Genomic DNA, 144179 nt, shown 5'->3' with positions numbered 1-144179 from the left:
TTTGAGACAATATCCCAAAGTTGTTTAGGGTCTCACTATGTTGCTTAGGCTGGGCTGGAACTTGTGATCCTCCGGCCAATTCTTCTGAGCCACTGGGATTACAGGCATGAGCCTCCACACCTATTTCTTCTACTTTTATACAAGGGACAACTTAATGAGCTTCTTTGTGTTAAGAGCCTTGGGCTTGGAAAATATCCAGGTATTGATACTCCCACTCAATGTGTATCATCTGCTGTTCCAAATTTCAGCATCACTGAGAGAAGATACTAAACCCTATTAACTATAATCACTTCAGAGCAAACTCACGTACTAATAAACCTTAAGGCAGGGGTACTTGATGAAAAAATTATCTCCTGTTCCTATATTCTGGGTATATTTGTAGTAACATTCTGGAATAGGTTGGGTTATTAAGGATAGTAAAATTACTATTATGGAGGAGATGAAGAGTAGAGATACAATGGAAAGAAAAAAGGAAATGAGTAATACCAACTTAAATGAATGAGTAACCAACTTAAAAAGAAGAAAAAGATGGAGGGATTTGTGTTAGTAGCATGTAATGTGAAGAGGGCAAAGAGGGACCAAAAGGATCAAGTATAAATCTGGCCTAGGAAAACAAAAATAGAATGGTTTCCAGTTACTGCTTTAACACATTCCAAGAATATAGTCAAATGGGTTGAGGGTGTAGTATTGATAAAAGGTGAACATTTATTAATTCAAAATAAAAAGCATCATGTAAGATAAAAATTGACATTAGAGCTATATATAATAATCCAGGCCAAAGTGGAGAAGTCTCTTATTGAGTCTTGCTTGTGTGGATTTCCTCAGGATTTGGGACCTTTAGAAAGATGCCCTCCAACCTTCAGCTTCAAGTCTGTTTCTCTGGGTGTGGCAATAGTGATCACACTAGCTCACCTCTAAAAAATTTCTAGAAGGTTCCCGCCAATCTTTGGTATATCTAGGTACCTATTAACTTCCTGTTAGTTTGGAGGAGAGGGTGTTTAATTTTCTGTGATTAAGAAGCCTGGTTATTCAGTGTTGGGAGATGTAGTCTTCTGTGCCCTCCTGAAGAGAACTCCTCATGTATCCAGTGCTGTCAAATCCAGGGTGTGGTACCCAGTGGATATTTTGGAGAGTGTGAGGTGTGGCAGTGTAAGGTGGAGGTATTTTAATTTGTTTGATGTGATGCTGGGTGACCCACTGGGCAGGGTGTATACGGCTGCTGCCCTCTCTGGAGCGTACAGGTCACTGGTCAGTATACTTGAACCTGGGCATGCTGGGAGGTGGATAGTGTTTGTGGGGTGCTCCTATGCAAGCCCATTGTGGGGCGTAGTGTCCAGTATGCATGACATTTTTGGCTGGATGCTTGTGCTTATCCTCAGAAATGACCTTTCCTGAGTCCTTGATGCTGCTGAATCTGGGTGGCACCTGGTATGGGCAATTCAGAGAAAGTGAAGCTCACGGGGAAGGTGGTATGGATGATAGAGACAAGAAAAACAGGTAATGGGGTTGGGGGAAGGGGCCCTAGTGACATGGTGCTTACCCAGGAAGGTGAGGCCAATATGATAGGGGAAGGAGGGAAAGGCCAGCTCTCATTTCACCATGATGCTTGACTTCCCTTCCCTCACAGGCGCCTCAACACCTGGGATCTAGAGACCTTGGTGATGTCTAGCATCCAGGTGGTCTTATTAAGCAGCAAAACAAACCATTAGTCTTCGTCCCAGTCACTTAAAATTCTCCTAGAGAGCACTTGATTGACTATTTAAAAGTGATTTAAATCACAAAATTATGTACACATAATTTTATGTACACAGCATTTTATTTATTTTTTTTTAATTTTTATTGTAAACAAATGGGATACATGTTGTTTCTCTGTTTGTACATGGCGTAAACGCATACCATTTGTGTAATCACAAATTTACATAGAGTAATGTTGTTTGATTCATTCTGTTATTTTTTCCCTTCCCCCCACCCCTCCCACCCCTCTTTTCCCTCTATACAGTGCTTCCTTCCTCCATACTTGCCCCCCTCCCTAACCCTAACTCTAACCCTAGCACTAACACTTCCCTCCCCCCATTATTTGTCATCATCCACTTATTAGCAATATCATTCGTCCTTTGGCTTTTTGAGATTGGCTTATCTCACTTAGCATGATATTCTCCAATTTCATCCATTTGCCTGCAAATGCCATAATTTTATCTTTCTTTATGGCTGAGTAATATTCCATTGTATATATATACCACAGCTTCTTTATCCACTCATTAATTGAAGGGCATCTAGGTTGGTTCCACAGTCTGGCTATTGTGAATTGAGCAGCTATGAACATTGATGTGGCTGTATCTCTGTAGTATGCTGATTTTAAGTCCTTTGGGTATAGGCCAAGGAGTGGGATAGCTGGGTCAAATGGTGGTTCCATTCCAAGTTTTCTAAGGAATCTCCACACTCCTTTCCAGAGTGACTGCACTAATTTGCAGCCCCACCAGCAATGTATGAGTGTACCTTTCTCCCCAAATCCTCGCCAACACCTGTTGTTGCTCGTATTCTTGATAATCGCCATTCTAATTGGGGTGAGATGGAATCTTAGGGTGGTTTTGATTTGCATTTCTCTTATTACTAGAGATGTTGAACATTTTTCCATATGTTTGTTGATTGCTTGTAGATCTTCTTCTGTGAAGTGTCTATTCATTTCCTTAGCCCATTTGTCGACTGGATTATTTGTATTCTTAGAGTAGAGTTTTTTGAGTTCTTTATAGATTCTGGAGATTAGTGCTCTATCTGAAGTATGATTGGCAAAGATATTCTCCCACTGTGTAGGCTCTTTCTTTGCATTGCTGATAGTTTCCTTTGCTGAGAGAAAGCTTTTTAGTTTGAATCTATCCCAGTTATTGATTCTTGCTTTTATTTCTTGTGCTATGGGAGTCCTGTTAAGGAAGTCTGGTCCTAAGCCGACATGTTGAAGATCTGGACCTACTTTTTCTTCTATAATCTGCAGGGTCTCTGGTCTGATTCCAAGGTCCTTAATCCATTTTGAGTTTAGTTTTGTGCATGGTGAGAGATATGGGTTTAGTTTCATTCTGTTGCATATGGATTTCCAATTCTCCCAGCACCATTTGTTGAAGAGGCTATCTTTTCTCCATTGCATATTTTTGGCACCTTTGTCTAGTATGAGAAAATTGTATTTATTTGGGTTTGTGTCCGTGTCCTCTATTCTGTACCATTGATCTACCTGTCTATTTTGGTACCAATACCATGCCGTTTCTGTTACTATTTCTTTGTAGTAGAGTTGAAGATCTGGTATTGCAATACTCCCTGTTTCACTCTTCCTGCTAAGGATTGCTTTAGCTATTCTGGGTTTCTTATTCTTCCAGATGAATTTCATAATTGCTTGCTCTATTTCTGTAAGGTACGTCATTGGGATTTTAATTGGAATTGCATTGAATTTGTATAGCACTTTAGGTAGTATGGCCATTTTGACAATATTAATTCTTCCTATCCAAGAACATGGAAGATCTTTCCATCTTCTAAGGTGTTCTTTAATTTCTTTCTTTAGTGTTCTATAGTTCTCATTGTAGAGGTCTTTCACCTCTTTTGTGAGATTGATTCCCAAGTATTTTATTTTTTTCGAGGCTACTGTGAATGGGGTAGTTTTCCTAATTTCTCTTTCTGAAGATTCATCACTTATGTATAAGAATGCATTGGATTTATGAGCATTGATCTTGTAACCTGCTACTTTACTGAATTCACTTATGAGTTCTAAGAGTTTTCTGGTGGAATTTCCAGGTTCCTCTAAATATATAATCATGTCATCAGCGAACAGGGATAGTTTGAGTTCTTCTTTTCCAATTCATATCCCTTTAATTTCTTTGGTTTGTCTAATTGCTCTGGCTAGAGTCTCAAGAACGATGTTGAATACAAGTGGTGAAAGAGGGCATCCCTGCCTTGTTCCAGTTTTTAGGGGGAATGCTTTCAGTTTTTCACCATTTAGAATGGTATTAGCCATGGGCTTAGCATAAATGGCTTTTACAATGTTAAGGAATGTTCCCACTATCCCTATTTTTCCTAGTGTTTTGAACATGAAGGGATGCTGTATTTTATCAAATGCTTTTTCTGCATCTATTGAAATAATCATGTGATTCTTGACATTAAGTCTATTGATATGGTGAATGACATTTATTGATTTCCTGATGTTGAACCATCCTTGCATCTCTGGGATGAAACCCACTTGATCATGGTGCACTATCTTTTTAATATGTTTTTGTATGCGATTTGCTAATATTTTGTTGAGAATTTTTGTGTCGATGTTCATTAAGGATATTGGTCTGAAATTTTCTTTCCTTGATGAGTCTCTGTCTGGTTTAGGTATCAGTGTGATATTGGCTTCATAGAATGAGTTTGGGAGGGTTCCCTCCCCTTCTATTTTATGGAATAGTTTGAGAAGTATTGGAATGAGCTCTTCTTTAAAGGTTTTGTAGAACTCGGCTGAGAACCCATCTGGTCCCAGACTTTTCTTTGTTGGTAGGCTTTTGATGACTTCTTCTATTTCAGTACATGAAATTGGTCTATTTAAATTGTGTATGTCCTCCTCATTCAGTTTAGGCAATTTATATGTCTCTAGAAACCTGTTGATATCTTTGAAATTTTCTATTTTGTTGGAGTATAGATTTTCAAAATAGCTTCTAATTATGTTTTGTATTTCAATCCTGTCTGTTGTGATAGTTCCTTGTTCATTCCGAATTTTAGTGATTTGGGTTTTCTCTCGTCTTCTCTTTGTTAGTGTGGCTAAAGGTTTATCAATTTTGTTTATTTTTTCGAAGAACCAACTATTTATTTTGTCAATTTTTTGTATTGTTTCTTTTGTTTCAATTTCATTGATTTCAGCTCTGAGTTTAACTATTTCCTGTCTTCTACTACTTTTGGTGCTGGTCTGTTCTTCTTTTTCTAGGGCTTTGAGCTGTAGTGTTAGGTCGTTTATTTGTTGAGTTTTACTTCTTTTATTAAATGCGCTCCATGAAATAAATTTCCCTCTAAGTACTGCTTTCATAGTGTCCCAGAGATTTTGATATGATGTTTCTTTGTTCTCATTTACCTCTAAGAATTTTTTAATTTCCTTCCTAATATCTTCTGTTATCCATTCATCATATAATAGCATATTATTTAATCTCCAGATGTTGGGATAGTTTCTGTGTTTTACTCTTTTATTTATTTCTAACTTCAATCCTTTATGATCTAATAGAATACATGGTAGTGTCTCTATCTTCTTGTATTTGCTACCATTAGCTTTGTGGCATAATATATGGTCTATTTTAGAGAAGGATCCATGTGCTGCTGAGAAGAAAGTGTATTCGCTCTTGGTTGGATGGTATATTCTATAAATGTCTGTTAAGTCTAAATTGTTGATTGTGTTATTGAGATCTATGGTTTCTTTGTTCAATTTTTGTCTGGAAGATCTGTCCAGTGGTGAGAGAGGTGTGTTAAAATCACCTAGTATTATTGTGTTATGGTCTATTTGGTTTCTGAAATTGAGAAGGATTTGTTTGACATACATGGATGAGCACTGTTTGGGGCATAGATGTTTATGATTGTTATATCTTGCTGATTTATGCTTCCCTTAAGCAGTATGAAATGACCTTCTTTATCCCTTCTGACTAACTTTGGCTTGAAGTCCACATTATCGGAAATGAGGATGGATACTCCAGCTTTTTTGCTGAGTCCATGTGCATGGTATGTTTTTCCCCATCCTTTCACCTTTAGTCTATGGGTATCTTTTTCTATGAGGTGAGTCTCTTGTAGGCAACATATTGTTGGATCTTTCTTTTTAATCCAATCTGCCAGTCTATGTCTTTTGATTGATGAATTCAGGCCATTAACATTCAGTGTTATTATTGAGATATGATATGGTTTCCCGGTCATTTGGTTCATTTTTAAAATTTTATTTATTTATTTGTTTGACCCAACTTGGTTCCTCCTTTATGTGACAGTTCCTTTAGGATAATTCCTCCCTTTGCTGATTTGCTTCTTTGTTTTTCATCTCTTCCTCATGGAATATTTTGCTGAGAATGTTGTGTAATGCTGGCTTTCTTTTTGTAAATTCTTTTAGCTTTTGTTTATCATGGAAGGATTTTATTTCATCGTCAAATTTGAAGGTAAGTTTTGCTGGGTATAAGATTCTTGGTTGGCATCCATTTTCTTTCAGGGCTTGAAAAATGTTGTTCCAGGCCCTTCTAGCTTTTAGGGTCTGGATTGAAAAATCTGCTGATATCCGTATTGGTTTCCCCCTGAATGTAATTTGGTTCTTTTCTCTCACAGCCTTTAAAATTCTGTCTTTATTTTGTATGTTTTTTCATTATAATGTGCCTTGGTGTGGGTCTGTTGTAATTTTGTGTATTTGGAGTCCTATAAGCCTCTTGAACTTGATTTTCCATTTCATTCTTCAGATTTGGGAAATTTTCTGATATTATTTCTTGAATAGATTGTTCATTCCTTTGGTTTGTTTCTCTAGGCCCTCCTCAATCCCAATAATTCTTAAATTTGGCCTTTTCATGATATCCCATAGTTCTTGTAGATTCTGTTCATGATTTCTTACCATCTTCTCTGTTTGTTCAACTTTGTTTTCAAGGTTAAATATTTTGTGTTCAATGTCTGAGGTTCTGTCTTCCAGGTGTTCTATCCTACTGGATATGCTTTCTATGGAGTTCTTAAATTGGTTTATTGTTTCCTTCATTTCAAGGATTTCTGTTTGTTTTTTTTTTCAATATCTCTAACTCTTTATTGAAATGATCTTTTGCTTCCTGTATTTGCTCTTTTAATTGTCTATTGGTGCGATCATTCAATGCCTGCATTTTCTCTTTCATCTCATCATTCAGTGTGTGCATTTGCTCTTTCATCTCGTTTGCTTCTCTGATCATTTTAATTATGTACATTCTGAACTCCTTTTCTGTCATTTCTTCTGCCATGCTGTCATTGGGTTTTATTGATGTAACATCTAGATTTGTTTGCAGCATTTTCTTCCCTCGTTTTCTCATATTGTTCAGGTATCAGTGGACCACTGAGATATTGCAGATTTCCTCTATTGACTTACAATGTCCCTGAAGATTTCTATATATATCCCCTCTTAGCCTTCAGTAGGCTGAAGTCTTGGAGGAAGTTGATAATGCTGTGCTCCACAGGGAAGCTGCCTCTCTAGGAGTGGTGGCCTTCAGGTGGGGTATATTCCCTGCTAGCGGGCAGAGGTGCCTCCACTTGTTGACCAATGGTCATCCAAAGGGGAACTAGGATGCGGGCTGAGGCAAGCCTGTTTGGGCCTGAGTCTCTGGTTTTACCGTCGTTGTCGGGAAACCTCACCCGGCAGGGAAGACTCACCCGGTAGGGAGGCCTCGCTGGTTAGTTCCCTCCTAGAGGGTTGCCTCAATTTACAGCTACTGCCTGGGCTGGGCTGCCTTTCTCTGCAACGTTCCCAGGGGCCTGGCCCTACCTCCTGTGCCTGGGAGCCTCACCCTTCGCAGATGAATCTCCTTAGGCTGCCCCTCCTCAGAGAATCTGCCCGCAGTCCTGGAACCTTCGCTCTGCCCCTAAACGTGTCTCTGTGGGCTCTTCCACCCAGAAGCCTCCTAGATTCTGGGACCCTGCTCTGCACCTCATCTCCTGGCTATGCGGCCCCTCCTCTGAGCAGCCACCTGAGGCCCCGTACAATCACTCTGCGTCCCAGAGACCCGCCGCACACCTCTTCCTCCAGACAGCCGCGCAGTATTCCGGTGTGGTCACTAGGAGTCCAAGCAACTCACTGCGTGCCTCCTCCTCCCGCCAACCGCCCGTAGCCTGGGGCAATCAATCACTCTGAGTCGAAGTGACCCTCCCTGTTCCTCCTCCTCCTCCAAGTAACCCCCCCGGGTGTTCCGGAGCGGTCGCTCTGAGTGGCTCTGAATCCACGTGACCCGCTGCACGCCTCCTCTGGGCAGCCACCTGGAGCTCTGGTGCGGCCACTCAAGACCAAGCGACCCACCGCGCTCCTCCTCCAGGCAGCCCCCCTGTGTTCAGGAGCGGTCGCTTTAAGACCATACAACTCACCACTCGCCTTCTCCTCTGAGCAGCCGCCTGGAGCTCTAATGCAGTCACTGTGAGTCCAAACGACCTGCCGCGCTCCTCCTCCTCCCCCTCCTACTCCTCCAGGCAGGCCCCGGTGTTCAGAAGTGGTCTGAGTCCAAACAGCTCGCAGCGCAGCTCCCTCTCCGGCAACCACCTGCAGCTCTGGTACAGTCACTCCGAATCCAAGCGGCCACGCTCCTCCTCCTCCTCCTCAAGGCATGCCCCGGTGCTCTGAGTCCACACAGCTCTCCTCGCCGCTCCTCCCCTGGGCAGCTGCGGGAACCCCAGTGGTTGCTCCAAGTCCCAGCGCTGTGCTGAGCGGCCTCCTCTACGATGCTCCCAGTTGTCCGAGTTCACTGCTCCAGCGGGGGGAGGGGCGTCTCACCGGCAGCTCCACTCCACAAAGTTCCATGCGCTCCAGGACCACCGTCCCATCCGGGACGCCTCCCCAATGGGAGAGACCCACCCGGCTGCTTTGAGTTGGTCCCAAGTCTCTCAATATCTCCTCTTTTGAATCCTGAGTCCTGGAGCAACATGAAATGCAGCCACCCTCTAGGCCACCATCTTGAAAACCTCAGCATTTTATTTTTAATGTAAACATTTTTTAAAAGCATGTTGTGTACAGTGTAGAACAGTGCAGCAGGAGACAAAAACATTTCCCATAATATAGCAAATTAAGGGCAAAAATAATTCTTTGAATACAATCCACAGTCCATTCACATCAGTGTAAACCTATGGATATGTGTTCTCTACTGAGGCCCTTACCAGGACATTTTGAAATGGCAAGATGGCTCCTTGTTCTTTCTGGTTTTTGTTTCTAATGTTATTTCACCCTAGCATATTTAGGGGTGCCAATTCCACTCGTCAATAGATTTTCCTTATTTCTTTTATGCTCCACTTGTACTCATTCATCAACTTCTGAAGGGTTACTCAGTGTTGTCTTGAGCAACCAAACATCTTCATAACCAGATTTGTCGACAAGCCTGGATTTCCTGCAAGCCCTGCACTAATTGCTGTTAGTTCCCCTGAGAGAGACTAGAATTCACTGGAATCTGTCACACTTAATGAAGCAGTGAACACATTGAGATTTTTCAATGCAGTCATGGGTTCTGTTGTGCAAAGGGCAGCCTGTGGCTGCCCTATCCAAAGCCAGGCACTGAACCCTCTCCTGGGGCCTCCTCTCAGTGTCCTTTGACCTCAGGGAGGTCAGGACTACACCCTGGAGAGGAAACCCCTACCTGAGTGGGGCCCATTACTAGGGGGAAATGGATTATGGTGCTGACACAGCCTGTCTCCTGGATCTTGAGGCCAACGCAGGTGCAGAAATTGTATCCCTGGCATTCCACATCTAGTTCCACCTGGATGGAGCATCCTTAACTGGGACTCTGGACTGCCTAGGATGCTAGAATCCAGGGACTCTGAACCTTAACCCAACCCAGTAGGACCATAAACCCCCGACTACTGCACTGTAAAAGACAGGCCCTGATGAAGGCCATACATGATTGTGGGGTGCAGCAAGGCAGTCTTGTTGCTGCTGAATTTGGGAGGTGCCCAGCACTGATCATCCACAACCTCAGGAAGAGCTTCTTGCACTTCACTGAGGAATTCTTGGATTGGCACCAGAAGGCTTTTGGATTCATCCAGCTCTACCTTGGTGGTAGATGCAAGCAGTACTGGCTTTGAGAAGTGAGGGGAACTTGCCTACAAAGGAGTGGTCTAATGGGCCTGCAGTCTTTCACCTCCTCTTCTACTTCCAGTACAACCTTACCTCCCAAACCTCTGCCTACTCTTGGGTGGAGGAGCCCAGTGCTGACAGAAGTGCAGGTGGCAGGCCTTCCAGGAAATGTCGGCCATACTGGCTGCACCAATACTGGTCATTCTGCATAGCGGGTATGGGGGTTTCTTCATCATGTGCTGTACCATGCTGCTGGACTGGCAGCCTGGAAGATCATGAGTGGAGGAGAATCACTGAAGAGTTGTAAAGGGACCTCTTTTAGGCTCACTGTAAATCCTGAGGTTCTCTTGAAAAACAGCTTGAGTTTTTCAAGACTTCCCTGAATGTCATCAATTTCTAGTGGATGATTGATGTTACATCTCAGGGATATTCATAGTATTTATAGGAGAAATCTTTCAGAGGGCTCGAGTCACTTTAAGAGCTAAGGTTGAGCACATACAGTGTCACTGTCCTCTGAGCTCTACAAGCTCACTTGTGTTCAGCAGTATTATTTGTGAATGACCATTCTGCCCTTGAAAGATAGCAGACCTCAGCGCTGCCTTGTTGGGATGCTGTGGCAGACTAGGTTGGCTCACCTATTGGATTCTTTAGGTGGGGAAAAATGCTCTCTGATGTCCTAATGAATCTTCTTACTTTCCTAGGACCCACTCCATTTTGCCAGTGCCTATGGACATTCAGAAGTGGTGGCCCTGTTAATAAAGAAGCAATGCAACATTGAAATTTCTGATAAGAACTACAAAACACCACTGATTAAGGTACACACATTAGTAGCCTAGGGTTTCTGCAGGAGGTGGATTTGATTGAAATGCTTGAATAAAAATTGTTTAATATAATTTAAATATAACCTAATTTGTGAACCTTGTGAAATGTTTGGCTTGCATATCTTGAATTTATGGTACATTTCTTGTTATAATGCCAACAGGCAGTAGAACACCAGCATGATGAATGTGTAGAGATTCTTCTAAATAATGGTGCCAATCCAAATGCTCAGGACATTGATGGATACTCACCTCTCCACTGTGCCATCTTTTGTCAGAGCACAGCAACGGCAGAAAACCTGCTTTCACACAACGCCAATATGGAATTACAAAACAAGGTACACATCTTCTGATTTTATTTCTAGATTGTTTGAAATACATTTGTTTTAATAGTGAGATATGTAGTGTCCATTTCCATATTTAGAAACTTAAGCACTCACTGCAGGAAAATGTGTTAAAAACAATGGGCTGTTTAAGACTTCACTTTAAGTACCGATACTATAAGAGAAGTATTAGAAGGCACAGCTTTCTTGTATGCACCAATTGCAAATATTTGTGAAAACACTGAATTTTTAAAGGTAAAACATTTCCTGTTTCCAAATTGTTTTGCACGCAAGCTTTTTTCTAAGTAGTGTAAAACAAAACAGGGAAACAGATTTTGCCCTGGAAATAGGCTGTATCTTAAAACTCAAACAAAAGTATTTCACAATAAATGGTGATCTCATTGCTGTGGGTAAAGGTACATAAGAGTTAATTATCCCACTGTGGTAAGGCTTGAGCAGGAGCAATGGAAAAGTGGAGAATGTAAACCATATTCAGGTTAATGTGGAAATTAGATAATTAAGGAAAAATAGTAGGATGAGTTTATTTTTTTGTAAATCTTTTCCCAGTTTCTGTATATGGATGAGGTGCTAGTCAATTTGGGGAATAACAGTGCTTAATTTAGGAAAGGAAGATGCAGAGTTAAAAAAAATGTTTAAAGAGTAGTTTTAGGAGGGTTACATATGAAACCAAGCTGCATTTTGAATTTACTGGTCCATATTCTCTCACTGCCTAGGAAACTTACATAGTATCTTTGGTAAATGGCTGTCTCTTGTTTTTATTTTTGTTGTGTGGCAACTGCCCAAATTATTAAAGGAGTCATCCCTGTAAATGAGAGATGAGATGAAGAGATGATTGTCTGCTCCTCTTGTTCTCTATTAGAATAGTATCTCAAAGTGACCTGGGGAAGATTTTAACAATTTAGAAACCTACACTCTTCTTTGGAGGTTTATATTCAGTAAATCCAGTAGGGCTTGGATGTGGATATTTACAAATATATCCTGAGATTCCTACCCAACACCTAGAGACTAATCACTAAATTGAGAAATGTAATATGGAAATTTCCAGATCTCCAAAACTGAAGAAATATTGGGAGAATTGGAGTTTGACTTTCTTCTGATCTCTTTTTTCTGACAATATTAGTTTAACTTACAGTTGTTTTTCTCTATTTCCATGACTGGGAAATTAAAAGAAGTAGGATTAGTGATAAATTTTTGGCTTACATAATACAACTTTTTTCCTTCCAACAACATTAACCATTCACTATCATTTAAAAGGTGTAGAGAAGTTTTTTTTTATGGCTAGTCTTTCAGTAAGCAACGACTGACCTTTTAAGGGTTTTATGTTTCTGTTATCATTTAGGTCATTGGGTCAACAAATGCTGACTTTAAGAACGATTTTCTTGGTTAGAATAATAGCAAGTATTGAACATTTTTAGCAGCAGCTGGATGCCAAACTGTCTCAGTAGATCTGTTGTGTTTCTGGGGCTCCAGCTTCATCAGCTTAGCAGTTTTAAAAACAAAACCATGTAGAAAACATAGAGGGGGATCCTCATAATAACTTAGTGTCAGCATTCCTATGCAACTAAATCTTATTAAAATAATAGTCTAGGAAAACAGTAAATAAATGGAATATTAGGTCATAGATGGCATTGGAAAAAAATTAGAATGAAGATATGATGATTTTTTTGTATTACATTTTAAGACCTCATTTTTGGGGTGAAAAAATAATATTAAAGAAAGGAAAGATTTTGCATGCAAATACTTGCATTGTACATGACAATTTGGAAATATCCACAGCAATGATAAAATCAAGGGCTTCAGATTAAATGTAACCCATGGATATATTTAATTTGCCTTCATTCATTGAGTCAACATTTAGAATTCAGGTGAGTTAGTTTTTTCATGATGCTAAAATCAATCCATGTAGATCAATATAACTTTTTGTAGATTCATTAAGTTTTTGAAATAATAACTTTAAATTGCAATTAAAATGGAACCAGAGTAAAATAGAATCTAAAACATACATGTGCACTATGATACTATGATAGTGATAATAATGATAAACTAGGGTTTTCATTATAAGTGAGAATATATTTTGTGTTGAGCTTTCTAACAGGTAATAAAAACAGCTTTCATTTTATAATGGAAGCAAATGCAGGGACCAATTAGAAATGAAATCAAAGTTATTTGAAGCCTCTTTAAATTCAAAACCCATTTCCTTAGTAACTCATTTGGAGCAGGAGTGCCTGACATGGGTATCTGAGATTCTGATACCATATATAGAATCAAGTGGGTTAGTACTACATGGAGGAAGCTTTCTCCTTATAGGAAAGCTTTTAGAACTGTCTCCTTGCAACTCTTTTTTTTTTTTATTAATAATGTATTTTTTTATTGTAAACAAATGGGATACATGTTGTTTCTCTGTTTGTACATAGCGCACAAGCATACCACATTATTTGAAAATCGGATAATCTGCACTCTAGAAAAGAATATTTAGCTCATTAATTCCAACAATACTTAAATCCTTTCCCCTTTATGTTTTGGTGTTTGGGGTTATGGAGATAAAAGACCTAGTCCCTGTCCTCAAGAAGTTATTGGTTTGGATGGAAGCTGCAAACATACAACTTTAAAATACCATGATACTATGATAGAGTCCAAGCTTTCTGGAACCCAGTAGATTTTTTTTATAAGGTTTCTGCTTCAGTTGAGAAATTTTGTGAATAATTTGTTTGTTGTGTTCTAGGATGGGCACACGCCACTTTTACTTGAAGCACAATAAACAACGTGTGGCAGCACTTTTAATTGAGAATAAAGCAAACATATATTTAATTGACAATGAGAAAAGGTATAATAGTGATATTTTTTGGAGTTTAATGGAATGATAATTTATGTAAAGAATAATAAATTAATGGGAAGAAGAATATTAACTTACAATTATTGGGATAAAGTGAAACATATGAACACAAATCACCTTTTAGAAAAGCAATTATTCAGACTAGGAAATACAAATAACATTATATAGTATGATTCAAATTTTATTATAATATTGGTTGATGTTTGTCATTTGTAATCTGATTTTATTGGTCGTAGCATCAACCCCTTAGCCAAAGGAGTTTCACATTAGTTTCATCAGTTTTATAAAGTATGGGCTTCTTGTTTACTTTTCATTCAGTACTGAAATTCTTAACCTTTTATCGTATTTAAACTTCTGATTCTTTGAATTTTTTCTGTAACAATGCTCTATTGAACATAAGTAGGCATTGAAAACCATTTACTTTTGAATGACCCTTTGCTTTAAACTGCTTTCTTTGAAGAACATGGATTTTTTGTTATCTCTAAGTGAGTATTAATTACTATTGCTAGATTACGTTTAGTTCTCCATTTTCATTTCTAACATATTTTGATGGATGTATTTTTTAATTGACCTGAGCTAAGAAAAATAAAGTAGCTTTAGTGGGATAAATATTTGCTAATAAGCATAAGTCATAAGTGGGTGAGAAAGAGACAAGTGATAGGTTTAGATCCAAACATGACTGGTTTGAATGCCTACCTTTGCTAATTGCCAGGTGTGTCACCTTAGAATCATTACTCATCACTAAATATGTTCCTTGACATGAAAATGTGGATAATATATGCTTGAAGGATGGTTGGAAGATTATGTAGATTGTACAGATTTCAGTGCCTATTTCAGTGCTTATGATCAGTATTCTCTGAAACTGTGATGACTATTATTATCACACTTTTTATTTCTGTTCTTAAGCCAGCAAATACCTTTTACTTATTTGACCTTTAGGTATCTGAGAGTTATAACATATTACACTAGACTAGGGAAAAATGGATCATTCTTCATTTAAATCTTTATCTGTTTCAATTAAATGACCTTTTCATAGTTATTATCCATCAAAAGACTTTAAATTTGCAACTTCTGCTATGTAATACCCCATTGGGACAAGAGGTTTCCTGTTTGGGTTTTCTATTTGATTTGGAGGCAATATGTAAAGATGAACACTTTAAGATACTTATGTGTGTTAATATATGTAAAGATTTAGTTCTACACAACCAAATTAAAAAAAATATATCAAATTATCTGTTTAAATAGCTTTTAAAGACAGTTCATCATTTAAAGTATCTAAGGGTGAAATTATCTCTTTGTTATTTTAGAACAGCCCTCATGCTGGCTGCAAAATATGAAGCAAAACATGTAATTGAGATGCTTTTTCATGGAGGTATTGATGGCTTAGCAGACGATCAGTCTGGAAAGAAAGCGTTATCCTATGCTCTTGCAAGTGGTTTCAATGTGTAAGTGTCTACATTAAAATACTAATTAAATGGAGGTTCAAAATTTTTACAACTATTGCATCTTACACATCAATGAGATTTCATAGTTCTGATATGTTTGGAATGCTGTGAGTCGGTTCACTTCCTCAGTCTGGACCCCTGTAAACGTCTTTAGACTAGTTAGAAGGGGAAATGTGTGCAGGGTTTATTTCAGGACCTCTCTCTTTCTCTCTTTCTTTCTCTTTCTTTCTTTCTTTCTTTCTTTCTTTCTTTCTTTCTTTCTTTCTTTCTTTCTTTCTTTCTTTCTTTCTTTCTTTCTTTCTTTCTTTCTTTCTTCCTTTCTTTCCTTTCTTTCCTTTCTTTCCTTTCTTTCCTTGTGCTAGGGGTTGAACCCAGGGTTTCAGGCATGAGAGGCATGCATTCTAGCACTAAGCTAGAGCCACCAGTTCCTGTCTCAGGACTTTTAAAACTTTTATCCTTAGGAATCCCAGCAATATCCATTACATTCCAAGTATAACCCCTGCATGTGGGGCACAAATAGCATCATATCTTTGATTTTTTAGGGGGCTATTTTGGTCTTGCAATGTCAGGTTAACAGAAAAGGAGTTTATGTCTAAGGAGGAAAATTTTCTTTCACCAGAGGGTGGAAAAACAAGAACTTTCCAATCATTCTTTTGTTTCTGTCCATTCTGTTGCTACAGTGTTGCAGTTAGAATTAGTCTGCAGTCTGGTAATGATTAACTTTACTACTAAGTTGTCCTGACTGATCCAGATCCCTGAGTCTTCCTGGTAATACCCACTTACACTTAAAAGTTACATTTTTTTCCTTTCACATATACATATGCTGATATGCTCAGCCATTGTTTCTCAATGGGCACTCTGCTTTGGTAGCAGAATTCCTAGCTTTATCCACCCCACAGTGAGCACACTGATCCTGCCCTTCAACTTACAACCTTATGTGGAGCTCACATGCTAGCCTAGATCTTCATGATCAGTGGTCCTTTGAGGCTTTTGTTTATCATTTGGCCAGCACATATCATTTGGCATCATTCAAAACTATGGGATAGCCTCAAAAAATGTTACAGGAAGAGTTGAGAGTTCCCTTTTATCTTTTCTAACAGATCTGTACCACAAAGCCTCATTATATCTTGTGAAGCACATTTTCGTTGGTTGTGGGAGGCCCCAGGTTAGAGTTTCCCAGTGAGGGTGCCAACTTTTATTGGTACCTCACATGATTTGTTTTCCCTGAGAATAAAAATTTACTCGGCTACTTGGATCTGTGCCTCATTTTTCAGAATATTAAAATTCTTCCTCAAAAAAAAAAAAAAGACTTTAAGCAGAATTCTCAGAAACTAAAGTAGATTCATTGCATCTAAAAGAGCTAAGCCTCATTATGACTCATCAGTATCCATGTATAAAAGAGGGTTGTTTCTTTCAAGTTAGCTAGAGATCAACATGGGAATTAAGCCTCACTCTGAACAAAGATCTGCTGTAATAGTAATAGTCCAAGCCCAGTGATTGATTAGTTTCATTATAGAGGATATTTATGTCATTGAATTATATTTAAAAATAAATCAAGTTATAAATTATTAAATAGGTGATTTGTCCTAAACAAGAAAGCACAGAGAATATCACAGCCTCTGGCCCAAATTAAGACTCATTAGTATTTGTTAATAATTATAATATTTGATCATTAGAACCTGTGAAAAATTGGATTTTACTCAGGTTTCAAACAGAGTTAAGCATTAATGTACAAATTATTCCATTACTTTACTATTTCTCTCAGCATGGTTTATATTCTCTCATTATATCTTCATAACAACCTGGTGAACCAAAGCAGTACAATCCTTATTTTTTAGAAGGAGAATTTGAACCTAAGAGAAAAATGATTTGTGGAAGAACAAAGAGCTATTGGTTGTAGAGAGAGAACATCTTCTGAGTTCAGGATACTTTCCTTTATATCAGGCTCATCTAGTTAATGTCTTGAATCTTGAGCAGGTGAAATTCACTTCACCTTACTTCTTCTTTGATTACAACTTACTGGTGCCTCAACCCTAGCTACTTGGGATGCTGAGGCAGTTGGATCACATGAGCCCAGGATTTCAAGATTAGCCTGGGCAATGTGGTGAAACCTTATCCCCCAAACAAAACAAACACCCCCCTCTCCAAACAACATAAAAAGAACTGTAAGGTTAATAACCTGTAGAGAGAACTTGCATATTTGAAATATATGGAGTCAAATACTGATATTAACTTTGATGCTATCTAAAACACTTTTCACAATTTATGTTTGGTTAGTATTTCTCATATCAGCATTGATAACTAATTTCATTAGTTTTTCATATATCATAATAGGAAAATAATTTTGGAACATACTAGTGCAGAATATGAACATACAAAACCAGGAAAGCAGGTAAGTCTTTTTAAAAAAATATTTTTTACTTGTAGATGGACACAATATTTTTATTTTTTTATTTGGTCCTGAGTATGGAACTTAGTGCCGTTTGATAGTGCATTACCCTTTGTGTTCCTACCCTACATAAGAAAGTAAGAGTAAGAAAGTTTGATCCCAAAGAGTGGCAACAAATCAATGTGTATATGGCATTCATATTTTTCTTAATTTCCTTCTTAATATCCTGTAATTTAGAATTATTTCATTGTAGAAAATTTATAATCTGAAATTTAATCTGTTTTCTGAAAAAATATTTCATTAATTAAGATTTAGCCTCAGAAATCTTACCTTTGTTTAAATAATATTTTAAAATTAGTATGTTGCTTCTATAGTGACATTATAGTAAATTGTTCTTGCTATAAAAATGGACACTTTTTTTATTGTAAATACTGACTCCTATTTTTTGCAGAAATGACTGCATTCCACTCTAACAGTTTCATGCAGGGATATCCTACTTTCTTTCTCTCCCTTCTCTCTCCCTCCCCCAGTCTTCTTCCTCTTTCCTAGTCATCACTTCTCTTTTAAGAACATCCTTTTATTTATTTATTTTCCAGATTGCACATGTAAGGGAAAACACATGATACTTGACTTTCTGGTTTATTCTGCATAATATGATAAATACCATTTCATTTTCCACTTTTTTCCCCCTCTTAGGCTTGAAATACATCATTGTGTACTGATTTTTTAAAAAAATTTTCAGTTTAAAAATCTGTATTCTTATAGATTTGCCTCTATAAGTGGTTTGATCATTCTCTTGTAGCTTTCAATATTCTTTCTGGTTTTATATTTTTTGTAATTGTATATAATAATATGATGTGGAGAGTTTCTTTTGTGGTAAAGTTCATTTGGGGTTCTAAATGCTTTCTGTACCTGGATGTCAATATCTTTCTGAAGACATGGTACATTTTCTGGTATTATTTTACAGAAAAAGTTTACTATGCCTACAGTCTATAATGTGCTCCTTTGTATGTAACCTTGATTCATATTGCATTAATTGCCTATCAGTAATATAATTGATATCCTGTGTGGGATAATCTTCAGGACTGGTCCCAAAGGATTGTTTTTAAAAAATAGTCATTATTTCTACTCTTTTATATTTTTCTATTGTTGATAACATTTATTTCATCCTTTTCTTTTATAGAGAGTGATGACTCTTTATTCAGGTATGATTTTTACAATTAAAAAAGAAGACTAATGAAACTAATAAAGCTAATGAGGGAATGCAGACAAAAGGAAATGAAATTTGTTGGATAGTCCTAGCCACACACCATAATATGTGCTTGAATTTTTATAGTCATCACAGCATCATTGAAAGAAGCTGTGCTCTTATACCTGTTAATCAGTGATTAAGCAACTCTCATTCAAAAAAGGTGACTAATGGGCCTATGATCTTGTAATTTACAAGTAGCTGGCCTATGATTTGGTCATGAGCATGACTAATAAATTCATGCTCTTGCCCTTTTCCATAGATGGATAGGGACCTGTGCAGCACAAAGGATTAAGATGCAGGAACATACCAGATGAATTTATGTTAGTTGTCTCTTAACTTTTAAATTAGACATTTCCTGAAAAATGTGTTTATAATTGAAGAATTTGTGATAATATTTTTGAAACTTGCAACAGCCCAGCATACATTTTTTAACTTAAAAATGGTCAGGGCAAATCTCACATAGCTGGGGTCATACGAGCAAGGGTTTTATATAAGCAAAGTCAGGCAATTATTGCTGAAGAATTATTTTTGTGAATGTGAAAAATACCTATGACGACTGTGATATATATGAATACATAGTATTAATTGCATTAAAATTCTTAAACACCTATTAAGAGAATAGTTTAATTGATTTTTCTAGTGCTTGATTTCCCAGTTTGATTTTCCCATCAGGCTAGAATCCCTGTCTAGTTCCATAAACATTTTTCTTTTTTTATTGTTTTTGCTTTTTCTGTGACTATGATCTTTTCTTGAATTTTTTTTAACTTTCTGTTCTGCTTTCCTTGGTGTTTCTTTTGGACTTTTCAAATGTTACTATTAGCTCTGTACCTCCTTTTTTCTATAGATACAATCAAAATCACAGAGAATAACAAAATTTTAAAGGATATTAATAATTAGTTAAAGAAGTCTCTTACTTCAAAATATTTTAAGCATTCTGCCCAGTTGGTTGTTTTGATGGATAACCTGAAACTTAAATATATTAAAGGATATTATCTGGTTGTAGAAAGTAACAGCAATGAGATTTGAACTCATGTTCCTTAATGGTAGGCCAAAACTCTCCTTTATTGTCTTAGATCATGTGAAAGTTTCAACAATAAAATAGGAGAGTGAGTCTAGTGAACCCAAATATCAGAAAGAGAATTATTAAGTGAACCTGGAGGTAGATAATCATAATAGAACTAACAGAGGGAGAGCATGTTTGAAGAGGAAAAACACTGAATTGGGTAGGAATCATTGTTTTTCCAAAAGATATCAACATATTGAGGTTTTTAACCTTATTTGATGAAGACAAAACAGGAATTTGGGACATGGATATTGGGAACTATGTAGAAAATCATCTTAAAAGGGAGTTTGAAGGAGGCCAAAACATGTTGTTGCTTTCATGTTTGTAGGAATGACAGACTTCAGGGTTTCTGTTGAAAGGTATTAAAAACTTTTAAGCTACTGGGAAGAATCTGTAGAGTATATAGGAATGTGAGGGTGGTTTACAGAACTTCAAGCACTAAGGACTAGAAGTCGCTGAACCACATGATCTATGGCCCAGAGCAGGCATATGCTCACTTCCACCACTTTTGCCAAGTCTCTCATGTCCTTCCTATGTACAGGTAGGGTAGGACAGGGTACAATTTGACAGAGCTATCGTGGAGTGTCAGTTGGATGGTTGGTAATGTGCTTATGCTGAGACCAGTGACTGAGACTCCATTTAGCTTGTTTTCTTGGAGTAGGGAAAGAGCCACACCCACTCATGGTCCTTGGAGCCAACCTTGTTTCAGGAAACTGCGTCTTCATAGGATGAAGATTTGGAGGTCCTGCCGAAGGTGGCCATGGGAGTGCAAACCCACAGGAAGGAAGATGTTTAGATAGTACTTGGGGAAACAGAAGTCCAAGTAGCATTCCTCTACTTCACAGGCACTCATTTCCATTGAGTGAGTGTCCATGAGTGTTTTAAAGTGCTTGATATTTTTTATGGCCCTGAATAAGGCAGGAACTGTACTGGGAAATTAATAGAATTTTAAAATTTGTAATATTTCAATCTCTCTAAGAATGGGATTCCCAGTAACAGCATATATATTTGTTGTTTTTTTCTTTGGGTCTTCATCTTTCAAACCATTAAAATGTTTCAGGGAAACCCCCATGCTCTTTTTGTGTAAAGGGAATCAAGAGGGACATTTTAGCAGGTGGTTTCCAGGCTAAAGCGCCAAGGCTGACATTTTCAAATTAGCTTCCTTAGTCTCTGATCCAGGGAGAGACAATGGAGAAGAAACAGTATATCTTTCTACCTCATGTTAGATTATTAGGTTTGTTTCAGTTCAGGCCACAAAATTTATGTTGGCCCCTTATTTGACTTTTCAGTTCACCCTTCAGGACAGTTTTTGAAGACAAATTATTCTCAGACTCGGCCAATATATTGGCCATCGCTCTTTGAAATGGAACCAAGTGTGACTTCACTGAAAAATTTATAGAATGGGAAAAGCAGAGGCAGAAAGAGGTAAACAAAAGTTTTTTTTAAAAAAATTGAGGTCATATTTTAATCCTTTCAGTTCAAACCCTCATTTAATATAGTGATATCCAAACATTCATCAGATTTTACTACTTTGAAAACTGGACTGGACTCACCCATTTTTGGTATACATTTTTGCTCAAAAGATCTGCAAAGAGACCTGATCCTGGTGATATCAGGCCTACGTCAGAAAAGGGCAACAATAAATCTGATACCAAGGTAAATGCCCTCTTGTCAAATTAATTTTCTTGCTCTGAATTTTGTTTGTGAAGTGCTTAGTCTTATAGTTTAACAATGTTTTTCCTTGTTATCTTATTTGGAAATTTTCTCAGGAGAAATTACTTTGCACAATTATGTTGAATTTTTATTTTTACCTTTGTAAATATCAGTGTTCCATCTAATATTTTAGGAAAGTAGGGGCTTTTGAAAATCCATAACAGTAGAAAAATTATATTAGGAGAAGCATTATTTTTTAAAAAATATTTTTAGATTTAGATGAACACAATACATTAATTTTATCTTATGTCATCTGCAGAGTGAACCCAGTGCCTTAAAGGTAGGCAAGTGCTCCACCACTGAGTACAACCCCAGCCCAGGAGAAGCATTCTAATAGCACAGGAAATATCAAAAATTATTTGGGTAAGTTTACTGTGACTTATAAATAAGCTTACATAATTTATTATACTTGGGACTAAATAAATCTCTAATGGTTTGGATAAGTATTTATGAGTCATGTAATTTTCCTGATGCCTTAGTTTATATATTATACAGAAGATTGCATATGTTTTATTTTTATCTTAGATGCTTTATGTTTTAGTTCATAAACTTTTTAGGAGAACTTTTCTCTATTTCTATCCTGGTTTCCATATTTACATTTAAACTGTGAGAAATTGTTAAGAAGGAAAAATTTAAAACCTGTTTCTCAACATTTCTATTGTAAAGGTATTGTACTTCCTTTTTTGAAACTTCCTGTTAAAAGTGTATATAAATCTCTTTATTTAAATGGAGACTAGATTTTTAAAAATTTATTTTTATTGTAAACAAATGGGATACATCTGATTTCTCTATTTGTACATGAAATAGAGGCATACCAATGTGTAATCATACATTTACCTAGGGTAATAGCTTTTGATTCATTCTGTTATTTTTTTTCTCCCCCCACCCCTCCCACCCCTCTTTTCCCTCTATACAGTCCCTCCTTCCTCCATTCTTGCCCACCTACCACCCCCCCCCCATGTGTCATCATCTGCTTATCAGCGAGATCATTTGTCCTTTGGTTTTTTGAGATTGGCTTATCTCACTTAGCATGATATTCTCCAGTTTTATTCATTCGACTACAAATGCCATAATTTTATTCTTTATGGCTGAGTAATATTCCATTGTATAAATATACCACAGTTTCTTTATCCATTCATCAATTGAAGGACATCTAGGTTGGTTCCACAATCTGGCTATTGTGAATTGAGCAGCTATGAACATTGATGTGGCTGTATCTCTGTAGTATGCTGATTTTAAGTCCTTTGGGTATAGGCCAAGGAGTGGGATAGCTGGGTCAAATGGTGGTTCCATTCCAAGCTTTTTGAGGAATCTCCACACTGCTTTTCAGAGTGGCTGCACTAATTTGCAACCCCACCAGCAATGTATGAGTGTATCTTTTCTCCCACATCCTCTCCAACACCTAATGTTGCTTGTATTCTTGATAATTGCCATTCTAATTGGGGTGAGATGGAATCTTAAGGTAATTTTGATTTGCATTTCTCTTATTACTAGAGAAGTTGAACATTTTTTCATATGTCTGTAATTGCTTGTAGATCTTCTTCTGTGAAGTGTCTGTTCATTTCCTTAGCCCATTTGTTGATTGGATTATTTGTATTCTTGGTGTAGAGTTTTTTGAGTTCTTTATAGATTATGGAAATTAGTGCTCTATCCGAAGTATGAGTGGCAAAGATTTTCTCCCACTCTGTAGGTTCTCTCTTCATATTGTTGATGGTTTCCTTTGCTGGGAAAAAGCTTTTTATTTTGAATCTATCCCAGTTATTGATTCTTGCTTTTATTTCTTGTGCTGTGGGAGTCATGTTAAGGAATTCTGATCCTGGGCTGACATGTTGAAGATTTGGATCTACTTTTTCTTTTATAAGATGCAGGGTCTGTGGTCTGATTCCAAGGTCCTTGATCCATTGTGAGTTGAGTTTTCTGCAGGGTGAGAGATAGGGGTTTAGTTTCATTCTGCTGCATATGGATTTCCAGTTTTCCCAGCACCATTTGTTGAAGAGGCTATCTTTTCTCCATTGCACATTTTTGGCCTCTTTGTCTAGTGTGAAAAATTTGTATTTATTTGGGTTTGTATCCATGACATCTATTCTGTACCATTGATCTACCTGTCTATTTTGGTGCCAATACCATGCCATTTTTGTTACTATTGCTTTGTAGTATAGTTGAATTTCTGGTATTGTGATACCCCCTGCTTCACTCTTCCTGGTAAGGAGTGCTTTAGCTATTCTGGGTTTCTTATTCTTCCTGATGAATTTCGTGATTGCGTGCTCTATTTCTGTAAGGTACATCATTGGGATTTTAATTGGAATTGCGTTGAATCTGTATAGCACTTTTGGTAGTATGGTCATTTTGAAAATATTAATTCTGCCTATCCAAGAACATGGGAGATCTATCTATCTTCTAAGGTTTTCTTTAATTTCTTTCTTTAGTGTTCTGTAGTTCTCATTGTAGAGGTCTTTCACCTCTTTTGTCAGATTGATTCCCAAGTTTTTTTTTTTCAGACTATTGTGAATGGGGTAGTTTTCCTAACTTCTCTTTCTGAAGATTCATCACTTATGAATAAAAATGCATTAGATTTATGAGCATTGATCCTATATCCTGCTACTTCACTGAATTCACTTATGAGTTCTAAAAGTTTTCTGGTGGAATTTCCCAGTTCCTCTAAATGTATAATTATGTCTTCAGCAAATAGGGATAGTTTGGGTTCTTCTTTTCCTATTCTGTTATCCCTTTAATTTCTTTGGTCTGTCTAATTGCTCTGGCTAGAGTTTCAAGGACAATGTTGAATAGTAGTGGTGAAAGAGGGCATCCTTGCCTTGTTCTTGTTTTTAGGGGGAATGCTTTCATTTTTCACCATTTAGAATGGAATCATTAACTATATATTGTATGGTGCATACAATTTTAATATAATATCTTGCTTTCGAACCCATCAAACCTGCCATTGAAGAGACAAATAAAGCAAGTAAGGTATTGGAAGTGAATGCTGTAAGGACATTCAAACCAGGTAAATTTTGCTATATAAATTTTCTGGGAAGTACTACATTAAGCTATTGAAGTGTAAACAGTCTTTCAGTCCTTATTTTGTTTCCAAATTGTATGGTAGGATTTCACATAAAAAAATTCAAACATTAAAGTCAGTGTCCATGATTTAAATGTGTTATTTTCGAGCATAGGAAAATGATTTTTTATAAATTTACCCTTTGTCTTAGATGTTTCTACATTTAAACCTTTGTTAAAATTATTTATTAGTGCATTTTAACTCTATATTGTATTGGGGTTTATTTTTGACACTACTATTCACTCATGGAACATAATATACTCCACTTAAGTTTTTGGTACCACTTTTTCTTTCCTCCTCCCTTCCATTGTTTTTCTTCCTGTACTCTGCTGGGCATCCATCTCTTTATTTACAGTCCTTAATATTTGTGTTTGTACATAGACACAGAGGTGAAAATTTTTGTGGTATATTCATATATGTGCCTAACATAATTTGATCAACTTCTTTCATAGTTGCTCCTTTTCCTGTGCCTCTTCTCTCCCCATATATCCCCTTCTTTTATTCCACTGGTGTAACTTCCATTTTCATAGACTTCTCCCCATTTTCTTCATTTTGCTCTAGCTTCTGCATATGAGGGAAAAACATTCCACCCTTGACTTTTGGTCCCAAAGGAGTACTTGGAAGAAAATATCAGAATCATATACTTTTACTATATCACATTTTTTTATAGTGTTGATTAAATTTAATAACAGATGAGAATTCTAAACATGAAACTTCAACCAGGTAGGATTTTATAGATTTAAAAATTGTGTTTGTTAAGTACTTATAGCATGCAGAGAAAAGAAGGATGTTTTGAGTTTCTGTTCTGAGCTAGAGGTCCTATCATGTGCCTGGCACTTTTTTTTTGGTTGTTATTGTTTTTGTATCAGGATTTGAACCTTGAGACACATAGCCTGTGAGCCGTATCACAGTTCTTTCTTATTTTTTTTTATTTTAAAACAGCGTCTTGCTAAGTTGCTTAGGATCTCACTAAATGCTGAGGCTGGTCTTGAATTTGGGATCCTTCTTCCTCAGCCTTCCAAATTACTGGGATTACAGGCATGCTCCACCACACCCAGCCACTTTTGTTTTCTTATAGTATTCACAGTAGCTTAAACTATCTGCGTTATTATAATCTATTATTTACTAATGAAGCCACTGTCATTCAGAGATTTTGACTGATTTTTCATGATTCCCTAACTAACAAGTACCTGGCCTGTGATTTGACCTGCAAGCTTAACTGACAAATCCATTCTGTCACCCCTGTGCACAGATTGATAGAGATCTGAATGGTATTAAGATCAAGATGTTGATCCATACCAGATGAATTCAGAAATTCAATCTCATGTATTCATTTTGATTCAGACTTTATCTGGGAAGTCTGGATATAGTGCAAGAGTTATAGTTGCATTGGTAACCAAGTACCTTTTTTAATATCAAATCTTTTGGGAAAAAATCTCACATAGCTATGATTATAGGACCATGGATTTTACATGAACAAAATCAAGCAAGCCTTGGAGAATAATTATTTTATTGGAAGTGTGGAATTTTGATGTGTAGGTCATGATATGTCATATTATATTAATAATATTTGGAATCTTTTTAAAAGATATTTTAATTGATTTCTCTATTTTCTGATTGTTTGGATTTTTCTTCAGGTTACAACCCCTCTCTAGTTCTATCTAGACACTTCTTTCTTTATAGTATTTTTACTTTTATATGCCTATAGTCTTTTCTTGTTTTTTTTTTTATTGTCATTTTTTACTTTCTATTCTAATTTTCTTTGTGTTTCTATTGGTATTTTAAGAAAATTCTGTCAGCTAAATATCCCTCTTTTTCTATATACTGAATGAAGCACCCAGAGAATTTAGGGTTCAAGGAATCTTAGCAACCAATCAAAGTCCCTTCTAGTATTTCATAACGTGTTTAACATCCAGGCCAAATGGTTGCTATGATCAAAAACTTACAACTTAAAAATATTAAATTGATTTTCTATATATAGTAAGATATTAGGTTTTTTGGCCAATTAATCACAACCAAACAAACATTAATGACAGAGGCCATTGAGAGCTATCTAGAAAGACATATTTAAAAATTGGTGCCCCAGGGAGTGCTGAACAGGTTGTTTCATTCTTTTTGCTTTATTAGAGGAATGTGCAAAATACAAGTTTCTTTGGAGAGATGTTAAAATAATTTGAGTCACTGGGAGGAGTCCCCAGAGCGGAGGGGAATGCGAGGATGGGTTAGAGTCCCTCAAGCACCATGGGACTTGAAGTTCCTGAACTCCATGGTTCTATTGCCCCTAAAAGGTATCTGCTCACCTTCATCCAACTCACTGATACCATTTCTACTTAGGGTGGGGTAGGGGTATGATTGGTTGGCAGAGCCATCATGAAGTTTCAGTTGAACAGTTGGGTAACATGTTCATGTTGAGGCCAGTGAGTGAGCCATTTCCAGGAGCAGGTAGATAGATCTCCCACTCTTGGTCTTTGAGCCCAACCTTGAGTCAGGAATTTTCAGCTTCATAGGATGGAGATTTAAAAGTAGGAGAGGGCCTTTGGAGTGAGAGTCCACAGGAAGGAAGTTATTTAGATTGTACTTAGGGAAACAGAGTACTCTACTTTGCCAACAGTCTTTGTCCCTGAGTATCTGAATGCCTACAGAATTTTGAATTACTTGATATTTAATGTGGTACTGAGTAAGGTAGGACCTACGTAAGAAAATGAGTTGGATTTTATAATGTACTGTTCCATCCAGTGGAACCGGCGTGGAGAAAAGAGATACCACCAATCTTTAGTTGACGAGATTTACTGCGTCCTCCCTGTTTTCCTGCCTCCTTTGTTCTGCCACTATCTCTCTTCTTCTCCCCTCTCCCTCTCCCCTCCCCCAGGCTCCTAGCTTATCAGCCAATTATAGCAAAGCTTTCTCTCACGCAGGAGAGCATGCAGAGGAATGTCAGCATAGCACTATATGGATCACGAGCTGTCCACGTGCGGCATGATGTTAGATAGCCAATCCTAGAGCCTGGCATTAACACGTCATAAGTCTCCAAGGAACTAGTAGCAAGCAACCTTTTTGGGTACTTCCTTATTTTGGTATCCAGTGCCCTTTGGCTCACTCATCTTGTCCAAGATGGCCCTCAACAATGTACAGTGCCTCCATCTCTCAGAGAAAAGTATTTTTAGTAACAATATGCACACTTCTTTTTCACTATTTTTGTTCATCTTTCAGGTAACTCCCTATGATATTTCTGGGTAAAGTGAAGCAGTAAGTTCTTTTCAGTAGATGGTTTCCATGCTGAAGAACTGAACCTGTCATTTTCCAAGTTAATCTGGCTTAGTCTTTGATCACTGGGAGAGACAAGGATGAAGGGACACTGTATCTTTCAACCTCATCTGGGATATCAGTTTTTGTTTCATTTCAGGTAAGAAAAGTGACTTCCATCATCAGTTGGATTTTCAGTGCAGCCTTCAGGATGATTTTTAAAAAATATTTTTTTCTCAGGTTCTGCCAACATATTGGCCATCATCTTTGAAATGAAACTAATAGTACTTTCATTTCATATTCATTAGATTGGGAAAAGCAGAGGCAGAAATCGGTTAAAAAAAGGCTTCTAAAAACAGAGGCATTTCCTGGTAAATGAACGGAGCTGGAGAATATCATGATAAGCAAACTAAGTCAAACTGAAAAAAATCAAAGGCTAAACGTTTTCTCTGATATGAGAATGTTAATTTACAATAAGTGGGGGTTAGGGAAGAATACAGTTACTTTATATTAGAGAGAGGGGAGTGAAGGGAGAGAAAGGGTTGTGGGCTTAGGAAGCATAGTAGAATGAAACAGGCATTTTTTACCTCATGTACATATCTGACTGCATGAACAATACGATCCAACAATATGTACAATCAGAAAAATGAGAAATTACACTCAATTAATGTATGATCTATAAAAATATATAAAAACATTCTGTCAGGCACAACTAATTACAACAAATAAAATTAAGAAAAACAGAGGTCATATGTTAATTATATCATTCTAGAAACCTCAGTTAATATAGTGATATCCAGATATTCACCAGCTTTTTTTTTCTTTGAAAACCTGGGTTCACTCGTTTTTTTTGTTATTTATTTTTGCTGTAATAATCATCCAGCAAATCTGGACCTGTTGAAGCTGAGCCTACATACAATGGGGGCAACAATAAATCTGATACCAAGGTAAAGTGTGCTTTTGTGAAATTAATGTTCTTGGCATGAATTTTGTGAAGTGTGTACCATTAAAATTAGCAGTGATCTTTCTATTATTTTCTATTGGAATTTTGCAAAAAAAGCAATATTATGCAGGCTTTAAATTTTTCTTTCTTTTTTTTTTGTTGTGAATAGCGGTGGTCTGCAAACACTTAAGGGTGGTAGCCCCTGGAAAATAATGCACTGGAAAATTGTAATAATACAGTAATTGCATTAGGTAGAGTCTTCCAACTTCAGAAAAATAAAAAAAATTTGATCAAGGATTCTTTTGTTATGTTTAGTTGACAGTTACCTAAGTTCTACTGACATGACTTATATAATATTTAGATCTAAATTAAGTTTTAATTAATTAGTTTTGATAATTATCATAATGACTTTTGTTTGCAAGTCGTACAGCATGTTGCCTATAGTTTTGTCTTTTTCTCTCTGATACACTTTATGTTTTAGTATCATCTTATTTTGGGAAGAGCTTTATCTCTATTCTCTATTGGTTCTATATTTACACTAGAATAATGTTAAGAACTGTGAAAATTTAGAGATTTTAAATTTGTTTTCCAGAATTTGTATTACAAAGGTATTGCCCCATATTTTCTGAGTACTTTCATTAAGAGAGTATTTAAATCTCTTCATCTATCTGAAGGATTTATTCTACAAAATAATAACCAGTTCTAGAAGTAAAGGCTCTCACTAATCATTTTGTATAATGTTAATTTCAGATTATTTTTGCATTGTCATGTTATAAAATAACCACTCCAAGACCTCATGTCACATTCTGAGATTCAAATTTTAGAAGTTTCTTTACTTATTTATTTAAATGTTCATTTTAAAGATCTTCTGTCACTCAGTGTTACTGAAAGTTAGGAAACAGTTTTGTGTATCTTGGAGCACCTAGAACACAGAATGGACTGTAAGAAAGTTATTGATACATTTGACATGAATAAACGGGCAAAAAATAAGATTTCTACATAATGAAGTTTTCTACATAATATGATAACAATGATAGATAATAATTAGGGCTATTGAATTTCTAAAAATATAGCTTAAATTTATGTTCTCTTCCAAGTTATAGGAGGCATAATTTCAGGTGAGTTACATTGAAATGGTGTTATAAATTAGAAGCAAACAAATTAGAGAAATGTCATACATATTAAACTAGATTCTAGAATGTAAATAGACTCTTCCAATGCTGAGTTTAGGTTGTGTTTTTAGATTATAATATCTTAAACATTTTTTGATACCCCACCCATGTGCTATTACATATGTCTTTTACCGCTCTACAAAATGTATGACATTTTAGAATTCTGATGATGAGTTCTTTCAAAAGAAATTTTATGAGATATTTCTTTTTCCATTTTTCTTTCTCTCCTGATAATGATACAGATTTCGAGTAGAAGTTTAAAACAATATTTAGCCATTGAATTACTAAATTTATAGTAATAAAATAAATACTAAATAGTAAATACTTTGTTATAGAAATACTAGCCAAAAAAAGCAACTGTGGCAAAATACATATCAGCATTATAAGTATTTATTATTATTATTATTATTATTAATTATTTGTGGTGCTGGGTATTGAACCCAGGGTCCTGTGTATGTGAGGCAAGCATTCTACCAACTGTGCTATATCCTGAACCCTATAAGTAATATTAATTTGAAAAAAAGATTGAGTTGCATTTCCTTCAATACTTTCCTCTTCATTCCTTTCTTTACTTCCTTACCTTAAACTCTTATTTAGTTGGTAGGTCCTATCTCACTCTTTTTGTTCATTCCCCTTTCTTTGTCTTTTTAAAAATTATTTATTCCTTGACTCAGTATTTCTTTACATAAAACCTTTTTGTTAGAGTCTGTGATTTGAACCATCTCTGTAGCCATTGGTGGTTCATATAGTTAGACTCCCTAGTTGCTGTGTGCAACTTTCATTCACCAAACATTGCTCCACAAGATTTATTCTTGTCTTTCTGGATGGAGCTGAATGCATGTCATCGTTTTTGTTTTGTTTGACACACAAGTTGGAAACATTTTACTCTTTGTGATACTAACACACCTTAGTTACAAAGTAGTCCTAAAAACCTGGATGTATGTGTTTCTCTTCAAGAAGTGTTTCTTGCAACTGAAGAAATCATGAGAACACATTGAAAACATAAGTGATTATATTTAAATGTCTTAAAATTCAAGATTTTTACAAGTACTCCAAATCCCAGATGGCTAAAATATTTCTTCAAGTTTATTTTGGTTAAGAAATCAGTGTATTAACTTGCATGGTACTCCTCCTTCCTCACCTGACACAAAAGTAAGGCACCCATTTTTCTTTTAATAGGTGCAGGGTCTCTGTTCTGGTGCCTAAGTCTTTCATCCACTTTGAACTGAGTTCCATGCATTGTGAGAGATAGGGGTTTAATTTCATTTTGTTTCATACGAATTTCTAATTTTCCTAGCACCATTTTTCAAAAAGTCTATCTTTTCTCCATTGTATGTTTTTGGCTCCTTTGTCTAGTATAAGATGACTGTATTGATGTGGGTTTATCTCTGTTCTCTATTCTGTACCATTGGCCTACCTGTCTATTTTGGTGCCAATACCATGCTGTTTTTGTTACTATTACTCTGTAGTATTGTTGAAGTTATGGTATTTTGATACCACCTGCTTTGCTCTTCCTGTTAAGGATTGCTTTGGTTATTCTGGGTCTCTTATTTTTCCAAATGGTGAAGTTTTTAGATGCTGTAAATACAGTAGCGTGTTATTGGCAAACAGTGATAGCTTGGGTTCTTCTTTTCCTATTGGTTTTTCTTTAATTTCTTTGGGCTGTCAAATTGCTCTGGCTGGTGTTTCAAGGATGATGTCAAATAGAAGTGGTGAAAGAGCATCCCTGTCTTGTATTCTATCAGATCATAATGGAATGAAATTAGAAATCAATGATAAAATAAAAAATAGAAACTACTCCAACACCTGGAGATTAAATAATATACTAATGAATGTACACGGATAGCAGAATACATCAAGGAGGAGATAAAAAAAATTCTTAGAGGTAAATGAGAACAATGATACAACATATCAAAATCTCTGGGATGCTATGAAAGCAGTACTAAGAGGAAAATTCATTGCATGTAGCACATTCAATAAAAGAAGAAAAAGTCAACAATTAAATGACCTAACATTATAGCTCAAAGCCCTAGAAAAAGAAGAACAGATCAATACCAAAAGTAGTAGAAGACAGGAAATAATTGAAATCAGAGCTGAAGTCAATGAAATTGAAACAAAAGAAACAATTGAAAAAATTGACAAAACAAAAAGTTTGGTCTTTGAAAAAATTGATAAATCCTTAGCCACACTAACAATGAGAAGGAGAGAGAAAACTCAAATTACTAAAATTTGTGATGATAAAGGAAATATCATGACAGACACCATTGAAATATAAAACATAATTAGAAGCTATTTTCTAAATCTATACTCCAACAAAATAGAAAATCTCGAAGACATTGACAGGTTTCTAGAGGCATAAGATCCACCCAAACTGAATCTGAAGGACATGCATAATTTACACAATTTCAAGCAGTGAAATAGAAGAAGCCATCAAAAGTCTACCAACCAAGAAAAGTCTGGGACCAGATGGAATCTCAGCCGAATTCTACAGGACCTTCAAAGAAGAGCTCATTCCAGTACTCCTCAAAGTATTTCATGAAATAGATGAGGAGGGAACCCTTCCAAACTCATTCTATGCATTCTAGTATCACTGTCATACCAAAAGCAGACAAAGACACATTGAAGAAAGAAAACTTCAGACCAATACACTAATTAACATAGATGCAAAAATTCTTAACAAAATTTTAGCATATGGCATACAAAGGCACATTAAAAAGATAGTGCACTATAATCCAGTGGATTTCATCCCAGGGATGCAAGATTGATTCAACATCCAAAAATCAATAAATGTAGTTCATCACATCAACAGAGTTAAAGTTAAGAATCATATGATTATTTCAATAGATGCAGAAAAAAACATTTGACAAAATACAGCAGTCCTTCATGCCCAAAACACTAGAAAAAATAGGAATAGTAGGAACATACCTCAACATTGTAAAAGCTATCTATGCTAAACCCATGACCAACATCATTCTTTTTTTTTTTTTTTTGGTTGTTGTTGTTGTTGCTGGGAATTGAACCCAAGGCTTGTGCTTGAGAGGCAGGCACTCTACCAACTGAGCTATCTCCCCAGCCCCACCAACATCATTCTTAATGGAGAAGAACTGAAAGCATTCCCCCTAAAAACTGGAACAAGGCCAGGATGCCCTCTTTCACCACATCTGTTCAACATTGTGCTTGAAATACTAGCCATATTCAATTAGACAGACTGAAGAAATTAAAGGGATACGAATAAGAAAAGAAGAACTCAAACTCACTATTTGGTGATGACATGATTCTTTATTTAAAGGATCCAAAAAATTCCACCAGAAAACTTATGTAACTCATAAATGAATTCAGTAATGTAGCAGGATATAAAATCAACACTCATAAATCTAATATATTTTTATTCATAAGTGATGAATCCTCTGAAAGAGAAATTAGGAAAACTACCCCATTCACAGTAGCCTCAAAAAGAAAGTAAAATACTTGGGAATCAATCTGACAAAAGAAGTAAAAGACCTCTACAATGAGAACTACAGAACACTAAAGAAAGAAATTAAAGAAAACCTTAGAAGATGGAAAGATCTCCCATGTTCTTGGATAGGCAGAATTAATATTGTCAAAATGGCCATACTATCAAAAGCACTATACAAGTTCAATGCAATTCCAATTAAAATCCCAGTGAAATAGAAAAATAGAAATAGAGAAAGCAATTATAAAATTTATATGGATATTCTTGATGGTTGCTATTCTAACTGAAGAGAGGAAATCTTTGAGTAGTTTTGACTTGCATTTGACACGATTACTAGAGATTTTGAACATTGTTTCCTATGTATTTGGCCATTTGTGTTTTTTGTTTTCAGAAATGTCTATTTCTAATTAATTGGTTTAATTGTATTTATGATGTTAAATATTTGAGTTCTTTATATATTATTGTTATTAATCCTCTCTCAGAGAAGTAGTGGTCCAAGATTTTCTCCTATTCTGAAGATTCTCTTTTCATGCTCTTTATCATTTCCCTGGCTTTCAGCCCCTTTAAAGTAAAAGTTGTCTTTTCCCACGTGTATGTTTTTGGCACTTGTGTCCAAGAATCATATGACTGCAGTCAAGAGGGTTTGTGTCTGTATCTTCAGTCAATTCTGCTTTGTGTGTCTATTTTAATGGCAGCATCATGCTGTTTTCCTGACTCTTGCTCTGTGTTTTGCTTTGAAATTGGGTCTTATGATGCTTTCTGCATTGCTCTTATGTCTCAGGTTTCCTTTGTCTATTTTTGATCTGTTTTTCATCCATATGGATTTCAGGATAATTTTTTTCCAGTTGCATGAAGTATATTGGAGGTTCAGAAGGGATTGCATAAAATCTGTGAACCACTTTCTGTACATGGATACCTTCCTTATATTAAAGTTGCCTTTTCATGAATATAAGAGGCCCTTATATTGTCTTCTGTCTTCTTCAATTTTATTTTCATCATTCTGGGATTTTGCTTGCATAGTTATATCACCGTGCTGGTTTGGCTTATTCCTATGGTATAATTTTTCTTCTATTGTGGGTGAAGTTACTCAGATTTCATTCTCATTTGGGTTGTTTTTATTGTATAGATGTATTAGTTATATTTTTGTATTGATTTGTTTTCAGTTACCTTACTAAAGTTTAATCTTATCTTAAATTCTTCTGGGGGAGCCTTTAGGATTTTCTCAAAGAAGATCAGATATTCTGTAAAGAGGGATAATTTGATTTCTTATTTTTATTCCTTTCCTTGTGTAATTGCTTTGACTAAAACTCCAGATGCTATTTTGGGCAGGAATGATGAGCATGCACATCTTTTTCATGTTTGTTTTTAGAGGAAGTTCTTTCAATTTTTCACCATTCAGTATGCCATTGGATTTGGATTTGGCATACATTGCCTTTGTAGTACTATAGCAAGATCCTGCTGTCCCTAGTTTCTTAAGATTTTTCTCATGAAGGACTCTTGAATTTTTTTGAAGATTTTTTTTCTACATTTATTAAGATGATCATGAGATTTTTCATCCATGTTTCTCTTTGTGGTGAACTGCATTTATTGAATTGCATTTGTTGAACCATCCTTGATTTTTGGAATTAAACCAATTATATGATGTATGATCATTTAAATGTGTTGTTCGAAATTGCTTTCAAGTATTTCATTAGGGTTTTTGCAAATATGTTCCTCAAGAACATTATTAAATAAGTTTCTTTGTTAGTTTTTTCTTGTGCAGTTTTCCTATAAGGATGACATTGGTCTCATAGAATGTGTATGCCAGTTTCCTCCCTTTTCTATCCCAAGTAGTTTTTGAGAAGCATCAGTGTTAGTTCTCGTTTGTTGGTTTGGTAAAATTCCGCCATGAATGTGTCTGTATCTTGGCTTTTGTTTTTGGAATGCTGTTCATTAATTCTTAAATATAGTGGCATGCTATTGTTGTGTTTAGATTTCCTATATCTCTTGATTCAATTTGTAGGTCATACCTGTCTAGAAATTTATCCATTCCTTCTATATTTTCTAATTTTTATAATGTAAGTCATCCTGATGGGCCCCTGAATTTCCCATTTATTGGCATTGCACTTTTCAAAACAGTCCTTAATGGTCCTCTGGATTTCAGAAGTGTGTCTATTATAAGATCCACTTCTTTTATATGTAAATTTAATGATTTGTATCTTCTCTGACTTTACCTTAATTTGGTTCAGGGTTTATTGATCTCGTTTATCTTTTCAAAGACCCAACTCTTTGTTTTATTTTTCCTTTGTATTGTTCAATAATTTTCCATTTAATTATCTTTAGCACTAATACTTATCATTTCTTTCTTTCTTCTGAATTTGGAATTGAATTGTTCTTGTTTCCCTAAGACCTGTAGAATCATCTATAGGTTATTTAAGATCCCTCTGACTTTTTAAGGTATGTAGCCATATTTATAAATTTCCTTTTTAGCACTGCTTTCATTGTATCCCAGAGATTCTGGGATGTGTTTCTCTTTCCAATTGATTCTTTTAACACCATGATTTCTTTGATAACCCATTCATTATGCAAATGTGTACAATTCATTCTGTAATTGCTTGTACTGTTTATTTTTTCATGATGTTGTTTTGAGATGTCATTTTATTATGATTAGATAAAATGTTAGGAATTATTTTGATTGCTTTGTGGGTTTGCTAAGGATAAACTTTATGGCCCAATAGATAATTTTAGAGAATTCTATGAAAAGAATGAGTATTCTGTTGTCTAAGGAAATATTCCATAGACATCTGTGAGGTTTGTATGCTCGAGTTATAGTTGAACACTCTAGTAACTGTTGATTTTTTGTCTGGATGACATAGCAATTGGTGATATGTATATTGAAGTGATCCACCCTGATTTACTGCAGCCCATCTATTGCTTTACTTTGAGTAGTTTTTGTTTCATGAAATTGTGGGCACTGATATTCAGGGCAAAATATTTACAGCCATTAAAACTTCTTGTTGGAGTATTCCTTCTGCCTTTTATAGGTAGGGATTTTCTTTGTCATTTCTGACTCATGGTGGTTTGAAGTCTTTTGGCAAATATAAGAGAGATACTACTTCTTGCATTTGGCTTCCATTTGTATGAAATGGAAATACCATTTTCCTTCCTTTGATTCTGTGAGTTTCTTTGAATGTGATGGGTGTTTCCTGCACTCAACATGAAGTTGGGTCTTGAGATTTTTCATTCCATGTTCCAATTAATGTCTTCTAATTGAGAAAGGAAGCCCATTTACATTCAGTATGAATGCTAAAGAGGTATGAATTTCTCTGTTTATGTGGCATTGCTTAAATGGGTGGATTTTTTTTATCTTTCTGGGATGATTTTATTTAATTGTTTAAACATTTTTTATTCCAATCATCTGTCACAGAGTAACTGGCAAAGTACGTCACTCGTGCTATACACTTTCTCCTCATTCCCTTAGTTGTTTTCTTTGCTCTTAAGAAGATTTTATTTTGATGCACTCCACCTTGCTATTATTTCCTCAGCTATCATATTCCTCTTCATAAAGTATCAGTCTATGACTATATGTTGAGGTATTTCCCCTACATTTCCTGCAAGGAGTTGTAATGTTTCTATTCTTACATATAGGTTTTCTATCCCTTTGGTGATATCTTGTACATGGGGAGCAATAGAGAACTAGTTCTATTATTCTGCATATGGATATCCAGTTGACCCATTGCCATTTGTTTTGCTTTTATAGTGCATTAGACGTGTACATAAGAACTGGATTCATATTGATACTGTCATTCAAGTATGTTATTTACATCATTTCTGACCCTGGTTCCCACCTTCCCTTTTCCTCCTCCCTCAGCTTCCTCTTCTCTACTGGCCTACCTCCAACTCCTCTATTTATTAATTTTAAATTGGTGCTTTATAGATATACCTAAAGTTGGAATTCATCATGATATTTTTATGTATGCAAGTAGGGTAGTTTTGTCAAATTCATTTCACATTCTCTCCCCTTGCCTAAACCTCTTACCTCCCCATCAGTCTTTTTCTGCTCCACTAATCTTCCCTTTAACTCCATGATATCCACCACCCTGCTTTGTCCCTTTTAGGTTTCTGTACCTTTGACCTAAGAGAGAAAATATTTCAATACTGATTTTCTCATATGATTTTTTTCATTTACCATAATATTCTCTTGCTTCATCCATTTATTGGCAACTGGCAAAATTTCATTCCTTAAACATAGTAAAACTTCTTCATGTATATATACTGTATTTTATAATCCACTTGGTTTATAATCCATGTGGTTTATAATCCACTTGGTTTTTATAATCCATGCCTTGGTTACTGTGAGTTGTGCCGGAATAGGTATTTATGTACTTTTATCCCTATTGGTGTGCTCATTTTAGAACTTTTGGACATAAACCCAGGAGTGGAATAGCTGGATCATATGGTGGTCCCATTTTAAGTTTTTGAGGAATCTCCATAGAGGAATCTTCCCAGAGTGGTTGCACTAATTTGTATTCTCACCAACAATATGTAAGGGTAACTGTTTCCCCACATCCTCACCAACATTCATCATGTATATTCTTGATGGTTGTTATTCTTATTGAAGAGAGAGGAAATCTCTGAGTAGTTTCGATTTGCTTTTAATGCGATTGTTAGAGATTTAGAACAGTTTCGTCACATGTATTTGAACATTTATGTTTCTTCTTTTGAGAAATGTCTGTTTAGTAATAATGAATTGGGTTAATTGTATTCATGATGTTAAGCATTTTGAGTTCTTTTTATAATGTTGTTACAAATGCCCTCTCAGAAGAAGTGATCAAAGATTTGTTTCCTATACTGAAAATCCTCTCTTCATGATCTTTATCATTTCCCTTGCTGCCAGCCCTTTTAAAAAACAATTAAAAAGTTGTCTTTCCCCATATATATGTTTTTGGCACTTGTATCCAAGAATCAGATGACTGCAGTCAAGAGGGTTTGTGTCTGTATCTTCAGTCAATTCTGCTTTGTGTGTCTGTTTTAATGCCAGCATCATGCTGTTTTCCTGACTCTTGCTCTGTGTTATGCTTTGAAATTGGGTCTTATGATGCCTTCTGTATTGCTGTTATGTCTCAGGTTTCCTTTGTCTATTTTTGATCTGTTTTTCATCCATATGGATTTCAGGATAATTTTTTTCCAGTTGCATGAAGTATATCGTTGGAGGTTTGATGGAGATTGTATCAAATCTGTGAACCACTTTGTGTGTGTGGATATTTGTCCAATACTAAGTCTGCATTTTTATGAATAATAGAGGTCTGTATCATCTAGGGTCCTCTTCAATTTCATTGTCATCATTCTGCAATTTTGCTTGAATTGTTATATCACCTACTTGGTTTGGTTTAGTCCTACATGCAATTTTTCTACCATTGTGAGTGAAGTTGTTATCCAGATTCCATTCTCAGTGGGGTTGTTTTTATCGTATAGATATGTTGTTTATATTTTTATGTTGATTTTGTTTTCAGCTACTTTAATAAATTTGTTTTTCCCATCTTAAATTCTTCTGGTGAAGCCTTTAGGATCTTCTAAAAGAGGATGTGATATTCAGTAAATAAGGATAATTTGACTTCTTACTTTGTATTTCCTTCCCTTGTCTAATTGCTCTGACTAAAATTTCCAGTGCTATTTTGTATAGGAGTGGTGAGCATGTACATCTTTTACTTGTTTCTGATTTCTTGGAAATGCTTTCAATTTTTCACCATTCAGTCTGCCAGTGACTTTTGACTTGGCATACACAACTTGTATAATACTATAGCAAGATCCTACCGTCCCTAGTTTCTTAAGACTTTTCTAATACAGGACTGTTGGATTTTATCAAAGGCTCTTATACATCTATTGATATGATGGTGAGATTTTTGTCCTTGATTCTCTGTGTGGTGTACTGCATTTATTGAGTTGTTTGTGTTGAACTGTCCTTGCATTATTGGAATTAAACTTGTATTATGAAGTTGTATGACCATTTAAATGTGTTGTTGAAATTGTTTCCAAGAATTTCATATGTTTCTCAAAAATATTATTAAATAAGTTTCTCTCCTTGTTATGTTCTTATGCAGTTTTCCTATAAGGAAGATGTTGCCCTCATAGAATGTGTTTACCAGCTTCCTCCCTTCTCTCTCCCACGTAATTTTCTGAGGAGCACCAGTGTTAGTTGTCCTTTGATGGTCTGGGAAATTTTAGTCATGAATGTGTCTGGTCCTGGGCTTTGTTTTTGGAAGGCTTTTCATTTCTTCTTCAATATAATGACATGCTAATTGTCTGTTTAGATTTCCCATATCATCCTGATTCAATTTGTGTAGGTCATGTGTCTAGAAATTTATTTATTTATTTCTTTATTCTATTTTCTAATTTTTATAATGTTTAAGTCTTCCCATTAGGTCTCTGGAATTCCTTTTAATTGGCAATGAACTTTTCAACATAGTCAGTTGTCCTCTGGATTTCAGAAAAGTTTCTTTTCAAGATCCATGGTTTTGTCTCTAAATTTATTCATTCATATTTTCTTTCTATTTACTTTGGTTATTTTGGTTCAGGGTTTATCAAACTTGTTTATCTTTTCAAAGAACCAACCCCTTATTTCATTTATCATTTGTATTGATATTCATTTTCTAATTCATCAAATTTGGCACTAATAGTTATCATTTCTTTCTTCCTACTGGATTTGGAGTTGGATGGTTCTTGTTTCCTTAAGACTTCAAGATTTATCTGTAGTTAAGTGTAGTTGTGATCCATCTGATTTTCAGATACATAGTCAATTATAAACTTCCATCTTAGCGCTGCTTTCATTGTATCCCATAGATTCTGGGATGTGTTTCTCTTATCAGTTGATTCTAAGGGTCTTTTGATACTTCCCCTGATTTCTTTGATGAGCCATTCATTCTGCAAAAGCATATTGCTCATTCTCTTAGTGATTGCACTGATTCTGTCTTTTTGGTTGGTGTAGTTTTGAAATGTTATTATATTATGATCAGTTAATATGCAAGTAATTATTGCATATTAGCATAAAAGCTAAGAATAGCTTTTATGGCCAACATAGAGCCTGTTTTAGAGAACATTTTATGAAAAGAATGATTATTCTACTATTGCCTGAAGAAATATTCCATAGACATCTGCAAAGTGCTTTTGATCAACTGTACATTTGATCTCTGTCATAAGTGTTGGTTTTTAGTCTGGATGGCATAGCTATTGGTGAGAGTGGCATAGTGAAGTGACCCACACTGATATTCCTGGGGCTTATCTCTCCCTTTACTTTTGAGTGGTTTTGGTTTCATGAAATTGGGGGGCACTGATGGTCATGGCATACTTATTTACAGCCATTAAACCTTCTTGTTGTATTATTCCTTTTGCCAGTAGGTAGTGATGTTCCTTGTTATTTCTGGCTCATGGTGGTTTGAAGTCTTTTGGCAAATACGAGAAGAGCTACTGCTCCTTCCTTCTGGCTTCCATTTGTATGAGATGGAAGTACCATTTTCCATCCTGTCATTCTGTGAGTCTCTTTGCATGTGATGTGTGTTTCCTGCAGACAAGATACAGTTGGATCTTGATTTTTTTCATTCAATATTTCACATACTGTCTTTTAATTGAAGACCCAAGCCCATTTACATTCAGTATAAAAGGTAGAGTGGCATGTATTTCTGTCATTTTACTTTATTTTTAATATTGGACTCACTCATAATTTGAATTTCCTTACCTTCTCTAGTGATATTTATTCTTTCACATGCTCTATTGTCTCATTTTCATCTTTTTAATATATCAGATTCTTTTGAGTACTTCAGGAATGCTTCCTTAGATGTCATGAATTATTTTATTTTACTCTTATGCAGTTGATATATTGGTGTTTATTTTGTATCCTGCTAGTTTTCTGCATGGGTTTGTGAGTTCTAGGATTTTTCTCTTCTAAATAGAGAATCCTTTTGCTAGATTTAGCTCTTATTTCTCTGTATGAATCCTTTTTCTTTCTCTTATTTGCCTAATAGTTCTGGCTACAGTGACGAGGGCTATTTTATACAGATGTTCAAAGAGGGCATCCCTGTCTTATTTCAATTTTTGGAGGAATACTTTCAGTTTTCCTCCATTCAGAATCATGTTGGCCTTAATTTTAAAATAAATAGCTTTTGAAATGTTGAGGTATGTTTTTACTCTCCCTTGTTTTTCTTGGGATTTGAAGCTTCAAATGCTTTTCCTGCATCTACTGAGCTAATCATGTGATTCTTGTCATTATGGGTATTGATGTGGTGAATCACATCTATTGATTTCTGTATGCTGAATCAACCATTCATCTCTGGGATGAAACATACTTGATCATGGTGTGCTATCTTTTTAATGTGTTTTTGTATGCAATTTACCAGTATTTTGTTCAGGACTTTTACATTTATGTTCATCAGGATTATTGCCCTGATGTCTTCTTTCTTTGATGTGTGTTCGTCTTGCTTTGGAATCAGGGTGATCCCAGCTTCATAAAATGAGTTTGAAAGGATCCCATCCTTTTCTTTTCCATAGAATATTTTGAAAATGATTTATATTAGTTCTTCATTGAAGGTCTGGTTGAACTCAGCTGAGATCCTATTGGGTCCTGGGCTTTTCTTTGTAGGGAGGCTTTTGATAGCATATTGAATTTCATTGTTTGAAATTGATCTGTTTAAAAATTCTATAATCTTTCTCTAGAAATCTGTCAGTATCTTCATAATTTTCTATTTGATTGGATTATAATTTTTCAAAATGATTTCTGATTATCATCTGTATTTCAGTGTTGTCCATGGTGATATTTCCCTTTAAATCACATATTTTAGACAATTAAGTTTTTCCTTCTTTCTCTGGTTAGTATGGCCAAGGGTTTGTCAACTTTATCTTTTTTTCCCCCAAAGAATCAATTTTTGTGTATCATTGATTCACTTGAAACATTTTTGTTTCCCTTCATAGATTTTGGTTCCAATTTTCATTATTTCTTGTCTTGTGCTGCTTTTAGTTTTGATTTTTTTCTTCCTTTTCCATGACCTTGAAAGGTAATGTTAAGTTATTTATTTGGAGAATTTCTATTTTTTTAATGCATGAGATCAGTACTATGAACTTCCCTCTGAGAAGCACATGCGAGTGTCTCAATGATATTCATATGTTGTGTTGCTATTCTCATTTACCTTGAAGTATTTTTAAATTTCATCCATGATTTCTTCTGCTATTCATTGTTCATGCAGTAGTGCATTCTTTAGTCTAGAGGTGTTGGTGTAGCTTCTATTTTTCATTATATTGTTGATTTCTAAATTCATTCCCTTATAATCTGATGGTATACAAGGACTTATCTCCAATGGTTTATATGCATTAAGCATTGCTTTGTGGCCTAAGATATGGTTTATTTCAGGAAATGTATGCTGTTGACTTATTTTATTTAGCATGATATTCTCCAGTTCAATCCATTCATTGGCAAATGGTATTATTTCATTTCTTAAGACATAGTTACACTTTTATGTTTGTATACCATTCAATATGTCTTGGCTGCTCTGATTTGTGTTGCTATAGACATTGACATAATTGTATCCCTGTTGGTCTGTTGATTTTAAAACTTTCGGATATATGCCCCAGATAAGAATTGCTAGATCATATGGTGATTCCATTCCTAGCTTTTTGAGGAATTTCCAAACAGCTTTCCAGAGTGGTTGCACTAATTTGGAGTCCTACCAACAATGTGTGAGTGTACCTTTTCCCCACATCCTGACCAACATTTATTATGAATATTCTTTTTTTTACATTTATTTATTTATTTTATTTATTTATTTTAATTAAAAATCATAAATTTACATAGGGCAATATTGTTTGATTCATTGTTATTTTTTTCCCTTCCCCCACCCGTCCCACCCCTCTTTTCCCTCTATAAGTCCTTCCTTCCTTCATTCTTACCACCCTCCTTATCCCTAACACTAAACCTAACCCTAACCCTAACCCTAACCCCTCATACCCCTCCTTATATGTCCTCATCTGCTTATCAGCGAGATCATTCGTTCTTTAGTTTTTTGAGATTGGCTTATCTCACTTAGCATGATATCCTCCAATTTCATCCATTTGCCTGGAAATGCCATCATTTTATCATTCTTCATGGCGGAGTAATATTCCATTGTATATATGCCACAGTTTCTTTATCCATTCAACTGAAGGGCATCTAGGTTGGTTCCACAATCTGGCTATAGTGAATTGAGTAGCTATGAACATTGATGTGGTTGTATCTCTGTAGTATGCTGATTTTAAGTCCTTTGGGTATAGGCCAAGGAGTGGGATAGCTGGGTCAAATGGTGGTTCCATTCCAAGTTTTCTGAGGAATCTCCATACTGCTTTCCAGAGTGGCTGCACTAATTTGTAACCCCACCAGCAATGTATGAGTGTACCTTTTTCCCCACATCCTCGCCAACACCTATTGTTACTTGTGTTCTTGATAATCGCCATTCTAATTGGGGAGAGATGAAATCTTAGTGTAGTTTTGATTTGCATTTCTGTTATTACTAGAGATGTTGAACATTTTTTCATATATCTGTTGATTGCTTTTACATCTTCTGTGAAGTGTCTATTCATTTCCTTAGCCCATTTGTTGACTGGGTTATTTGTATTCTTGGTGTAGAGTTTTTTGAATTCTTTATAGATTCTGGAAATTAGCGCTGTATCTAAAGTACGAGTGGCAAAGATATTCTCCCACTCTGTAGGCTCTCTCTTCACATTACTGATATTTCCCTTTGCTGAGAGAAAGCTTTTTAGTTTGAATCTATCCCAGTGGTTGATTCTAGCTTTTATTTCTTGTGCTATGGGAGTCCTGTTAAGGAAGTCGGATCCTAGACCAACAAGTTGAAGATTTGGACCTAATTTTTCTTCTATAAGATGCAGGGTCTCTGGTCTGATTCCGAGGTCCTTGATCCATTTTGAGTTGAGTTTTGTGCAGGGTGAGAGATAGGGATTTAATTTCATTCTGTTGCATATGGATTTCCAGTTTTCCCAGCACCATTTGTTGAAGAGGCTATCTTTTCTCCATTGCATATTTTTGGCACCTTTGTCTAGTATGAGAAAATTTTATTTATTTGGGTTTGTGTCCATGTCCTCTGTTCTGTACCATTGATCTACCTGTCTATTTTGGTACCAATACCATGCCATTTTTATTACTATTGCTTTGTAATAGAGTTGAAGATCTGGTATTGCGATACCCCCTGCTTCGCTCTTTAGACTGAGGATTGCTTTAGCTATTCTGGGTTTCTTATTCTTCCAGATGAATTTCATAATTGCTTGCTCTATTTCTGTGAGGTACGTCATTGGGATTTTAATTGGAATTGCATTGAATCTGTATAGCACTTTAGGTAGTATGGTCATTTTGACAATATTAATTCTGCCTATCCAAGAACATGGGAGATCTTTCCATCTTCTAAGGTTTTCTTTAATTTCTTTCTTTAGTGTTCTGTAGTTCTCATTGTAGAGGTCTTTCGCTTCTTTTGTGAGATTGATTCCCGAGTATTTTATTTTTCTTGAGACTATTGTGAATGGGGTAGTTTTCCTAATTTCTCTTTCTGAAGATTCATCACTTATGTATAAGAATGCATTGGATTTATGAGCATTGATCTTGTAACCTGCTACTTTACTGAATTCACTTATGAGTTCTAAGAGTTTTCTGGTGGAATTTCCAGGTTCCTCTAAATATATAATCATGTCATCAGTGAACAGGGATAGTTTGAGTTCCTCTTTTCCAATTCGTATCCCTTTAATTTCTTTGGTTTGTCTAATTGCTCTGGCTAGAGACTCAAGAACTATATTGAATAGAAGTGGTGAAAGAGGGCATCCCTGCCTTGTTCCAGTTTTTAGGGGGAATGCTTTCAGTTTTTCACCATTTAGAATGATATTGGCCATGGGCTTAGTGTAGATGGCCTTTACAATGTTAAGGAATGTTCCCACTACCCCAATTTTCTCTAGTGTTTTGAGCATGAAGGGATGCTGTATTTTATCAAATACTTTTTCTGCATCTATTGAAATAATCATGTGATTCTTAACTTTTAGTCTGTTGATATGGTGAATGACATTTATTGATTTCCGGATGTTGAACCAACCTTGCATCCCTGGGATAAAACCCACTGGATTGTGGTGCACTATCTTTTTAATATATTTATGTATGCGATTTGCTAAAATTTTGTTGAGAATTTTTGCATTGATGTTCATTAAGGATATTGGTCTGAAATTTTCTTTCCTTGATGTGTCTCTGTCTGGTTTAGGTATCAGGGTGATATTGGCTTCATAGAATGAGTTTGGGAGGGTTCCCTCCTCTTCTATTTTATGGAATAGTTTGAGAAGTATTGGAATGAGCTCTTCTTTAAAGGTTTTGTAGAACTCGGCTGAGAACCCATCTGCTCCCGGACTTTTCTTTGTTGGTAGGCTTTTGATGACCTCTTCTATTTCATTGCTTGAAATTGATTTATTTAAGTTGTGTATGTCCTCCTCGTTCAGCTTAGGTAATTCATATGTCTCTAGAAACTTGTTGATGTCTTCGAGGCTTTCTGTTTTGTTGGAGTATAGATTTTCAAAGTAGCTTCTAATTATGTTTTGTATTTCACTCGTGTCTGTTGTGATATTTCCTTGTTCATTCCGAATTTTAGTAATTTGAGTTTTCTCCCTCTTTGTTAGTGTGGCTAAGGGTTTATCAATTTTGTTTATTTTTTCAAAGAACCAACTCTTTATTTTGTTAATTTTTGTGATTGTTTCTTTTGTTTCAATTTCACTGATTTTGGTTCTGATTTTAACTCTTTCCTGTCTTCTACTACTTTTGGTGTTGGTCTGCTCTTCTTTCTCTAGGTCTTTGAGCTGTAGTGTTAAGTCATTTATTTGTTGATTTCTACTTCTTTTGTTGAATGCACCCCATGAAATAAATCTTCCTCTAAGTACTGCTTTTATAGTGTCCCAGAGATTTTGATATGATGTGTCTTTGTTCTTGTTTACTTCTAAATTTTTTTTTACTTCCCTCCTCATGTCTTCTGTTATCTATTCATCATATAATAGTGTATTATTTAATCTCCAGGTATTGGAGAAGTTTCTGTTTTTTATTCTGTCATTTTTTTCTAATTTCAATCCATTATGATCTGATAGAGTACAAGGTACTATCTCTATCTTCTTGTATTTGCTAACAGTAGCTTTGTGGCATAAGACTGGTCTATTTTAGAGAAGGATCCATGTGCTGCTGAGAAGAAAGTGTATTCATTCTTTGTTGGGTGGTATATTCTATATAAGTCGGTTAAGTCTAAATTGTTGATTGTGTTATTGAGATCTATGGTTTCTTTATTCAATTTTTGTTTGGGAGATCTATCCAGCGGTGAGAGAGGTGTGTTAAAATCGCCTAGTATTATTGTGTTGTGGTCTATTTGATTTCTGGAATTGGGAAGGATTTGTTTGACATACATGGATGAGCCAATGTTCGGGGTATAGATATTTATGATTGTTATCTCTTGCTGATTTATGCTTCCCTTAAGCAGTATGTAATGTTCTTCTTTATCCCTTCTGACTAGTTTTGGCTTGAAGTCCATGTTATCTGAAGTGAGGATGGATACTCCAGCTTTTTTGCTGTGTCCATGTGCATGGTATGTTTTTTCCCATCCTGTCACCTTTAGTCTATGGGTATCTCTTTCTATGAGATGAGTCTCTTGCAGGCAGCAAATTGTTGGATTTTTCTTTTTAATCCATTCTGCCAGTCTATGTCTTTTGATTGATGAGTTCAGGCCATTAACATTCAGGGTTATTACTGTGATATGATTTGTACTCCCAGTCATTTGACTCATTTTTGTTTTTTGACATGATTTGGTTTCCCCTTTATTTGGCTATTCCTTTAGGCTAGTTCCTCCCGTTGCTGATTTGCATCGTTGTTTTTCATCTCTTCCTCACGGAATATTTTGCTGAGAATGTTCTGCAATGCTGGCTTTCTTTTTGTAAATTCCTTTAGCTTTTGTTTATCATGGAAGGATCTTATTTCATCGTCAAATCTGAAAGTAAGTTTTGCTGGGTATAAGATTCTTGGTTGGCATCTGTTTTCTTTCAGGACTTGGTAAATGTTGTTCCAGGCCCTTCTAGCTTTTAGGGTCTGGATTGAAAAATCTGCTGATGTTCTTATTGGTTTCCCCCTGAATGTCATTTGATTCTTTTCTCTCGCGGCCTTTAAAATTCTGTCTTTATTTTGTATGTTAGGTATTTTCATTATAATGTGCCTTGGTGTGGGTCTGTTGTAATTTTGTATATTTGTAGTCCTATAAGCCTCTTGTACTTGGTTTTCCATTTCATTCTTCAGATGTGGGAAATTTTCTGATATTGTTTCATTGAATAGATTGTTCATTCCTTTGGTTTGTTTCTCTAAGCCTTCCTCAATCCCAATAATTCTTAAATTTGGCCTTTTCATGATATCCCATTATTCTTGTAGATTCTGTTCATGATTTCTTACCATCTTCTCTGTTTGTTCAACTTTGTTTTCAAGATTAAATATTTTGTCTTCAATATCTGAGGTTCTGTCTTCCAGGTGTTCTATCCTATTGGTTATGCTTTCTATGGAGTTTTTGACTTGGTTTATTGTTTCCTTCATTTCAAGGATTTCTGTTTGTTTTTTTTCAATATCTCTAACTCTTTATTGAAATGATCTCTTGCTTCCCGTATTTGCTACTTTAACTGTTGATTGGTGCGATCATTTAATGCCTGCATTTGCTCTTTCATCTCATTTGCTTCCCTGATTGTTTTAATTATGTACATTCTGAACTCCTTTTGTGACATTTCTTCTGCTGTGCTGTCATTGGGTTTTATTGATATAGTAACTAGGTTTGTTTGGGACATTTTCTTCCCTTGTTTTCTTATATTGGTCAGATGTCAGTGAGACTTTGTGATATTGCAGAATTCTTCTATTGGCTTATATTGTCCCTGTAGATTTCCAGTGTATCACCTTCCTGCCTTCAGTAGCCTGAAGTCTTGGAGTAACTTGATAATGCAGTGCTTCCAAGGAAAGCTGCCCCTAGTCCACTACTGGTTCCAGGACTTGGAGCTGGCTCTGTGTGGAAAGGCTCTCACTGGGGGTCTGCTCCGAGAAGCTAGCCTGGAAAGGGGCTTCCCGCCGGAGGGGGCCGGGCTGTGGGCTGCTTGGGGAAATCCCTGGCTGCCCTGTCCTGGTCCTTGAAGCAACCTGTGGGCAGGAACTCGCAGCCCTGGTTCAGGGACTTGAAGCTTGGTTCTGTGCAGAAAGGCTCTCACTGGGGGGCCTCCTCCAAGATGCTGGAGAATCTGGCCCTGTGGGAGGAGCCCACCGCTGGAGTGGGCAGAGCTGCCTGGGGAAGACTCTAGCTGCCCTGCCCTACTCTAATAAGCCACCCGAATCCGGGCCTGCCGCCCGGGCAGCACTTCACTGGGTGGGGTGACTCACCCCGTGGCTCTATTTTAGTCCGAGTCTCTCAGAGCCTCCCCTTCTTGAATCCTGGGTTCTGGAGTGACTAGAGATGCAGTCACCCTCTAGTCTGCCATCTTGGATCGTCCCTCTACATTTATTTTTATTGTAAACAAATGGGATACATGTTGTTTCTGTTTGTACATGGAGTAACAGCATACCATTTGCATATTCATACATTTACATAGAGTAATGATGTTTGATTCATTCTGTTATTTTTTTTCCCCCCACCTCTCTTTTCCCTCTATACTGTCCCTCCTTCCTCCATTCTTGCCCCCTCCCACCCCCCATTATGTGTCATCATCTGCTTATCAGTGAGATCATTCGTCTTTTGGATTTTTGAGATTGGCTTATGTCACTTAACATGATATTCTCCAATTTCATCCATTTGCCTGCAAATGCCATAATTTTATTATTCTTTATGGCTGAGTAATATTCCATAGTGTATATATATATATATATATATATATATATATACACCACAGTTTCTTTATCCATTCATCAATTGAAGGGCATCTAGGTTGGTTCCACAGTCTGGCTATTGTGAATTGAGCAGCTATGAACAGTGATGTGGCTGTATCTCTGTAGTATGCTGATTTTAAGTCCTTTGGGTATAGGCCGAGGAGTGGGATAGCTGGGTCAAATGGTAGGTCCATTCCAAGTTTTCTAAGGAATCTCCACACTGCTTTCCAGAGTGGCTGCACTAATTTGCAGCCCCACCAGCAATGTATGAGTGTACCTTTCCCCCCATATTATGAATATTCTTGATGATTTCCATTCTTACTGTGAAGAGATCTCTGTAGTTTTCATTTTCTTTTCTTTGACAACTAGATATTTTGAAAGTTTTCTTCATGTATATTTGACCATTTGTATGTCAAGTTCTTATTAATTGGATTGATTGTATTTATGATGTTAAGTGTTTTGCGTTCTCTGTATATTCTTGTTATTAGTGTCCTCTCAGAGGAGTAGTGGAGAAAGATTTCCTCCTGTTTTGAGATTTTGTATTCATGCTCTTAATCACTTTCTTTGCTGCCTACACTTTGAAAAAGAAGTTGATTTTTCCCATACATATGTTTTTGGCACATGTGTCCAAATATCAGATGACTACCAAGTGGGTTCTTCTCTGTATCTTCCATCAATTCTGATTTATGTTACAGTTTCATTGTCAAAACCATGTTGTCTTCGTGACTTGAAATTGCGTATTGTGATGCCTTCTGCATTGCTCTTATGTCTCAGGTTTCCTTTGTCTACTTTTGGTCTGTTTTTCATCCATATGGATTTCAGAATAACTTTTCCAGTTGCATGAATATTATTGTTGGAGGTCTGATGGGCATAAAATCTGTGAACCACTTTCTGTACATGGATATCTTCCCCATATTAAGGTAGCCTTTTCATTAATATATGAGGACTCTGTATCTTCTTCAATTTTTTTCATCATTCTGCAGTTTTCCTTGAATAGTTGCATCACCTCCTTGGTTTGCTTTCTTCCTCTGTATTTTTTTCTTTGCATCTATTGTGAGTGGCATTGCTATCCTGATTTCATTCTCAGGGGGATTTTTTTAAAAATTTTTGTTGTGAATATACAGAATACCTTTATTTTTCTTATTTATTTTTATATGATACTGAGCATCAAACCTGATGCCTCACACGTGCCAGGCTCGTGCTCTACCACTGAGCCCAAACCAGCCCTCCATGGGATTGCTTTTGTTGTATAGAAATATTGTTTATATTTGTTGGTTTTGTTTTCTGCTACTTTGCTAAATTTGCTTATGGTATCTTAAAGTTTTTCTGGCAGAGCCTTTAGGATCTTCCTTAAAAGAGTCTCCCATAATCTTTAAATAGGGCTAATTTGACTTCTTACTTTGTATATCCTTGTCTTGTCTAATTGCTCTAATATTTCAGGTGCTATTTTATATGGGAGTGGTGAGGCTGCACATTTTTTACTTGTTTCTGATTTTAGAGGAAATGCTGTAGATTTTTCATCATTAAGTGTGTCATTGGCTTTGGGGTTGGCATACATAACCTTTGTAATAGCAAGTTCTGCTGTTCCTAGTTTATTTTTTGTTTATTTTTAATTTTTTTACAGATTGCATTTTGATTCATTGTACATAAATGTTTCCTGTATTTCAATCTGTTTTGATTTTCATTTAGTTAGTTGCTCTTCTAGTGAGCTTCATATATTTAGGGAATTGGGTTTTTGTGGGGGGATTTCTCCTTATGCAATATATCTTTAAATATTCTTTGTAGTGATGGCTTAGTGGTCAGGAATCCTTTCAGTTTATCCTTATCATTAAGTGTTTATTTTGTATCATTTCTGAAAGATAGCTTTTCTGGATATAGCAAATTTGGCTGGCAATTGTTATCTTTTATAGGTTTGAATATCTTCTTCTAGGCTCTTCTTGATTCTGGGGTCTAAGTTGAGAAGTCAGAAGTGAGCCTCTAAATGTGACCTGATGTTTTTTCTTTTATGATTTTTAATACTGGTTCCTTATTTTCTACGTCTTGCATTTTAACTAAAATGTGTCTTGAAGAGGAATGTTTTTGGTCTTGTCTATTGGAGACCCTGTATGTAACCTATATGCATAGGTCTATCTCATTTCTAAGGTGGGGAAATATTTATGCTATGTCACATAAGAGGTTCTGAATACTTTTCACCTGTATTTCCATATTCTCTTCTATCACACTGACTCTCAAGTTTAGTCTCTTGATGTTGTCCCAGTGTTCTTGTGTAATATGATCATGATATTTTTTTTTCTTTATTGTATGTTGAGTATTCAAGTTCATATACCCTGTCTTCAGAGTCTGAAATTCTCTTTAAGATTTGATGTTCTCTATTGTATGCAATTAATTTTCTTTTTTCTTAATTATTTTTAGATATACATGATAGGAGGGTGTCTTTTAACAGATTATACATAAATGGGGTGCAACCCATTACCATTTTGATCCCATTCTTGTGGTTGAACATGATGGTTAGTTACACTGGTCATGTATTCAGGTATGAGCATATGAAAGTTATGTTTGATTCATTCCACTATCTTTCCTATTCCCACCCCCTACCTTCCCTTCATCACCTTTGTCTAACCCAACATGCTTCTGTGCTTCCCCTCCCAATCCTCCCTTGTTTTGGGTTTGCATCCACATATCAGAGAACATTCAATCTTCAATTTTGGGGGACCACCTTATTTCACTTAGCATGATATTCTCCAATTCCATCCATTTACTGGCAAATGCCATAATTTCATTTTCTATATACCTGTGTGTATATACTACATTTTCTTTATCATCTATGGAGGAAGAGCACCTTGGTTGGTTCCATAACTTGACTATTGTGAATATGCAATCTATTTTTTGTATGATATTTTACAGTGAATTTTAAATTTTATTCATTCTTTCCTTCCCAGGAGTTATTATTAGTGATTCTTCAATATCTCTATTTCTTATTAGTCCTTTATATTTTGTTTTGCTTTTTTAATTCCTTAGAACTTCTTTGCATTCAGTAAACATTTTAATAATCATTTTTTTAGACTTTCCTATTCACTGTGGGTTCCTTTGCTGGGTAATTTTGAATTTGGAGGTGGGTGGAGATTAGTTTTCCTGTTTTCTCATGTTTTCAAACACATCAGTTCTGTTGGATTAATTTTGCTCATATATATGTGTGTCCTTTTGTATGTCCTTCTTTTCTATCCTCAGAACTTCTGTTTTTGCTATGTGAGTGGATGTCCAGGAGAGGACCTAAGGACCCCCTCTAATTGTTCCTACTTGTGGCATTGTTTTTGGTTTCAGGCTTTTATCTCCTTTATTCTATATGTTGAAGTATTTTTGAGGCTCAAGTGAGGCTAGTTCATGTGTAGAATGAGTTTCTTATTTGACTGAGTTGCTTCTCATAAGGTGGATCTTTCTGCTATGAGCTTGAATTATCCCTCTTACTTCACAGTTCTTCTTAGAAAAAGAGGGAATTAAGGACCAGCAATACTGTTAACAACTGATGTATGCCTTAAAAGAAATGTCTGGTGTCTACTTTGACATCTATAACACTAATTACTACCTGCAGAGTAATGGTGGGGTCAGCATTTAACATCAGTGCCTACAACAAACCACCATGAACTAGATCTGACATTAACCATAAGGTATCTACTGTGTTGTACACTGTATTAATAATCACAGCAACATAAATTTATAAATTATGTATAAATAATACATAATTCTATTAGTGTAATTCCTTAAGTGTAGAGAAAAGGTTGAAAAGCAAGAGAAAGTTTGAAATACTTAAAAAGTGAAGAGGAAAAGCAAGAGATAAGTAGTGCATGATGATGATACAGATGGAGGAGTAAAACATAACTAAATGCAATGAAATAAAGGAAGAGAGGATGAGAGAATAAAAAATTCAGTTATTAGTAGAGGATAGACAGGGATAGTGAAGAACGAATAAGAACAACAAAAAAGAAAGTATGAAAAAACAAGCAAAAATCAAATCAAATCCTTGTAAAAAATTTTTATCCTACCAAAGTTAGGCCAAGGTTAAATAATAAATATATATGTCTATATTTCAGCATATCCATGCAGTGAGAGCACACACACACACACACACACACACCCCAGGGTCACATAGGATAGAAATTAAAAAAAATAAGTTAAATAGAATAAAATTTTAAAATTAAAGAGAAAAAATATTTGAAAACTTGAAAAAAATCTTAATGCAAAAACAAAAGGGCTCATTTCTACTGAGGTGATCAAAACCACAGGCAAGGATTGAAGTTAATTGCTAAAGCTGAGGTACCATTCTGTGTGTTTACTGGGGGTGGGGGCATCACTGTAATCCTTGAGCCAGGGTCTTCAAGTTCCACAGTTTTGTTTTTCTCCTCATTGTGACCAGGAGCCAAAACTGGTTATAGTAACTCTCAGCTTCCTGTGTCCCACTATAGGATGGGGTACACTGGAAAGTATTGACAACTGGTGTGTTCCCATTGTGGGGTTGGTGCAGAGTTCAAAAATGGAAGTTCTAGTAGCTGGAGATTGGTCTTGCCTGAGCATTGCAAATCTGTTGGTGAGTATTTGAGATTTGGTCTTCACAAAGTTTCTGAAGAGATGCTGATCTCTGCTTATATTTTCACTTTTATGGTGAGTGATCTAAACCTCAAAGATTTTCACATATTCAGTCTTCATGGTTGTGAACTATCCAGACTCAGTCTTGGAATACACACACATGCTTGTCTGATGCATTACTGTCATTTTAGTAATGTTCATATGGGATGCTAGCATCAAAGTGAGCTCTCATCAGTATCCCCAACTGAATCATCCTATGCTCCGTCCTTTCTGCCCTGTTTAAATCATGCTGGTCTAGATATATGTTGGACCCCACAATAGACAACTGCTGGGTCAGGCTGGCGACTTCCTTATACCTTCCCAGTCTCCAGCCTCTACACTCTTTCAGGCCACTCAAAAATACTTTCTGCCAGTGCAACATTGACTCTGGTTGGACACTCGACCCTGGGTTGATTTTGTTTTTCACTCAAAAACTTCCTCAGCTGTCTCTGAGTTAGTGAAGGTCAGCTTCACCCTAAAATTTCCAATCACCTATAATTATTTTACAACCATTTTTGAGGTTTTAGCATTCATGTTTTACTAAATTAATAAAATGAAATATTAACAGTTTCATGTGAGTTCCATGTTAAATTCCCATGGTCTGGAATGCTTTAAAACTTATTAGACTATAATGACCTAGGCTTTTAAGTTGCTAGAAGTGAGATATTAGGCATGTAATTCTTTATAGTGGTAGTAGATAATCCTGTTTCTGATATGATAAGTAATCCATTCAGATTTGATTTGGAGTTATTTGTACCTGTATGATATTTCATTAAAAAAAGTTCATCCTTTTTGGTTCTTAAATGTATGGCTAATAATCTAATGTTATATGCAGTTAATTATTTTAATTCTTTAAAAAAAATCTTTTAAAGCAGTGTAATTCACATTGTTATGGAACCAGCTAGGATGAAGGTACACAACTGAGGGAATAAAGGAAATGTCATATATATTCACAGTGCATTTTTACTGAGCCATGAAGAATGAAATTATTGCACTTGTTGGTAAATGGATGGATCTGGAGAATATCATGCTAAGTAAAATTGGCCAGATTCAGGAAGTCAGGTGTTAAAGTTTCTCCCATATGTAGAAGCTAGAACAAGTAAGGGGTGAGCAATTAAAAGAAAGAAATTAAAGGTATACAAATAGGTATAGAAATAGGTAAAGAACTCAAACTATCATTATTTGCTGATGACATGATTACATATTTGGAAGATCCAAAAATTTCAACTAAAACTTTCTAGAATTAGTGAATTCAGCAAAGTAGCAGGATATAAACTCAATACCCATAAATCAAATGCATACTTATACATTAGTGATGAATCCACTGAAAAAGAAATTAAGAAATCTACCCCATTCACAGTAGCCTCAAAAACAAATAAAATGATTGGGAGTCAATCTAACCAAAGACCTCTACAATGAAAACTACAGAGCACTACAGAAATAAATTGAAGAAGACTGTAGAAGATGGAAGACCTACCTCATCTGCTCCTGTATAGGCAGAATTAATTTTGTCAAAATATCTTTATTACCAAAAGCATTATGCAAATTTAATGCAATTCCTATTTAAAATTCTAAGACATTCTTCATAGAACTAGGAAAAGCAATTGTGAATTTCATCTGGAAAAATAAGGAAAGCAATCCCCAGCAAAAAAAGCAAAGCAGGAGGTATCATAATACCAGACTTCAAACTATATTATAGAGCTATAGTAACAAAAACAGCATGGCATTGGCACCAAAACATATGCACAGACCAATGGAACAGAATAGAAGACACAGAGACAAACCTAGATAAATAGTTATCTAATACTATGGTACCAAAATGGTACCAAAAACATTCACTGGAGAAAAGATAGCTTATTCAACAAATGGTGCTGGGAAAAAATGGAAACACAGTGTAACAAGATGAAGTTAAACCTCTATTTCTCACCTCACAAGAAACTCAGCTCATGTGGATCAATGACTTAGGCACTGGAACAGACACCCTGTGAGTACTAGAAGAAAAAGTAAGCCCAAATCTTGACCATGTCTGCCTAGGAAAGACCACTAAAGCACAACAAGTTAAATCAAGAAACAATAAATGGGATGGACTAAAAGTAAAAATCTTCTTCTCTGTAAAAAAACCAATCAATAATGTAAAAAGAGAGTCTGCAGATTGGGAGAAAATCTTTATTACATGCACCTCAGATAAAGCATTATTCTATAGGATATATAAAAGTCTCAAAAATCTTAACTCCAAAAAAAACAAATAACCCAATCAATAAATGGGATAAGGAATTGAACAGACACACAGAACAAAAAATACAATTGATCAACAAACACATGAAAAAATGTTCAACATCTTTAGCAATTAGAGAAATGCAAATCAAAACCACCCTAAGATTCCATCTCACCCCAATTAGAATGGCGATTATCAAGAATACAAGCAACAATAGGTGTTGGCGAGGATGTGGGGAAAAAGGTACACTCAATGCACCAGTTTGAAAAGGTGCATTGAATTACAAATTAGTGGGGTTACAAATTAGTGCAGCCACTCTGGAAAGCAGTATGGAGATTCCTTAGAAAACTTGGAATGGAACCACCATTTGACCCAGGTATCCCACTCCCTGGCCCATACCCAAAGGACTTAAAATCAGCATACTACAGTGATGCAGCCACATCAATGTTCATGGATGCTCAATTCACGATAGCCAGATGGGGGACCCAATCTAGATGCCCTTCAACTGATGAATGGATAAACTGTGGTATATATATACAATGGAATATTACTCAGTCATAAAGAATAATAAAATTATGGCATTTGCAGGCAAATGGATGAAATTGGAGAATATCATGCTAAGTGAGATAAACCAATCTCAAAAAACCAAAGGACGAATGATCTCGCTGATAAGCGGATGATGACACCTAATCGGGGGTGGGAGGGTGGCCATAGTGGAGGAAGGAGGAACTATATAGATGGAAAAGAGGGGTGATAGGGGTGGGAGGGAAGGAAAAAATAACAGAATGATTCAAACATCATTACCCTATGTAAATTTGTGATTACACAAATGGTATGCGTTTACTTCATGTACAAACAAAAACAAGATGTATTCCATTTGTTTACAATAAAAATAAATTAAAAAAATACAGACAATAATAAGTGTTGGAAAGAATGTGGGGAAAAAGGTACACTCATACATTGCTGGTAGAACTGCAAATTGGTGCTGTCTGGAAAAGCAGTATGGAGAGTCCTCAGAAAACTAGGAATGGACCCCCATTTGACCCAGTTATTCTACTCCTTGGTTTATGCTCAAACAACTTAAAAGAAGCATACTACAGTGATGCAGCTACATCAATATTTATAGCAGCTCAACTCACAATTGCCAAACTATAGAACTGACATAGGCATCTTTCAACAGATGAATGGAGAAAGAAATTGTTGTGTATATACACAGTGGAATATTATTCAGTCATAAACGAGAGTGAAATTATGGCATTTGCTGGTGAATGGATGTAGTTGGAGAATATCATGCTAAGTGAAATAAGCCAATCCCCAAAAAAACCCAAATGCCAAATGATTTCTCTGATATGCTGAGGCTAATTCATAACAAGCACTAGGGAAGAATAGAGTTACTTTAGGTTGAGGGGAGTGAAGAGAGGGGCAGGGGTATTGGGGTGAAAAGGATAGTAGAGTGAAACAGGCATTATTTACCTCATGTACATATATAACTGCATGATCATTGTGATCCTACAACATATAGAATCAGAAAAATGAGAAATTATACTCCATTTATGTATGATTTATCAAAATGCATAGATGCATTCTTCTGTCATTTAAAATTAATTAGAAAAATTAAAAAGAATTTCAAATTGGTGGAAGGGGATCCCATGAAAATAGAAGGGAGATCAGTGGAGCAGAAGAAGAGATTGAAGGAGAGAGGGGACTGATGGAATGTAACTGACCAATGTATGCTATATATGAATGTCCTACAGTAGATTTCACCATTATATAAATTTCAAAAGCAATAATTTAAAATAACTATAAATAAATAGAAGAGCATTAGAGTAGAGGAATGGGAAAAGGGAAGAGAGAAGGGGAAGAAAGAGAAAGTACTGGGGACTGAAGTGGAGCCAATTTTATTTCATGTATATATGGTTATGTAAAAACAAAATCCCCATATTATGTAGAACTATAGTGCATTACTAAAAACATTAAAAATTTCTTCTAGGCTTGTGATTATTTCTCTTTCTCCTTATCAATATTGTAGTTTGACTTGCTTTCTTTATCCCCTTAATTAAGATTGAGAAGCTATATACAGTGTCCATGCCTGAAATCCCAGCCATTCCCCAGGCTGAGGCAGGAGGGTTCCAAAGTTCTTTATAACAGAACCTGGAACATTAATTTTAGGACTATTTCCAAAAAATTGAATTAACAAAGGAGAAATATTTAAGGCCTTAGACATTCTTTCCCTTCAGGAAGAAAACATGTCAGTACTTAAAATGGAAACTTAAAGAAAGGTGATTACACTATAATAGTTGTAATACATTAAAATTTTGGTATGGTCACAGCATTGACATGGCAACATAATGTTGGTTTAAACCTTCAGGTTCATATTTGGAAATAAAAATTGGAAAATACAAGTAAATCCTCCATAATGTGACAATTAGTTCCATAAATTTAGTGTACTATTTAATCAGTGGGCATTTAGGCAGTTTTGAGTATGTAAAACTCAAATGCATATGCATTTGCACTTCAAATTTAGTTGTAAACACCAAGAACATTTTAAATATTTTTAAATTTAGTATGTGCTCACTTTTCTTTTTGTGCTTTTATTCAACTTCATGACGTTGTGTATTACACACAAACACACACATACACATTCTCATCAACAAAAATGAAATCTAAATCCACTAATGTGGAAAAACATAACAAAACATTTTAGGATCCCTAAGCTTAGGAAATAACCCCAAGAATTTATAAATGGGATAACATTCAATTAAAACACTTCCGTACAACAAAGGAAACAGAAACATGAAGACAGAGCCTATAAAATGGGAGAAGATCTTTTCTAGCTACTCTTCTGACAGAGCTTTAATGTCTAGAATATATAAAAAATGTAAAAACTTTATACCAAAAAATTAAATAACCCAGTTAGCAAACAGGCAAAGGAAGAAAATAGAATATTCCCAAAAGATGAAATACACGTGGCCTACAAATATTTGTTCAATATTATTAGCAATAAGGGAAAGGCAAATAAAAACTATACTGATTTCATCTCACACCAGTCAAAATGACAGATGTCAAGAATACACATCATAAATGCTGTAGAGGATGTGGAGATAAAGGAATGCTTTTGTACTGTTATTGGGATGGCAAATTAGTAAAACCACACCAGAAATCAGTATGGAGGTTCCTCAAAATACTAGACATGGAATTATCAGCTATACCATCTTTCAGCATTTCTCATGAAGAATTAAAGTTATCTTTCTACAAGGATACATGCATACCCATGTTTTCAATAGCACAATTCAGAATTGCCAAACTATGGAGCCAGTATAAGTGTTCATCAACAGAAGGGTGAATGAAGAAATTGTGATCTATATACACAATGGAATTTTATTCAGGGAGAACAAAAAATGAAATTTTGTGACTGGCAGCAAAATGAATTATGTTAAGCAAAATAAATCAAACTCAGAAGGTCAAGTGTTGTTTGTTTTCTCTCACAAACAGAAGCTAGAGAGGAAAACCATAAACAAACATGGGTCTAATCTTATGAAGATCAAAGGAAGATCAGTAAAGGAAAGGGATCAAGTGGAGGGAGGGAGTGTAGGAGGGGGGAAGTGTTAGAGAGTGAGGTTGGTCAAACTGTATTGTCATATTGTACGAATGCATGAATACATAATGACAAATCCCATCATTGAGTACAACTACAAGGCACCAATCAAAAATTGTGAAAAAAAGCATGTAACCTTGATCACACTATAGTAATTGTAATAACATTAAAATATTGTTAAGGACCACAGTATTGGAAATAGCAAAATAATGTTAGTCTAAATCTTTAGGTCCATATTTGGAAATAAAAATGGGAAAATAGGAAAAAGCACCAATAATGTGATATTTAGATTCATAAAGTTATTAATGACTACATGCTTGTTAGGGTAGTGTTTAACCAGGTGACTTTTGGGTAGTTTGAGTACATAAAAATCAAATGGGTGCATACTTGTGATTCAAATTTATTTGTAGATGCCAAGAAAGATTCAAATATTTTTAAATTTAATATATGCTTACTTTACTGCCAAAATTAAAGTCTAAAGCCACTTGAGTGGAAAAAATAACAATCCATTTTTCTACATAGCCCCTGGATTAAAGAGGAATTTGGAATAATGACAAAATATTTTGCTACAAAGAAATATTTTACAGCAAATATAGCTAACATTGTTCTGAGAGAAAACACAGTCCTCTGCATTTATTTTTGAAAGTCTGAAAATGAGTATTATAAGCTTACTAATTAAGGATTGACCAGAATGAGCACATTAAAAATAAAGAAAAAAAAAAGTAGAAATAGTTTTAAAAAGTACAACTAAGAGACATGAAAAACTAAATGTATAGAAAGTTAAAATATGGGGAAACTTAAAATGCTAAACCAGAAATATATAATAAGCTTTAGAAAAGCAAAAAATAAAAATATAGGATTTGAAAGCAGTAGAACACATGGTAAAAAAAATTTTTAAATGATTATAAAATGACTACACATTTTACTGCAGTATGTTTTTGGAAGTTCTAGCAAGTCCAGGTTCAAATTCTGTGGCAAATGGAAAACAATTAATTACTACATTAGTTCTTTCAAAGATTTCACTCTTTACTGGACAAGTTGTAAAACATTATTATGGAATATAGTATGCCCATAGTTGTACACTGCTTTAATTATCATTGTGGCGATCAGAGCTTCAGATTCCCCCATTCTACCTTTATCAGTTCAGCATTCGTATGGTCAAGTAGCATGACAAGTATTGGAATGATAAGATTAATATGAGAACACCCACTCCTTACAAGTTCAAGGTCCTGGGTTCAACCCCACAACTGAAAAACAAAAACAAGTTTACCATAAAGACAATAATAATAAAATTGTAATTAAATAAATTATAATGGAAATCCAAATAATGCTATGCACTGAAATTAGTGTTCTAAAACACTTTATTGTTTAACAAACTTATAGATTGACTGTTAAATGTCCAGTTTCATACATATTTGACTTGGACTTGACCTAGTTTCTTCTGATATCCTGTGTCTGACTCCTCTTCTTAATTAAGATGGTAATCAGATGAAACTTCTAGTGAAGCTACTCCTTGAATTCGTCTCACTCCCACCTGATAAAATGTTAATAATTTTATAAACCACCTTATTATTTCTGTATGTTAATAAACTCTTACATATTTCTCTAAAAATATCACCGTGTACATCAATCCACCTACTGTAGATAAACATTATTTCTGAATTTCATTAAGGACACAGGAGGTGTTGTCTTCATGTCTAATCAATCCTACAATCTTTAGACAAGGTTCACCCTCTCTCCATTCCTTCCCTAATGAAGATTGCTTGCAATGCTTGACACCTACTGAATTCTCAAACAGATATGGTCATGTAGATTGAACTAGGGCTAGAGAATTCTACAGAGGAGAATATTACCCCCCAACTTTTTACTTAGAAACTCAAATTAACACCAGAATTCAGTCCTCTGCTCAAGTCTTTCCAATAGATTTCCATCTCAGAATAAATAGGAGACCTAGGTAACCTTGTCTGCCTCCTCCCCTGACCACAGCTCCTACAACTTGTTCCACTCCTCACTCCATTCCTACTGTACATGAATTCTGCCACACTTCCATAGTCTCAAATGGAGATTCAATACCCAATTAATGAACCATAGAAAGCTACAATACTAACAAGTGTGAACAAGTTGTCTGTGAACTTGTGCAATTAATAGCAGAAACAGTGGATAGAGTAAATCAACTATGATTTTGCCAAAATTCATCATATTATGATTTCATGAAAAGCAAATGCTTTGAAACAGGTAAGTGGTCATAAAGAAATTGAGATGGTGATTTTAAAATTCTTCTCAAATTGGCATGAATAAAAATTAAATCACCAAATAGAATAGATAAAATGCTTGTGAAGGAGAACTATTACAAAATATATCATCTACACTTCAGCTCCTCTGTCTATGAGCATTTCTGTTTGTCTACTTCATCATGGTCTTCAAACATGGCAACTTAAAGACATTAAAAATATTATTCAGGGGTGGGGCATAGCTCACTGCTAAGCCTGAGCAAGAACTTGGGCTCAATTCCCAGCAAGAATTGAGCGAGAGTGATAAAGTAAACATGGTAAGTCCTTAACATGTGAAGGATATGTGGGAATTCTTAGTATTGTAGCAACCTTTCTGTAAGTCTAACATTGAAAAGTTTTCAAAATCTTTTTACAATTGATTTTCTTAATCACATTCTAGGAGAGATCCATATATTATATTTGGTTGGTGTGGTCTTTCAGGGCCCCATTATCTATAGCAGTTCGCATTTCTTTTTTTTTAGTGCTGCTTTTTATTCTGGAACCTGGATCAATTGTTTTGTTTTGTTTTGTTTGAAAATTGATGATTGTATCCACCTTGCATGATATGTTCCTGCAAACTAGCAGATCTATAAGCTTAATTAAATGTGAATTCAAAAAGATGACATTATTAACATAAGTATATATGTATATATGTGTGTGTGTGTGTGTATACTAAAAATTTGTAAATTAATGTCTTCAAGCTTCATAGGAAATACAATGCCTTTACCCAAAGTGTAGCCTATCTCAGATCCAACATTTTCAATTGTTTCCTTTTTGGTAAATTTTGAATGTCATTCTATGTAACTCTGATTATTTTTAATTAGCATATAATTGTACATATTTCTAAGGTACAGTGTGATATTTCAGAACATGCATATAATGTATAATGACCAGAGCAGGGAAATTGGTAGACATCACTTCAAACATGGATTATTGCTTTGTGTTGGGAAAAGGTATAAATTGAATTCAGAAGAGGTGAGGTTACATTTAGGAGCTGATATAGTAAATACATTTATAGTAGATGTAGTTTTTCATACAACTAGATTCCACATTTAGCCATAATAAACCATTACTTTGAACTTTCCTTCAAAGGCAATTCATGTTTTTCATTCTTGATACTTACTTGTCTTTCTGTTTCCTCATTTTCATATGGATGCAATCTTTCTTCAGAATGACACCACTTATTGCTTAATTTCTCAAAGGCTTTTTCCAGGATGAGATTGTGTTCTTTATTGCTAACTTGAAATTTTTCTACAATATCATTATATTCGCCTTGGATACGTGTTACTGTGTCTTTACTGTCAATTTCATTGTAAGGTTCCTGCAATTGTTGAGCCAATGTATTTTCATTTTGCGGTTTTGTTCTCTCCTCTGTGGAATCCTGCTTCCCATAATATTTATTCGCTTTAGTTTGTTCACTTTGCCATGTGTGTTTAATTTCCTTCAGGTGGTGATCTGCCTGCCTTAGGTCTCTTTGTACATTTTCTAAAGCCAAAGTTATTTCTTTATGACTTTGCGCTATCTGACAGAACTTATTTTGTAGGCTACCAACCTTTATTTCATACTTAACAAGTTCTTGGGAAAAAATGTCACTATTAACTTTATGGTGAGAGTTATTATAATTCATCTTAGCATGTGGATTCAAATATTCATCTCTGGCTCTCTGAAAAGCAAGTTCTTGGTATCCTTTTGACGTCTGGCTTTCATGAGAACAGGAGGGAACAGCACTGTCATGGTAAGACTTGATTTCTGTTTCTAGTCTTTCCCTGTTTTGTTTCTCATACTCAGGTTGAAATTTTAGCTTTCTAATCTCACATTTAATGTTATTGAATTGATCATTACGCTGGAATGGATTATCTCTAAGTGTTTCTGCCGCTTTCCTTTTGATTGGCTTTCGAAGGTCATACTTTCCTTTTTCAATTTCAATATCTTCAAAGTATTTCTTTTCCTTTTCTTGGTTCTCTTCTTTTATTGTGTCTATTTCTAGTCTTGTCATAGAATTTATATCTTCTGTCCTCTGATATTTATCCAATGAATGTTTTCCTGTTTCATCATCAGTAAAATCCTAAGAAAAACAAGAGGATATTTAGGTAGCACTCAGCAAAATGGTAGATCACAATTTACTCTGAAATAACAAAATAGCCTATTATTATGTACATCAAAATGGTTGCAATAAATGTATATCTAACTGGAGAAAAAGTAGATCTAAATTTCAGAGCTTATAAAAGCATATATTTCTAGAAGTTCCAAAAGTTAATTGCAGAAAAGGAATCTATGAGAGTATGAAAGAAATGATGATTTTTAAGACTTTCAGAATTAAAGAGTTACAAAAGAATATGAGACATAGAATAAGTGATTAGTAGGTTTAACCATGTTAAAAATTTGTTTTTAATCTAATAACTAATATACAGAGGCATCCCATTGTGAGAGCTATGGATGTATATATACTTTACTGATGAAAATTTCCCAAAGTTCTTTGGTTTCCTTTCCCAAAAATGTTCTACACATATTCTAATTTTCTAATTTTTTACATTTCATTATAAGAATCACATCTAATTAAATCCAAGCTCTAAACTCAGCACTTCTACATATACCAGTGAATTCTTTTTTAATCCACAGTTCTGAAAAAGGGTGAGGTTGAAAGTGTAAACAAACTATTATCCTCCTAACCCCATATATCCTCTCTCCCCTCCCTTCACTCCCCTCTGCCTAATCCTCTATTTTTCCCTAACTTCTCCACCCCCATTGTGAATTAGCATCTGCATATCTGAGAAAACATTTGGCCTTTGGTTCTTTGGAATTGTCTTGCTTTGTATGACCAATTTGAACAAATTTTAAAAAACACACCACCAACAACAAAAACAAACTAAAGTGCAAGCAAGCTTCAGGATTTACCCCCCCCCCCCCAGTTCTTTGACTCCATTTCTAGTTCTCTTCCACCAAGACAGTAATTTCTGTACTCTAAATATATAAATACAAAAGAAGGCTTATGGTTCAAAAATCTTAAGATCAAATAAAGTAATATGTATAAGGCTCTTCTCAGAAAATCCTGAAATTGTTTTCTGTTCAGTAATATTTATTTTTTACTATAATTTTTGAAATATGAGTAAATATGAAAGAGAAAATACAGTGACCTATTTTATTAGGAAAAAAATGATCAATAAGTCATCACTAAGAATGTGGTATACTGAATCAGTGTTTTCAGAAACTCTTTGTACTGAAAGAGGTGATTACTTGGAGGAAACTCTTTTACTTCTCAAAATGGAGGAAAGGATATCCAAACTAAAGTTTCTGCTGGCGGCACTGTTCTTCCTTGCTTACTAGTGGGACTTATAAGCAGACCTCCATGTTAACATGCCAAGGGGGTAAAATCACTGCCCCAAACTAGAACATCTATTGTTTGTAGCAATGGTTTGGAGATTATGAAAAAATCATGGATTGCTATGAAATATACTAAAAGTCTTTTCTCTGGCTGAAGCCATTGTGAAAGGGACTACTGAACTGCAGAAAAGACAAGTTGAAATAAGAGTGTTACTTTATCCAAAGGGATAAAAATGCCCCGTCCCCAAAATATTAAGGATATAATGACTTTAAAATTCTCTACACATTCCCTGATGCATATAGCTTTTGTTTAAAGTATGCACACATATGAATGCATGCACATACATGTTTGAAAACAAGAAAGTAATCAGGAATCATTTGTATTTTGCATATCTATCTCTGTCATTTGCAAGAATGACTTGTCAGAATACCATCTTATAATGGTATAGCATTCTATTCTCTAAAAAGTAGCATCTGGGTGGCATTTTGTCCCTCTAAAACATACAGATATATTTTAGTAAGTTTTTGATCACATGCCAGCAGGGGATGTAAGTCTACAACCTTCATTAAAACCTGAACTCCCCCCCCCCCCCCAAAAAAAAAAAACTGCTAAAAAAGAAGTAGCCTGTCTATATCTTCTAAATTTTTCTAGTTTATTGGATAGTTTGTAATAGTCCTTTGAATTTCAGAAGTATCTGTGGTAATATCTCCTTTTTTGTTTCTACCTTTGTTGATCTGAGTCTTCTCTTTCTTTTGGTTAGTTTGACTAAGGGTTTATCAATCTTATTTATCTTTTCATAGAACCAACTCTGTTGCATTGATCCTGTGAATTGTTTTTTATTCTCAATTTCATTAATTATGGCTCTGATTCTTATTATTTTTTGAATTTTACTGACTTTGGAGTTGTTTGTTCTTTTTCTAAGGATATCTCATTTTTTTCATGGATTCATTCTTCATTTGAAAGACTTAATTTCTATGTCTTTATGCAGTTTCTTCATTATATTTTACTTCTAATTTATACTTTAATTCCATCACGATCTGCTCCAATTGTCCATGTTCACCACTTATATTCAACTTAGTTCTCAAAACTCTAGCCAAGGCAATCAGGAATAAAGGAATACAAATTGAAGAAGAAGAAGTGAAACTATCACTGTATGATGATGAAAAAATTCTATACCTAGAAAACCCAAAAAAATTCCACCAGAAAATTTCTGGAGTTGATAAATAAACTTAGTAAAGTAGCAGAATACAAAGTCAACACTCATAAATCAATATCTTTTTTAATATTCTAACAGTGATTCAGAGAAAAAATGAGGAAAGCCACACCCTTCACAATATGATCAAAAATAAATAAATAAAAAACCTGGGAATTAACCTAATCAAGAAGGAGAAAGAACTCTACAATGAAAATCATAACACACTGAAGAAAATAATTGAAGATGACCTCAGAAGATGAAAAGACCTCCCATGTTCTTGGATAGGTAGAATTAATATTGTCAAAATGACCATACTCCCAAAAGCAGTATACACATTCAATGCAATACCAATACTTCCTTCACAGAAGTAGAAAAAACAGTCCAAAAATTTATTTGAAAGAATAAGAGAACCAGTAAAGACAAAGCACTTCTGGGAAAGAAAAATGATGTAGGAGGCATTGCAATATTTGATCTCAAATTAGAGTATAGAGCTATAGTAACAAAAACAGCATGGTATTGGCATCACAAAGACTGTGAAATAGAAGACAAAACACAGAGACAAACCCAAATTTATGCAGCCATGGGATATGTGTCAAAGATGCCAAAAATATAGGTTGGATAAAAGTCAGCCTTTTAAATAAATGGTACTAATAAAATAGCATATCCCTATATAGAAGAATAAATTTAGATCCCCATTTTTTCATTCTGTACAAAAGTCAAATCAAAATAGATAAAAAACTAAGCAATTAGACCAAAAACCTTGAAACTGCTCTAAGAAAACATAAGGTCAACATTGCATTGTATGAGTTCACTTACTGATGTCCTAAAGCTCAAGAAATAAAATGAAGAATCAAGAGATGGGATGCCATCAAATTAAAAAACTTCTACCCAGCAAAGGAAATAATTCAAGGAGTGATGAGAAAGCCTATGAAATGGGAAAAATTCTCTGCTATTTACTTCTCAGAGAGGAGACTAATATCCAGAATATTTAAGAAACCCAAAAACATCAATGACAAAAAACAAATAGTCCAGTCAATAAATGGGCAAAAGAACTAAACAGAAAATTCTCAAAAGAAGAAGCACAAATGACCAATAATATATGAAAACTCTTCAGCATCTCTAGTGATCAGGGAAATGCAAATTAAAACTACACTAAGATTTCATCCCACTCTAGTCAGAATGGCAGTTATCAAGAACAGGAATGATAAATGCTGGTGAGGATATGGGGGAAAAGGCACACTATTACAATGATAAATGATGGTGAGGATGTGGGGGAAAGGCACACTATTACATTGTGGTGAGACTGCAAACTATTAAAACTACTCTGGAAAGCATTGTGGAGATTACTCAAAAAACTATGAATGGAATCACCATAAGATACAGCTATCACACTCACCCACTCCTCACTGTATACCCAAAAGATCTAAAATTGGCACACCCTAGCAATACACTTCAGTGCTTGTAGAGGAAAAATTCACAGTAGCCAAACTGTTAGAACCAGTCCAGGTGTCCATCAATGGATGAATGGATTAAGAAAATGTGGCAAATACACTCAATGGAGTTTTACTCAGCCATAAAAAAGAATGAAAGAATGATATTTGCCAGTAAGAGGGTGGAAATGGGGAAAATCATGCTAAGGGAAATAAACCAGACTGAGAAAATCAAAGGTTGAATGTTTTCTTTCATCTGTGGAAGCTAGAGTAAAATAAGGGAAAGAAGGCAGTGGGGGAGGGGATCAGAAACCATAAAGATACAGGAAAGAATAGTGAAGTAGGTGTAGGTGAATGAGAGGAAAGAAGGAAGAAAAGGGGGAAGATAAATGGAATGAAATTAACAAAATCATGATATATATAAGGAAACCAAAGGGAATTTCACTTTCATGCATATGCAAAAGAAAGGATGTTTAATAGAGAAGAGAGAGAGGATAGAGAAGGAGGAAGTGAGGAAGAGGGGGTATTGGGCTTGAAATCAAATTCCTTGCAGATGAGACTGAGTCAAAACCAAATACTCTGTATAATTAGGGTCCTCTAATGAAAATATAAAGAAGGGGCCTTTATCCCTCATGGATATATCAAGGAACTTTATCCCACATGGATTGCTCAAATTTTAATCACATAAATGACAGCTAAATTTTCAGAGCAAAAACATATCTTAAATGCAGACTGAAGCAGTATCATGAAATACAACATTTTACAAAACTTTTAACAAATGTTTTGATATTTTCAAAGTGATTTAGCCTGTTTTATAACATAAAAGCCTAAATTAACAATTATGTTGGTGAATTAACCCCACTCACCTTCCATTACTACATTCAGTAATCATGTTGAGCATCTATTTGATGTCAACATTTGCAGTTAAAAATGCCATCACTTAACTTTAGGATGAGATGGCCTTTTGTTTTAAACCTAAATATTGTAGTCAGGCATAGCATAACAATGCTTTGTTAGACAACAGACTGGATAGTAAGAGTAATATAAGAGTATAATGTGTGTTAGACATCTTCACTTCTTTGCATGGTGTGAGTGCAAGCTTATGATTGCATAATGATGAAATTATTACTGAACAATGCATTTCTTAGATCTTATCCCAATCATTAAGTGAAACATGACATATATAGTAAATTATACAAATATCATAATTAATGTTAAAATAAAGTAAGAAATTTGAAACTTTACTGAGGATTACTTTACCTGAAATAACTTATTTCTTGAAGTATTCAGGTTCCTAGCTCTTCTTGTCTGGAAGATTTCAAGTTGTCTTTTTAGTTCCCTTTCTGTATTACAATCCCCTTCTCTTTCTCTTAACAGGTTAATTTTTTTAAAAAAGTAATCAGGATCTCTTCTCTTCGTAATTTCTTCTTGCAGGTGACATCTGCATGTAAATACGTTATCTTAAAATTCATTTTGTTAGAAAGTAAAAAGTACATGTTGTGATCTGTCTCTTAGTATGTTAATTTATTATTCTAATAAAAATTCTGTGTTCTCAAACAAGTTTCCCTTCTTGTGTTCATGTTTTATTTTCTTCTTCAATGTTTCTCAAGGGAGATATATCTCTATATATATATACAGAGAGAGGAAGGTAATTTAGACATAGAAAGGTAATAAAGAACCTTTCATTACTGGGCAATATTCTGTTATAATTAACTGGTAGAAATTATGCAAAAGAAATTTTGAGATAATTCTGTAAATTGACAAGTTGAAAGTTTTTATTTTTTACTTTCTTACAGAATGAATTTTAAGATAACCTATTTAGCCTTCAACTTGTCAATTTACAGGAATCATGCAAACTCATGATTCCTCCTCAAACCTAAATATAATTCAAAGCTGTTTTAAAAATTGTTTACAACCAGTTTAGAAGTTTAGTAGAAATAAGGTTTTATCTTAATGAAACATTAAGTGTACCCCTAGAAATGATTCACAGTACTAGAGAGTATCCTCCCATGTTTTCATACAGCACATATCAGTACATTACTATAACCCAAGACTAGTCTAAGGACTCTAATTCCTATTATTACACTTTTAATCATTTATTTTTTTATTTATACTTTCAAGTGATCTTGATTATTATGTACTTTATAAGCAACTTAAAAATCAGCCTTGGAAAAAGACAGGATCAATATTTAATCCAATAAGAGAGAGTAAAATGTTCTTTTACTAGAGAGGTTGAAACTGATTTTACTTATGTATGAGAGAAGTTGAATAAACTCATCAGTAATGACTTTTCAGTTCATATTTTCTTTCATGGGTCTTAAGAATAAAACAGAGGTTTCAAGATGGCGGCCTAGAGGGTGGCTGCATTCCATGTTGCTCCAGGACTCAGGATTCAAAAGAGGAGATATTGAGACACTTGGGACCAACTCAAAGCAGCCAGGTGACTCTCACCTGTTGGGAAGGCGTCCCGGATGGGACGGTGGTCCCGGAACGCAGGAAACTTTGTGAAGTAGAGCTGCCGACGAGACACCCCTCCCCCGCTGGAGCAGTGAACTCGGACAACTGGGAGCACCGTAAAGGAGGCCGCTCGGCACAGTGCTGGGACTCGGAGCAACCACTGGGGCTCCGGCGGCTGCCCAGGGGAGGAGTGGCGAGGAGAGCTGTGTGAACTCAGGACACCGGGGCCTGCCCTGAGGAGGAGGAGGAGGAGTGTGGCCACTTGGATTCAGAGTGACTGCACCAGAGCTACAGGCGGTTGCCAGAGGAGAAGCTGCGTGGCAAGCTGTTTGGACTCAGAACGACTGCTTCTGAACACCGGGGCCTGCCCTGAGGACGAGGAGGAGGAAGAGGAGCGCGGCCGCTTGGATTCAGAGTGACTACACCAGAGCTACAGGCGGTTGCCACAGAAGGGGCTGCGTGGCGAGCTGTTTGGACTCAGACCACTTCTGAACGCCGGGGCCTGCCCGGAGGAGTAGGAGGAGGAGGAGGAAGAGGAGCGCAGCGGGTCGTTTGGACTCGCAGTGACTGCATTAGTGCTCCAGGCGGCTGCTCAGAGGAGAAGGCGAGTGGTGAGTTGTTTGGACTTAAAGTGACAGCTCCTGAACACAGGGGGGCTGCCTGGAGGAGAAGTGTGGTGGGGCGCTTGGTCTTGAGTGGCCGCACCAGAGCTCTGGGCGGTTGCCCAGAGGACCCATGCAGTGGGTCACGTGGATTCAGAGCCACTCAGAGCGACCACTCCTGAACACCCGGGGGGTTATCTGGAGAAGGAGGAGGAACGGGGAGGGTCACTTCGACGTGGAGTGATTGATTGCCCAGGGCTACCGGTGGTTGATGGGAGGAGGAGGCACGAAGTGAGTTTCTTGGACTCCTAGTGACCGCACTGGAATACTGGGCGGCTGTCAGGAGGAAGAGGCGTGTGGCGGGTCTCTGGGACTCAGAGCGATTGTACGGGGCCCCAGGTGGCTGCTCAGAGGAGGGGCCACATAGCCAGGCAATTAGGTGCAGAGCAGGGTCCCAGGATCTAGGAGGCTTCTTGGTGGAAGAGCCTCACAGAGACACGCTTAGGGCGGAGCGAAGGTTCCAGGCCTGCGGGCAGATTCTCTGAGGAGGGGCAGCCTAAGGAGATTCATCTGAGAAGGGTGAGGCTCCCAGGCACAGGAGGTAGGGCCGGGCCCCTGGGAACTTTGCAGAGGAAGGCAGCCCAGCCCAGGCGGTAGCTGTAAATTGAGGGGAACCTCTAGGAGGGAACTGACCAGCGAGACCTCCCCACCGGGTGAGTCTTCCCTGCTGGGTGAGGTTTCCCCACAAGGACAGTAAAACCAGAGACTCAGGCCCAAACAGGCCTTGCCTCAGCCCGCAGCCTAGGTCCCCTTTGGATGACCATTGGTCAACAAGTGGAGGCACCTCTGCCCACTAGCAGGGATTATACCCCACCTGAAGGCCACTGCTCCTAGAGAGGCAGCTTCCTTGTGGAGCACCGCATTAACAACTTCCTCCAAGACTTCAGCCTACTGAAGGCTGGGGGGGGATATATATAGAAATTTTCAGGGACATTGTAAGTCAATAGAGGAAATCTGCAATATCTCCGCGGTCCACTGATACCTGAACAATATGAGAAAACAAGGAAAGAAAATGCTGCAAACAAATCTAGATGTTACATCAATAAAACCCAATAAAGGCATGGCAGAAGAAATGACAGAAAAGGAGTTCAGAATGTACATAATTAAAATGATCAGAGAAGCAAACGATGAGATGAAAGAGCAAATGCAAGCATTGAATGATCGCACCAATCGACAGTTAAAAGAGCAAATACAGGAAGCAAAAGATCATTTCAATAAAGAGTTGGAGATATTAAAAAAAAACCAAACAGAAATCCTTGACATGAAGGAAACAATAAACCAAATTAAGAACTCCATAGAAAGCATATCCAATAGGATAGAACACCTGGAAGACAGAACCTCAAACATTGAAGACAAAATATTTAACCTTGAAAACAAAGTTGAACAAACAGAGAAGATGGTAAGAAATCATGAACAGAATCTACAAGAACTATGGAATATCATGAAAAGGCCAAATTTAAGAATTATTGGGATTGAGGAAGGCCTGGAGAAACAAGCCAAATGAATGAACAATTTATTCAATGAAATAATATCAGAAAATTTCCCAAATCTGAAGAATGAAATGGAAAATCAAGTTCAAGAGGCTTATAGGACTCCAAATACACAAAATTACAACAGACCCACACCAAGGCACATTATAATGAAAATACCTAACATACAAAATAAAGACAGAATTTTAAAGCCTGTGAGAGAAAAGAACCAAATTACATTCAGGGGGAAACCAATAAGAATATCAGCAGATTTTTCAATCCAGACCCTAAAAGCTAGAAAGGCCTGGAACAACATTTTTCAAGCCCTGAAAGAAAATGGATGCCAACCAAGAATCTTATACCCAGCAAAACTTACCTTCAAATGTGACGATGAAATAAAATCCTTCCATGATAAACAAAAGCTAAAAGAATTTACAAAAAGAAAGCCAGCATTACAGAACATTCTCAGCAAAATATTCCATGAGGAAAAGATGAAAAACAAAGAAGCAAATCAGCAAAGGGAGGAATTATCCTAAAGGAATTGTCAAATAAAGGAGGAAACAAGTTGTGTCAAACAAATAAATAAATAAAATTTAAAAAATGAAGCAAATGACCGGGAAACCAAATCATATCTCTATAATAACCCTGAATGTTAATGACCTGAATTAATCAATCAAAAGACATAGACTGGCAGATTGGATTAAAAAGAAAGATCCAACAATATGTTGCCTGCAAGAGACTCACCTCATAGAAAAAGATACCTATAGACTAAAGGTGAAAGGATGGGGAAAAACATACCATGCACATGGACTCAGCAAAAAAGCTGGAGTATCCATCCTCATTTCCGATAATGTGGACTTCAAGCCAAAGTTAGTCAGAAGGGATAAAGAAGGTCATTTCATACTGCTTAAGGGAAGCATAAATCAGCAAGATATAACAATCATAAACATCTATGCCCCAAACAGTGGCTCATCCATGTATGTCAAACAAATCCTTCTCAATTTCAGAAACCAAATAGACCATAACACGATAATACTAGGTGATTTTAACACACCTCTCTCACCACTGGACAGATCTTCCAGACAAAAATTGAACAAAGAAACCATAGATCTCAATAACACTATCAATAATTTAGACTTAACGGACATTTATAGAATATACCATCCAACCAAGAGCGAATACACTTTCTTCTCAGCAGCACATGGATTCTTCTCTAAAATAGACCACATATTATGCCACAAAGGTAATGTTAGCAAATACAAGAAGATAGAGACACTAGCATGTATTCTATCAGATCATAATGGATTGAAGTTACAAATAAATGAAAGAGTAAAACACAGAAACTATTCCAACATCTGGAGATTAAACAATATGCTCTTATATGATGAATGGATAACAGAAGATATTAGGAAGGAAATTAAAAAATTCTTAGAGGTAAATGAGAACAAAGAAACATCATATCAAAATCTCTGGGACACTATGAAAGCAGTACTTAGAGGGAAATTTATTTCATGGAACGCATTTAATAAAAGAAGTAAAATTCCACAAATAAACGACCTACCATTACAGCTCAAAGAACTAGAAAAAGAAGAACAGAACAGCACCAAAAGTAGTAGAAGACAGGAAATAGTTAAACTCAGAGCTGAAATCAATGAAATTGAAACAAAAGAAACAATACAAAAAATTGACAAAATAAATAGTTGGTTCTTCGAAAAAATAAACAAAATTGATAAACCTTTAGCCACACTAACAAAGAGAAGACGAGAGAAAACCCAAATCACTAAAATTCGGAATGAACAAGGAACTATCACAACAGACAGGATTGAAATACAAAACATAATTAGAAGCTATTTTGAAAATCTATACTCCAACAAAATAGAAAATTTCGAAGACATCAACAGGTTTCTAGAGACATACGAATTGCCTAAACTGAACGAGGAGGACATAAACAATTTAAATAGACCAATTTCAAGTACTGAAATAGAAGTAGTCATCAAAAGCCTACCAACAAAGAAAAGTTCGGGAGCAGATGGGTTCTCAGCCGAGTTCTACAAAACCTTTAAAGAAGAGCTCATTCCAATACTTCTCAAAGTATTCCATAAAATAGAAGAGGAGGGAACCCTCCCAAACTCATTCTATGAAGCCAATATCACCCTGATACCTAAACCAGACAGAGACTCATCAAGGAAAGAAAATTTCAGACCAATATCCTTAATGAACATCGACACAAAAATTCTCAACAAAATTTTAGCAAATCGCATACAAAAATATATTAAAAAGATAGTGCACCATGGTCAAGTGGGTTTCATCCCAGGGATGCAAGGTTGGTTCAACATCAGGAAATCAATAAACGTAATTCACCATATTAATAGACTTAAAGTCAAGAATCACATGATTATTTCAATGGATGCAGAAAAAGCATTTGATAAAATACAGCACCCCTTCATGCTCAAAACACTAGAAAAAATAGGGATAGTGGGACCATTCCTTAACATTGTAAAGGCCATTTATGCTAAGCCCATGGCTAATATCATTCTAAATGGTGAAAAACTGAAAGCATTCCCCCTAGAAACTGGAACAAGGCAGGGATGCCCTCTTTCACCACTTCTATTCAACATCATTCTTGAGACTCTGGCCAGAGCAATTAGACAAACCAAAGAAGTTAAAGGGATACGAATTGGAAAAGAAGAACTCAAACTATCCCTGTTCGCTGATGACATGATTATATATTTAGAGGAACCTGGAAATTCCACCAGAAAACTCTTTGAACTCATAAGTGAATTCAGTAAAGTAGCAGGTTACAAGATCAATGCCCATAAATCCAATGCATTTTTATACATAAGTGATGAATCTTCAGAAAGAGAAATTAGGAAAACTACCCCATTCACAGTAGCCTCGAAAAAAATAAAATACTTGGGAATCAGTCTCACAAAAGAGGTGAAAGACCTCTACAATGAGGACTATACAACACTAAAGAAAGAAATTAAAGAACACCTTAGAAGATGGAAAGATCTTCCATGTTCTTGGATAGGAAGAATTAATATTGTCAAAATGGCCATACTACCTAAAGTGCTATACAAATTCAATGCAATTCCAATTAAAATCCCAATGACGTACCTTACAGAAATAGAGCAAGCAATTATGAAATTCATCTGGAAGAATAAGAAACCCAGAATAGCTAAAGCAATCCTTAGCAGGAAGAGTGAAACAGGGGGTATCGCAATACCAGATCTTCAACTCTACTACAAAGCAATAGTAACAAAAACGGCATGTTATTGGTACCAAAATAGAAAGGTAGATCAATGGTACAGAATAGAGGACACGGACACAAACCCAAACAAATACAATTTTCTCATACTAGACAAAGGTGCCAAAAATATGCAATGGAGAAAAGATAGCCTCTTCAACAAATGGTGCTGGGAGAATTGGAAATCCATATGCAACAGAATGAAACTAAACCCATCTCTCTCACCATGCAGGAAACTAAACTCAAAATGGATTAAGGACCTCAGAATCAGACCAGAGACCCTGCAGATTATAGAAGAAAAAGGTCCAAATCTTCACTTTGTTGGTCTAGGATCAGGCTTCCTTAACAGGACTCCCATAGCACAAGAAATAAAAGCTAGAATCAACCACTGGGATAGATTCAAACTAAAATGCTTTCTCTCAGCAAAGGAAACTATCAGCAATGCAAAGAAAGAGCCTACAGAGTGGGAGAATATCTTTGCCAATCATACTTCAGATGGAGCACTAATCTGTAGAATCTATAAAGAACTCAAAAAACTCTACTCCAAGAATTCAAATAATCCAGTCGACAAATGGGCTAAGGAAATGAATAGACACTTCACAGAAGAAGATCTACAAGCAATCAACAAACATATGGAAAAATGTTCAACATCTCTAGTAATAAGAGAAATGCAAATCAAAACCACCCTAAGATTCCATCTCACCCCAATTAGAATGGCGATTATCAAGAATACGAGCAACAACAGGTGTTGGCGAGGATGTGGGGAGAAAGGTACACTCATACATTGCTGGTGGGGCTGCAAATTAGTGCAGCCACTCTGGAAAGCAGTGTGGAGATTCCTCAGAAAACTTGGAATGGACCCTCCATTTGACCCAGCTATCCCACTCCTTGGCCTATACCCAAAGGACTTAAAATCAGCATACTACAGAGATACAGCCACATCAATGTTCATAGCTGCTCAATTCACAATAGCCAGACTGTGGAACCAACCTCGATGCCCTTCAATTGATGAGTGGATAAAGAAACTGTGGTATATATATACAATGGAATATTACTCAGCCATAAAGAAAGATAAAATTATGGCATTTGCAGGCAAATGGATGAAATTGGAGAATATCATGCTAAGTGAGATAAGCCAATCTCAAAAAGCCAAAGGACGAATGATATCGCTAATAAGTGGAGGATGACACATAATGGGGGGGAGGGAAGGATTAGTGTTAGGGTTAGAGTTAGGGCTAGGGAGTGGGGCAAGTATGGAAGAAGGAAGTACTGTATAGAGGGTAAAGAAGGGTGGGAGGGGTGGGGGGAAGGGAAAAAATAACAGAATGAATCAAACAACATTACCCTATGTAAATTTATGATCACACAAATGGTATGCCTTTACGCCATGTACAAACAGAGAAACAACATGTATCCCATTTGTTTACAATAAAAAAAAAAAAGAAAATAAAAAAAAGAATAAAACAGTACCATGGGATGTAGTTCTGCAGTAGCACACCTACCCCCTTGAACAAGCTCCTGGGTTTGACTCCATACACCAGAAGAAAAAAAATGTATAATTTTTCAAAACATGTTTCTTGGTTGAGGAAAATGCCCATTTCATTCTCTGTTGGATCTGTGAATTCACTTAAACTTTCTAGAGTACAATTTAGAAATCCTGATTTTCAAATGCTTCTTTAAAAAAATGACTCTACTTTAGCCAAATCTACTTTGAAGAATTTAGTCAAAATAAACATGTAGAAAATGATTTCTATAAATGAGGCTTCTTAAAGCAATGATTGCCATACAATTTTTTTGTAAATGAATGAAAGACAACCCAAATCTTCATCTGTAACAAAATACTGAGATTTCTGTAAAGTTGGCTTCCATGTAGCCAGTAGCATTGTCACTGGGGAGAATAAGCATTTAATTGGTAGAAGTAATCATGCCTACCAACTTGTGATTATGTCCAAGATTTTCACACTCCAGAATAGTAAGATGACTTCCTTATGAAATGTCAAAAGCTAAGTCAGGGAATACTAAAACTCCCCTATGTATCTGTAGTTAAATTTTAAAAAATCATTCAAACATTTTCTAAATTTCGAATATCATACCTCATATTTGTGATTTTTTGTCTCCACTCTGCTCTTTCATGTTCTAGCTTGGATTTTACTTTTTTTGCTTCCAATAGCTCCATTTTTAGTCCATAAACTTCATTTTCCATTTTTGCAAGTTTTTCTATAAGTGGGAAGCAGTTCATGCAGTGATATTTTTTATGTTCCATTGTTCTTTGAGATGAAATAACTGCATCCTTGATTTCAGATAGGCTAACAGAATCTGGATAAGGGAAATAAGATAGAAGTAAAATATTTAAATATTTTTCATACATGAAGGACTTATATTTTCACAGGAACTCACTCATGCACTGAACAAATATGCAGAATGCCTACAATTTCAGGCACAATATAATATATTCTACAGAAAAATCTATCAGATGAGACTCATGTTCTTCTTTAGCTTAAAGTATAGAGGTGAAGACAAATAAATGCATAATGTAAGGAAATTGAGTTTTGTAATCACATAATGGAATAAAATCTACAGAAAGATTTCCCTGAGGAAAATATGGCTACCCAGAGAAATGAAGAATGATCAGGAAGCAGTTGGGTAGAGGGTGAAGAAGAGCATTCCAGTCCACACACAGCATGTACTGAAAGCCGTACAGAGGAAGAGTCCTGGAGATCTGCAGGGGGCCCCTTTTGAATTTAGAAGATCAATGGACAACAAACACACAAATGCCAAGAAGCGACTGAGACCAAAGGGAAAAGCACTGCAAAAGATCGGAGGAAACTGCCTTCTGTTCATGGAGTGCCAGGAGCAGTGTCTCTTCCTATCAGTCTGTGGAATATCAGATATTTCATAGGACAAGGGTGGAGTCATCAGCAAGTTCCAGTAGTGGAGAATTCATGACCAACTGATCAACTGACAAATCATAAAAACAAGACTGAGAAGAACCAAGCTCGTTGTCAATAACCTAACTGAATCCTGAAATTAAAAAAAAAAAAAAAGGGCCAGGAGGATGGAGAGTTCAAAGCCAGCCTCAGCAACTTAGTGAGGCACCTAGAACTCAGTGAGACCCTGTCTCTAAAAAAAAATACAAAATAGGGCTACGGATGTGGCTCAGTGGTTGAGTGCCCTTCAGTCCAATCCCTAGTATCACTCCCCCCGCAACAAAAAGCATAAATGCTAAGAATCAAAGAAAACATTTATCTCTTCAATAAACACAAGGGTTTCAAGGTTGCTTTAGGGCGTTGGAACAACCCACTGCCCATACATGTAAAAATCACTTGGACCAACCAGAGGTTGAAAAAGCAAAGGAGGAAGAGACCCATGTGGCAGAAAACACTGTCAGCATCCATTTTACAATATTTACAGCACTAATGGGCATACTCACGTCTGTGAGGAATAATGTCTATACAAGTTTTTCACTACTGCTTTGTTGTTGGAAATAGCAAAATTTTGGAAACAACCTAAATGTCCCATCTAAAACGATGATGTTTCCATATAATGAGTTCTCTGTGGCCATAAAACAATGAGGAAGCCCTTTATGTGCTGATAATATACAACATTCTCTAAGACATATTGTTAAGTGAGAAAAGTAAGGCACAGAACACTTTATAAAGTACATGCCATTTGTAGAAAGAATGGAGAATGGTATATACATATGATTGCATACGTAAAAACATCTCCCAATAGAAGTCTAAGAATCTGGCAACACTGATAGTAGGGAGGGAGCTGGGTGATTTGGGGACTCCTTATGAATTTTGAAACATGCGACCATGTGTCACTTATTTTAGAATGTAAGTAAAATTTAATTTTGAAATAAAAAAGGAGAATAGGTGGCATGAAAGATATAATCTTAAAAGAAATGCAAATTACACATGTAGGGAGGAAAACTGACAGAAATCAAAGAGCATGATGACAGGTAAGCCCAACTACATTAACCATTGAACAAAACAGGCTTGAACTCTGTTGTTTGTCTTATACACAGATTTTTTTTTTTTTTTTTTTTTAGGAAATTAGAAACAATTTTTAAAAACTCAGAGAAGGCAGATGTTATAGTTCATAACTGCACTCACAATTTTGTAGACACCTCCTATGGGTATTGAGGTGATCTCAAGTGTCACGTGCATCTGCTTCAAAGGCCACCTGGGACTAATCATCTCCATGGGAGCAGTTTGTCTCCAGTAAACTGGCTATCACTGTATAAAGTGATCTCTCACAGTTTTTGTATATTTTCCCCACATACAACACCTTTAACCCATAAAATATTTTAATTGTTTATATTATGAAGAAACCTTTGGTCAACAGCAGTCTACTAGTAACTACGATTTTGCAGGGTTCAAATATACACTCAAATTTTTTGACAGCACAGGTGGTTGGCACTCCTAACCCCAACACTGCTCAAGGGCCAAATGTATATAACAATCATGTTAAATCAAAAAGGTCTAACAACATCAATTAAAAGACAGGTTGTCAGTATGGACAAAATAGTCTGATTCAACTACACTTCCTAGAAGAAATATGCTTCCTGCAACCATATACTTCCCATTTCCTATGAAAAATACTTTAATATAGATACAAATTGATTAAACATGTGACAAAAGATAAACCACACTGACACTTGAGAGAAGATGGCTTAACAGGAATGGCTATTTAAAGACCAAATTAGATTTCACAGTAAAAAACCCTAACAGCAATAACCATGGTCATTTCACAGTGATACAAGTTCAATTAATAAAGAATATACACGACCTTGAATGTTTTTGTACCCAAACAGATGCAAAACACTGATTGAATTACAAACAGAAATAAGCAAATTTACAGTTATCATCTGAGGGGCCAAAGCCCCTTACTCAACAAGTGAAAGTATGTTGGGTGGACATATTTGACTCCATGGAAATGTTATAGGCCAGGGCATTACGGGCAATGACTAAACAGACTCCATTTTACCTTGACACTCCATGTTAATGTAAATGCTTCTCCCATGGGAACACCCCCACCTCTGTACCCATCAACAGTTGCTTAGCATGACTTGTTTGGCAATACAAAATGATGAAATGGCAATTCTTGTGTAATGAAAATTGTTCTCTTTTTGATTCCTAGTTTCCTAAACAATGTACCATGTTAACGGTGATGTCAACAGCAATGGTTTAGATGTTAGTAACCATTCAGTAGTTTGCACCTACGTAAGGTCATTTTGACTCACTTCCCCCTCTGCTTATGATTTCAGATCCCATGATGTTAGTATGTAATTTTGAATCACAGCAACAGACACTTATGATTGATGTACTGATTTATGGTATAAAACCCCAGCAACTCTATGGTCAGGGCTGTTTTCCGATAGCCATTTTGGGGGCATTGTGTGACACTCGGTTGGCTGGCTTAATAAAGACTCGCAAATTTGGCCTTCTCAGTGGTGATTAGTCTGTTCTTAAGTTGCACCCCACAATGACAGAAAAAGTAGGCAGAAAGTCAGCAAGAAAGTATGAGCTCAACACCACCTTTCTTCTCACCAAAATGGAACACATGCTAAGATTATAAAATGAATCGTAAATACTGTCATAATGATTTAATCATGCACACTATCAGATCAGAAATCAACAACAAAAATATGTCTGGGAAATGTCATAAAATAATTCTTTCTTTTGACTGAGTAATAGGCCGTTGTGTGTGTGTGTGTGTGTGTGTGTGTGTGCACTTGTATGTGTGTATATTCCATTTTCTTTTTCCATTAATCTGCTGGAGGGCACCTAGGTTGGTTTCATAAGAATTGTTATCCAGAAAGAATTTTGCATGATTCTAAAAGAGATGAAATATATCTGAAGTGACATATATGAATCACACCTATCTTACTAATGCACATTGTATCTATGCATTGAAATGCCACAGTTTACCCCATCAATATGTCCAATTACTGTGTCAGCTAAAAGTAAAATGGTTTAACAAGGAATTAAAATGCTGTGACATAAATGGCAGTATCTGTGATTGAACAAATACATAAGTTAGACTTCATCAAAATTTAAAACTGAAGTTATTAAAAAGAGCTTATTAAGAGGAGGAAATATCAAAACACAAAGTGGTGAAAACTTTGTCCAAAAAGAACAGCTAATAATGGGATGGTATTCAGACCATATAACAAACTCTCCAAAGTCATCAATTAATGAAGACACTAATTTTTTAAGTGGCAAGAGACAGTGGAAAGAATGACAAAATTTCCTGTGCACATTTTTGAATACACCACAATGAATCTCAACACTGTGTACATCCACAAGACTGGAATACTAACTGGAATAAGATATATCCCATGCTTGTGCAAATATATCAAAATCAATTCTATTGTCATGTATAACTAAAAAGAACAAGTAAAGAAAGAGAATTGAAAGGTTAAATGACCAAAAACTTATCCAAATTAATAGTAAGCACGTGGAAATATGCTCAACATTATTGGTCATTAGTGTAATACATATTGAAAGCATACTGATGTGTGTATGTGTGCAGAGCACCCCCATTGGAATGATATAATTTTTAAAAGTTGATGATACTCTGTGATATTGGTGATAGGGAAGAACGGGACCTCTCATACTGTGGGCATAGAAAATGGTAGAAATATTTTGGAAAACAGTTTGAGAGTTTCTTAATCAGGGAATATACAGGGGCATGAGGAATATTTTGTGAGTAGGGGTTTCTTAACTTTTTTTCATGTGTTCTTTTCATTATACATGACAGTAGAATGAATTTTAGGAAATTGTAATACATAGAATGTAACTTAATCTCTTTAGGAGCCAATTATTGTGCCTGTACATGATGCAGTTACCCTTATCATGTATTCAAGTACAAGGCTGGGAAAGTTCTGTCCGATTAATTCTACTGTCTTTCCTATTCCCCTGCCCATTTCTTCCATTTGTTCCTCTTTGTCTAATCTGATGGATTCCTATTCTTCCCTTCCACACACTCCCTTATTCTGGGTTAGCATCCATGTATCAGAGAGAACTTTTGGCCTTTGGCTTTTTGGAGAATGAATTATTTCACTTAGCATGATATTCTTCAGTTCTATCTGTTTACTGGCAAGGGCCATTATTTTCATTCTTTATTATGACTGAATAATATTCCATTGCATATATATACCAAATTTTCTTTATAAATTCACCCACTAAAGGACACCTAGGTTGTTTCCATACCTTACCTATTGTGAGTTGATCTGCTATAAACATTGATGTTTATCAATGCTGTAGTATGCTGATTTTATCTCCTTTTGTATACACTAAAGACTGGGGTAACTAGTAAAAATGGTGGTTCCATTCTAACTTTTCTGAGGAATCTCCACACTGATTTCCACAGTGGTTACCAATTTTCAACCCCACCAGCAATGTATGAGTGTATCCTTTCCCCCACAACCTCACCAACATTTATTGTTGCTTGTATTCTTGATTGTTGGCATTATAACTGAAGTGAGATGGAATCTCAGGGTTTTTATCTTGGAGCAGGTACCAGGGATTGAACTCAGAGGTACTCAACCACTGAGCCACATATCTAGTCCTATTTTGTATTTTATTTAGAGACAGGGCCTCACTGAGTTGTTTAGCACTTCACTTTAGTTGAGGCTTGCTTTGAACTCAAGGATTCGCTGGCCTCAGCCTCCTGAGCTGCTGAGTTAACAGAAGTGCACCACTGCACCCAGCTGATTGTAGTTTTAATTTGCTTTTCTGCAATTGCTACAGATGTTGAGTATTTGGATTATGGTGTTTAAATGTGTTTAATACATACGTCAAAACTTGTCAAACTGCACACTTTATATATGCTCTGTTTAATATATTTCAATAGTATTTCACTAAAGCTTTTGAAAGCATAAAGCTGCACTGCAAGGACAAACATCAAAGACACTGGTTAGGATGCAGCAATGCAGGATAAAGCTAGAGGACTGAAATCTTTAACCTTATAGCAAAGATAAGTGAGAGCCAGGTTTCAAAGGAAGGGTTAACATGATCAAATCTGAACTCTAAAAAATGTGTAATTATGACAGCAGTCTTGAGCACAGTTTCACAAGGCCACACAGCAGGAAAAACAGGTCAAAGTTGACTGCAGACTTCTGATAGAGACAGTGGTACTCTGACAAGATAATGGTCAAGGCACAAGGGAGCAATGCAGCCAATAAAAGTATTTGGAATGCCATTCACAAAGAAAAGTGCAGTTGGAATTATCATAGCTCTCTGGCTGAGGTGTAACATAGTTCTCCATCTATTTTAATACAAAGTATATTTCTGACAGGAACAGATACAACACATCACTGCTCCATGGTGCAGTGCTCAGCAACGTGTGCATCTATTACTATAATATACATAAAAGGTCTAATTTTTATGCAAAGGTCCTACCGTTACATGATGTTTTGTGTTGTTCAATCAACAGCAAAATTTTCTCATAGTTAGGGTAAGCCAACTCAAAATCCTTTGAGGCTGTTTCAGATGACTGACTTAAGTTATTAAGATCTTCCATGGCATGGGCTTGTTTTTTGACCTGTAAACATAATATGATTTGAAAATGTCCTCCAAATATACACACCATGTACCAAATTCACAGAGGGAACAATTTTCTGTCATTTTATATGCAACAACACAGGTGCTTGTAAAAGAGCTAGTTTCTGTCAAAAGGATACTTTTATCAATGGTGACTATTTCTTATTCACTTTCTCAAAGTAGAAGTCTTTAACCTAACAATAGATTCTCTACTTTTCCAGGTTACATTTTATAATATAGTTTTAGACTGAATCACCTAGCCTTTCACAGTGTATTTTTCAATACAATACTCTTTTATTATTTTTAACCATACCTTTTCTTCATTAGACGTTTTTTCTCTGAGCCTACGAAAAGAAAAAAACACACACATAAAACCTTTTCAGGCAGATATTAATATGCAAATAAGGATGTCTAGTACCTTTGTATATAAAATATCTAGATTTTTAATTCATTTCTCCTATTCATAAATTCTACAGGCTATTTAAATTTCAATCATAAACAGAAAGAGTAACATTAAGGGACAAAATAATACTAACCATAAGATCATAATAAAACAAAAATTTAGATCACACTTTTGACAGTCAAAGCCAAAGTATCATGTTACATGCATTATTTGATAGAAATAAATACAAAATTTTTATTATAATCAAAATAAAAGACAAATTTTTACCAAGGACTCAAACCCATTAGTAAAATATGACTTAAATCCTTCTACAAGAGAAAATCTTTTTGTATAACTTGAAGAGTTAGGTTTTCAAAACCTACAGTGTAATCACTGTGCATGTTTCTTACACTCCACATGGGTTCAGATTATTTTCATCTTCACAATTCCATAAGGCAGATAGCATACTAGGTATTTCATAAGAGAAGAAAGTAGGCAAAGAAAGGGTAAGTAGCTTGCTCAAAGGAAGCAAACCCAGGATACAGGTTTCAGGTTTTAAAACATGTGTTTCACAATAAGCTGAAAAAGTGTTATAAGAGAGATAACAGCAGATCAACCTACATTATCATTTCTTATCTGGTTATAATTATAAACAATAATTTCTGAATCTTGCCAATATTTTTAAAATAAAGAGTTTAGACCAAATCAATTTTGAACACCTAGTTTAGTTTCAATTAACTAAAGATTTATTTTTTCTAAAGAAATATATGAACAGGCATCTTTATCTATTCAACAGTTTATTTATACATTTCACAAATACTTTTTCAGCACAGAATCCATTTTTAATGACACTGTTGGTATGGTGAAACAAGGTTTGTATGTTTTAAAACTTTAAAATGCCAAAGTAATATTGGGTAGTAAGTTGTCAATTGCTCACATTTCTGTTGGGTACAAACGAAAGCTTCCATTTTTCTCAAACACCTATTAAGTTGATACACCTGGCATTTTAGAGTACCATACAAAAAAAATCATAGCTACACATGATGATACTCTCAAGAATTTGAACACAATTTGTTTAAGAGGTGTCATCAAACTGCTGTAAATATATTTAATTCTGAAATTATCAGTATGATATAGAACCAACCTCATTATTAAAATGAGGGCATACTACATTAGTTTATGGATATGACAATTTAACTATTTCCTTATTGATGAGTATTTAGACTAGTTCCAATTTAATGATATGACAGTGCTATAATAAATACTCTTAATATTCATATTGGTGTATATATTTGTATAAATGTCCTTAACATATATATTGTATATTTAATGTACCTGTTATGTCTATTAGATATATTCACCTACTGTTTATTATGTATAACATGCACTGTTAGTCCTTATATGTGTGTGTAGGTAATGCATTTACAAGTCAACTTTTCCATTCCAAGAAGGCTCTAGTAATAGATGTGAAGCTTTTAATTTTGAGGAATAATATTTTGAATCTTTGGTACATGCCACTAATGTACCCTTCCAAAAGTGCTGACCAATTTAATGTAGGAACAGTGTATGAGAATGTCTTCTTCCTCATAGTTCCCAATGTTCATCATTAGATAAAATATTCATTAATACATTTGGAATAAAATTATATCTCACTGTTTATTTTCATTTTTTCTGGAAACCCTCCAAGATTGAATATCCCTAGTTAAAGCTTAATGTATCTTAATCATGGACTATGAGTCCAAATGAGAATGAGATTTAGAGAATAACAATCATCTACTGTGAAATACTGCCATATGCTTACCCATCATATTCTTGAAACTTCCTAAGAGAAAAGCACTCATGGTCAGTTTTTCTGCTCTCTTTCTGTTCAGTTGATTCATCATCATAATCACCATCATGATCATCATCCTCTTCAGCACCTTCACATAGGTTTTGTGATTTGTCTCTTTCAGCTGGGTGCTCCTTGTTTTTTTCCTCAACCTTTAAGGAATGTTTGATACTAAGGATAACTGCTACTTTTCAATAAGAAGGTTGCTTTTCTGTTTTCATCCTTGATTTTACCACCTGATTTAGTTTAACTGTCACTTCAAGCCATAAAATATTCTGTGCTTCCTTTAATTTTCTAAAATGTCGTTGAGAGTTTTTGTAAATTCTGCTTTATTGTTGTTCGAGTGGAGAAAACAGAATTTTCCAAAATTTCAAATAGAACAATTGTTCATTCCATATTTTCATTTTGATCCATTCTTTGCTATCTAACATTTACACTCCCTGTATGACTAGCAGATGCAAAAAGGAAAGGACATGAAAGGAGTCCTCTTTTCTCTTTACTACCTGGATCTTACATGAATCATCTAGTTTCAGGGACTGTGTCATTATTGGGCCTCGGTAAAGACAGGAAGATTTTCCCTTTCTGCACTAGTCTTTCCCCCTTGCCTTTTGCAATTCTTTAGTCACTTGGATCCAAAACAGTGAAGGTGCTCAATGCACTGTATGAACTAAAGTTTGCTGCAAAAAAAAAAAAAAAAAAAAAAATAGCACAAACCTGCTGCCTTGTAACTGGAGAGCTGTAAAATGAGATGCTTCATGGACGGGTTATCTACATTAGCCCCATTACCTACTTGGGAGTAAATTCAAGAAAGATTTAATGAGTCTGTCCAAGCTCCCAAGGGGCACTACCTAGCGTCTTGGTGGCACGGAAAGATGCCACAATTTCATAATGCTGGTTCAGATAAATTATCCAGAATTTGCATACTAAACAGATATGTTAAGTGTGACCCAGGGAAAGTGAAGCAATGCTTTCTTGGGAGATGGGAAGCCTCCCAGTTCATATGCCACTACATTTGTTTTAAAAGGATATCTCTGTATTTTTTGTTTATATTTGAAACTCAGTGATCTTCATAAGTCCATGTTCTACATTAGTGTCAAGTCCAACATTTGGGACTGAGATTTAATGCTTCATTATGGAATAAAATCATACATACCAAAATTAACAAGTTTTCAAAAAAAAAATCTTAAAATAAAGGGCTGATTGAAACAGAAACATTACACAGTAGTGATATTATAAAAAATGCGTAAGTATTGCAAGCATAAGGCCCTGGGTTCAATCCCCAGCACAACAACAACAACAACAGCAACAACAAAAAAGCAGAATGATATGTACTTGTCAAGAATGTTTAAGGTCCTTATACTAGAATTATAAGTTTCAATGGTCTGAATAAAACAGATGAATTTATACAGATGAAAGCACAATAGACAGATTAGTTTCACTGGAAAAAAAGATGTTACACCTCCAAAAACTAGGCTATGGATATATTCCATCTCAGTCATGACTTCTTTCCCCGACATTTCCATTTTTTGTTTAAATAAATGCCAATTAATCTTAGTTTATAGAAAAATCAAACAAAAACACTTCAAGCTTATTACATTCTGTAAGCAACTTCCTCTATTCCTATTATGGTTCAGAAGATCATATGGTATAGAACTAAATCTTCCAGTTCATATGCACTTGGAAGACTGATTGACTTAAGCTGATGAAGAAGAAAGATCATGAGAATATTTTCCTGAATCCTATTTATGGAGAGAGCAACAAGCATCTATTTCTAGATACAATTTCATATTTAGAAAACCCCATTTAATACATGAGCTTTTTAAAAGCAGGAAATCAGAATATAATTGATAGTGAGAAAAACCAAGAGTAGCAACAAGAGCACATCTATCTCATTCTGAAGGTGAAAATTTGCTTTTTCTATTGCCAAGAACTCTACTTAAAAATGCCTATCTCATTCCTAAACCTTCACTTGCCTTGCAGTAATTGGTCATCTGGACATTCTTTCATTAATCTGTCACTATGTGGCAGATAGAATCTTATCTTTGCTAATTCAGTTCCCATGCTCTTATAGCTATCAGCACTGCAATGATCACATAGTAGCTTCTGGAACAAAATTTGTATTGATTTTGTTTTCTTATAAGTATCTTTAACAGTATAAATACTGTGCCTTTTCATTTGAGTAACGTGATTCACTTCTTGGGAGTAGGTAACATGTGAATCGAGATGGTTTTTTGGCTTACTACACCTAGGCATTTGTCCAACATTTAAATTCCAACTAGGAGTAATTATGTTCATGGTTGGTTTTATTTGCAGATCAAATTCTTGGTCTTCTTTCATTATAACTATAACAACTTCTGGGCTCCTTGCATTTTTATTTTCTATATTATTATAAAATTCTCCTCCTCAGTGTTAGAAGCATGTTCACTTTCTGGTTGATCATTTTCAGGCTCTAATTTATTTTCACTTAGATGCATCTTAGAACATAATTTGTGAGAATGTTCCAGAGCATGTATGAGAAGGACATATATTTTCAAGACTGGGTTCTTTTTATTTAAGACATTTCTGCATTACTACAGAGACAACCAAAAGCAAACTTTCCTAACAATCAAGTACAGGACTTGTCAAATTTGAGTGTGTTTTCTTTGACGTTATCACATATTAAGAGCCAATATTAATAGGCATCAAATAAGGCAGTGTGTGGATGTGAAGGACCTGAGGAGCAAAAGCAGTTGGATTCTACTGTATGTCAGGAACAGTGGCTTGGCAAAGTGAGCTGGGGGTCTCTCTGCCAGCACAGCTCGGAAGCCCCTCCACAGCCCCTTCTCACTCACATGATTATTTCACTAGATGCAGAAGAAGCATTTGACAAAATAAAGGGTAAAAACCCAAGAAAAACAAGGGAGAGTAAAAACATGCCTCAACATTTTAAAAGTTATTTTCTCTACAAAATGGCCAACATTATGCTAAAAAGGAGGAAAACTGAAATCATTCTCCTCAAAATTGGAACGAGACAAGGATGCCCTCTTTCACCACTTCTTAATAACATAGTCCTTCATTGCTCTAGCCAGAGCTTTTAGGAAAATAAGAGAGAGAAAATGAATTCATACAGAAAAAACTAATAAACAGCTCACTTTGAAAACAATATGATTCTCTCTTTAGAAGACCCTAAAACTGCACCAGAAACATTCTAGAACTCATGACCCCATGCAACAAATAAGCAGCATACAATATGAACACCCATAAATCAATTGCATAAGAGTAAACTCCAACAACTCATGACCACTAACACAGCGCTGCTGAAGGTACTCAAAAGAATCCTACATAGAAAAGAATAAGACAATGAGACAATAGAGCATGTGAATGAATAAATATCACAAGAGAAGGGAAGCAAATGTGAATTAGGGGCAAATGCAATATTAAAAATAAAACAAAATGGCACAAAGATATACATACCACTCTACGACTCATACTGAATGTACATGGACTTGATCCTTCAATTAAAAGACATTGAGTGGAATATTGAATGCAAAAGTCAAGACCCAACTGTATCTTGTCTGCAGGAAACATGTCTCATGTGAAGAGATTCACAGAATGAAAGGAAGGAAAATGTTATGTGCATTTCATACAAATGGAAGCCCAAAGCAAGGAGCAGTAGCTCTTCTCATATTTGCCAAAAGACTTCAAACCACCATGTGCCAGAAATAACAAGGAAGATCAATGTATTGGTGAAACAAATATTCCAACAAGAAGCATAAAGGGTTATAGGTAATTATGCCATGGACTTCAGTGCCCCCAAATTCATGAAACAAAACCACTCAAAGTAAAGGGACAGATGAGCCCCAGGAAGATCACGATAGGTCACTTTAATATACCACACTCACAAGTAGCTATGACATCCATACTACAAATCAACCATTACTACACAAATCAAATGTACTTTGGATCAAAAGCACTTTGCACGGTCTATGGAATATTTCTTAGAGACAAGTCAAATATTTATTCTTCTTATAAAATTTTCTCCAAAGCAGGCTCCATGTTGGATATCAAAGCTATTCTCCTCAAATACACAAAGCAATCAGAATAATTACTGCCATAGTATCTGATGATAATAAGTTTTCAAAACTACACAACCCAAAAGAAAAGAATCAGTACAATCACTGTGAGAATGAGCAGTATACTTTCCTAGTATGAATGGCTCTTCAAAGAACTCAGGGGAAATATTTAAAGACCTTTAGAATTAATTGAAAAGAGGAACACATCATAGAATCTCTGGGATACAATGAAATCAGTGCTAAGGTGGAAGAGTATAAATAGGACTACTTAACAGCAAATCTGATGGAAGGCAACTAAAATTAACTAGAGATGAGTCCTGACATCATAATGAAACAAGAGAAAGAAATAACTATTAGTGCCAACTTCAATGAAAATGAATAATACAAGGAATAAATGAAACATAGAGATGGTTCCTTGTAAACATCAAGAAGTTTGATAAACACTGAACCAAACTAACAAAGTAAAGAGAGAGAAGATATCATTGATAAATTTGCAGACAAAAACTGGCTTTTGAAGAGAACCTTTCTGAAATCCACAGAACAATCAAGAACCATGCTGAAAATTTCAATGCCAATAAAACAGAATTTTAGAGGACTACTAGAATCACTTACAGTATAAAAATAAGAAAGTGTAGAAAAAATGAATGACTTTCTAGATATAGAAAGATCAAAATTCTTACATTCAAAATATAACACAGAGAAATAATCAGGAAAATAGCATCATGATGGCAATAAAATATACACAAACCAGAGTTGATGGAAGATACAGAGAATAAGCCACTTGGCTATAGCTTTTTCTTTTTCTTTTAATGAAGCAAAGAGCAAGAGAAATGATAATGACCCTGAAGACAGAATATAAAGAACATGAGAAAAATTTGCAAACTATTGCTCTGAGAGGACACTGATAACAAAACTATATAAAAAACTGAAAATGCTTAGGTTAGCATCATGAATACAATTAACCCAATAAATTAGGAATAAATGGAAATTTAGCAAAGGAAGAAAAAGAAATATTCAAATACATATGGAAAATATGTTCAAAAGGTTTACCAGTCATATTAAATGCAATTCAAAAGAGATGCAATACTCAGAGATTTCCTCTCCAGTCAGAATGGAAACCATCAAGAGTACACAGAGTAAATGCTGCTTAGGATGTGGGGAAAAATGTACCTCACAAATTTTTGGTGGGACTACAAATCAGTGTAGCCATTCTGAAAAGGAATCTGGAATATTTTCAAAAACTCAAGTTGAAAAATCATATGATCCACCTAATCAACTTCTGGGCATATGTCAGAAAGTAGTAAAATGAGATAATAGGGATAACAATAGGGATAGAAGTATATAAATACATCACCAGCAAAACTCACAGAACCCAAGACATATTGAAAGGGTAAAAAATGTGATATATACACATGAAGATGTATTCCTGCATACTAAAGACCTTATGCCATGTGACAAACATAGATGGAAAACAGGATATTGAATGAAGTGAAAAAAGGCACAAGAGATAATCAGTTTTGAAAAATTTACTCTCTCAGGATGAAATTAAAGCAAGCAAAAATATACAATGCTGGCTGCAGAAATGCTATCAAAAAGTTACTAGGAGATTGTGAATCATTTTGATGGGGATGGAAGACGAAAAGGGAAAAGAAGAAATTATAGAATGAATCTGACAAAATAACTATTTGGAAGAATGAGAATATCATATTGAACATTTATACACGTAAAACAAACATCTATGAAAACATAATAAAAAAAGAAGTTTAAGCTAGACAAGCAGAGAAGACGAAGGTGAGATTGAAGGCAAAGGGATGGTGGGAACCAGGGTCTGAAATCCTGTAAACAACATTCAGCCATGACGGCATCAATACGCATCCAACGACCCTGTACACGTCAACAGTTTACTCCTACCCAATCCTCTGCATCTCAGTCCTCCACATGCGTCTCCCTTGGGGATATGTTATTTGCTACTGTAAACTAGTAGGGGCCTTGTGTTTCTTTCTAGGATTATTGTCTTCATTAAAGGACTGTATGAGGTCAGGTGTCAAAAAGGGGTGGGGAAAAGTATTAGAAGGCACCTTACATTTTCTGGGCAGGAGGATCCAGTCAGCCCAGGAAAATAGTTTACTGCGCTCAGGCAGCAAACCTGAAGGCTTGAGAGCGTATGAACGCCGTCACTCTCTGAATTTTCCATGTCATCAAACGATGGATTTTCATCTTCAATCCAGGGCTCAGCGTTCCCTTGGATAATAACAAAACCAAGTAAAATACACATGAAACACTTTGTAATTTAGAATCAATAAAAAGCACAGGGAGGGGAGACCGTCTTTAAACACATTACCATGGTTCCAGTGGGCAAAGGAATTTGCACACGCTTCTCCGTTTCCGCCACAGATATTCTAGGATGAAGAAAAACATGATAATTGTAACGAGCAAGCATTCCCTACTATTTAAACTCAGCACACGCAGATCATTTTCTGAAATGAAATATCCATATATTAGGATGCAGAGCAATGCTTCGTACCAAGGGAAAAATCAGAGGGAATGCCTTGCCTTCTGTTCGATGATAACGGAAAGAGATTAGAAATCAGCAATGTACTACAGAGTAGAAGCTACGCTCACCTCTCCAGCCCAAAGAGTACACTAGGGAATGAACAGGGCACAGCAGAGGAAATCATGGATGAAATTTAAATATATTCAGAAACCAAAGAGTTTATCAAAACAAAATATCCTTATCACTGATAGGCTCTGCAGGCGGTTTTCAGAACAAAGCGCATACCACTGATCTCATTCTTTAAAACAACAGAAAGTCTCCAAATAAATAACCGAACGTTGCACATCATGGCCCTGGGACAGGGAGAAGAAAACATCAAAACTGCAAGCCCGACAAGGCCTGAAACAATGAACGTCACAAGCCACATCAATGTCATGGAAACAAAAGATTCAAATGTTTCAACAAGACACACGATTAGGTTCCTCGAAAGAAAGAACAATCCAGTTGACAAACCCTTGGCCTTCATAAGCAGGGAAAGGATGAAAAAGACTCCGTTGTCTACAATATGGGATTTAAAGGGAAAAGTCACCATGGACGAGATCAAACACCCGAAAGAATTGGAAACAGTTTTGAAAACATCTAATCCAATTAAAGAAATTATCAGGAAGATATAGGCACAATTCTAGAGAAAGATTTCCTACCACACGGAGCAGGGAAGACACAGAAAATTTACCCAGATCCAGTTCAAAGCATCAAGTTCAAGATACTAGAAATGCCTTCCAACCACGAAATCCCAGGACCCGATGGAATCTCAGCTGTGTTCAACCACACCTTCAATGAAGAGGTAATAAAAATCCTCTCCAACATATTCTATGGAAAAGAAAAGGAAGGCATCCTTCCAAACCCATTTTATGAAGCTGGCATCACCCCGATTCCAAAAGGAGAAGGACCCATCAAAGAAAGAAAACCTCAGACCATACCTCTGATGAACTCATCATGTCAATAATAACATTTTATCACATAAAAAGAAAACTTAAATGCAAACGTTCTTAAGAAAATGCTGGTGCTTCACACACAAAAACACATTAAAGTGATAGGGTACCATGAAAAAGGGTGTTCCTTTTCCAGGGATGAACGGTTGGTTCTAGTGATGGGATTCAGCATACCGATACACATAGAAAAAGGGACGCAGGTGATTATCGCAGAGGATGCAGGAAAAGCACTTGACTAAATAAAGGTTCAAAGCACATGAAAAACAAGGGGGAGTAAAAACATGCCTCAACATTTTAAAAGCTATGCTCTCTAAAACAAAGGCCCGCTTCAATCTAAAGGGAGAAACCTGGAAGCACTCCTCCCAAAGTTGCAAGAGAACAGGGATGCCCGCTTTTACCACGTCTGTACAACGTGGTGCTCACTGCCCCCGCTCGAGCCTTTAGGAAAATAGTAGAAAGGAAAAGGGTTCATACACACAAAGTCACAGCTAAACCGGGCTCTCTTTGCCAATATCTTGATTCTCTATTTAGAGGACCCAAAAAATGCACCGGAAAAATTCTAGAACTCATGGCCCATGCAACAAACTAGCAACATGCAAAAGGAACACCCATCCATCCCCTGCAGAAGAGTAGTTTCCAACAACTGTAGACCGCTAAGGCAGCACCGCTGAAAGGACTCCAAACAATCCTACTCATAAAACACAAAGACAATGACACAATAGAGCATGTACTATCACAAGAGAGGTTAGGCAAATGTGAATTAGGGGTGAATCCAAAATTGAAAACGAAGCAAAGTGACCCAAAGTAATACATACCACTTGAACACTCATACGGAAAGTTCACATGCTTGGTTCTTCAATTCAAAGACATTAGGTGGAATATTGAATGCAGAAGTCAAGACCCAACTCTGTCTTGTCTGCAGGAAACACACATCACCTGCCAGGGGACTGACAGAATGAAAGCACAGAAAATGGTACTTCCACTCCCCACAAGTGGAAGCCCAAGGCAAGCAGACGTGGCTCTTCTCGTGTCCCCACACGACTTCAAACCACCATGAGACAGAAAGAACAAGGAAGATCACTGCTACCTGGTCAAAGGTATAATCCAACAGGAAACCTGAAGGGCTATCAATAATGATGTTTGGACTTCACTGCCCCCGAGGTGAAGAAACAGAAACCACTCAAAGGAAAATACCCGATGAGTCCCAGGTACATCAGCGTGGGTCACATCAATATACCACTCTCGCAAACTGCAATGCCTTCCACACAACAAATGAACAGTTACTCCGCCCGTCCAATGTACTCTGGATCAAAAGCACTTTGCAGTTGTCCAGGGAATAATTCTTTAGAGAATTATTTATATTATATAATTACATTATATAATTATATTCTTTAGAGAAACACCGACACGTATTGACTGCATTACAAAACGCGCTCTATGCACATGAAGGAGGTTTCCTGTGTATTCAAGAAAGACCTTATGCCACTTGCCTATACATAAATGGAATGTGAGACAATTGTGCTCCATGAAATGAGTCACAGGAGAAAAATCGGTGTTCAATGCCTTCTCTCTTAGGCTGAAGCTAACCCATCCTAAAATATACAAATTGGGGGTGGGGGAAAGGGATACTGTGGTGTTAAAGGGAAGACTAGTGGGGTAGAAAATGAGTAATGGGGAGGCCAGGGAGATAGGGAAGGGGAGAGAATGTGGAATGAATAGACAAAATTACTTTCTTTGAAAGGATGAGTCTATCGTATTCCACCTTTAAGCACGTCTATGAAGCACCTATGACAACTTAATAAATAAAGGAGCTGAAGTTAGACCAGCAGAGAAGACGAAGGTGAGATTGAAGGCAAAGGGATGGTGGGAACCAGGGTCTGAAATCCTGTAAACAACATTCAGCCATGACGGCATCAATACGCATCCAACGACCCTGTACACGTCAACAGTTTACTCCTACCCAATCCTCTGCATCTCAGTCCTCCACATGCGTCTCCCTTGGGGATATGTTATTTGCTACTGTAAACTAGTAGGGGCCTTGTGTTTCTTTCTAGGATTATTGTCTTCATTAAAGGACTGTATGAGGTCAGGTGTCAAAAAGGGGTGGGGAAAAGTATTAGAAGGCACCTTACATTTTCTGGGCAGGAGGATCCAGTCAGCCCAGGAAAATAGTTTACTGCGCTCAGGCAGCAAACCTGAAGGCTTGAGAGCGTATGAACGCCGTCACTCTCTGAATTTTCCATGTCATGGAAGGTTCGATTTTCTCCTTGCTTCTGGGGTTCATATTCTCCTTTTATAAAAATAAAACAAAGTCAAATACAAATGAAACAGTTTGTAATTTAGAATCAATAAACAGCACAGGAAGGGACCATCTTCAAACACATTACCCTCGCTCCAGGATTGAAAGAAATTTTCATAACCTTCACCTTTTCCCCCACGGATACTCTAGGATGAAGAAAAACATGGTAATTGTAATGCGCAAGCATTCGGTACTATTTAAACTCAGCAGCACACAGATCATTTTCTGATATTAACCATATATTAGGACACAAAGCAATGCTTCATACCAATGAAAAAATCAGAGGGAATACTGTGTTTTCTGTCCTATGATAACGGAAAGAGATTAGAAATCAACCATGTACCAAAAAGTAGAAGCTACGCTAACCTCTCCAGCCTAAACAGTACACTAGTGAATGACCACCACAGAGCAGAGGAAATCATGGATGAAATTTAAATATATTGAGAGACCAAAGAGTTTATCAAAACAAAATATCCTTATCACTGATAGGCTCTGCAGGCAATTTTCAGAAGAAAGGTCATAGCACTGATCTCATTCATTAAAACAACAGAAAGTCTCCAAATAAATAACCTAGCATTGTACATCAAGGCCCTGGAACACAGAGAACAAAATCAAACCTACAAGCATAACAAGACCTGAAATAATGAATGTCACATCCAAAATCAATGAAATGGATGAGAAAGATTCAAATGTTCCAATGAGACACAGAATTTGGTTCCTTGAATAAAATAGCAATCCAACTGAGAAACCCTTGGCCTTCATCAGAAGGGAAAGAAGGAAAAAGACTCCATTGTCTACAATATGGGATTTAAAGGGAAATGCCACCATAGATGAGATCAAAAACCCTGGGTAATCAGAAACTGTTTTGAAAACTTCTAATTTAATCAATGAGAAAATCAGGAAGATATTGGCACATTTCTAGGGAAAGGTATCCTACCCAAATTGAGCAGGGAAGACATAGAAAATTTACAGAGATCAAGTTCAAAGAATCAAGTTGAAGATACTAGAAATGCCTTCCAACCAAGAAAAGCCCTGGACCGAGTGGAATCTCATCTGAGTTCAACCACACCTACAATGGAGAGGTAATTTGAATCCTTTCCAAGATAGTCTATGGAAAAGAAAAGGAAGGGATTTTTCCTAACTCATTTTATGAAGCTGGCATCACCCTGATTCCAAAAGGAGACAACCACCCATCAAAGAAAGAAAACTTTAGACCATATGCCTGATGAGCACATTATTCCAATAATAAAATTTTATAAAATTAAAAAAATGCCAAAGTTCTTAAGAAAATGCTGGTGCATCACACACAAAAACACATTAAAGTGATAGGGTACCATAAAAAAGTGTGTTCCTTTTCCAGGGATTAATGGTTGGTTCAATTGATGGGATTCACCATATCAATACACATAAAAATGATTATCTCAGTAGATGCAAGAAAAGCATTTGACTAAATAAAGGTTCAAAACACAAGAAAAACAAGGGGGAGTAAAAACATGCCTCAATATTTTAAAAGCTATGCTCTCTAAAACAAAGGCCTACTTCAATCTATAGGGAGAAAACTGAAAGCATTCCTCCAAAAGTTGCAAGAAAACAGGAATGCCCGCTTTTACCACTTCTGTACAACATGGTGCTCATTGCTCCAGCCAGAGCTATTAGGAAGATAGTCAAAAGGAAAAGGGTTCATAACACAATGTAAGAGCTAAACCTAGCTCTCTTTGCCAGTATCTTGACTCTCTATTTAGAAGAACCAAAAAATGCATCTGAAAAATTCTAGAACTCATGGCCCATGCAACAAACTAGCAACATATAAAAGGAACACCCATCAATCTACTGCAGAAGAGTAGTTTCCAACAACTCTAGACCACTAAGGCACACTGCTGAAAGTACTCCAAACAATCCTACTTGTAAAACACGAAGACAATGAGACAATAGAGCATGTACTATCACAATAGAGGTTAGGCAAATGTGAATTAGGGGTGAATCCAAAATTTAAAACGAAGCAAAGTGACCCAAAGTAATATATACCACTCTACCACTCATACTGAATGTTCACATGCTTGGCTCTTCAATTCAAAGACATTAGGTGGAATATTGAATGTAGATGTCAAAACCCAACTCTATCTTGTCTGCAGGAAACACACATCACATGCCATGGGACTGACAGAATGAAAAGATGGAAAATGGTACTTCCACTTCCTACAAGTGGAAGCCCAAAGCAAGGAGAAGTGGCTCTTCTCATGTTTCCAAATGACTTCAAACCACCATGAGTCAGAATGAACAAGGGAGACCACTTCTAACTGGTCAAAGGAATAATCCAACAAGAAACCTTAAGGGCTGTAAATAATGATGCTTGGACTTCACTGCCCCCAAGGTCAAGAAACAAAAACCACTCAAAGTAAAATAGCAGATGAGTCTCAGTTACATCAGCGTGGGTCACATCAATATACCACTCTCAGAAACTGCTATGCCTTCCACACTACAAATGAACAGTTACTCCACCCATTCAATGTACTCTGGATCAAAAGCACTTTGCACATGTCTATGGACTATTTCTTTAGAGAATAGTCAAATACTCAGTCTTCTCATAAAAGTTTCTCTAAAGTGGGTTGTATGTTGGACATCAAAGCTATTTGTACAAAAGTACACAAAGCAATCAAACTATTCCTGGCACATTATCAGATCATGATAAAATAACTCTTTGAAAATACAATAACCAAGAGGACACAGTCAGTACGATCGCTACCACGACTTTCAGTATGCGTTTGCAAAAGGAATGGCCCAACAAGGAAATGGGAGAAGTTTTTAATGACCCTTAGCATCAAGGGAAAAGAGAAACATCCCAGAATCCATTAGATACAATGAAAGCAGTGCTAAGATGGAAGTTCATAAATGTACCTGAAAATCACAGAGATCTCAACTAAATTAACCACAGATTAATCTTGAGGTCTGAAGGAAAAAAGAACCATCTGACCCCAAGTCAGCAAAGAGAAATAAACGATACATATTTGTGCCAAAACAAGAAATCAGAAAACGAGTTAGCAATAGAAAAGATAAATAAAACAAAGGGTTGGTTCTTGGAGAAGGTCAACCTGTTTGATAAAACACTGAAGCAAGCTGATCGAAGGAAACACCAAGGAAGATGCCAATGAATATGTTCACAGACAACAACAGTGGATCTGGAACAGAAACCATTCTGAAATTCAGGGGACTTTTAAGGACTTGTTTGAAAAGTTCAATGCCAATAAAAGGGAATTCCAGAGACCTGATGGGATGACTTCAACATTATAAAAACTAGAAAAGAGAAGAAATGAATGAATTTCTAGACACATATGACCTCTAAACTTTGCATCAATAAGACACCAGAAATCGAAACAGACCAATAGCATGCACTCTATTCAAGCAGTAATGGAAAGACTTCCAAAATCAAAAGCCCAGGACCAGACATATTCCTGGCTAAAATTTCTCAGAACATCAAAGGACAAGTAAAACTGATGATCTTCCAAAAATTACATAGAAAAGAAAAGAGGAAATCAGGTAGAGACATTCTATGAGGGCAATACCTTCCTTATAGAAAACCAGCATAACAACAAAACAAAGAAACATATTTAATAGTATTCTTGAAGGACATAAGTGCCAAAACCCTCATGAAAACCTAGAAAACATTTTTAACCCTCATTTTAATGGTCAAACAACAACATAATATTGGTTTAATTCCAGAAATGCAAGGATGGTTCAACACATGCAAATCAATAAATGCAGTACAGCACAAAGAACATCAAGATGAAAATCTCACAGTCATATCCATATATATATAAGAGCCTTGACAAATTCATCAGTGTTATATTAGAAAAGTCTCAAGAGCTTAGGACAGCAAGATCTTGCTGTAGGATTACAGAAGCTGTGTATGCCACATCAAAAGGCCATGGCAGATTACACGGTGAGAAATGGAAAGCATTTCCCCTGAAATCAGAAACAAGTAAAACATGTGCATGCTCACCACTCCTGGACAAAAAAGCACATGAAATGTTAGAGCAATTAGACAAGGGAAAGAAATACAAAGTGAGAAGTTAAATTAAACCCACTGAAGGAATATCATGGCCACTGGTCCAAGATGCAAAATGCTCCATGGGAAAAAGTTAAGATGGGATTAACTAACTTAGTAAAGTAACTGAACACAAAGACAACATAAAACATGCGAGGATTATACCTACACAATAAAGAAAAGCCCACTGAGAAAGGAATCCAGATAACAACTCCACTCACAAGAAGATAAAAGTTATACATAGGAATGAACCAAATGAAGGAGCTTATAAAGCTATGAACGCAAAATGGCAGAAGAGAGAAATCGACATTAGAGGCGACACAAGATGAGATAGAGACCTGTATTACTCATGAAAAGGAATGCCTAGTCTTGGGGAAATTTGCATACCCACAGTGCTTCACTGATCTCATGCAATCCCTGAAATACTGCAATGATATTCTTCTTGCAACTGGAGAAAATTATCCTGATATTCGCACATATGGAAAACGGACCACAAACAGAGGAAACACCAGAAAAAAGAGCAAAGGGGAGACATCCTCATACCCAATTTCAAAGGATAACACAGTTCAAGAGTCAGGACAACAGGTTGATGCCAGCATTAAAACAGACACAGAAACGAGAATTGATGGACGGTACAGAGAATAACCCACTAGAGTCTGCAGAGTCATCTGATCCTCGAACACAAGGGCCAAAAACATACACGTGGGAATAGACAGCCTTTTCTTTTTCTTTTAAAGGGTCTGACAGCAAGGCAAAGGATAAAGAGCAGCAAGAGAGAATCTTCAGGATAGGAGTCATCCTTGGTAAAGTACTGCTCTAAGAGGGCATTCACAACGAGAGTATATACAGAACTCAAAATGCTTGGCATCATGAATACACTTAACCAATCAATTAAGACTGAGCAGACACTTCACAAGAGATGAAACACAAATATTCAAGTACACATCAACAGAATGTTCAAGATGTCTAAGCGATCGTGATAGTAGTGGCAAGACAAAATTACTCAGAGATTTCCTCTCTTCAGTCACAATGGCAATCATCAGGAATAAATGCCATAAATGTTGATGAGGATGTGGCGCAAAGGTACCCTCACACACTCTATGTGGTACTACAAATTAGTGCAGCAGTTCCGGGAAGCTACACAGAGATTCCTCAAATAACTGGAATAGGACACTCATGTGATCCAGCTATTCTACTCCTGGGTATTTGTCCAAATGTAATTGTAAAACCAGCAGACCAAGAGGGATACAGGTACATGATTTCCTTTTCCAGACCAACTCGCAAAGGAAATACCGACACGTATTGAATGGATTAAAAATGCAGTCTATGCACATGAAGGAGGTTTCCTGTGTATTAAAGAACGACCTTATGCCATTTGCCTGTACATAAATGGAACGTGACACATTTGTGGTAAATGAAATGAGTCATAGGAGAAATTGGTGTTCAAATGACTTCTCTCTTAGGCTGAACCTAACGCAACCTAAGATATACAAACTGGGTGTGGGGGGAGATGGATACCATGGAGTTAAAAGGAAGACTAGTAGAGTAGAAAATGAGTGATGGGGAGGGAAGAGAGATAGAGAAGGGGGGAAGAATGCGGAATGAATCCGACAAAATTACTCTATTTGAAAGTATGAGAATATCACATTCCACTTTCATGCACATCTATGAAGCACCTATTAAAACTTAATAAATAAAGGAGTTGAAGATACACAAGAAGAGAAGATGAAGGTGAGATTGAAGGGAAAGGGATGTGGGAACCAGGGTCTGAAATCTTGTAAATAACATTCAGTCATGATGGCATCAAGATGAATCCAACTATCCTGTACAAGTCAACAGTTTACTCCCACCCAATCCTCTGCATCTCAGTCCTATATGTCTCCCTTGGTGATATACTTATTTGCTATTGTGAACTAGCTGGGGCTTTGTGTTTCTGGGATCATTGTCATCATTAAAGACTATGGCAGGTGATGTGGCAAAAAGGGGGTGGGGAAAAGTATTAGAAGGCACCTTACATTTTCAGGCCGGGATGTCGGAGTCATCTCAGGCAAACTTTTTACACTGAGGCATCTCACATGCAGGCTGGAAAACAAAGGTTCCACTTCACTGTCAGAATTATCCATGTCATGGATGGTTCGATTTTCTCCTTGCTTCTGGGGGTCATATTCTCCTTTTATAAAAATAAAACGAAGTCAAATACAAATGAAACAGTTTGTAATTTAGAATCAATAAACAGCACAGGAAGGGACCATCTTCAAACACATTACCCTCGCTCCAGGATTGAAAGAAATTTTCATAACCTTCACCTTTTCCCCCACGGATACTCTAGGATGAAGAAAAACATGACAATTGTAATGCACAAGCATTCAGTACTATTTAAACTCAGCAGCACACAGATCATTTTCTGAAATGAACCATATATTAGGACACAAAGCAATGCTTTGTAGCAACAAAAAAATACACAGAATGTAAGAGCTAAACCTAGCATAAACCTAACATAAAACATGCGAGGATTATACCTACACAATAAAGACAAGCCCACTGAGAATGGAATCCAGATAACAACTCCACTCACAAGAAGATAAAAGTTATACATAGGAATAAACCAAATGAAGGAGCTTATAAAGCTATGAACGCAAAATGGCAGAAGAGAGAAATCGACATTAGAGGTGACACAAGATAAGTTAGACCATCAGAGAAGATGAAGGTGAGATTGAAGGGAAAGGGATTGTGGGAACCAGGGTCTGAAATCCTGTAAACAACATTCAGCCATGACGGCATCAATATGCATCCAACCACCCTCTACACGTCAACAGTTTACTCCTACTCGATTCTCTGCATCTCAGTCCTCCACATACATCTCCCTTGGGGATACACTTATTTGCTATTGTGAACTAGTAGGGGCTTTGTGTTTCTGGGATCATTGTCATCATTAAAGACTGTGGCAGGTGATGTGGCAAAAAGGGGGTGGGGAAAAGTATTAGAAGGCACCTTACATTTTCAGGCCGGGATGTCGGAGTCATCTCTGGCAAACTTTTTACACTGAGGCATCTCACATGCAGGCTGGAAAACAAAGGTTCCATTTCACTGTCAGAATTATCCATGTAATGGAAGGTTCGATTTTCTCCTTGCTTCTGGGGTTCATATTCTCCTTTTATAAAAATAAAACAAAGTCAAATACAAATGAAACAGTTTGTAATTTAGAATCAATAAACAGCACAGGAAGGGACCATCTTCAAACACATTACCCTCGCTCCAGGATTGAAAGAAATTTTCATAACCTTCACCTTTTCCCCCACGGATACTCTAGGATGAAGAAAAACATGGTAATTGTAATGCGCAAGCATTCGGTACTATTTAAACTCAGCAGCACACAGATCATTTTCTGATATTAACCATATATTAGGACACAAAGCAATGCTTCATACCAATGAAAAAATCAGAGGGAATACTGTGTTTTCTGTCCTATGATAACGGAAAGAGATTAGAAATCAACCATGTACCAAAAAGTAGAAGCTACGCTAACCTCTCCAGCCTAAACAGTACACTAGTGAATGACCACCACAGAGCAGAGGAAATCATGGATGAAATTTAAATATATTGAGAGACCAAAGAGTTTATCAAAACAAAATATCCTTATCACTGATAGGCTCTGCAGGCAATTTTCAGAAGAAAGGTCATAGCACTGATCTCATTCATTAAAACAACAGAAAGTCTCCAAATAAATAACCTAGCATTGTACATCAAGGCCCTGGAACACAGAGAACAAAATCAAACCTACAAGCATAACAAGACCTGAAATAATGAATGTCACATCCAAAATCAATGAAATGGATGAGAAAGATTCAAATGTTCCAATGAGACACAGAATTTGGTTCCTTGAATAAAATAGCAATCCAATTGAGAAACCCTTGGCCTTCATCAGAAGGGAAAGAAGGAAAAAGACTCCATTGTCTACAATATGGGATTTAAAGGGAAATGCCACCATAGATGAGATCAAAAACCCTGGGTAATCAGAAACTGTTTTGAAAACTTCTAATTTAATCAATGAGAAAATCAGGAAGATATTGGCACATTTCTAGGGAAAGGTATCCTACCCAAATTGAGCAGGGAAGACATAGAAAATTTACAGAGATCAAGTTCAAAGAATCAAGTTGAAGATACTAGAAATGCCTTCCAACCAAGAAAAGCCCTGGACCGAGTGGAATCTCATCTGAGTTCAACCACACCTACAATGGAGAGGTAATTTGAATCCTTTCCAAGATAGTCTATGGAAAAGAAAAGGAAGGGATTTTTCCTAACTCATTTTATGAAGCTGGCATCACCCTGATTCCAAAAGGAGACAACCACCCATCAAAGAAAGAAAACTTTAGACCATATGCCTGATGAGCACATTATTCCAATAATAAAATTTTATAAAATTAAAAAAATGCCAAAGTTCTTAAGAAAATGCTGGTGCATCACACACAAAAACACATTAAAGTGATAGGGTACCATAAAAAAGTGTGTTCCTTTTCCAGGGATTAATGGTTGGTTCAATTGATGGGATTCACCATATCAATACACATAAAAATGATTATCTCAGTAGATACAAGAAAAGCATTTGACTAAATAAAGGTTCAAAACACAAGAAAAACAAGGGGGAGTAAAAACATGCCTCAATATTTTAAAAGCTATGCTCTCTAAAACAAAGGCCTACTTCAATCTATAGGGAGAAAACTGAAAGCATTCCTCCAAAAGTTGCAAGAAAACAGGAATGCCCGCTTTTACCACTTCTGTACAACATGGTGCTCATTGCTCCAGGCAGAGCTTTTAGGAAAATAGTAGAAAGGAAATGGGTTCATAGACACAAAGTCAGAGCTAAAAACCTAGCTCTCTTTGCCAGTATCTTGACTCTCTATTTAGAAGACCCAAAAAATGCACCTGAAAAATTCTAGAACTTCTGACCCCATGCAGCAAACTATTTGTATGTATTCTTCCAAACTCATTTTATAATGCAGGGGTCTCCTGCTTCCAAATGAGAAGACGACCCATCAAAGAACTAAATCGTCAAGTCATTAATCCTGATGAACATAAATGTAAATTTTTTTTAGCAAAATACTTTTAAATCACATTAAATAACACATTAAATTCATAGCACACCATGACCAAGTGTGTTTCATTCTGAGGATGATTGTTCGGTTCAAGAGATATGAATCACCCCATCTAAACCTAAAAAGAACAATCACATGATTACCTCAATTTTTGTAGGATCAGCATTTAACAAAATGAAGTTTAAAACCCCCAAAACATGAGATAGAGAGAAAACATACCTCATCCTTTTAAAGTTCAAAACATGGCCAACACCATTGTAAATAGAGAATAATTGAAAGTGTTCCTTCTAAAAACTGGAATAAGACAGAGAAGCCTTCTTTCTCCACTTCTGCCAACATAGTCCATGTTACTCTAGTCAGAGTTCTTAGGCAAAGGAGAGAAAGAATATGGATATAGAAAAGGGATACATACAGAAAAAGAAGTGCTTATGCTAGCACTGTTTGTTGACATGTTTCTCTTTTTAGAAGCCCCAAGAAAACATTCTGGATCTCAGGATCAAATGCAGTAAACTAGCAGGATACAAAATTATCACCTGTAAATCATTTGCATAAGAGTAATTTAAAACAATTCATGGCCACTAAGGCAGTGGGGCTAAATGTAATCAAAACAATCCTACATATAAAAGAAAGTAAAAATCAGACATAGAGCATGTGAATTAATAAATCTTGCTACAGTACATAAGCAATTATGAATTTTGATAGAATTCAATTGTTAAAAAAGAATAAAATGAAATGAAGAAATACATACCTCTCTATCATTTATGCTGGATGAAAATGCACTTCCTTTTTCATAAAAGACATTAATTGAAACATGAAATGATAAAAGTCAAGACCCAACTATATGTTGAATGCAGGAAACAACGATCACATTCAAAAGGTCTCAGAGAATAAAAGGATGGAAAATGGTATTTCCATTTTATACAAATAGAAGCCAAATGCAAGCAGCAGTAGCTCTTCTCATATTTGCTAAAACACCATAAGCCAGAAATTATAAGGAAAATCACTACCTATGAAATGTAAAAGGAGTAATCCAACAAGAAGTTTTAATGACTCTAAGTATTTATGCCATGAATATCAGTGGCCACAATTTCATAAAACAAAAATTGCTCAAAGTAAAGGGACAGATGGGCCTCTGTGAAATCAGTGTTGGTCACTTCAATATACCAGTCTCAACCATACCTATGTCATTCAGACAAAAAAAATCAACAGTTCCTACTAAGTTCACATGTATGTTTCATCAAATGAAATTAACATGTCTATGGAATATTTCCACAAACAAGAGTAGAATTCTTTCCATAGAATTTTCTCTAAAACAGACTCTATATTAGACCACAAAGGTTATTCTTAGCAAATACTAAATGCAATCAATTTCTTGCATATTATCTGATCATAATAAAATAATATTTCAACAGCACACCATGAAATAAGAGAGAGACAGTACAGTCACTCGCAGAATGAGCAATACACTTTCACGTTATCAATGGGTTATTAAAAAATCAGTGGCAGTACTCAAAAGTCTTTAGAATCAATGAAAAAAAGAAATATCCCACAATCTGTGGTATACACTAAAAGCAGTTCTAAGGTAGAAGTTTATTATAAATGTGGCCACATACCTAAAAGATCAGAGGGATCTCAACTAGATACATGACACATGAATCTCCAGGTTTTAGGGAAAAAAGACCAATCTCATTCTAAATGCAGTAGAAAAAAGAAATAATAGGTATAGTGCCAAAATTAATAAATTAGAAATGAATGAAAATTAAAAAGATAAATAAAACAAAGAATTGGTTCTTTGAAAAGATAAACAAGACAGATAAAGCCAGAATCACACTAACCAAAATAAAAAGAGAGAAGATATAAATGGGTAAATTTCCAGACAAAAAAGTATATCTTAGACACCTTTCTGAAATCCAGAGGACCATATTAAGGACTATTTTGGAAAGTTCAATGCCAATAAATGGGAAATTCAGAGGACTATCAGAATTACTTACATTATAAAAATTAGAAAATGAAGAAGTAATGGATAAATATCTAGACACATATGACCCTACAAAACTTAAATCAAGAGTATACAGGAAATCTAAACAGACTGATAATTTGCCACTATAGTGAAGCAGTAATGAAAAGCCTTCCAAAAACAGAAGACCAGGACCAAACATATTCATGGTTGAAATTTCCCAGACCATCAAAAACAGCTAACACTGATGAGCCTCAAAAAATTACATAGGAGAGGGAAGGGAGGAAACTGGCAAACACATAATTTGAAGTCAATGTGAACCTTATACGAAAAACACATAAGAATACAAAAAGAAACTTATTTAGTAATATTTCTGGGAACACAGTTACAAAACACCTCAAGAAATGTTTGAAAACAATTTCAACAACACATTTAAATGATCATATAACAACATAAAATTGGTTTAATTCCAAAAAAGCAAGGATGGTTCAACACATGCCTATATTTCTATACCTTATAATCATAAAATGATTGTGGTCATGTATTCTGACACCTTGTTTCCATTCACTCCAGAATCTCAGGAGACCAATACTAGAAGAATGGTCTCTCTGTTGAGAATGCTTTCCCCGCTAAACACTTATGTGGCTGGCTCCTTCCCTTCTATACTTCTCAGCTTAAATGCCACACTTGGAAAGATCTTCACTGATTCCATATTCTGCTCACATAACTATCCACATCAGAACTACATAAATACTCCATGAATTTGAAAGAAGTGAGAATTATGTTTTCTTTCACTTCTTAATTAAAATGAATTTCCAGTACTTCAGAAGAATCAAGTCTACAGTTCCTGCTATTCTTAACTTCGCTATTTTTGTTGTGTGCATTACACCCTCTGTCTTCATTCTCTATTCAATATAGGTATTTATATTGCTCTTCTTTAAAGAACACTTTCCATTTTCCCCTTCTCACTTTCAGATTCACCACTATTCATTTGGTTTCTTTCTAATTTTTCCTTCCCCAATAGCATATCTGACAACTGATTTCTCTTACCAACTTCCACAACTCTCAATCCTGCACATGTCTCTCTTGGTGCAACACTTATTTGCTATTGTGAACTAGGAGGGAGTTCATATTTCTTTCTAGGATCACTGTCATCATTATGAGAATATGGGAGATAATATGTAAACAATGGGGTGGGAAAAAATATTACAAGGCACCTTACCTTTGTGTCAGTTGAGGAAGGAGGAGTACCATGCAAGCTCTTTACTTTGATAGTTCTTACACGAAGGGTTGAAATCACACATTTCATTTCACTTTCAAAAATATCATGGTCCAAAAAGGGTTGATCTTCCTGTTTCTCAGAATGACGAATTTTAAGACATTTAAATGTAATTACTTATGTTTTCAATGTGTTTGTATGATTTCTTTATTTACAGGAAACATCTCTTGAGGATAAAAACATATATCTGGGTTTTTTGGACTACTTTGTAACTAAGGTGTGTTAGTGTCACAAAGACTATAAAATGCTTCCAACTTGTGTTCCAAACAACAAAAGAGAAATGATTACATGCATTCAGCTCCATCCAAGACAGACAAGAATAAATCTTATGGGGCAATTTTTGGTGAATGAAAGCTGCACACAGCAACTAAGAAATCTAACTATACAAAACAAATATGGCTACAAAAAGGTTTTCTGTAAAGAAATACTGAGTCAAGGAATAAATAATTTTTAAAAACACAAAGAAAGAGGAATAAACAAATAGTTAGATATAGGACCTACCAACTAAATAAGAGTTTAAGGTAAGGAAGTAAAGAAAGGAATTAAGAGGAAAGTATTGAAGGTAATGTATTTTTTTTCAAATTAATATTACTGATATGGCTGGGGATATGGCATAGTTGATAGAATTCTTGCCTCACATGGACAGGACCCTGGGTTCATTCCCAAGCACTATAAATAATGATAATAATAATAAAAATAATAATGATAAATACTAATAACACTGATATGTATTATATTACTGTTGCTTTTTTATTTCTATAACTAAGTGTTCAGTTTTATTACTATAAAATTAGTAATTCAATGGTTAAGTACTGTTATAAACTATTACTTGAAATCTGTTAACATTATCAGGGGAGATAAAGAGAAATAGAAAAAGAGATATTTCATATATTTCCCTCTGTAAGAAAGAACTGGCCATCAAAATTCTAAAATGTATGTATAGTGGTAAAAGACATCTAACAGCACATGGGTGGGATGTCAAAAAATGTTTAAGATATTATAATCTAAAAACCCAACCAAAACTCAACATAGGAAGAATCTATTGACATTCTAAAATCTAGTTTAATATTTATGACAATTCTCTAATTTGTTTGTTTCTAATTTGTGACATTATTTCAATATAACTCACCTGAAATGATAACTCCTATAACTTACAAGAGAATATAAGTTTAAGCCACATTTTCAGAAATTCAATAACCCTAATTATTAGCTACTTCATGAGTATCATTATTATGTAGAAAACTTCACTAAGTAGAAATCTTATTTTCTGCCTATTTGTTCATGTCAAATGTATCAATCTTTCTTACATTCAAATCTGTAATCTAAGTGTTCCAAGATACACAAAACTGTTTCCTAATTTTCCATAACACTGAGTGGCAGAAGTCATTTAAAACAAACATTTAAATACATAAGTACAGAAACATCTAAAATTTGAATCTTAGAATGTGACATGAGGTCTTGGAGTGGATATTTGAAAACACAACAATGCAAAAACAGTCTGAAATTAATATTATACAATATGACAAGTGAGTCTTTTCTTCTAGAACTGGTTATTATTTTGTAGAATAAATCCTTCAGATAGATTTAAATACTCTTTCAGTGGAAGCACTCAGAAAACATGGTGCAACACCTTTGCAATACAAATTTTGAAAAACGGATTTAAAATTTCTAAATTTTCACAGTTCCTAACATTATTCTAGTGTAAAAGTAGAACCAAGGATTAAAATAGAGAAAAAGGTCTTCCCAAAATAAAATGATACTAAGATATAAAGTGTATCAGAGAGAGAAGAAAACAAAACTCCAGGCAATGTGCCATACAGCTTTCAAACAAAAGTCATCATGATAATTATCAAAACTAATTAAATAGAAATTAATTTAGAATTAAATGTTGTATAATTCACATCACTAGGACTTAGGTAACAGTAAGCTAAATGAAACAAAAGAATCATTGACAAAGTTTCATTATCTCTCTACAGTTGGATGGCTCTATCTAATGCAATTCTCATATTATTACATATTTTCCAGGGGCTACTACCCTTAAATGTTTGAAGACTATTTACAATAAAAAAAGAAAAATATAAAGTCCACATAATACGTTTCTTTTGCAAAATTCCAATAGAAAACAACACTGCTAATTTTAATGGTACACACTTCACAAATTCATACCAAAAACATTAATTTCACAAATGCACACCTTACCTTGATATAAGATTTATTGTTGCTCCCATAGGATGTAGGCCCAGGTTCAACAGGTCCAGATTTCCTTGACAATCATTAGAGGAAAAATAAATTTATAAAATGAGTGAGCCCAGGTTTCCAAAGAAATAAAAGTTGGTGAATATCTGGATATCACTATATTAAAGAGGTTTCTAGACAGATATAATTAACATATGACCTCCTTTTTAAATTAATTTTTAGTTTGTCCTAATTAGTTGTACATGACAGTAGAATGCAATTATACATTTTGATAGATCAAACATAAATAAAGTGTAATTTTTCATTTTTTGATGGTACATATTCTAGGATGACATTGGTCATGCAGTCATATATGTACATGACATAATAATGCCTATTTCACTCTACTGTCCTTCCTACCCCCATACTCCCTTTACCCCCCTTCACTCCACTCTACCTAATAAAATTAACTTTATAATTCCCTTGTGCCCCATGACTCTTATGGTGAATTAACATCCACATATCAGAGAAAACATTCAGTCTTTGGTTTTTTAGCTCATTTAGCATGATATTCTCCAACTCCATCCATTTACCAGGAAATGTCTCTGTTTTTAGAAGCCTTTTTTTTTTAACCTCTCTCTACCTCTACTTTTCCCAATCTATGGAATGTGAAATGAAGGCATTCTTAGTTCCATTTCAAAGGTTATGGCCAATATGTTGGCAGAACCTGAGAATAAAACTTAAAGAGAAAATGGTCCTGAAGGTTGAACTGAAAATCCAAGTGATGATCGAAATCACTTTTATTATCTGAAATGAAATAAGAACTGATAACCCAGATTAGCTAGAAGATGCACTCTCCATTCATCCCTCTCTCTCCCGGGGATCAAAGACTAACAGATTAACTTGAAAATGGCAGGTTCGGTTTTTCAGCAAGGAAACTACCTACTGAAAAGAACCTGTTCTTCCCCTTACTCAGAAATACCATAAGGAGTTACCCAATCCATTTTAATTGTTTGAAAGATGATTGTAAAATAGTGGCAAAAATTTGTATACTGTTACTGAGAATAATTTTCTCTGAGAGATGGAGACACTATACATTATAAAATTCAACTCATTTTCCTATTCAGAAAAATGGCAAGTAATTCTGTAGGAATGCAAAAACTTAAGGGGAAAGACTACTGGAAGCTGCATCTGTTTCCCTAAGTACAATCTAAGTAACTTCCTTCATGTGGGCTCCCACTCTAAAGACACTGTCCTGTAGGACTCAAAGGCAATCCCCTACTGTAATCTTCATCCTAAGAAGATGAAGATTTCTGACTCAAGGTTGTGCTCAAAGGACCAAGAGCAGGAGTTCTATCTCCCGCTCTGGGAAAACAAACTAAATGGCATCTCAGTCAATGACCTAAACATGAACATGTTACCCAACTACCCAACTGAAGTTTCATGATGACTCTGTCAACTAATGGTACCACTACCCTACCCTACCCTACATAGGAATGGTATCAGTGAGCTGGATGAGGGAGAGCAGACATCTATTAAGGGCAATACAACCATGGAGTTCAGGAACTTCAAGTCCCATGGTGCTTGAGGGACTCTAAGCCATCATCCCATTCCTCTGCTCTGAGGACTCTTCTCAGTGGCTCAAATTATTTTAACATCTTTCCACAGAAATGTGGACTTTGCCCACACTCCAATAAAGCTTAAAAGAAGGTAAGAACCTATTCAGTACTCCCTGGGTCACCAATTTTTAAATAAGTCTATCGAGATAGCTCCCAATGGTCTCTGTCATTAATGTTTGCTTCGTCTTGATCAAATTGACCACAAACCTAATATTCTGATCACTTTTCTCAAAACCCATGCCTCTAAAACTTGGCCTTGTTCCTCTTCAAACTTGTCCTCCTCTTACTTACATTCTGATGCTCTAGATGGGGATCATGCATAACTTCACTCATATACTTTTCAGTTTGGTTCACTTGACATGCTCTCCTATTCTATTGTTAAAGCAGTTAAAACTACACTGTGATTCCATCTCACTCCAACCAATTGACAATATTTGGGAATACCAGTGACAATAAAGTTTGGCAAGGATTAGGCATAAAAGGTATACTCATACTTTGTTGGTGGGACAGCAAATTGGTACAACCCCTCTGAAAAGCAGTGTGGAGATTCTTCTAAAATCTAGGAATGAAACCACCATTTGACCCAGTTATGCCACTCCTTGGTATATATACACAAAGAACTAAAATCAGCATATTACAGTGAGGCAGCCACATCAATGTTTATAGCAGAGCAATATCTAAGTTATGGGGCCATCCTAGGTGCCCTTCAACAGATAAATGGATAAAGAAAATGTATATTGATACAATGGAGTATTACTCAGCCATAAAAATGATTTGATGATATTTTCTAATAAAAGGGTGGATCTGAAAACTATCATTCTAAGTGAAGTAAACCATTCCTATAATATCAAAGTTTCAATGTTTTCTCTGGTATGTGCAACCTAATCCAAAATAAAGGGAAGGAAGCTGAAAAACAAGAATTGAATTTCAGTAGAATAGACAAATGGGAGTTAAAGGCAGGGACAGGGATGAGCAAAGGGGGGACACTGGAATACAATTGACACAATTTTTCTATGTACATATATGAATACATCATAGTGAAGCCATTGTGCACATCTGAAAGAAATTAATTTAAAAAATATCAATAGGCAAATGGCAGAAAGATCAGTGGAGTAGAACAAGGGGAGCTGGGTTGGGGGGCAGGGATAAGAGACATTAGGGACTAAATTACAACAAGATATATTCCATGTTTTATAATTACGTCAAATGTCTCCTATTGTCATGTGTAACTCAAAAGAACCAATGAAAAATAAATGAACCAAAATACATATGGAATAGTGAAAGTGCAGAATACTGGGCTAATAATTAAGGAATCTGAGTTCAAATCTGACTGTGACCACTTACTTTATACAGAAAAATCACTATAATATTTTTAACTCACAGGTTGTTGATCATAACAATTTGACCAGATGATTAAACACATTAGGAAGTACTACATGGATCTTTGATTGGTTGCTAAGATTCCTTGAAACCCTGAAATTTCCTGGGTTCTTGATTCAATATATAGAAGAAGAATCTTAGCTGAAGGAATTTTTTTACTATATCAACAGAAACACAAAAAATAGTAGAAGAGAAACTAAAAAATGACAACAGTAAAAGAACAAGAAAAGATTATAGTTGTATAAAAGCAAACAGACTATAAAGAAAGAAGAGTCTAGATAGAACTAGATAGGGGTTGTAACTTGAAGGGAAATCCAAACTGAGCAAACCAAAAATAGAGATATCAATTAAAATATATTCTAAAGAGATTCAAAAATAATTAATACAATGTGATATAACTTGGCCTACACATCAATATTTCACACTTCCAATAAAATGATTATTCTCCAAGACTTGCTTGTTTTTGTTCATTAAAACCCATGGTCCTATAATTACAGCTGTTTGATTTTTCCCAAAATATTCAATCTTATAAAGGGTACTGGTTACCAACACATCTATAGAAAATATTAAGACAAACTGGCACTATATCCAGGTTTTCCAGGTTAAATGTGAATCAAAATGAGCAAAAAATGGAGATTGAATTTCTGAATTCATCTGGTATGAATCTGCATCTTGATCTTAATGCCCCATTGTTCTCTATCACAGGAGTGAGAGAATGGATTTGTCAGCAAAGCTTGTAGAACGTCAAACCACAGGCCAGCTACTTCTTAATTAGGAAATCATGGGGCAATCAGTCAAAATCTCTGACAGTGGCTTCATCAGTAAATAATAGGCAATAATTGTGCAGATAGTTTCAAGCTTCTGTGATTACTACAAGATAAACAAGTGATTGGGTGTAGTGGAGCATGCCTACAATTCCAGTGACTTGGGAGACTGAGGCAGGAGGGTCACAAGATGGAAACTGGCCTCAGCATCTTAGGGGGATCCTAAACAACTTAGCAAGACCTGGTTCTGAAATAAATAATAAGAAAGAACAGGGGGTGGATTTCTTGCTAAGTGTTCCTGGAACCAAATAAAAAGTGCCAGACATACATGATAGGATCTCTAGCTCAGAACAGAACACTCAAATCTCCTTTTCTCTGTGTGCTACAGTATTTAAAAATACAATTTTTAAATCTATAAAACCCTACCTGGTTGAAGTTTCATTTTCAGAATTCTCATCTGTTATTAAAGAAAACAGTAAATTTAATAAACAGTTAAAATAAAAAAATTAAAAATATATGACACTGATATTTTCTTACAAAGCATTCGCTTGGACCATTCCTGGATATTCTTATTTATTTATTTTAGTGGCAGGCAAGTAAGGCACCAAAAACTCTTATGTACCCTTTTTTTTGGATTTATCAAATGAAAGGAGAACGAACATTTCTCAGTGTTTGATTCATAAACTGATGTGTTCATGCCCATAATCCTAAGTGAATGCTGAAAGACCAACAAGCAAAATCATTAGTATAAAACTGACAGTGCCAGACAAATAGCAGGAATTTTCTGGAGTACTGTCAGTAGAACAATTATAAGGAGTATACTTATTGGGCTATGGTACAAAAGTGTCTGCAGGTTTTCAATCAAACTAGTTAGGATGAAACACCTCACCACAAAGAAGCTAGTTCTGTGATCAGTATACTAGGTGGCAAAATGCAGGAAGCAGACCAGGGACAATCACTTACAAAGAAAATCCAGTTTTCCATTGAGAAGTGCTTGATATTCGTTGATGAGGTTATTCTCACTAATCCTCTTTTGCTAATCTCTTAGTTCCAGCTATTTTTTTCTCTCTCTCTGTGATGCAAACAAGGCTTTTTCTCCCACAGAAAAGCCCACTGGAAAGATGACTCTTATAAGTTTGATTAATCTGATTCATATGTAATTGTCTTACAGAAGATTACAAGGAACTACTGAGGAGGCAGTAGCAAGGTGTCAAGGAGGAATACTTGATATGCTAATAATCTTTAAATAGAACCATTAATAAACTCAAGTAGAAGGAAGAGGAGAAGATGAATAAAAGGAGGAAGTAAAGGAGAAGGGAGGAAAGGACAAGGAATAGGAAGTAATTTTCTTGTTTCTTGGAAGGGTAGTTTTAATATTGTCAAAATGGACATACTACAAAAAATGTTACACAGATTCAATTCAATTTCACCAAAAACCAATGACATTCTTCACAAAACTGGAAAATAACAGCTCTAAAATTTATTTGGAAGAACAAAAGATTCAGAATACTCAAATCAATACTAAAATATAATGGGAGAAGCTAAGGCATTGTGATACTTGATATCAAATTAGACTACAGACCTAAGGTAACAAAAACATCAGGATATTGCATCAAAACATGCATGAGACCAATGGAATAGTATAGAACATATGGAGAAATCCACAAAGTCACCTGATACTTGACAAAGGTGAAAAAAATATACATTGGAGAAGAGATAACCTTAAAACCAATGGTGCTGAGAAAACTCTATGTCCATATCCAGAAGAAATATATTTTAACCTGGACAGAAATAAATTAAAGTGGCTCAATGACATAAGAATTAGACCAGAAATTTAGCAACTGCTGAAAGAAAAGAAGGGTCGATGCTAAAAGTTATTTACTCAGTTGCCAATGACTTAAGAAAACCTTAAACTCAAGAAAGAAAATCAAGAATCAACAAGTGGGATGACATCAAAGTTTAGCATGCAAATCAAACAATTAGAGCATAAAGACTGAGCATGCAGAATAGGAGAAAACCTTTTCCAGCTGCTCCTCCAACAGGGGAATAATATCCAGAATATTTAAAGAACCCCAAAGCCTAACAATGAAAAATAAACAAATAAACCAATGAATAAATGGGCCAAAGAACTAAACGGGCACTTCTCAAAAGAAAAAACACTAATGCCCAAGAAACACATTGAAGTTCAACATCTCTAGTAATCAGGGAAATCCAAGTGAAAACCACATTGAGATTTCATCTCACTTCAATTAGATTGGCAATTTTCAGGAATACAAACAATAATAAATGCTGGAGAAGACAAGGGGAAAAATGTACACTCACATTATTGATGGGGACTTAAAATTAATAAAATCATTCTGGAAAACAGTATGGAGACTTCTCAAAAGCTGAGAATGGAACCACCCAGCTATTCCACTCCTCACTCTTTATTCAAAAGAACTAAATTAGCATACTACAAAGATACAGCCTCATCGATTTTCGTAACACTGCAATTCACAAGACCAAGAAATGAACAGACCTAAGTGCACATTAGTAGATGAACAGAAGAAGAAAAGGTGGTATAAAGACAACAGATTTTTACTCAGCCATACGAACCAATTATGGCATTGCTTGTAAACGTATGTATCTGGAGAAGATCATGCTAAGTGAAATAAGTCAGACTCAGAAAGTCAAGGGCAGAATGTTTTTCTCTCATATGCAGAAGCTAGAGCCAAATGAAGAAAATGGGGAGAAGTCTATGAAAATGGAAGGAATATCAGTGGGATCGAAGCAGAGGATATATGGGGAGAGAAGAGGCACAGGAAAAGGGAGCAAATCTGAAAGAAAAGAAGTTGATTAAATTATGCTAGGCACATATATGAATATAACACAAAAAATTTACCTCTGTGTCTATGTACAAACACAAATTTTAATAATGGTAAATAAAGAGATGGATGGTCAGCAGATTTGAGGAGGAAGAACAACAGAAGGGACTAGGGGAGGGAAAGTGGTACTAAAAACATAAGTGGAGCAAATTATGTTCCACACATGAATAGTTATGACAAAAATAAACCCCAATACAATATAGAGTTGTGCTGAAAAATATTTTTAACAAAGGTTTAAATGTAGATGCATCTAAGACAAAGGTTAAATATATAAAAAATCATTTTCCTGTGCTCAAAAATAACATATTTAAATCATGGACACTGACTTTAACATTTGAATTTTTTTAGTGAAATCATACCATAGAATTTGGAAAAAAAAAAAAAAAAAGGACTCAAAGATTGCTTACAATTCAATAGCTTAATGTAGTTCTTCCCAGAAAATTTGTATAGCAAAATTTACCTGGTTTGAATATCCTTACAGCATTCACTTCCAATGCCTTACTTGCTTCATTTGTGTCTTCAAGGGCAGGCTTGATGGGTTTGGAAACAAGATATTATATTAAAATTGTATATATCATACAATATACAGTTAATGATTCTATATAAAAATGGAAATATTTTACCCTGTGTTGAGGACATTTCTTTTGAAATACTGAAAAGTAAAAGGGACATATAATCAATTATACAACAATGTATCAAAAACAACCATAAATTTATGCAGAGTTTGTACAGAAAAGAATACTTATGCATGGTTTAATGATGACTACTTTAGCTTTGGGCTTATTCTTTATGTTTAGGAGAAAAACCATGAGAGACATACTGCAGAAAAACCAGGAATACAGGTTTAATGAAATATGAAGTTAAGATTCCAAATGTAAGTTTATTTTTCCACTGACAATTAATATTACATGAGCTTCACTTGGTGGCACACACGTATAATCCCAGCTCAGGGGGCTGAGGCAGCAGGACTGCGAGTTCAAAACCAGCCTCAGCAACTTAGCAAGGACCTAAACAAATCAGTGATACCCTGTCTCTAAGTAAAATATCAAGAATGGCTGAGGATGTGGCTCAGTGGTTAAGTGACCCTGAGTTCAATCCGCAGCACTTAAAAAAATATGTATAGGAAAGTGTGAATTTACCAAAGTAAAAATGCAGATTAGTGTAGCATAAACTGCTCTCTAGTCTGAGGAGGGACTCACAGCCCTAGGAGTTGTGGGACAAAATGTCAAAGCTGATGATAGAATGTAGCAGGACATGTCATTCATGAAACACTCAGAACCACTTACATGATTATATGACATGTGAGTCTACTGTTCCTCAGATTGCCTCTAATTGATTAAGTAAAAATTATGACATTTGTTGGTTTCTCAATGTCACATTTTGTTTCTATCTAAATTAAAAAAAAGTAAAGAATTTGTGAAAATGTCAATAATTGCAACTCAATAAAGAGCACAAGAATGAGCAGAGTTCAAGTACATTACCATCATTCTCAGATTGCTGAAAATCTCCACATACTTCTTTTCTTTCAGGGACATTCTGGGGAGGATGAAAAAGATTTATGTGTAACAAGCATAACATTTGATAAAATGATTGTAATATTCAGCATTACTACAAGACACATTGAAAGAACACACATTTCTGAATTATTCCTATGTACATTCAAACCTGAATTCTGCCATGTAATGACCTGCATTTTCATATGGGTTGAGAATTATAAGAGATGAGAGAGACAATTCCAAATATTACTCTCCTTATCTCTAGTCAGTTATTACACAAATACTGTAATACCCAATGGATTATTTTCTTGAGCACAATAACGTGGGGTAAAACTTTGATCCATCTGTAGCTCAGCATACTTGTAAAAATCTGACATTTTAAGAAATCTGAAGTAATTACTTGTGATGTTCTGAATGTTTCCATTTTTATTTGCACAAACTAACTCTTGGAGGGAAAAACACAAGAGCTGATTTTTGAGGATAATTTGTAACTAAGATGGGATAGGGTCACAAACAGTGTGTAAGTTCCTTTTACCCTGTATGTCAGATAGCTAAAGACATATGATTACATATATTTGGTCCATCCCAGAAATGTAAGAATAAATTCTGTAGGACAAAGATGGATGAATGAAAGCCACCCACAGCAAATGAAAAACAGGAAGACTAAGTAAAGAAGTCATCATGGAGGCACAGGTGACTGAAAAGAATAGACCCTAAAGAAATGTATTCTAAAAAGAAATACTGAGTCTAGGGGTAAAACATTTTTAGAAAGGTTATGGAGGAGGAAGAACCAAACAGAAAGATAGAGACATGACCAGTAACACACGTTTAAGTTAAAGAAGAAAGGAAAGGAAGGAAGAGCAAAGTATGGAAAGAAATACAACATAGAGTTTTGACCAAAATATTAATACTGATAATATTGATTTCTATTACACTATCATTTTTTTGCATGAAAATTTGTATAAAAAAGCATTCAGTTTTATTAGTATAAAAGGAATTCATTTTGTTAACCACAGTTATGAACCACTCTCTGAAATATGTAACATTATTAGTAGGGAAAAGAATTTTCCCCAATTTCCCTCTGAAAGAGAAAACTGATACTCAGAATGCTAAAAAGTAGCTAAAACTGAAAAAGATATATTTAATAGCACATGGGTTGGGCCTCAAAAAAAGTTTTACAAATTTTGATCTAAACTCCAATCTTAGCTCAAAGCTGGAAGAAGTGAGGGATATTTTGCTATCTAATTTCATATTTGTTACATGTTCTTATTTGCTTCTTATTTATGACATTAGTTGATAACTCACCAGAACTTTTACCTCTTGAACTTTAAAAGAGAATGTAAACTTAAGCCATATTTTCAGAAATCCAACAGCCTTAATATTTAGCTACCTCAGGCTTATTACTTAAAACACTTCATTATATAGATATCTTATTTTCTGCCCATTGATTCATGTTAACAATGTATGTAACAGTCTTTCACATCAAAACATTCTTCTCAGTTTTCCAACAAATACCCGCATGTTTCCTATCTTGCAGTAGCTCAGAGAGACAAAAGACTTTTAAAATAAATATTTAAGTAACTAAGTACACAAATTTCTAAACCTGAAATCTGAGTATGACATAAAGATTCAGAGTGTATATTTTAAAACACTACAATGCAAAAGTTTTCTGAAATTCAAATTATGCCTTGTGGTTTTTAAGACTTTCTGCTTCAACAACTAGTTTTTATTTGCAGAAAATATCTAGTCTTCATTTAGATTAAGAAATTTATATGCACTTTTAAAAGGCAGGTTCAGTAAAGTACAATACCTTTACAATAGAAATGTTGAGAAACAGTTTAAATTTCTCCTTTTTAATAGTTTCTCACAGTTTAAATGTAAATATGGAAACCAGGATGGAAATAGAGAAAAGTTCTCCAAAAAGTTTATGAACTAAAATTTAAAATAACCAGGAGAAAAAAAATGTATGCAGTGTTCTCTATAGTATTCAAACTAAGCATCAGGAAAATTACATGACTCATAAATACTTACCCAAACAATTGAAGATTTATTTAGTCCTGAGTATAATTAATTAAGTTCATCTACAAGTCACAGTGAGCTTACCCAAATAATCCTTCCCAAATCTCATATTTCCTGTGCTATTAGAATGCTTCTCCTGGGCTGGGGTTGTGGCTCAGTGGTGAAGCACTTGCCTACCTGTGAGGCACTGGGTTCACTCCCCAGACCACATAAGATAAAATAAACGTATTGTGTTCATCTACATTTTAAATATTTTTTTTTCAAAAAGAATGCTTTTCCAAATATAATTCTGTTGCTGTTATGGATTTTCTAAAGTCCCTACTTCCCTGAAGTAGTAGATGGAACACTGATATTTACAAAGGTACAAATAAAAATTCAACACAATTGTGCAAAATAATTTCTCCTGAGAAAATTTCCAAATAAGATGACAAGGAAAGCGTTGTTAAACTGTAAGACTAAGCACTTCACAAACAGAATTCAGAGCAAGAAAATTAATTTGACAAGAGGGCATTTACCTTGATATTAGATTTATTGTTGCCCTTTTCTGAAGTAGGCTCAATGTCATCAGAATCGGGTCTCTCTGCAGAACTTCTGAGCAAAAATACATAACAAAAATGGGTGAGACCAGTCCAGTTTTTAAAGTAATAAAACCTGGTGAATGTTTGGATATCACTATATTAAATGAAGATTTGGACTCATAGGATTAAAATATGACTCCCATTTTAAGAACACTTTTGTTTGTCTCTTTCTGCCTCTGCTTTTCCCATTCTATAAATCATTCAGTAAAGTCATACTTGGTTCCATTTCAAAGAGTGATGGCCAATACAATGACAGAGAACTGAGAATAATGTATTTTCCAAACCTCTCTGTCCTGAAGGCTGAACTGAAAAATCCACTAAGTGGCCAACATAAACATTGTGGTCTGAATTGAAACAAACCTAATAATCTAACATGAGATAGAAAGATATACTGCTTTTGCTCCATTGTATCTCCCTGGATCAGAGACTAAGATGGCTAACTTGAAATTTCAGCCTTGGTGCTTCAGCCTGGAAACCACCTGCTAAAGTGTCCCTCTTGATTCCTTTTAGGCAAACATAGCACAGAGATTTCCCTGAAACATTTTAATGGTTTGAAAGATGAAGACCCAAAGAAAAAAACAACAAATATATATGCTGTTACTGGGAATCCCATTCTTAGAGAGATTGAAATACTACAAATTTTAAAATTCAATTAATATCCCAGTACAGTCCTGCCTTATTCAGGGCCACAAAAAATATCAAGCACTTTAAAACACTCATGGACACTCACTCAATGGAAATGAGTGCCTGTGAAGTAGAGGAATGCTACTTGGACTTCTGTTTCCCCAAGTACTATCTAAACATCTTCCTTCCTGTGGGTTTGCACTCCCATGGCCACCTTCGGCAGGACCTCCAAATCTTCATCCTATGAAGACGCAGTTTCCTGAAACAAGGTTGGCTCCAAGGACCATGAGTGGGTGTGGCTCTTTCCCTACTCCAAGAAAACAAGCTAAATGGAGTCTCAGTCACTGGTCTCAGCATAAGCACGTTACCAACCATCCAACTGACACTCCATGATAGCTCTGTCAAATTGTACCCTGTCCTACCCTACCTGTACATAGGAAGGACATGAGAGACTTGGCAAAAGTGGTGGAAGTGAGCATATGCCTGCTCTGGGCCATAGATTATGCGGTTTAGCAACTTCTAGTCTTGGTGCTTGAAGTTTGGTATACCACCATCACATTCCTATATACTCTACAGATTCTTCTCAGTAGCTTAAAAGTTTTTAACACCTTTCAACAGAAACCCTGAAGTCTGTCATTCCTACAAACATGAAAGCAACAACATGTTTTGGCCTCCTTCAAACTCCCTTTTAAGATGATTTTCTACATAGTTCCCAACATCCATGTCCCAAGTTCTCATTTTATCTTCATCAGACAAGGTGAAAACCCCAATATTTTGATCTCTTTTGGAAAAAACAATAATTTTTTTTCTAGACAATCCAGTGTTTTTTCTCTTCAAACATGCCCTCCCTTTGTTAGTTCTATTATGATCATCTACCTCCAGGTAAAAATTTTCTATATTTGGGTTCACTTTCCCATTTTATTGTTGAAACTCTCACATTATCTAAGACAAAATGGGAGAGTTTTGGCCTACCATTAAGAAACATATGTTCAAATCTCATTGCTGCTACTTTCTACAACCAGATAATATCCTTTAATATATTTAAGCTTCATGTTAACTATCAAACAACCAATTAGGCAGAATACAGAAAATATTTTGAAGTGTTAGAGACTTTTTGACTAATTATTAAGATTCTTTAAAATTCTGTTATTCTCTGTGATTTTGATTGTATCTACAGAAAAAAAAGAGGTACAGAGCTAATAGTAACATTTTAAAAGTCCAAAAGAAACACCAAGAAAAGCAGAATAGAAAATTTAAAAAATTCAAGAAAAGATTACAGCCATAGAAAAAGCAAAAATGATAAAAAATAAAAATGTTTATGGAACTAGACAGTGGTACTAGCCTGAGGAGAAAAATCAAACTGGAAAGTCAAGAACTAGAAAAATCAATTAAACTATTTTCTAAATATGTGTTTAAAAAGACTAATGCAATTAATACTATGTATTCATGTATATCACAGTTAAGTCATAGGTATTCTTCACCAATAATTACCTAACTTTGCTTATATAAAACCCTTGGCTCCTATGACCCTAGCTATGTGAGATTTGCCCCGAAAGGTTTGAAGTTTAAAAATGTATGGTGTGTCATTGCAAATTTCAAAAATATTAGCACAAATTCTTCAAATATAAACATGTTTTTCAGGAAATGTCTAATTTAAATGTTAAAAGACAACTAAGTTTGAATTCATGAATTCATCTGATATGGACTTGCATCTTGAGCCTTTGTGCCACACACATCCCTATCAATCTATGGGAAAGGGCAAGAGAATGAATTTGTCAATCAGGCTCGTGATCAAATCATAGCCCAGCTACTTGTAAATTATGAGGTCATGGGCTCATTAGTCAACTTGTTTGAATGATAGTTGCTTAATCACTGATTAATAGGTGGTAAGAGCACAGCTTCTTTCAGAGATGCTGTGATGACTGTAAGAAAGTTTTAAGCACATATTATGATGTCTGGATAGGACTAGAACATCCAACAAATTTTACTTCCTTTTGTCTGCATTCCCTCATTACTTTGTTAGTTTCATTAGTTTTCTTTTCTAATTGTAAAAATCATACCTGGATAAAGAGTCATCACTCTCTAAAAAAGAAAAGGGTGAAATAAATATGTTATTAACAACAGAAAATATAAAATTAGTAGAAATAATGACTGATTATTTTTTAAAAACAATCCTTTGGAACCAGTCCTGAAGATTAATCTGCACTGGATATCAATTATATTACTGATATGCAATTGATTCAATATGAATCAAGGTTACATACAAAGGAGCACAGGTATAGACTTGTAGGCATAGCAAACTTTTTCTGGAAAATGATACCAGAAAATGTACCATGTCTTCAGAAAGATATTGACATCCAAGTTCAGGAAGCATTTAGAACCCCAATTGAACCTGACCACAAAAGAAACTCTCCACATCATATTATTATACACAATTGTCACAAACACAAAACCAGAAAGAATATTGAAAGTTACAAGAGGGAATAGTCAAACCACTTATACAGGCAAACCTATAAGAAGAACACAGTGTTTTAAACTGAAAATTTAAAAACCAAATCAGTACACAATGATGTACTTCAAGCACAACAGGGGGAGAAATGGAAAATGAAAGGGCATTTATCATATTATACAAATAAATCAGAAAGTCAAGTATCAAGTGTTTTCCCTTACATGTGCAGTCTGGAAAATAAATAAATAAAAGGATACTCTGAAAAGAGAAGTGGTGACTAGGGGAAGAGGAAGAAGACTGGGGGAGGGAGAGAGAAGGGAGAGATAGAAAGTAGGGAGCTAGATGGGATTCAAGTGTGATATCCCTGCTTGGAAATGTTAGAGTGGAATGCAGTCATTTTTAAAATGAAAACACTGTCCATTTTTATAGCAAGCCCAATTTACTATAATGTAACTATAGAAACAACATACAACGTACTAATTTTAAAATATTATTTAAATAAAGGTAATATGTCTGATGCTAAATTTTAATTAATGAAATATTTTTTCAGAAAACAGGTTTAAATTTCAGATTATAAATTTCAGCTTTTAAAATTTCTACTATGAAATAATTCTAAATTACAGGATATTAAGAAGGAAATTAAGAAAAATAGGAATGCCATATACACATTGATTTGTTGCCACTCCTTTCTGATCATATTTTCTTATACAGGGTAGGAACACTAAGAGTAATTTACTATCAAAAGGAACTAAGTTCCATACTCTGTACCAAATTAAAAAAAAATAAAAATATTGTGTCCATCTACAAGTAAAAATATATATTTTAAAAGGTCTTACCTGCTTTCCTGGTTTTAATATGTTCACATGCTTCCCTAGTAAGATCCAAAATTAATTTCCTATTATAGTGTATGAAAAAGTAATGAAATTAGTATCAATGCTGATAAGAGAAATACTAACCAAACAAATTGTGAAAAGTATTTTAGATAGCAAAGCTAATATCAGTACTTGACCCCATATATTTCAAATGTGCAAGTTTTCTCTACAGGTTATTAACCTTACAGTTATTTTTATGTTGTTTGGAGAGGGGGTGTTTGTTTTGCTTGGGGGATAAGATTTCACCACATTGCCCAGGCTAATCTTGAAATCCTGGGCTCATGTGATCCAACTGCCTCAGCATCCCAAGTAGCTGAGGTTGAAGCACATGCCACTGCACACATAAGTTGTAACCAAAGAAGAAAGGAGTAAGGTGAAGTGAATTTCACCTACTCAAGACTCAAGACATTAACTAGAATAGCCTGACATAAAGGAAAGTATCCTGAATTCAGAAGATGTCCTCTCTCTATGACCAATAGCTCTTTGTTCTTCCACAAATCATTTCACTTAGGCTCAAATTCTCCTCCTAAAAAATAAGGATTGTACTGCTTTAATTCACCAGGTTGTTGTGAAGATTTAATGAGAGAATATAAACCATGCTGAGAGAAATAGTAAAGTAATGGAATAATTTGTACATTAATGCTGAACTCTGAAACCTGAGTAAAATCCAATTTTTCATAGGTTCTAATGATCAAATATTACTAGCTGGGTAAATTTTCATTCGCAGGGAAAAATATCACATGAGGTATCAATCAAAAGTTGGCAACCTCACTGGGAAACTCTAACCAGGGGCCTCCCACAACCAAAGAAAATGTGCTTCACAAGATATAATGAGGCTTTGTGGTACAGATCTGTTAGAAAAGATAAAAGGGAACTCTCAACTCTTCCTGTAACATTTTTTGAGGCTATCCCATAGTTTTTAATGTGGCCAAATGACAAACAAAAGCCTCAAAGGACCACTTATCATGAAGGTCTAAGCTAGTATGTGAGCTCCACATAAGGTTGTAAAGCTGAAGGGCAGGATCAGTGTGCTCACTGTGGGGTGGATAAAGCTAGGAATCCTGCCACCAAAGCAGAGTGCCCATTGAGAAACAATGGTTGTATGTGAAAGGAAAAATTGTTGTAACTTTTAAGTGTAAGTGGGTATTACCATGAAGACTCAGAGATCTGGGTCAGTCAGGACAATGTAATAGTAAAGTTAATCATTATCAGACTGCAGGACTACTTCTAATTGCAACACTGTAGCAACAGAATGGACAGAAACAAAAGAATGATTGAAAGGTTCTTTTTTCCCACCCTCTGGTGAAAGAAAAATTTCTTTCTTAGACATCAGAAACTCCTCAGAGAAATTTGAATTGCTACTTCCCAGCAAAAGTAAGGATATCTTCTGGTAAACCAACATTGCAAGACCCAAATAGTCAAAAATAAAAATCAAAGATATGATGCTATTTGTGCCCCACATGCAGGAGTTATACTTGGAATGTAATGGATATTGCTGGGATTCCTAAGGATAAAAGTTTTAAAAGTCCTGAGACAGACTGGTGGCTCTAGCTCAGTGATTGAGAGCTTGCCTCCCATGCCTGAGACCCTGGGTTCAACCTCTAGCACCAAAACAAAAAAAAAAAAAAAAAAACAAAACAAAACAGAGAGAGAGAGAGAGAGAGAGAGAGAGAGAGAGAGAGAGAGAGAGAGAGAGAGAGAGAGAGAGAGAGAGAGAGAGAGAGAGAGAGAGAGAGAGAGAGAGAGAGAGAGAGAGAGAGAGGTCCTGAAATAAACCCTGCACACATTTCTCCTTCTAACTAGTCTAGACTTTTGCAGGGGTCCAGACTGAGGAAGAGGACAAAGTCACTGTATTCCAAACATATCTGAACTATGATCTCATTGATGTGTAAGATGCAATAGTTGTAAAAATTTTAACCTCCGTTTAATTAGTATTTTAATGTAGACACTTACACATTGAAACCACTTGCAAGAGCATAGGATAACGCTCTCTTTCCAGAATGATCTTCTGCTAAGCCATCAATACCTCCATGAAAAAGCATCTCAATTACATGTTTTGCTTCATATTTTGTAACTAGCATGAGGGCTGTCCTAAAATAACAAAGAGTTAATTTCACCCCTTAGATACTTTAAATGATGAATTGTCTTTAAAAGCTATTTAAACAGATAATTTGATATATTTTTTGAATTTGGTTGTGTAGAACTAAATCTTTACTTATATTAACACACATAAGTATCTTAAAGTATTCAACTTTACATATTGCCTCCAAGTCAAATAGAAAACCCAAACAGGAAACCTCTTGTCCCAGTGGGGTAGTACATAGCAGAAGTTCCAAATTTAAATTCCTTTGATGGACAATAACAATGAAAAGGTCATTTACCTGAAATAGGTAAAGATTTAACTGAAGGATAATTCATTTTTTCCCTAGTCTAATGTAATATGTTATAACTCAGTTACCTAAAGGTCAAATATGTAAAAGTTATTTGTTGGCTTAACAATAGGAATAAATGTGGAAATTATAATAGTCATCACAGTTTCAGATATTGATGATGATAAGCATTTGCTAAGCACTGAAATCGATGCAATCTATGCAGTCTTCCAACCATCCTTCAAGCCTATATTTTCCAAATTTTCATGTCAAGAAACATATTTAGTGATGAGTTCTTCTAAGGTGACACACCTCACAATTAGCAAAGGTAGGAATCCAAACCAGTCATGTTTGGATCCACACCTATCACTTGAGTCCTTCTCATCCACTTATGACTTTTGTTTATTAGCAAATATTTATCACACTAAAGCTATTTTATTTTCCTTTGCTCAGGTCCATCAAAATATGTTAGAAATCAAAAGGGGGAATTGAACATAATCTGGCAAAAGCAATTAATACTCAGAGATAACCAAAAATCCATGTTCCTCAAAGAAAGTTTAAAGCTAAGGGACACCCAAAAGTAAATGATTTTCAATGCCTACTTATGTTCAGTAGAGCATTGTTAAAGAAAAAATACAAAGAAGCAGAAGTTGAAATACGCTGAAGGGTTAAGCATTTCAGTATTGAATGAAAAAGTAAACAAAGAGCCCATACTATAAAACTGATGAAACTAATGTGAAACTTCTTTGGCTAATGGATTGATGCTATGACCAATAAACTCAGATTACAAATGAAAAACATCAACCAATATTATAGTAAAATCTGAATTGTACTACATAATGTTATTTGTATTTCCTGGTCCCAATAATTGCTTTTCTAAAAGGTGATTTGTGTTCATATGATTCACTTCATCCCAATAATTATAAGTTAATATTCTTCTTCCCATTAATCTAATAGTATTTACTTCAATGATTATTATCATTCCATTAAACTTCAAAAAAAGTCACCATTTTACCTATTTTCCTTGTCGACTGTGTGTATGTTTGCATTATTCTGAATGAGAAGTTCTGCCACTTGTTGTTTATTGTGCTTCAGTGCAAGTAAAAGTGGCGTGTGCCCATCCTAGAAAACAACGAATTATTCATCAAAATTCTCTCAATATTCTTTTCTAGAGTGCAGATTATCTGTCTGTTTTTCAAAGAATGTGTACTTTTCAAGAAATACCAAACCTCATCATAAAGATTCCTTGATCCATTCTTAGAGAAATATTATAAAACTGTTCATTATATATCCAGTATTAACAAAGTCCTTTGTCATTATTAATACCAATTTGACCAATTTTTGTGTCTCAAACAGTCACAGTGGAGGAAATAAGAGTTGCAGGGAGCCAGCTCTAAAAGCTTTCTAATAAGGAGAAAGCTTCCTCCATGTAGTACTAACCCTCTTGATTCCATTTATGGTGTCAGGATCCCAGGCACTCCTCCTCCAAGTCAGTCACTAAGGAAATGGGTTTTGAATTTAAAGAGGCTTCAAATAACTTTGATTTCATTTCCAATTGGTCCCTACGTTTACTTCCATTATTAAATGAAAGCTGTTTTTATTACCTGTTAGAAAGCTCAACACAAAATATATTCTCACTTATAATGATAATCCTAGTTTATCATTATTATCACTATCGTAGTGCACATGTACATGTTAGGTTCTGTTTTACTCTGGTTCCATTTCAATTGCAATTTAAAGTTATTATTTCAAAAATATTATGAATCCACAAAAATTTATATTGCTATAAATGGATTGATTTTACCATCATGAAAAAGACTAACTTACCTGCATGTTGATTCAATGAATGAAGGCAAATTAAATATATCCATGGGTTACATTGAGTCTGAAGCCCTTGATTTTTATCTTTGCTGTGGATATTCCAAATTGTCATGTACAATGCAATTATTTGCATGCAAAATCTTTCCTTTCTTGAATATCATTTTTTAATCAAAAAAAGATGTCTTAAAATGTAATACAAAAAATTCATATCTTCATTTAAAAATTTTTTCCAACACCATCTATGACCTAATACTCCATTTGTTTACTGTTTTCCGAGACTATTATTTTAATAAGATTTAGTTGCATAGGAATGCTGACACTAAGTTATTAAGAGGATCCCCCTATGGTCTTACTACATGGTTTTGTTTTTAAAACTGCTAAGCTGATGAAGCTGGAGCCCCAGAAACACAACAGATCTACTGAGACAGTCTAGCATCCAGCCGCTGCTAAAAATGTTCAATACTTCCTATTATTCTAATCAAGAAAATCGTTCTTAAAGTCAGCATTTGTTGACCCAATGACCTAAATGGTAACAGAAACATAAATCTCTTAAAAGGTCAATCTTTGCTTATTGAAAGACTAGCCATCAAAAATTTCTCAACACCTTTTAAATAATGGTAAACGATTACTGTTGTTGGAAGGAAAAATGTATGCTGTAAGCCAAAAATGTATCACTAATCCTACTTCTTTTAATTTCCCAGTCATGGAAATAGAGAAAAACAACTGTAAGTTAAACTAATTTTGTCAGAAAGTGGAGATTGGAAAAAGTAAAACTCCAGTTCTCCCAGGTATTTCTTCAGTTTCAGAGATCTGAGAATTTCTATATTACACTTCTCAATTTAGTGATTAGTCTCTAGGAGTTGGGTTGGAATTTCAGGATCTGTTTGTAAATATCTATGTTCAGGGCCTACTGAATTTACTGAGTATAAACCTCCAAAGACCAGCATAGGTTTCTAAATTGTTAAAATCTTCCCCAGGTCACTTTGAGATACTATTCTAGTAGAGAACTAGAGGAGCAGACAATCATCTCTTCATCTCTTCATCTCATCTCTCATTTACAGGGATGAATCCCCTTATAATTTGGGCAGTTGCCAAACAAAAACAAAACCAAGAGACAGGCATTTACCAAAGATTCTATGTAAGTTTCCTAGGCAGTGAGAGAATATGGACCAGTAAATTCAAAATGCAGCTTGGTTTCATATGTAACCCTCTAAAATTGCTTTTAGACATATTGGCAACTCTGCATCTTCCTTTCCTAAATTAAGTATAGTTAGTTCTCAAATTGACTAGCACTTCATCCATATACGGAAACTGGGAAAAGATTTACAAAAAATAAACTCATCCTACTATTTTTCTTAATTATCTAATTTCCACATTGGCCTGAATATGGCTTACATTTTCTACTTTTCCATTGTTCCTGCTCAAGTCTAACCACAGAGGGATAATTAACTCTTATGTACTTTTTCCCACAGCAATAAGATCACCATTTATTGTGAAACCCTTTTGTTTTGTTTGAGTTTTAAGATAAAGCCTATTTCTGGGGCTTCCCTGTTTTGTTTTACACTATTTAGAAAAAAGCCTTTTAAAGGAAATGTTTTACCTTTAAAAATTCAGTGTTTTCACAAATATTTGCAATTGGTGCATACAAGAAAGCTGTGCCTTCTAATACTTCTCTTATAGTATCGGTACTTAGAGTGAAGTCTTCCACAGCCCATTGTTTTCAACACATTTTCCTGCAGTGAGTGCTTAAGTTTCTAAATATGGAAATGTACACTACATATCTCACTATTAAAACAAATGTATTTCAAATGATCTAGAAATAAAATCAGGAGGTGTGTACCTTGTTTTGTAATTCCATATCAGCATTCTGTGAAAGCAGGTTTTCTGCCACTGCTGTGGTCTGACAAAAGACGGCATAGTGGAGAGGAGAGTATCCATCAATATCCTGAACATTTGGATTGGCACCATTATTTAGAAGAATTTCTACACATTCATCATGCTGGTGTTCTACTGCCTGTTGGTGTTATAACAAGAAATGTACCATAAATTCAAGATATGCAAACCAAACATTTCACAAGGTTCACAAATTGGTTATATTTAAATTATATTAAACAATTTTTATTCAAGCATTTCAATCAAATCCACCTCCTGCAGAAACCCTAGGCTACTAATTATGTACCTTAATCAGTGGTGTTTTGTAGTTCTTATCAGAAATTTCAATGTTGCATTGCTTCTTTATTAACAGGGCCACCACTTCTGAATGTCCATAGGCACTGGCATAATGGAGTGGGGTCCTAGGAAAGTAAGAAGATTCATTAGGACATCAGAGAGCACTTTTCCCCACCTAAAGAATCCAATAGGTGAGCCAACCTAGTCTGCCACAGCATCCCAACAAGGCAGCTCTGAGGTCTGCTCTTTCAAGGGCAGAATGGTCATTCACAAATAATACTGCTGAACACAAGTGAGCTTGTAGAGCTCAGAGGACAGTGACACTGTATGTGCTCAACCTTAGCTCTCAAAGTGACTCCAGCCCACTGGAAAGGAGAGATTTCTCCTGTAAATCTATCTCCTGTAAACTATGAATATCTCTGAGATATAACACATCATGATTGACTGGAAATCAGTGACATTCAGGGAGGTCTTGAAATGCTCAACTATTTTTCAAGAGAACCTCAGGATTTACAGTGAGCCTAAAAGAGGTCCCTTTACAACTCTTCAGTGATTCTCCTCCACTCGTGATCTTCCAGGCTGCCAGTCCAGCAGCAAGTACAGCACATGATGAAGTAACCCCCATACCCACTATGCCGAGTGACCAGTATTGGTGCAGCCAGTATGGCCGACATTTCCTGGAATGCCTGCCACCTGCACTTCTGTCAGCACTGGGCTCCTCCATCCAGGAGTAGGTAGAGGTTTGGGAGGTAAGGTTGTACTGGAAGAACTGGAGGTGAAAGACTGCAGGCCCATTAGACCATTCCTTTGCAGGCAAGTTCCCCTTGCTGCACAAAGTCAAGCAGTGCTTGCATCTACCACCCAGGTAGAGCTGAATGAATCCAAAAGCCTCCTGGTGCCAATCCAAGAATTCCTCAGTGAAGTGCAAGAAGTCTTTCCTGGGGTTGTGAGCAAACAATGCCAGGCACCTCCCAAAGTCAGCAGCATTAGGCTGCCTTGCCACACCCCACAATCATGGGTGGCCTTTGCCAGGGGCCTGTTCTGTACGTGCAGTACCTGGGCCTTCTGGTCCTACTGAGTTGGGCTAATGTTAAGAGTCCCTGGATTCTAGCATCCTAGGCATTTTAGAGTTGCAGTTAGCAATGCTCCACCCAGGTGGAATTAGGTGTGGGATGACAGTTATACCATTTCTGCACCTGTGTTGGCCTCAAGGTCCAGGAGACAGGCTGTGTCACCACTGCAGTCCATTTTGCCCTACTAACAGCCCCCACTCAGGTAGGGGTTTCCTCTCTGGGGTGTAGTTCTGACCTCCCTAAGGTCAAAGGACACTGAGAGGAGGCCCCAGGAGAGGGTTCAGTGCCTGGCTTTGGATAGGGCAGCCACAGGCTGCCCTTTGCACAACAGAAACCCACGACTGCATTGAAAAATCTCAATGTGTTTGCTGCTTCATTAAGTGTGAAAGCTTCCAGTGAATTCTAGTCTCTCTCAGGGGAACTAACAGCAATTAGTGCAAGGCTTGCAGGAAATCCAGGCTTGTCGACAAATCTGGTTATGAAGATGTTTGGTTGCTCAAGACAACACTGAGTAACCCTTCAGAAGTTGACGAACGAGTACAAGTGGAGCATAAAAGAAATAAGGAAAATCTATTGAGGAGTGGAATTGGCACCCCTAAATATGCTAGGGTGAAATAACATTAGAAACAAAAACCAGAAAGAACAAGGAGCCATCTTGCCATTTCAAAATGTCCTGGTAAGGGCCTCAGTAGAGAACACATATCCATAGGTTTACACTGATGTGAATGGACTGCGGATTGTATTCAAAGAATTATTTTTGCCCTTAATTTGCTATATTATGGGAAATGTTTTTGTCTCCTGCTGCACTGTTCTACACTGTACATAACATGCTTTTAAAAAATGTTTACATTAAAAATAAAACGCTGTGTACATAAAATTATGTGTACATAATATTGTGATTTAAATTACTTTTAAATAGTCAATCAAATGCTCTCTAGGAGAATTGTAAGTGACCAGGAGGAAGACCAATGGTTTGTTTTGCTGCTCAATAAGACTGCCTGGGTGCTAGACATCACCAAGGTCTCTAGATCCCAGGTGTTGAGGCGCCTGTGAGGGTGGGAAAGTATACCATCCTGGTGAAATGAGAGCTGGCCTCCCTCTCCCTCCTTCCCCCTGGTCCCAATCGGGAAGGAGGCGGCTTCTGCCACACCTTCCCGGATTGGCACCCTGCCACCCCCACCCTATTACCTGTTCTTCTTGTCTCTTTTATCCACATCTTCCCCATAAGCAAGGATACGATTCACTTTCTCCACATTGCCCAAACATGCAGCTCTGTGGATCCTGGAGGGAACCTTATACCTGAGGATAGTTTTCCGGAATTTCCGGGCAATAAAACTCTCTGTCTGAATTAATTTAGAGGCCATGGCTAGGCCTCCGAGGCCCCATTCATTGAACTGGGGCGTTACAACACTTCTGAAACCGAGAAAAATTCACTTAGTCTCGCCAACAAGTGGCTGCCAAGTAGGGGCTGAACCGCTCAGTGGTCAGTTATGAGTGGGGGCTGAACTGCTCAGCATCAGTTATCCAACAATGGAAGAATGGTTACCTAGCAACACTTTGTGACAGCGCCTTGAGTGCAGTGCGCATGCGCAGCTTGAGGGCCTTGGCCCGCTTTGAACCTATGCAGACAGTTTCAGCTACCCTGCTCAGGTTATGGAAGAGCAGGATAGATGGTTGCTGACTGTGCAGATCAAGAAACCCCCACCTACCTGGGTGATGACCAGAACCTATGCAGCCAGCATAACCAAGCACTCCTGGAAAGCCCACCGCCTGTGTTCAGTCAGCCCTGGGTTCCTCCACCCACAGTTGGTGGAGGTTTAGGACATGAGGTGGTGGGGAAGGCGCTAGAAGCTGAACTCCAGGTGCAAGGCTCTGGGTCCCATTGTAGGAGAGTTCCTCCTCTAGGGGGCTTGCAGTGTCGGCTCAGGTAGAGTTGAATGAAACCAGATGCCTTCAGATACAAGTCCAAGAATCCTCTGTGAAGTGCAAGAAGTCCTTTCTGAGCTCCTGGACTGCCAGTACCCAGCTGCCACCCAGATTTGGCACCATCAAGGACCCAGAAAAGGTCATTTCTGAGGATAACCACAGCAGACAGTGGAAAACCTCATGCATACTGGGCACTCCATGCCACAAAGGGAATTACATTGCACCCCACAAACACCATCCACCTCCCACTGTGCCCAGGCTGAAGTGTACTGAGCAGTGACCTGTGCACCCCAGAGGGCAGCAGCCATATACCGTCCCACCCCATGGGCCACCCACCATCACATCAAGCAAAATACCTCCACCTTACACTGCCACACCTCACTCTCTTCAAAATATCCACTGGGTACCACATCCTGGATTTGACAGCACTGGATATATGGAGTTCTCTTAAGGAGGGCACAGAAGACACCACCTCCTAACGGTATAACCGGGCAGCTTAGTCACAGAAAATTACACATCCTCTCCTCTAAACTGACAGGGAGCTCATAGGTACCTAGATATACCAAAGATTGGAGGGACTCTCCTAGAATTGTTTGAGACTGAGCTGGTGTAATCACTCTTGCCACTCCCAGAAAAACAGACTTAAAGCTGAAGGTTGGTGGGCATGTTCTAAAGGTCCCAAATCCTGATGAAATCCACACAAGCAAGACTCAATAAGAACATTTTTTTCACTTTGGCCTGGATTATTGTATGTAGCTCTAATGTCAATTTTGATCTTGTATTTTACTTTTTATTTCAAATCAATAAATGTTCACCTTTCATCAATATTACATCGTCAACCCATTTGTCTGTACTCCTGTAATATTTTAAACAGTAACTGGAAACAATTCTATTTTTGCTTTCCTAGGTCAGATTTACACTTGCTCCTCTTAGTCACTCTTTTCCCTCTAACATTAACTGCTACCAACAAATCCCTCCATCCTTTTCTACTTTTCAATTTGGTTTGGATTATTCATTTCTATTTTTCCTTTTCTCTTTCATTTTTTCATGCCCTTTTTAATTCTACTTTTTTCATCTCCTACATAATTTAAGAGTAATTTTACTATTGTTAATAATTCATTTCTCAATCTATTCCATGTTACTACAGTTTTATTCCAAGTGTATGGAAAGAGCAGAGAATTTTTTCATCAAGTCCCCTGTGCTGTAACTTTTACTAGCGTATGAGTTTGCTCTGAATCAATTGTAGTAAATAGGGTTTAGTATCTTCTGTCAGTAATGCTGAAATTGGGAAAAGCAGATGACACTTGGTGAGTGGAAGTAACAATACCTGGATATTCACCCAGTCCAGGGCACTTACACAAAAAAGCTAACTAAATTATCTCTTGTATAAAAGGAGAAGTAATTGCCAGGTGTGGTGCCTCATGCCTGTAAGGTCAGCGGCTCAGGAGGTTTAGCAGGAGGATCACAAGTTCCTGCCCAGCCTAAACAACATACTGAGACCATAAGCAACTTAGGGAAACTCTGTCTCAAAATAAAAAAAAAAAAAAAATAGGCCTGGGCTGAGTCTCACTGTTGGTTAAGTACTCATGGGTTCAATCCTTCGTACAAAAAAAAAAAAAAAAAGAAAGAAAAAAAGAAAAAGCCTGTAAAAGTAATAATCATTCTAGAAGATGGGTACACACCAAAATAGTATGAAAAAGCAAGTAAACCAACCACCCCAAGCAGTCCACAACACATCAACAACTGATCCTGTTGACAGCACAGTAAAGGAAATATTGAGAAAGAATTTTGAAAGTTTATAGCCAAAATATTCAGGGAACTAAAAGAAGATGTAAGGAATTAGAAGATACAGGAAGTGAAAAAAGATTTTTAAAAAGAGAAATTCTAAAAAAGAACCAAACAGAAATCCTGGAAAGAATCAGTAATTAAATTAAAAGTTCATTGGAAAACATCACCAGTAAACTAGACCACTTTGAAGACAGATTCTCAGACATGGAAGACAAAGTATATAATCTTTTAAGTAATAGGCTTTTTTCATCTTTTATTTTTTCATTTTGTTTGTTCTAAATAGTGGTACATGGCAATAGAATGCATTTATACATTTTGATAGGTCACATAATAGAGTGTCATCTCTCATTTTTCTGTTATACATATTGCAGGATCACCTCTGCTATCATTCCTTCCCCTATAGCCCTTCCCCCTTCACTCCCCTCTACTCATATAAATTAACTCTATTCTACCCTATCACCCCTTATTGTGGATTAACTTCCACAAATCAGAGAAAACATTCAGCCTTTGGTTTTTTGGGTTTGGCTTATTTCACTTAGCATGATATTCTCTAACTCCGTCCATTTAATGGTAAGTGCCATTATTTCCTTTTTCTTTAACGTTGAGTAATATTCCATCATATATGTATATATATATATATATATATATGTATATATACGCACACGCACACACAAACACACACACACACACACACACACACACACACGTATATTCTTTATCCATTCTTCTATTGAAGGGCATCTAGTTTGATTCCATAGTTGAGCTGTTGTGAATTGAACTGCTATGAACATTGTACTGGCTGTGTCACTCTAGTGTGTTGATTTTAAGTGCTTTGGGTATAAACCAAGGAGTGGGATAACTGGATAAAATAGTGGTTCCATTCCAAGTTTTTGGAGGAATCTCCATTCTGCTTTCCATAATGGTTTTGCTAATTTGCATTCCCCCCAGGAATGTGTGAGTGTACCTTTATCCCCACTTCCTTGCCAACATTTATTGCTGCTTGTGTTCTTGATAATTCTCATACTGATTGATTGAAATGAAATCTTAGATTAGTTTTGATCTGTGTATCTCCAATTGTTAGAGATGCTGAACATTTTTTCATACTATACAATCTTAAAAATAAAGGCAGCAGTAAAGATGTTAAGAGACCAAGACCAGAATATTCAAGAAATCTTAAACAACAAAAGTAAGAATCACTGTCACAAAGGAAGGCACCAAAATACACAGTACAGGAATGTACAAACTTTTCAATAAATATCAGAAAATTTTAAGAACATTAAGAATGAGATAGAAATCCAAATTCAAGATTCTCATAGAACCCCTCATAGGCAAGATCACTAAAGATCCTCTCCAAGACATGTTATAATTAACTGCCTTATATACAGACTAAGGTTAGAATGTTAAAAGCCTCAAGATAAAAAAGGTAGTCACATTTTGAGGTAAACCAGTTAGAATTTCAAACAGTTTCACAGTCCAAATCATAAAAGCAGGGAGGGCTTGGAATTACTTATAACATATCCAGCAAAATTATTTTTCAGAATTGAAAGTGAAATAAAATCTTCCATGCCAAATATAAAATAATTTATAGGGAAGTTTCAAGATGGCGGCCTAGAGGGTGGCTGCATTTCATGTTGCTCCAGGACTCAGGATTCAAAAGAGGAGAAATTGAGAGACTTGGGACCAACTCAAAGCAGCCGGATGAGTCTCTCCCTTTGGGGAGGTGTCCCGGATGGGGCGGTCATCCCGGAACGCAGGGAACTTTGTGAAGTAGAGCTGCTGGCAAGACGCCCCTCCCCCCGCTGGAGCAGTGAACTCGGACAACTGGGAGCATCGGAGAGGAGGCTGCTCAGCACAGCGTTGGACTCGGAGCAACCACTGGGGCTCCGGAGGCTGCCGAGGGGAGGAGCAGCGAGGAGAGCTGTGTGGACTCAGAACACCAGGGCCTGCCCTGAGGAGGACGAGGAGGAGCGCGGCCGCTTGGATTTGGAGTGACTGCACCAGAGCTACAGGTGGTTGCCAGAGGAGGAGCAGTGCGGCGAGCTGTTTGGACTTAGAGTGACGCTTCTGAACTCCGGGGCCTGCCCTGAGGATGAAGAAGAGGAGGAGCGCGGCAGCTTGTATTTGGAGTGGCTATACCAGAGCTACAGGCGGTTGCCAGAGGAGGGGCTGCGTGGCGAGCTGTTTGGACTCAGACCACTTCTGAACACCGGGGCCTGCCCTGAGGAGTAGGAGGAGAAGGAGGAGTGGTGCAGCGGGTCTGCTCAGAGTAGGGGCCGCATAGCCAGGCAATTAGGTGCAGAGCAGGGTTCCAGGATCTAGGAGGCTCCTTGGTGGAAGAGCCCCACAGAGACATGCTTAGGGGTGGAGCAAAGGTTCCAGGACTGCGGGCAGATTCTCTGAGGAGGGGCAGCCTAAGGAGATTCATCTGCGAAGGGTGAGGCTCCCAGGCACAGGAGGTAGGGCCGGGCCCCTGGGAACTTTGCAGAGGAAGGCAGCCCAGCCCAGGCGGTAGCTGTAAATTGAGGGGAACCTCTAGGAGGGAACTGACCAGCGAGACCTCCCCACCGGGTGAGTCTTCCCTGCCGGGTGAGGTTTCCCCACAAGGATGGTAAAACCAGAGACACAGGCGCAAACAGGCCTTGACTCAGCCCGCAGCCTAGTTCCCCTTTGGATGACCATTGGTCAACAAGTGGAGGCACCTCTGCCCACTAGCAAGGAATATACCCCACCTGAAGGCCACCACTTTTAGAGAGGCAGATTCCTTGTGGAGCACTGCATTATCAACTTCCTCCAAGACTTCAGCCTTCTGAAGGCTAAGAGGGGATATATATAGAAATCTTCAGGGATATTGTAAGTCAATAAACGAAATCTGCAATATCTCAGTGGTCCACTGATACCTGAACAATATGAGAAAACAAGGAAAGAAAATGCTGCAAACAAATCTAGATGTTACATCAATAAAACCCAATGACAGCATGGCAGAAGGAATGACAGAAAAGGAGTTCAGAATGTACATAATTAAAATGATCAGGGAAGCAAACGAGGAGATGAAAGAGCAAACGCAGGCATTGAATGATCGCACCAATCAACAGTTAAAAGAGCAAATACAGGAAGCAAAAGATCATTTCAATAAAAAGTTAGAGATATTGAAAAAAAACCAAACAGAAATCCTTGACATGAAGGAAACAATAAACCAAATTAAGAACTCCATAGAAAGTATATCCAGTAGGATAGAACACCTGGAAGACAGAACCTCAGACATTGAAGACAAAATATTTAACCTTGAAAACAAAGTTGAACAAACAGAGAAGATGGTAAGAAATCATGAACAGAATCTACAAGAACTATGGGATATCATGAAAAGGCCAAATGTAAGAATTATTGGGATTGAGGAAGGCCTAGAGAAACAAGCCAAAGGAATGAACAATTTATTCAATGAAATAATATCAGAAAATTTCCCAAATCTGAATAATGAAATGGAAAATCAAGTTCAAGAGGCTTATAGGACTTCAAATACACAAAATTACAACAGACCCACACCAAGGCACATTATAATGAAAATACCTAACATACAAAATAAAGACAGAATTTTAAAGGCTGTGAGAGAAAAGAACCAAATTACATTCAGGGGGAAACCAATATGGATATCAGCAGATTTTTCAATCCAGACCCTAAAAGCTAGAAGGGCCTGGAACAACATTTTTCAAGCCCTGAAAGAAAATGGATGCCAACCAAGAATCTTATACCCAGCAAAACTTACCTTCAAATTTGATGATGAAATAAAACCCTTCCATGATAAACAAAAGCTAAAAGAATTTACAAAAAGAAAGCCAGCATTACAGAACATTCTCAGCAAAATATTCCATGAGGAAGAGATGAAAAACAAAGAAGCAAATCAGCAAAGGGAGGAATTATCCTAAAGGAATTGTCAAATAAAGGAGGAAACAAGTTGTGTCAAACAAATAAATAAATAAAATTTAAAAAATGAACCAAATGACCGGGAAACCAAATCATATCTTTATAATAACCCTGAATGTTAATGGCCTGAATTCATCAATCAAAAGACATAGACTGGCAGATTGGATTAAAAAGAAAGATCCAACAATATGTTGCCTGCAAGAGACTCACCTCATAGAAAAAGATGCCCATAGACTAAAGGTGAAAGGATGGGGAAAAACATACCATGCACATGGACTCAGCAAAAAAGCTGGAGTATCCATCCTCATTTCCGATAATGTGGACTTCAAGCCAAAGTTAGTCAGAAGGGATAAAGAAGGTCATTTCAAACTGCTTAAGGGAAGCATAAATCAGCAAGATATAACAATCATAAACATCTATGCCCCAAACAGTGGCTCATCCATGTATGTCAAACAAATCCTTCTCAATTTCAGAAACCAAATAGACCATAACACAATAATACTAGGTGATTTTAACACACCTCTCTCACCACTGGACAGATCTTCCAGACAAAAATTGAACAAAGAAACCATAGATCTCAATAACACTATCAATAATTTAGACTTAACGGACATTTATAGAATATACCATCCAACCAAGTGCGAATACACTTTCTTCTCAGCAGCACATGGATCCTTCTCTAAAATAGACCATATATTATGCCACAAAGCTAATGTTAGCAAATACAAGAAGATAGAGACACTACCATGTATTCTATCAGATCATAATGGACTGAAGTTAGAAATAAATGAAAGAGTAAAACACAGAAACTATTCCAACATCTGGAGATTAAACAATATGCTATTATATGATGAATGGATAACAGAAGATATTAGGAAGGAAATTAAAAAATTCTTAGAGGTAAACGAGAACAAAGAAACATCATATCAAAATCTCTGGGACACTATGAAAGCAGTACTTAGAGGGAAATTTATTTCATGGAGCGCATTTAATAAAAGAAGTAAAACTCAACAAATAAACGACCTAACACTACAGCTCAAAGCCCTAGAAAAAGAAGAGCAGACCAGCACCAACAGTAGTAGAAGACAGGAAATAGTTAAACTCAGAGCTGAAATCAATGAAATTGAAACAAAAGAAACAATACAAAAAATTGACAAAATAAATAGTTGGTTCTTCGAAAAAATAAACAAAATTCATAAACCTTTAGCCACACTAACAAAGAGAAGATGAGAGAAAACCCAAATCACTAAAATTCGGAATGAACAAGGAACTATCACAACAGACAGGATTGAAATACAAAACATAATTAGAAGCTATTTTGAAAATCTATACTCCAACAAGATAGAAAATTTCGAAGACATCAACAGGTTTCTAGAGACATATGAATTGCCTAAACTGAATGAGGAGGACATAAACAATTTAAATAGACCAATTTCAAGTACTGAAATAGAAGAAGTCATCAAAAGCCTACCAACAAAGAAAAGTCCGGGACCAGATGGGTTCTCAGCCGAGTTCTACAAAACCTTTAAAGAAGAGCTCATTCCAATACTTCTCAAAGTATTCCATAAAATAGAAGAGGAGGGAACCCTCCCAAACTCATTCTATGAAGCCAATATCACCCTGATACCTAAACCAGACAGAGACTCATCAAGGAAAGAAAATTTCAGACCAATATCCTTAATGAACATCGACGCAAAAATGCTCAACAAAATTTTAGCAAATCGCATACACAATCATATTAAAAAGATAGTGCCCCATGATCAAGTGGGTTTCATCCCAGGGATGCAAGGTTGGTTCAACATCAGGAAATCAATAAATGTCATTCACCATATCAATAGACTTAAAGTCAAGAAATCACATGATTATTTCAATAGATGCAGAAAAAGCATTTGATAAAATACAGCACCCCTTCATGCTCAAAACACTAGAAAAAATAGGGATAGTGGGAACATTCCTTAACATTGTAAAGGCCATTTATGCTAAGCCCATGGCTAATATCATTCTAAATGGTGAAAAACTGAAAGAATTCCCCCTAAAAACTGGAACAAGGCAGGGATGCCCTCTTTCACCACTTCTATTCAACATCGTTCTTGAGACTCTGGCCAGAGCAACTAGACAAACCAAAGAAATTAAAGGGATACGAATTGGAAAAGAAGAACTCAAACTATCCCTGTTCGCTGATGACATGATTATATATTTAGAGGAACCTGGAAATTCCACCAGAAAACTCTTAGAACTCATAAGTGAATTCAGTAAAGTAGCAGTTTACAAGATCAATGCTCATAAATCCAACGCATTTTTATACATGTGATGAATCTTCAGAAAGAGAAATTAGGAAAACTACCCCATTCACAATAGCCTCGAAAAAAATAAAATACTTGGGAATCAATCTCACAAAAGAGGTGAAAGACCTCTACAATGAGGACTATACAACACTAAAGAAAGAAATTAAAGAACACCTTAGAAGATGGAAAGATCTTCCATGTTCTTGGATAGGAAGAATTAATATTGTCAAAATGGCCATACTACCTAAAGTGCTATACAAATTCAATGCAATTCCAATTAAAATCCCAATGACGTACCTTACAGAAATAGAGCAAGCAATTATGAAATTCATCTGGAAGAATAAGAAACCCAGAATAGCTAAAGCAATCCTTAGCAGGAAGAGTGAAACAGGGAGTATTGCAATACCAGATCTTCAACTCTACTACAAAGAAATAGTAACAGAAACGGCATGGTATTGGTACCAAAATAGACAGGTAGATCAATGGTACAGAATAGAGGACACGGACACAAACCCAAATAAATACAATTTTCTCATACTAGACAAAGGTGCCAAAAATATGCAATGGAGAAAAGATAGCCTCTTCAACAAATGGTGCTGGGAGAATTGGAAATCCATATGCAACAGAATGAAACTAAACCCATATCTCTCACCATGCACAAAACTAAACTCAAAATGGATTAAGGACCTTGGAATCAGACCAGAGACCCTGCAGATTATAGAAGAAAAAGTAGGTCCAGATCTTCAACATGTCGGCTTAGGACCAGACTTCCTTAACAGGACTCCCATAGCACAAGAAATAAAAGCAAGAATCAATAACTGGGATAGATTCAAACTAAAAAGCTTTCTCTCAGCAAAGGAAACTATCAGCAATGCAAAGAAAGAGCCTACACAGTGGGAGAATATCTTTGCCAATCATACTTCAGATAGAGCACTAATCTCCAGAATCTATAAAGAACTCAAAAAACTCTACTCTAAGAATACAAATAATCCAGTCGACAAATGGGCTAAGGAAATGAATAGACACTTCACAGAAGAAGATCTACAAGCAATCAACAAACATATGGAAAAATGTTCAACATCTCTAGTAATAAGAGAAATGCAAATCAAAACCACCCTAAGATTCCATCTCACCCCAATTAGAATGGCAATTATCAAGA

The 144179-nt window shown here is 36.0% G+C and overlaps 3 protein-coding genes and 1 long non-coding RNA gene across 6 annotated transcripts; 1 reads left to right on the top strand and 3 right to left on the bottom strand.

Annotated features, from left to right (window-relative positions):
- The first annotated feature begins 10457 nt into the window (after positions 1-10457).
- On the top strand, positions 10458-22476 carry LOC306659118. 2 transcript variants are annotated; one of them, XR_013763212.1, is made up of 4 exons: positions 10458-10569; positions 13639-13740; positions 17529-21323; positions 21419-22476. It is a non-coding gene; the product is annotated as an uncharacterized lncRNA (long non-coding RNA). The 2 variants fall into 2 exon arrangements; XR_013763213.1 differs by having other exon boundaries at positions 17529-22476.
- Positions 22477-59581: 37105 nt separating this feature from the next.
- LOC306658944 (ankyrin repeat domain-containing protein 26-like) lies at positions 59582-108861 on the bottom strand (the record flags this gene model as incomplete). The annotated part of the gene is made up of 17 exons (XM_079136225.1): positions 59582-61339; positions 63133-64147; positions 69290-69470; positions 77958-78180; positions 84273-84414; positions 84727-84757; positions 85206-85262; positions 86597-86775; positions 92759-92916; positions 93017-93074; positions 96357-96451; positions 96549-96606; positions 102518-102672; positions 102770-102827; positions 103499-103653; positions 103751-103808; positions 108775-108861. 16 exons carry the CDS (start codon positions 108859-108861, stop codon positions 63152-63154), a joined length of 2691 nt encoding a protein of 896 aa, XP_078992351.1. The 3' UTR covers positions 59582-61339; positions 63133-63151.
- Positions 108862-110927: 2066 nt separating this feature from the next.
- LOC306659115 (uncharacterized protein) lies at positions 110928-127758 on the bottom strand. 2 transcript variants are annotated; one of them, XM_079136479.1, is made up of 9 exons: positions 127625-127758; positions 125636-125694; positions 124411-124432; positions 121664-121739; positions 119115-119169; positions 118257-118285; positions 118094-118163; positions 115196-115226; positions 110928-111094 (listed from the first exon to the last, which is right to left on the bottom strand). In XM_079136479.1, the coding sequence occupies exons 1-9, from the start codon at positions 127750-127752 to the stop codon at positions 110992-110994; spliced, it is 573 nt and encodes a 190-aa protein (XP_078992605.1). In that variant the 5' UTR covers positions 127753-127758; the 3' UTR covers positions 110928-110991. The 2 variants fall into 2 exon arrangements, with proteins under 2 accessions (XP_078992605.1, XP_078992606.1); XM_079136480.1 differs by lacking the exon at positions 115196-115226.
- A 988-nt stretch (positions 127759-128746) lies between these two features.
- On the bottom strand, positions 128747-135132 carry LOC306659114 (uncharacterized protein). The gene is made up of 4 exons (XM_079136478.1): positions 134292-135132; positions 132041-132155; positions 131702-131875; positions 128747-129162 (listed from the first exon to the last, which is right to left on the bottom strand). Exons 1-4 carry the CDS (start codon positions 134465-134467, stop codon positions 129052-129054), a joined length of 576 nt encoding a protein of 191 aa, XP_078992604.1. The 5' UTR covers positions 134468-135132; the 3' UTR covers positions 128747-129051.
- Positions 135133-144179: the final 9047 nt, after the last annotated feature.

This window comes from Sciurus vulgaris (genome assembly GCF_902686455.1).
Source record: "Sciurus vulgaris genome assembly, chromosome: 4".
Classification (NCBI taxonomy): domain Eukaryota; kingdom Metazoa; phylum Chordata; class Mammalia; order Rodentia; family Sciuridae; genus Sciurus; species Sciurus vulgaris.
This window is presented reverse-complemented; position numbering and strand designations above follow the sequence as displayed.

Bases quoted from the DNA above. Each gene is read 5' to 3' on its own strand.
- LOC306659115 (XM_079136479.1), bottom strand. From the start codon at position 127,752: ATGCTAGTTACAAAATATGAAGCAAAACATGTAATTGAGATGCTTTTT. The intron at 118,286-119,114 runs GTAATGTACTTG...TTTACTTTTCAG, and splicing joins TCAGCAATCTGAGAATGATG to TATTTCAAAAGAAATGTCCT. The intron at 111,095-115,195 runs GTAGGGTTTTAT...ATGATTGTCAAG, and splicing joins GAAAATGAAACTTCAACCAG to GAAATCTGGACCTGTTGAAC.
- LOC306659114 (XM_079136478.1), bottom strand. From the start codon at position 134,467: ATGGCCTCTAAATTAATTCAGACAGAGAGTTTTATTGCCCGGAAATTC. The intron at 131,876-132,040 runs GTACATAATTAG...TAACACCAACAG, and splicing joins ACAAAACACCACTGATTAAG to GCAGTAGAACACCAGCATGA. The intron at 129,163-131,701 runs GTACACACCTCC...GTTGTTTTCTAG, and splicing joins ATATGGAATTACAAAACAAG to GATGGGCACACGCCACTTTT.